At 44.2% G+C, this 121,896-nt stretch overlaps 1 protein-coding gene across 1 annotated transcript; it reads right to left on the minus strand.

Moving 5' to 3' along the window:
* Nucleotides 1-31,375: 31,375 nt before the first annotated feature.
* LOC141088609 (proton channel OTOP1-like) lies at nucleotides 31,376-97,386 on the minus strand. Its single transcript, XM_073574752.1, has 6 exons — nucleotides 96,966-97,386; nucleotides 77,995-78,131; nucleotides 59,936-59,994; nucleotides 55,047-55,177; nucleotides 34,633-35,492; nucleotides 31,376-32,118 (listed from the first exon to the last, which is right to left on the minus strand). Exons 1-6 carry the CDS (start codon nucleotides 97,372-97,374, stop codon nucleotides 31,939-31,941), a joined length of 1,776 nt encoding a protein of 591 aa, XP_073430853.1. The 5' UTR covers nucleotides 97,375-97,386; the 3' UTR covers nucleotides 31,376-31,938.
* Nucleotides 97,387-121,896: the final 24,510 nt, after the last annotated feature.

Here is a 121,896-nt window from a genome sequence, read left to right on the forward strand (position 1 = left end):
GGATTCCCTCCTCCTCTTCCTCCTCATCAACATTGGCTGCAGACGCCTGCTCCTTAAGGTGCGTCAAAGTTTGCATGAGCAGACGCATAAGTGGGATGCTCATGCTTAGGATGGCGTCGTCTGCGCTTACCAGCCGTGTCCATTCCTCAAAACACTGAAGGACTTTACAAAGGTCTTTCAGCTTCGACCACTGCACGCCTGTCAACTCCATGTCTGCTCTCAAAGTGCCTGGCCGTGTATCCTCCCACAAATGCATTATGGCCTGCCTCTGCTCGCACAGCCGCTCCACCATGTGCAGGGTGGAGTTCCACCTTGTTGCAATGTCGATAATGAGGCGGTGGTTGGGAAGGTGGAGCAATCGCTGCAGCTTCTGCATACGAACGGAGTGTACAGGCGACCGGCGGATGTGCGCGCACAGTCTTCGCACCTTCTGGAGCAGGGCTGTTAACTCCGGATAATTTTTGAGGAAGCACTGCACCACCAGGTTCAAGGTGTGAGCCAAGCAAGGTATGTGGCTGAGTTTTGAAAGGGCTATGGCTGCCACAAAATTACGGCCGTTATCACTAACTACCTTGCCTGCCTCAAGATGTACACTGCCCAGCCATGACTCAGTTTGTCGCTTCAAGTACTCGACCAGCACCTCGGCGGTGTGTCTGTCGCCCAAACACATCATCTGCAACACAGCCTGCTGACGCTTTCCACTAGCTGCTCGATAGGGGGACACATCGTGTGCAACAGTGGCAGCTGCAGATGGAGTGCTCGTACGACTGCGCTCTGTGGACGAGCTTTCGCTTCTGGAGGAGGAGGAGGAGGAGGAGGAGGGTCGAACGCCTACAGCCAACTGTTTCCTATACCGTGGGCTAGGCAGCACTGTCCCACCACCGCTGTCCCCTGTGGACCCTGCATCCACCACATTAACCCAGTGCGCAGTGATGGACACGTAACGGCCCTGGCCATGCCGACTGGACCATGCATCAGTTGTGAGGCGCACCTTTCCGCTCACTGACTGCTTGAGTGCATGGACAATGCGGTCTTTCACATGATGGTGGAGGGCTTGGATGGCTTTGCGAGAGAAGAAGTGGTGACTGGGTAGGTCATAGCGTGGTACTGCATAGGCCATGAGTTCGCGGAAAGCTGTGCTTTCCACCAACCGAAAGGGCATCATCTCAAACGAAATTAGTTTGGCAATGTGGGCGTTCAAACCCAGTGTACGCGGATGAGAGACTGAGTACTTTCTTGACCTACTCATAGTGTCTGGGAGGGTGAGCTGGACTTGAGAGCTGCATATGGTGGAAGTAGCGGTGGACAGGGCGGACTGAGAGAGGGTTGATGATGGTGATGGAGTTGGTGTTCTTTCTGATGGCCTAGAATCAGTCTTTCGTTGATATAACAGTGGGATTCCCTGACTGCTGTGGTCTTGCAACAACACCTCAACATTTGCTGCTGTGCTAACCGGTGGGCTTACAGTGGGGGAAACAATGTAGCGTTGCTGACTACCTTTGTTGTGATCAGTTGCACATGTGGCACTTGAGGTTTGGTGTTGTGTCCACGCTTGCAAGTGCATGGTGGTTAAATGTCTAAGCATGCAACTGGTATTCAAATTTTTCAGATTTTTCCCTCGGCTAAAGGTCTTTGCGCACTTCTTACAGATAACCTTGGCCTGATCATGAGGATTTTGTTCAAAAAAGTGCCACACTGCACTCTTCCTACTTTGGCAGACATTTTGCGGCCTAGCACGCTGTGATCTTTTGACCCTCTGGACAAGCTGTCCAGCAACTCTTTTGATGTTTGGAACCTGTCTTTGGAGTGCTCCGGGCCTGCCAGATAACAGCTGTTGCGATGTCGATGTCTGCTGTGGATGCTCCTCATCTGAGCTATTGGAAGCAGCACCCTCTTCCCCCAATGGATGCCAATCTGGGTCAACAACTGGGTCATCCATCACCTCCTCTTCTATGTCATGTGCACCTTCCTCTGTGTCACCGTGTATGGTGGTATAGTGTGCGGGAAGGGGCACCTGAGTCTCATCAGGGTCAGAATCTGGCTCTGTACACTGCGAGGACAATGTAGTGCTCTGAGTGAATGTACCAGCAGAATCATCCATCAGCGGCTGTGCATCAGTGCACTCCATGTCAGATTCATCTTGGCCTGGGTAATTCACCATTTCACTTGATAATCCAGGCATGGCATGTGAAAACAGCTCCATGGAGTAATCAGTAGTATGGCCTGCGTCATCCTTCAATCTTGGTTGGGGTGAAGGACACAAGGAAAGGTGTGGTTTATGAACATGAGCCTCCAATGACGACTCAGTGCTTTTACTTTTTACAACTGAAGAAGAGGAGGCGATAGAGCTGGAGGCTGAGTCTGCAATGTAAGATAAAACTTTTTCCTGATGCTCTGGCTTTAAAAGCGGTTTGCCAACTCCTAGAAAACTAAGCGTTCGAGGCCTTATGTAGCCAGACGATGACGCAGGGTCAGCACCTCCTGCATTCGGTCCTATTTTGCTCTTGCCACTACCATCAGATCCACCACCAACACCATCATTACCAGCTGCCAACCCCCGCCCAATTCCACGGCCTCTTCCACCAGCCTTCCTCATTTTTGGTAGAAATGTAGACAAAATCCAACAAACTATATAGTAATGTAAAACAAGGTACAAGGTGTCTATAGGACAGGGGAGATTTAGAATTTCTGCACACACTTGTGGACAGTGGACACTTTTGGATTGTGTGAGGCCCACTGATATCTGAGCGCTATGTGACAGGCTCGATGGCACAGCTGTGACCAAAGTGACGAGAGGATAAGGGAGATTTTGAATCTCTGCGCACACTTTTGGACACTGGACACTTGTGGATTGTGTGAGGCCCACTGATATCTGAGCGCTATGTGACAGGCTCGATGGCACAGCTGCCTGTGACAAAAGTGACGAGAGGATAATGGAGATTTTGAATCTCTGCGCACACTTTTGGACACTGGACACTTGTGGATTGTGTGAGGCCCACTGATATCTGAGCGCTATGTGACAGGCTCGATGGCACAGCTGCCTGTGACAAAAGTGACGAGAGGATAATGGAGATTTTGAATCTCTGCGCACACTTTTGGACACTGGACACTTGTGGATTGTGTGAGGCCCACTGATATCTGAGCGCTATGTGACAGGCTCGATGGCACAGCTGCCTGTGACAAAAGTGACGAGAGGATAATGGAGATTTTGAATCTCTGCGCACACTTTTGGACACTGGACACTTGTGGATTGTGTGAGGCCCACTGATATCTGAGCGCTATGTGACAGACTCGATGGCACAGCTGCCTGTGACAAAAGTGACGAGAGGATAATGGAGATTTTGAATCTCTGCGCACACTTTTGGACACTGGACACTTGTGGATTGTGTGAGGCCCACTGATATCTGAGCGCTATGTGACAGGCTCGATGGCACAGCTGCCTGTGACAAAAGTGACGAGAGGATAATGGAGATTTTGAATCTCTGCGCACACTTTTGGACACTGGACACTTGTGGATTGTGTGAGGCCCACTGATATCTGAGCGCTATGTGACAGGCTCGATGGCACAGCTGCCTGTGACAAAAGTGACGAGAGGATAATGGAGATTTTGAATCTCTGCGCACACTTTTGGACACTGGACACTTGTGGATTGTGTGAGGCCCACTGATATCTGAGCGCTATGTGACAGGCTCGATGGCACAGCTGCCTGTGACAAAAGTGACTAGAGGATAAGGGAGATTGGATTGCTTTTAAAAAAGCAGTTTGCGGAGCAGTGGGTAAACAGCAATGCCAGCGTGTCAGGAAGCCTTAAAAGGCAGCCCAACAACCAACACCACTGATACACCACTATATAGCCTCCCCTTGCACTGCACACACAGTGACTTGTGTGTTGTGCAGGCCAAATCGCTAGCAGCAGAAGCAGTTTTTTTGTCTTCTTCCCTGCCTAACGCTCTCCCTACAGAATCAGCAGCAACCTCTCCCTATACTAAGATCGGCAGAAGTAAGATGGCGGTCGGCGTGCACGCCCTTTTATACCCCCTGTGACGCCCACCAAAGCAAGCCAATCACTTGCATGCCCTTCTGAAAGATGGTGGTGACCCGTGCCTAGGTCATCACGTTGCCCACAGTGTCCGTGGATCCTGATTGGCTGAAAAAGAGCGCAAAACAAACTTTTGAAACGCGACTTTGGCGCGTAAGTCGCCGACCTCGTGGCCGACCTCATCCTAGGGTCGGGTTTCGTTTCATGAAACCCGACTTTGTCAAAAGTCGGCGACTTTTGAATTTTTTCGACCCGTTTCGCTCAACTCTAATCAAGAGTGCATATCCCTTACCCTTGATTCCAGATCTGTGCAACCAACCCTCAGGAGCAAAGTGGTTCTCCAAATTAGATCTTAGGGGGGCGAATAAAAAAGGGAGACGAATGGAAAACTGCTTTCCTCACCACTGAGGGGTTATTTGAAAACCTTGTGAAGCCATTTGGCCTCGCTAATGCTCCAGCAGTTTTTCAAAACTTTATCAATGTAATATTTGCGGACCTAATTGGCCGCTTTGTTGTCATTTATTTAGACGATATTTTGATTTATTCAACTGACGAGCACTCTCATTTATCACATGTGAAAACCGTTCTTCAGAGACTCAGGGAGAATCAATTGTTTGTCAAATTGGAAAAGTGTACATTCTTTGTTCAGGAACTAACCTTCTTAGGGCTTATAATTTCTCCACAGGGGTTTCGGATGGATCCCAAAAAGGTGCATGCCATTGAAGAGTGGGTTCAACCCCAGGACCTAAAGGGCCTTCAGCGCTTTTTGGGATTCGCAAATTATTATCGGAGATTTATTAGAGGCTTTTCACAGATAGTGAAACCCCTCACCGACCTCACATGTAAAGGGGCCGATATCAAAGATTGGTCTCTCTTGGCCAAACAATCCTATTTGATTCTGAAAAATTGTTTTATGTCCGCTCCAATACTGGTACAGCCTGATCCATCCCTGCCTTTTGTTGTGGAGGTCGATGCTTCCGAGGTGGGGGTGGGGACTGTTTTGTCTCAGGGACCAGCTACTGTGACTAATCTCAGACCCTGTGCATTTTTCTCCAAAAAATTCTCTCCGGTGGAGAGAAATTAAAATGTGGGAAATAGGGAGCTCCTGGCAATAAAGCTGACGTTTGAAGAATGGAGGCATTTTTTGGAGGGGGCAGAACACCCAATTACGGTCATCACTGACCACAAAAATTTGAAGTACATTAAAACAGCGAAAAGATTGACTCCCAGACAGGCACGGTGGTCACTTTTTTTTTCTCGGTTTCAGTTCTCTATTACCTTCTGGCCTGGATCTAAGAACGTGAAGGCGGATGCTTTGTCACGAAGTTTTGAACCAGTGTCTGCCCCCGAGCCACAGTCATCCATTCTTCAACCCGGGGTGGTTATAGCAGAGCTATCGTCAGAATTGGAGCGGGAGATTGTGGGGGCTCAATCTTTAGCTCCAAGGGCCAAGCCTCCTCATAGATTGTTTGTACCACAGCATCTACGTTCTGAGTTGTTACGGGAGTTTCATGACTCTAAGTTGGGTGCTCACCCAGGTATTGTGGCCACATGTGAGGCAGTAAAAAGAGTGTTTTGGTGGCCATCTATGTCTGCAGAAATTAAGGAGCATGTCACAGCCTGTGGGGTTTCCGCCCGTTCTAAGAGCTCTCATTTCTGTCCGGCCGGGGAATTGGTACCTTTACCAATTCCGAGAAGACCATGGACTCATCTGTCCATGGACTTCATCACCAATCTCCCTCCATCCCGGGGTAACATGGTGATCTGGGTAGTCGTGGATAAATTCTCAAAAATGGCACATTTCGTACCCATGGCCAAACTACCCTCAGCCGAGGTTCTTTCTAAGCATTTTCTTTCCCAAATCATTCGTCTCCATGGGGTACTTACTAATATTGTGTCCGATAGGGGGACACAATTTATAGCAAAATTTTGGCAAGCTTTTCTTAGGAAGTTGGGGATTTCTCTGTCTTTCTCCTCAGCATACCACCCGGAGAGCAATGGACAAACGGAGCGCACCAATCAGTCATTGGAACAAATCCTCCGGTGTTTGACTTCAACATTGCAAGATGACTGGTGTGACGCATTGCCCTTGGCGGAGCTCACTTTTAATAATCGGATTAATCAATCCACTGGTAGGTCACCTTTTTTCATTAATCTGGGATTACACCCGCATTTTGGTGAGTTTTCACGTTTGGATTCAAACTGTTCGGGGGCCGAAGATTCGGTCAGACAGATTGGTGATCTGTGGGCTAAGGTTCGAGCAAGTATTGGGAAGGCGCAGGAAAAGTACAAACACTTTGCTGATAACAAGAGGGATCCGGGTCAGACCCTACACTGCGGGGATAAGGTATGGCTCTTGACACGAAACATAACTTTAAAACTGCCGTCCACGAAGCTGGGCCCCAAATTCATTGGTCCCTATGTGATTATGGAAGTGATTAACCCGGTGGCTTATCGCTTGCTCCTTCCGTCTTCTTTGAAATTGCATAATGTTTTTCATAGATTCTTACTCAAACCGGTAGGGTCGGTGAGGGAAGAACCCACACCGTTACCGCCCCCGGTATTGGTGGAAGGTCATCTAGAATTTGAGGTACAAAACATTGTGCAGTCTCGATGGGTTCGTGGTTACTGCAGTATCTTGTCCATTGGAAGAGGTATGGTCCAGAGGATTGATCATGGGTACCGGCCAGGTCAGTGCACGCAGATAGCCTGGTCAGGGCGTATCATGTGCGAAACCCGGGGAGGCCTGGGGGTCCGGAAGCCCCCCCGTTAAAGGAGGGGTACTGTCATGAGTTATTCAGGATTCTGGACAGATGGTGCAGGGGTTAATAGGGAGAGCCTCACTTTGACGCCAGGGAGGGTTTTTATAGCCTTAGGTGAGCACCCCTCCCTGTCGTTTATACTCCTAACTAGAGTGTGCCCGACCCTGCATCGCTAGTGCCTCTTGCCTGTTCTCGCACGTTGTTTGGTGTATGATCTGTTCTGGACTTGGTTTACGTCTCTTGGTTTCTGATTTGGTACTGTACTGCTCGACCCGTGTATGACCCTCTGCTTCCCCTGACTGCTCTCTATCATCCTGATTCTGTACTGCATTGCCCGACCTGTGTCTGACCATCTGCTGCACCTGACAATCCTCTGCCATTCTGAGTCTGTACTGCATTGCTAGATTTGTGTATGACCCCCTGCTGTATCTGAGTATCGCCGCCGCTCAGCCCCTGTGTGACTTAAGGGCATGTCACACTAAGCGATATCGCTAGCAATATCGCTATAACTTGTGACGTTATAGCGATATTGCTAGCGATATCGCTGTGTCTGATACTTACCTATGACCGGCTCCCCCGTTGGTTATCGTTGATCACGCGAGAACGTCCAGGACTGTTTCTCGTCGTCAGCTTCCCGCGGCGCTTCCTGCTGTGACGACGAGCGACGTGTGGAGCCGGGCGGGAGGACGCAGGATTGCCTGGTGTGACAGGTAAGTAGCGACCCCCGACCCCAGCGATGTCGCTAGTGAGATCTGCCTGTGTGGCAGCTCACTAGCGACCACTTAGCGATGTACCAGCGATCCTGACCGCGTCATATCGCTGGTCGGGATCGCTGGTACATCGCTAAGTGTGACAGGGCCTTTAGTCTCCTGCCTGTCACCGCTGCGTCCCGGGGGGGTAAGCCCCGCCCCCTCCTCTGACAAGCGGTCACATGGTGGAAGGTCCTGCGGGTACTGAGTGTCTCTCCATCGCTCCTCCCCTCCCACAGGTCCTGTGACCGTTTTCCTGATCTCAGATACTGCGCCCCTGCCCGGCCACCAAGAGTTACCTTCCCCTGGAGTCTCAGCATCTTCAGGGCCCGCTGACGCTCGCCTGTCACGCCACTCCTGACAGCTACAACAGGTGAGCGTGACAAAAAACAAGTCTGTAATGATGCTGTAATACGGAATACATTGATACCTTTAGCGAAGAAATTCTCTTTGTTGCTTTTCCTTAGTCAACATTAGAAGATTTCAAAGGAATCATAGACCGGAGGCAGGCGGAGGGACCAGGGAATCACAGACCAGAGGCACATGGAGGGGCTAGAGAATGACAGACAGGAGGCATGCGGCAGGGACAGGGAATCACAGACCAGAAGCACGAGGAGGGGCTAGAGAATCACAGACCAGAGGCACATGGAGGGGCTAGAGAATCACAGAGCAGAGGCACGCAGTTGGACCAGGGAATCACAGACCAGAGGCACGTGGAGGGGCTAGAGAATGACAGACAGGAGGCACCCTGCGGGGACAGGGAATCACAGACCAGAGGCACGAGGAGGGGCCAGAGAATAACAGACCAGAGGCAGGCAGAGGGGCCAGGGAATTACAGACCAGAGGCAAGCGGAGGGGCTAGGGAATCACAGACCGGAGGCAGGCAGAGGGGACAGATAATAACAGACCAGAGGCAGGCGGAGGGGCCAGGGAATTACAGACCAGAGGACGCGAGGGGCTGGAGAATCACAGACCGGAGGAAGGCAGAGGGGCCGGGGAAACACAGACTGGAAGCAAGCAGAGGGGCAGGAGAGTCACAGATCAGAGGCAGGCGGAGGGGCCAGGGAAACACAGACCAGAGGCAGGCGAAGGGACCAGAGAATCACAAACCGGAGGCAGAAAAAGGGGGCGGGAAATCACAGCCCGGAGGCAGGCGGAGTGGCCAGGGAATCACAGATCAGAGGCAGGCAGAGGGGCCAGTAAATCACAGGCCGGAGGCAGGTAGAGGGGTTGACAAATCACAGACCGGAGGCAGGTGGAGGGGCCAGGGAATCACAGACCGGAGGAAGGCGGAGGGGGCAGGGAATCACAGACCAGAGGCAGGTGGAGAGGACAGGGAATCACAGACCAGAGGCAGGCAGAGGAGTCAGGGAATTACAGATCAGAGGCAGGCAGAGGGGCCAGTAAATCACAGGCCGGAGGCAGGTATAGGGGCTGGCAAATCACAGACCGGAGGCAGGCGGAGGGGACAGGGAATCACAGACCAGAGGCAGGCGGAGGGGGCAGGGAATCACAGACCGGAGGCAGGCAGAGGAGTCGGGGAATTACAGATCAGAGGCAGGCGGATGGGCTAGGAATCACAGACCAGAGGTAAATATATACAATATAGTGGGCACAAACATTGTTATTCCTCAAGTACACACTCATATGATGTGGAGATATGCAGAGGGTACTCAATAGCAAAATAAAAAAGGTAGAGAGTTGGATACACCTGCATGTGGCTTTCAACAATGAAATCTAGAGACTGTGGTGTTATAGAAACATTTATACGAATTGCTCTAAGAATGAATTGCAGAATGTTTATAACAATAAGGATTAATTGCCTGTTAAATTTCATGCGACTCCTAAGCAGAGGCACGGGTGGTACGCATTTGCCTTTGGTTACTGTCCTGGAGTGATGACCGCTGCAGATAGTCAGTGGATTAAGGGGTGAAGCCAGCATGTACAGAATGAGACTGTGGAGGGCAATGATTGCAGCATTCACATTATCATTCCAAGAAAGTAAACTAAGGACCCCTGAGGACCACAAGGTCAGTGGCGCATGAGGGGTACAGGATTGAACAAGTTAGTATAGTTCATTCTATTTCCAAAACATTCGGAGAACTCTTTAATCTCCCAGAGTGCTAAGACCTTTTCCAACCTGGCGCTGGTTCATGGTGCACCATCCTTGTTTTAGGAGATCCTGGTGCTTGTTGATCTTATTACATATCACTACCTAGGAAGAAGAAAAAACTTGCTTGGAGCTTCCATTTACTTATGGGCCACCCAGGAGTGGGCAACATCTGTGATACTCACCAATACCAGGAATAATCTGGTGTGACCTCCATATTCAGTCTATAATTAGATTTTCAGAATGATTCTTATGCGCTAACGGGAATGTATCATCAGAAAACGACTTGTGTTTGACCCTTTTACCACCTTGAAATTTTCCGCTTTGAATTTTCGTTTTTTCTTTCCAGAGCCATAACTTTTATATTTTGTCCAGAAATATAGCTGTGTGAGGGCTTGTTTTTTGTCAGACAAGTTGTTCTTTTGAATGGCACCATTGCTTTTTCCATATCACATACTGGAAAGTAGGATAGAAATTCCAAGTGCAGTGAAATTTTTAAAAGTGCAATTTCACAGTTTTATTTTTTTTTTTATTTACCACTAGATTATGGCCCGATGCTATCGCATCGGGAGGATGCGATAGCATCACACCTCTTGCCATGTTAACCCTCAACACACACACTCCATGTTCTTGCGGCGACGCCACCTTGAGTATCGTGAAATCCCGCGATAATCAAGATGGCGTCGCAGGAAGAACATGTCGCCGGCGTGGACGACGTCGGGATCCAAAATGGCGTCGGCGGAATCTCGCAAGTTTTCGCTGACGCCATTTTGGATCCCGACGTCGTCCTCACCGGCGACATGTTCTTGCGGCGACGCCATCTTGAGTATCGCGGGATTTCGCCGATCCAAAATAGCGTCGCCGCAGGAACATGTCGCCGGTGTGGATGCAGTCAGGATCCAAAATGGCGTCGGCGAAATCTCGCGAGATTTTGCCGACGCCATTTTGGATCCCGACGTCCTCCACGCCGGCGACGTTCTTGCGGCGACGCCATCTTGACTATCGCGGGATTTCGCCGATCCAAAATGGCGTCGCCGCAAGAACATGTCGCCGGCGTCGAGGACGTCTGGATCCAGGATGGCGCCGGCGGAAGAAGATGTCGGGGATCGTGGATCAGCGGCGATGACGGCGTGAGTATGAGAGGCGGAGTGAGAGAAAGGGTCGTATGTGGAGTGAAAGAATGAGTGGACGTAAGTGGAGATGGTGAAAGGTGAGAGAAGTGTGTGTGTTGAGGGTTAACATGGAAAGAGGTGTGCGGTGACGTCACTGGTTACAACTGGACGGAAGTTGTTACAACCGGAAGCTGCTTAGGGCATTTATTATTATAGATGTTCGCTAAATGCTAAAACTGACCTGCCATTATGATTCTCCAGGTCAGTACGAGTTCGTAGATACCAAACATGTCTAGATTATTTTTTTTATTTAAGTGGTGAAAAAGAAATCCAACGTTTGTAAGAAAAAAAAATTTTTTACTTATGTCATCATTTTCCGAGACCCGTAGCATCTCCATTTTTCATGATCTGATGCAGGATGAGGGCTTATTTTTTGCTGACTTTTTTATTAATATGATTTTGGGGTCGATATGACATTTTGATTGCCTGTTAATGCATTTAATTGCAATGATGTGGCGGCGAAAAAAACGTAATTCTGGCGTGTCAAATTTTTTCCTCGTTACGCCATAAACCGATTGGATTAATTTACTTTATATTTTGATAGATAGATATGCATTTTTATTCTTTTTTAATAGTTTTATTTTGAATGGGGCAAAAATGGGGGTGATTTGAACTTTTGTGGGGGTTTATTTGTTTTTTTTTATATTTTTTAAAACCATTTATTTTTATTATGGGATTCAGAAAGAGAAGGCAGATTTTAAGGGATTCAGAAAGAGAATTGGAGGGATCCAATGGCTGGATATCCTTAAGGACAAAAATGTCCAGGAAGGATGGGAAATCTTGAAAAATGAAATTCTCACAGCACAATTGTTAACAATTCCGAAAAGAGGGAAGAATAGGAAGCATTTAAGGAAACCAGGATGGATGAACACAGAACTTAAGCACATGCTAAAAAGGAAGAAAAAAATGTTTATAAAATGGAAAGAGGGAGGCATATCTAAAGAAGAATATAATGCTGTCTGCAGAACCTGCAGGGCACAGATCATATTATCTAAAGCTGAAAATGAATTGAGGCTTGCAAGAGATGTCAAAAGCAATAATAAAGGATTTTGGGGATATGTCAAAAGTAAAAGAAAAGTCAAAGATGCTATAGGATTTTTACAGGATGAAAATGATGAAATGGTAAGACAGGATGTTGAGAAGGCCGAACTTTTAAATTCCTATTTTGCATCTGTTTTCTCTCAGAAAGGAAATGTAACATCAACTGTTCTTCACTGTCCTATTAAGGTAATAGAAGAATCCAGGATATCTATAAACAGAAAGATAGTGAGCAAACACTTAGCTAACCTAAATGAATTCAAGTCTCCGGGTCCAGATGAATTACACCCCAGAGTACTGAAGGAGATAGCAGAAGAAATTTTTGAACCCCTCTCCATAATCTTTGAAAATTCTTGGAGAACAGGAGAAGTCCCAGAAGACTGGAGAAGAGCAAATGTTGTTCCTATCTTCAAAAAGGGGAAGAAGGTGGACCCAGGCAACTATAGGCCGGTGAGTCTGACTTCTATACCAGGAAAGATCTTTGAACAAATTATTAAACAACATGTATGTCAGTACCTGGATAAGAATGAAGTGATTAAACAGAGTCAGCATGGGTTTGTAACTAATAAGTCATGTCAGACTAACTTAATTTCCTTCTATGACGGAATCACTGATTGGGTGGATCAAGGAAATGCTGTAGATATAGTATATCTTGACTTCAGCAAAGCATTTGACAAAGTATCTCACACAATCCTTATTGAAAAAAGTATGGAATGGACAAGGCAACTGTTAGGTGGATTCATAACTGGCTTAGTGATCGGACCCAAAGAGTGGTCGTAAATGGCTGCACATCCAGTTGGAAGAATGTCTCAAGTGGGGTACCACAGGGCTCTGTCCTGTGCCCTGTATTGTTCAACATCTTTATCAACGATTTAGATGAAGGAATTGAGGGTAAACTGATTAAATTTGCTGATGACACAAAGCTAGGTGGGATAGCTAATACTAGAGAAGAGAGAGAGAGATTCAAAAAGATATAAATAAACTGGAGAAGTGGGCAGCAACTAACAGAATGGTTTTTAACCCTCCGTCAGGCGCAATATAGATTCTCCTCAGTTCATGCGCAATGTGCCTGACAAGCACAGGTCAGAAAACCACCTATAGTAGCTACATATTTCAATTTCAGGACTATAGAAGTAGTCAGTGACCTTCATAGGAATGTATTAAAAGAGATTACACCAAATCAGATGCAAAAAAAAACATTTATTAACCATAAACTTATTAAAACTAAAAGTACCACTTTTCGGTAGTACCGCCAAATAGGCTCCAGTTATCTTTACTTAACTATTGCTTAAATATAAAATTATGGAAAAAAACTTAAAGGATATTGCACTTAGATGTTACTTAATTATTTTCTACTCATCTTCAGTGGTTTCAATTGCAGCAGAAGATCATCGAAACGGAGGCAACGGATCAGGACTTTGAATCGTTTCAGATTCATCACAAGGCTGAATTTTTCGATGCCATCACCGTCTGTCCCCCACAGCTCCTCCAAACTTTGCCTATTTGCTCTGAAAGCACCAGCTAGGTATAACAAGCCAATAAATGCCTTGAGTTCAATCACATCAGTGTTTGTGATGTCCCTCTCTCTGGAGAATTGCTCTTTGATTGTGTCAATATACTGGTTAGTGAACCGAACAATAGTTTCCAACATGCTATCTGTAATTAGATTACTCCAAAATTCCACTGCAGTTTTAGCTTTTCTAGCACTTCCAATAACTCCAGGAAGGTGTGTAATAATATTGTGGGATTCTCTGCGCTGTTTGTTCTTGGGTGCCTTTTTGTTCCACTTTGTATTTTTATCTTTGCCCAAATAATAAGCTAGATCTGTGTCTGTTTCCTCTGTATCCGTGTCATCACCATCCTGCTCTGTTCCAGAATCAGTGTTACATTCTGCTACCTCATCTTCAGATGAAATGTCACTAGATTCCTCTAAATCCTCAGTTACTGCTGGTTCTTCCTCATCATCTTCTAACAAAAAAATCTTCATTTCTTCTAAATGAAGGGGTTTAGATGAATCATACTGTTTTCTGGCCATTGCAGCAGAAAATCTGAAGCAAGAGAGAAAGAGTATGTGTTAGGGCGCAATGTGCCTTAGAAGCCACTCTCCTTTTGTCTAAGAAAACAGTACTTATGTACACTAACTTAGCATTAATCCTTCATAAAACAAGCTAAATACACAATCGTGATGAATGAAAAAAGAAAATACTAACCTTTCAATTTGTGTTGAAATCAGGCGCAATGTGCCTGAGAAGCCAAAGTGTTGATATCTGCTCACTAGAAGGTCTGCTGAGTCACTGTGATATCAGGTTTCACAGAGCCTGTAGAGTCAGGAGATAACTAGGAGGGGTGGGGTTTTCTAATAAGTGGGCAAGGAGAGAGAAGTGAAACTAATTACTGTGTGCCTGTCAGATCTATTGCGCCTGACGGAGGGCTAACAGGGAAAAATGCAAAGTACTACATCTGGGCAATAAAAATGAAAAAAGCATATACAGAATGGGAGGAATAGGGCTAAGCAACAGCACATGTGAAAAAGACTTGGGTATACTAATAGATAACAGACTGAATATGAGTCAACAGTGTGATGCAGCAGCAAAAAAGGCAAATGCAATTCTAGGATGTATTAACAGAAGCATACAGTCTAGATCACGTGAAGTCATTATTTCCCTCTACTCCTCTTTGGTCAGACCTCATCTGGAATATTGTGTCCAGTTTTGGGCACCACATTTTAAAAAAGACATCAACAAACTGGAGCTAGTTCAGAAAAGAGCGACCAGAATGGTGACCGGTCTGCAAACCCTGTCTTATGAGGAAAGGTTGCAGGATTTGGGAATGTTTAGTTTGCAAAAGAGAAGACTGAGAGGAGACTTAATAGCTGTCTACAAATATCTAAAGGGCTGTCACATTGTAGAAGGATCAACTTTATTCTCATTTGCACAAGGAAAGACTAGAAGCAATGGGATGAAACTGAATGGGAGGAGACACAAATTAGATATTAGAAAAAACTTTTTGACAGTTAGAGTGATCAATGAGTGGAACAGGCTGCCACGAGAAGTGGTGAGTTCTCCTTCAATGGAAGTCTTCAAACAGAGGCTGGACAGACATCTGACTGGGATGATTTAGCGAATCCTGCTTCGAACAGGTGGTTGGACCAGATGGCCCAGGAGGTCCCTTCCAACTCTACGATTCTATGATTCTATGATTCTATTTTTACTTGCTTCAGTAGTTTCCTTAGGAGACTTGAAGCTGCGATCACCTGTGTTACACAGAGCAGGGTTGCATCTATGTGTTATAAAAATCACGAACGTCCATGAATGCCGGTCTTCTGCAGACCTCCGGATGTCACCACAACACATCGGCTCCCCGCACCACCGATGGGCGGGACTTGTGACGTGCTTCCGGCCGATGAGTGTTATATGCCGATGTCAGTGGCATTTAACTGGCTAACAGCCGAGGGTAGATGTCAGATACAGACCAGATCAGCTGTCATGTGCAGGGAAAGATGCGGGCTCAGTACCGGAGCCCGCATCAAAGTCAGGGACACGACATTGGACGTACCTATATGTCCAAGGTCGTGAAAGGGTTAAATCATATTTTTCTGCTACAAAAATTTTTTGTTTTTTTATGAGCAGCAATCAAAATTATCATTTAAAAGGGAAAAAAAATGGAATGTTGCAATTTTTCGCACTGGCTACTGGGGCTCGTACTTCCTGTTCATTCAGAAGACTTTTCAGCAGGTTCATTATCCTCACAGGCAGGATTACAATGACAGGTAATTCAGTTAGCTTAGAATAGCCCCAATGGTCAGTGTGAACATTTTTTTAAAAAATCTAATTTTTTTAATACAACTTTATCTAAAAATATGTAACAAAAATTGCCAAAATTAAAAACTAAAAAATACATTTAATATGAAATCCACTTTTAATCAGTAGGTCGTTTTCTGATGACAATTTCCTTAAGGATGTTTATTCCAAAGATAATGTATATTTTTTTGGCATCATATTAACTCTTCACACCCAAAGGCGACGTAAGCGAACACTAATAAAATACAACACATACGAAATTATTCTGCCTGGCAGGCCACTATGGAGAAATTTGGACATTTTCTGGGACTTGGCACTGTCTCAAGAAACAAGAAGAGTTACATGCTAGATAGGACAGTGACATGCTTGGGAGGATGGCCAATGCTGGCAACATTTTATTTCTTCAACCAACACAGCCCCAGCTGTACAACCATGATAGCTAAGAATAGTTCTTCTTCTGAAGGCATCCGCTCAGTCGACACTAATGGATCACAGCTTGTATTTCATCTTTTATTATTGCAATAAATCAACACTTTAAGTTTTGCTTGAATTTGTTACTAGCAATCCAATCTTCCCATATTAGAAATGTGCTGAGAATATAGACGCAGAACGCTAGGAATTGTGGTCCAATAATACCACACTGCCCTCTAGTGGAGAACTAGAGAAGTGCAGAAGCGTTTAACGGAATCACTAAATTTTCTGCAAATTTTCAATTAATTATTTTCAGGAGATGAGTAAATTTTGCCCGATTTACAAATTTACCAATATATAAAATACAATTAGAGCATAATTTTTACATGGTCATGAAATCTCTCAAAGTGACTTTGAAGCCTGTCGTTTTACCTGTCCTAATGGCTCATTAATTAAGCACCATTACAAGCATGCAGCATTCATTTTATCCTGTAATTTAATGCAGTGGCCGATTCCGTGTGTGCCTGGGCTCGGCTTACCCTGAAAGAACAGTTGGTCGCGAGTGATGAGAGAAAATAGAGGTGTCTTGTTATTGTGTTGGGGTTTTCTTCATGGCACAACCCCCTTTTTAAAATGAAGTTAAACATTGAAATAAGAAGGGGGTATATAACAAATCCAGGTAGGCTATGCTTAAAACCTAGCTCTACAGGTTCTGATTAGCTCACCTAGTTGACCAGACTGGATGTGTCTAGGAGCTCAAAAGAGAGACAGGCCACAATCTCTGAGAAGAGTCTGCACAGTCCACGTGCAGAGAACCCAAGTAACAGTGGTTGCTATGGACAATAGCTGTGTGCTTAGCTGAGTCAGGGCTAGCTCAGCCGTGTATGAGTAGCCAGGGTCTGTTGGTGACTGAACAAGGCTAGGGATTTATGTTTATGAGTTTGTTTGGTTCTGTGCAATGTAATAAAAACTGCACATGTAGGTACAAAGGCTTCATTGCCTGTTTTAACACTACCTAAAGCCTACCAGAGATAGTGAACCCCTACCTACACTAATTAAAATAATATTTTAGAACTCTGTTTAAATCATATATCATTTCTTTCATTTTCTAGAAATGTGAATCCATGGTAAAAATTTTGATAAGTCCTTAACCCCTTCACCGCCAAGGGTGGTTTGCACGTTCATGACCGGGCCAATTTTTACAATTCTGACCACTGTACCTTTATGAGGTCATAACTCTGGAACGCTTCCATGGATCCCGGTGATTCTGACATTGTTTTCTCGTGACATATTGTACTTCATGTTAGTGGTAAAATTTCATTCAAATAACTTGCGTTTATTTGTGAGAAAAACGGAAATTTGGCAAAAATTTTGAAAATTTCGCAATTTTCCAACTTTGAATTTTTATGCCCTTAAATCACAGAGATACGGCACACAAAAAACTTGATATCTAACATTTTCCACATGTTTACTTTACATCAGCACAATTTTGGAACCAAAATTTTTTTTGTTAGGAAGTTATAAGGGTTAAAAGTTGACCAGCGATTTCTCATTTTTACAACACCATTTTATTTTTAGGACCACATCACATTTGAAGCCACTTTGAGGGGTCTATATGATAGAAAATACCCAAAAGTGACACCATTCTAAAAACTGCACCCCTTAAAGTGCTCAAAACCACATTCAAGAAGTTTATTAACCCTTTAGGTGCGTCACAGGAATTTTTTTGAATATTTAAAAAAAATGAACATCTAACTTTTTTCATAAAAAAAATACTTCAGGTTCAATTTTTTTTATTTTACCAAGGGTAACAGGAGAAATTGGACTGCAAAAGTTATTGTGCAATTTGTCCTGAGTATGCAGATACCTGATATGTGGGGGTGAACCACTGTTTCGGTGCATGGCAGAGCTCAGAATGGAAGGAGCGCCGTTTGACTTTTTCAATGCAAAATTGGCTGGAATTCAGATTGGACGCCATGTCACGTTTGGAGAGTCCCTGATGTACCTAAACAGTGGAAACCCCCTACAAGTGACCCCATTTTGGAAACTAGACCCCCCAAGGAACTTATCTAGATATGTGGTGAGAACTTTGAACCCACAAGGGCTTTACAGAAGTTTATAACGTACAGCGGTACAATTAAAAAATCATATTTTTTCCACAAAAATGATCTTTTCACCCCAATTTTTATTTTCCCAAGGGTAACAGGACCCTAAAAGTTATTGTGCAATTTGTCCTGAGTACGCTGATACCCCACATGTGGGGGTAAACCACTATTTGGGCGCATGGCAGAGCTCGGAAGGGAAGCAGCGCCATTTGATGTTTCTGGCTGGAATTGAGATCGGACACCATGTCGCGTTTGGAAAACCCCTGATGTACCAAAACAGTGGAAACCCCCCACAAATGACACCATTTTGGAAACTAGACCCCCTATGGAACTTATCTAGATGTGTGGTGAGAACTTTCAACCCCCATGGGCTTCACAGAAGTTTATAACATAAAGCCATACAATTAAAAAATCATATTTTTCCCACAAAAATGATCTTTTCACCCTCAATTCTTATTTTTCCAAGGGTAACAGGACCCTAAAAGTTATTGTGCAATTTGTCCTGAGTACGCTGATACCCCACATGTGGGGGTAAACCACTATTTGGGCGCATGGCAGAGCTCGGAAGGGAAGCAGCGCCATTTGACGTTTTTGGCTGGAATTGAGATCGGACACCATGTCGCGTTTGGAAAACCCCTGATGTACCAAAACAGTGGAAACCCCCCACAAATGACACCATTTTGGAAACTAGACCCCCTAAGGAACTTATCTAGATGTGTGGTGAGAACTTTGAACCCCCATGGGCTTCACAGAAGTTTATAACATAAAGCCATACAATTAAAAAATCATTTTTTCCACAAAAATGATCTTTTCACCCTCAATTCTTATTTTTCCAAGGGTAACAGGACCCTAAAAGTTATTGTGCAATTTGTCCTGAGTACGCTGATACCCCACATGTGGGGGTAAACCACTATTTGGGCACATGGCAGAGCTCGGAAAGGAAGCAGCGCCATTTCACGTTTTTGGCTGGAATTGCGATCGGACACCATGTCGCGTTTGGAAAACCCCTGATGTACCAAAACAGTGGAAACCCCCCACAAATGACACCATTTTGGAAACTAGACCCCCTAAGGAACTTATCTAGATGTGTGGTGAGAACTTTGAACCCCCATGGGCTTCACAGAAGTTTATAACATAAAGCCATACAATTAAAAAATCATATTTTTTCCACAAAAATTATCTTTTCACCCTCAATTCTTATTTTTCCAAGGGTAACAGGACCCTAAAAGTTATTGTGCAATTTGTCCTGAGTACGCTGATACCCCACATGTGGGGGTAAACCACTATTTGGGCGCATGGCAGAGCTCGGAAGGGAAGCAGCGCCATTTGACGTTTTTGGCTGGAATTGAGATCGGACACCATGTCGCGTTTGGAAAACTCCTGATGTACCAAAACAGTGGAAACCCCCCACAAATGACACCATTTTGGAAACTAGACCCCCTAAGGAACTTATCTAGATGTGTGGTGAGCACTTTGACCCCCCCAGTGCTTCACAGAAGTTTATAATGCCCGGGCGTGAAAATAAAAAATTCGTATTTTTTCCACAAACATGATCTTTTAGTCACCATTTTTTTATTTTCCCAAGGGTACCAGGAGAAATTGGACCCCAAAAGTTGTTGTCCAATTTGTCCTGAGTATGCTGATACCCCATATGTGGGAGAAAACTACTGTATGGGCACACGTCGGGGCTCGGAAGGGAAGTAGTGATGTTTTGGAATGCAGACTTTGATGGAATGGTCTGCGGGTGTCATGTTGCCTTTGGAGAGCCCCTAATGTACCTAAACAGTGGAAACCCCCCACAAATGACCCCATTTTGAAAACTAGACCCACTAAGGAACTTATCTAGATTTGAGGTGAGCACTTTGAACCCCCAAGGGCTTCACAGAAGTTTATAATGCCAGGGCATGAAAATAAAAAAATCGTATTTTTTCCAGAAACATGATCAATTAGTCCCCAATTTTTTCATTTTCCCAAGGGTAACAGGAGAAATTGGACCCCCAAAAGTTGTTGTCCAATTTGGCCTGAGTACGCTGACACCCCATATGTGGGAGAAAACTGCTGTATGGACACACGTCGGGGCTCGGAAGGGAAGCAGTGACGTTTTGGAATGCAGACTTTGATGGAATGGTCTGCGGGTGTCATGTGCGATTGGAGAGCCCCTGATGTACCTAAACTATTGAAACTCCCCACAAGTGACCCCATTTTGGACACTAGACCCCCCACGGAACTTATCTAGATGTGTGGTGAGCACTTTGAACCCCCAAGTGCTTCACAGAAGTTTATAACACTCGGACGTGAAAATAAAAAAATCATTTTTTTCCACAAAAATGATATTTTTGCCCCCAATTTTTTATTTTCCTAAGGGTAACAGGAGAAATTGGACCCCAAAAATTGTTTTGCAATTTGTCTTGAGTAGGCTGATACCCTACATGTGGGGGTAAAACACTGTTTGGGCGCATGGCAGAGCTTGGAAGGGAAGGAGCACCATTTGACTTTTTCAACTCAGAATTGGCTGGAATTGAGATCAGACGCCATGTTGCATTTGGAGAGCCCCTGATGTGCCCAAACAGTGGAAACCCCCAATTATAACTCCAACCCTAACCCCAACACTCCCCTAACCCTAATCTGAGCCCTAACCCTAGCCCTAACCCTAGCCCTAACCCTAACCCTAGCCCTAACCCTAACCCTAGCCCTAACCCTAAGGCTGTGTGCACACGCTGCGGATTTTGCTGCGGTTCCGCAGCGGTTTTGGCCGCTGCGGACCCACAGCAGTTTCTGCTGCGGTGTACAGTACCATGATTCCCTATGGGAATCAAAAACCGCAGTGCAGACGGTGCGGAATTTTCCGCGCGGATTATCTGCGGTTTTCAATCCGCAGAAAGAATTGACATGTCAATTCTTTCTGCGGATTCTCCTGCGGTTTGCCATCTCCTCCTATTGAGGAGATGAAAAACCGCAGGACAAAACCTCAGAGCAATCCGCAGGTAAAACCGCAGGTCTTTTGACCTGCGGTTTCACCTGCGGATTTTATAAAATCCGCGCAGATGAATCCGCACCTAATCCGCAGCGTGTGCACACAGCCTTACCCTAACCCTAATGGGAAAATGGAGATAAATACTTTTTTTTTAACTTTATTATTTTTCCCTAACTAGGGGGGTGATAACGGGGGGTTTGATTTACTATTTATGGCGGTTTTTATATTTGGCAGCTGTCGCACGCTAAAAGACGCTTTTTATTGTAAAAATAGTTTTTGCATCACCACATATTGAGAGCTATAATTTTTCCGTATTTTGACCCACCGAGTCATGTGAGGTCTTATTTTTTGCGGGACGAGTTGACGTTTTTATTGGTACCATTTTCGGGCACGTGACATTTTTTGATCGCTTTTTATTACGATTTTTGCGACGCAGAATGAACAAAAACCAGCGTTTCATGAATTTCTTTTGGGGGGGTGCGTTTACACCGTTCCGCGTGCGGTAAAATTGATAAAGCGGTTTTATTCTTCGGGTCAGTATGGTTACAGCGATACCTCATTTAGGTCGTTTTTTTATGTTTTTGTCGGTTTTATGCAATGAAAACTATTTTATATAAAAAATAATTATTTTTGCATCGCTTTATTCTGCGAGCTATAACTTTTTTATTTTTTCGCTGATGATGCTCGTTTTTTGCGGGACAAGATGACGTTTTCAGCGGTACCATGGATATTTATATGCGTCTTTTTGATCGCGCGTTATTACTAGTGTTGAGCATTCCGATACCGCAAGTATCGGGTATCGGCCGATACTTGCTGTATCGGAATTCCGATACCGACTTCCGATATTTTTTCAATATCGGAATTCGGCATCGGAATCGGAAGTTCAGTTGATTGACGGCCTGACGTCATCATGATGCGCGGTGTGTGCGCATCATGATGCGCCGTCATTTCGGGCCTTCCGGGGGGCTGTGCCGGCCTGCCGGGGGGCTGTGTGGACTGCCCGGGGTCTGTACCGGCCTGCCGGGGGGCTGTGCCGGCCTGCCGGTGGTCTGTGCACCCTGTGGGGGTCTGTACCGGCCTGCCGGGGGGCTGTGCCGGCCTGCCGGTGGTCTGTGCACCCTGTGGGGGTCTGTACCGGCCTGCCGGGGGGCTGTGCCGGCCTGCCGGGGGGCTGTGCTGATGTCCGGGGGTCTGTGCAAGCATCGTCCGATGGGACTACAAGTCCCATCGGGCGATGCCTGCTACCATGACAGTGATTGACACATTAGCCAATGATGGGACAGTAGTAGTGCCATCATCTGGCTAATGTGTTAAATGTTAAAAAAAAAAAATACTACATACATACTACATGCTACATACATACTACATGCTACATACATACTACATATATACTACATACATACTACATACATGCTACATACATGCTACATACATGTTGCATGCTACATACATACTACATACATACTACATACATACTACATGCATGCTACATGCATGCTACATGCATACATGCATGCTACATACATACTACATGCATGCTACATACATACTACATGCATGCTACATACATACTACATGCTACATACATACCACATACATACTACATACATACTACATACTACATATATACTACATGCATGCTACATACATACTACATGCTACATACATACTACATGCTACATACATACTACATGCTACATACATACTACATATATACTACATACATACTACATGCATACTACATGCATACTACATACATACTACATGCATGCTACATACATACTACATGCATGCTACATACATACTACATGCATGCTACATACATACTACATGCTACATACATACCACATACATACTACATACATACTACATATATACTACATGCATGCTACATACATACTACATGCTACATACATACTACATGCTACATACCACATACATACTACATACATACTACATACATACTACATGCTACATACATACTACATATATACTACATGCATGCTACATACATACTACATGCTACATACATACCACATACATACCACATACATGCTACATACATACTACATGCATACTACATACATACTACATACATACTACATACATACTACATGCTACATACATACCACATACATACTACATACATACTACATACATACTACATGCTACATACATACTACATATACTACATGCATGCTACATACATACTACATGCTACATACATACCACATACATACCACATACATGCTACATACATACTACATGCATACTACATGCATACTACATACATACTACATACATACTACATGCATGCTACATACATACTACATGCTACATACATACCACATACATACTACATACATACTACATACATACTACATGCTACATACATACTACATGCTACATACATACCACATACATACTACATACATACTACATATATACTACATGCATGCTACATACATACTACATATATACTACATGCATGCTACATACATACTACATATATACTACATGCATGCTACATACATACTACATATATACTACATGCATGCTACATACATACTGCATGCTACATGCATGCTACATACATACTACATACATACTACATATATACTACATATATACTACATACATACAATACATTCATACAATACATACATAGACATACAGTACATATAACATAGAGTAACATACTTACCAATACTTGTCACATTGTTCCCCGAAGCCATTGTCTTTTCCGGAATAAATATTAACATAACAAACCACAAAAATACTCACCCACGATCCGAAGCAGTCCACGAGTGTGTCCCACGACGATCTTGGGTAGAGAACTGCAGCATCAGATGATGCTGCCGTTCTCTACGGGCTGCAGGAATCCAATGACGGAAGGTAGGTATCCTTCCGCACTGTATTCCTCCGCCACTTAAAAAAAAAAAGTCCCTAGTCTCACTTTATGCCATTGCTGTGTGGGAATTTCCCACACAGCAATGGCATAAAGTGAGACTAGGGACTTTTTTTTTTTTAAGTGGCGGAGGAATACAGTGCGGAAGGATACCTACCTTCCGTCATTGGATTCCTGCAGCCCGTAGAGAACGGCAGCATCAGCTGATGCTGCAGTTCTCTACCCAAGATCGTCGTGGGACACACTCGTGGACTGCTTCGGATCGTGGGTGAGTATTTTTGTGGTTTGTTATGTTAATATTTATTCCAGAAAAGACAATGGCTTCGGGGAACAATGTGACAAGTATTGGTAAGTATGTTACTCTATGTTATATGTACTGTATGTCTATCTATGCATTGTATGAATGTATTGTATGTATGTAGTATATATGTGGTATGTATGTAGCATGTAGTATGTATGTAGTATGTATGTAGCATGCATGTAGCATGCAGTATGTATGTAGCATGCATGTAGTATATATGTAGTATGTATGTAGCATGCATGTAGTATATATGTATGAATGTATGTAGCATGTAGTATGTATGTAGTATGTATGTGGTATGTATGTAGCATGTAGTATGTATGTAGTATGTATGTAGCATGCATGTAGTATGTATGTAGTATGTATGTAGTATATATGTAGTATGTATGTAGCATGTAGTATGTATGTAGCATGCATGTAGTATATATGTAGTATATATGTAGCATGTAGCATGTATGTAGTATGTATGTGGTATGTATGTAGCATGTAGTATGTATGTAGCATGCATGTAGTATATACGTAGTATGTATGTAGCATGTAGTATGTATGTAGCATGCATGTAGTATATATGTAGTATGTATGTAGCATGTAGTATGTATGTAGCATGCATGTAGTATATATGTAGTATGTATGTAGCATGTAGTATGTATGTAGCATGCATGTAGTATATATGTAGTATGTAGCATGTAGTATGTATGTAGCATGCATGTAGTATATATGTAGTATGTAGCATGTAGTATGTATGTAGCATGCATGTAGCATGTACTATGTATGTAGCATGCATGTAGTATATATGTGTTATGTATGTAGCATGTAGCATGCATGTAGCATGCATGTAGTATGTATGTAGTATGTATGTAGTATATATGTGGTATGTATGTAGCATGTAGTATGTATGTAGCATGTAGTATGTATGTAGCATGCAGTATGTATGTAGCATGCATGTAGTATATATGTAGTATGTATGTAGTATATATGTAGTATGTATGTTGCATGTAGTATTTATGTAGTATGAATGTAGCATGTATGTAGTATGCATGTTGTATGTATGTAGCATGTAATTTTTTTTTTTTTTTTTTTACATTCAACACATTAGCCGGATGATAGGACTATTACTGTCCCATCATTGGCTAATGTGTCAATCACTGTCATGGTAGCAGGCATCGCCCGATGGGACTTGTAGTCCCATCGGACGATGCCTGCACAGACCCCCGAAGCCTGCACAGACCACCGGCAGGCCGGCACAGCCCCCCGGCAGGCCGGCACAGCCCCCCGGAGCCTGCACAGACCACCGGCAGGCCGGCACAGCCCCCCGGCAGGCCGGCACAGCCCCCCGGAGCCGGCACAGCCCCCCGGCAGGCCGGCACAGCCCACCGGAGCCTGCACAGACCACCGGCAGGCCGGCACAGCCCCCCGGCAGGCCGGCACAGACCACCGGAGCCTGCACAGACCCCCTGGCAGGCCGGCACAGCCCCCCGAAAGGCCCGTACAGACCCCAGAGAGGCTGTACAAGGGCAGGAAAGGGTTTTTCTTATTCCGATACCGGAAGTCCCATAGACTTGAATGGGACTTCCGGTATCGGAATCGGCGATACCGATACTTTTTTTAAAGATCGGCCGATACCATCCGATACGATACTTTGAAGTATCGGACGGTATCGCTCAACTCTAGTTATTACACTTTTTGTTTGGCGGTATGATAATAAATCATTATTTTTTGCTTCGTTTTTTATTTTTATTTTTTAAGGGGTTCGCTAAAGGGGTTAACTAATGGGACAGTTTTATAGGGCGGGTCATTACGGACGCGGCGATACCTAATATGTGTACTTTTATTGTTTTTTTTTTTATTATTTCTAAAAAATGGATTTATTGGGGGAATTTATTTATTTTTTTTTTCTAATTTATTTGGCGATTTTTTTAAATTATTTTAACACTTTTTTTTTATTTTTTTTTTTACTTTATTAAATAGTCCCAGGTGGGACATCACTGTCCTGTGACAGATCGCTGATCTGTCACTGTGACAGATCAGCGATCTGACACAGGCACTGCAGAAGGCTTCCTCATGCCTGCGCTTTGCAGGCACTGAGGAAGCCAGCTTCCTCAGGCCCCCGAAGGCCCCCGTCGCCATCTTGGATTCGGGGGCCTGGAGGAAAGGAGCCCCCCCGCAGCAGCGCTGCACATTGCGCTGCCGTGGGGGGCTCCGCTCAGGGAAGCACGGAGGGAGCCCCCTCCCTGCCGATGCTTCCCTTTAACCCCTGGTACACCGCAATCATGTTTGATCGCGGTGTGCAAGGGGTTAACGTGTCGGGGGCGGTCCGTGACCGCCCCTGACACATTGTGCCGGGTGTCAGCTGTGATAATCAGCTGACACCCGGCCGCGATCAGCGGCGCTCACCACGTGGGCGCCGCTGATCGCGCCGACGTACTATCCCGTCCATGGGCATAGGGGCCCAGGTCCCATGGACGGGATAGTACGTCGGATGGCAGAAAGGGGTTAAGGCCATATGGGAGATTTCTAAAAAGGGATTCCCAGACCTTGAAGGAGTTGTCCTACGAACAAAGTACATTTTAATCCAATAAATCTTGGAATAATAATAATTTCCACAATCTTATGTGTTAAAAATGTTCCTGTGCTGAGACAATCTTATAAATGTGGCCCTGATGTGTCCTGTGTAATAGCCGTGTCTCACCATGCAGGAACATGGTCTGATCATACCACAGCTCCTGGGCAGGGGAGGAAGCAAGGAGTTACAGACAAAAGAGCATGGGATCACAGTGGCTGCTTTCTTGTGGTAATATATTTCCTTGCTTTTTTAAAAACAGGCAGGAAAAGGTTTTACTTCACAGAAAGAATCAGCTGTGATCCCATGCTATCCTGTCTGTAGACTCTTTTGCTTCCTCCTCTTCCCAGGAGCTGTGGTATGATCAGACCATGTTCCTTCACGGTGAGACACAGCCATTACACAGTACACAGCAGGGCACCTTTATAAGATTATTTCAGCCCAGGAACAATTTTTTTTAACACATCCAATTGTGGAAATTATTATTATTCCAAGATCTATTGATTAATATGTACTTTGTGGAATAAAAACCCTTTAAAGGAAACTTGTCAACTGATTCATGCTACTCTAGAAATGGCCACCATGAATCAGAGCCCGGCTACACAATTGGAGCCATGTATAATTATAATCTTATTTAACAATACTTTTGAGATCTATCCAGGGACCATAGCTGGAGACATGAGAAGTTCAGTGCTGCCCCTGGCCAGATTCTCCCATTGCCACTAGAAATGATTGACAGGTTTCCCCATAACAACATACCGGCCAATCACCTGGAGTGGCGCTAGGAAAAGCTGTCTGGGGGCGGCACTGGATTAGTCTTACCTCCGGCAATGGTCCCTTGCTATATCTTCTAGTAAAATTTTCTCTGAAAATCCTGGAGCATTTCAAAGAAAAATATACCTGGCTGCAAATGTGCTAGGATTTGGGCAGCAAGAATCAGTTGAAAGTTTCCCTTTAATATTGATGGTGGGGGTGTTTGACTCCAAGCAACCTGAACGATCAGCTGATTGATGTCGCTACAGTGCACTGGAAGTGGCACAGCGCCGTTCATTAACTAGTGGCCGTAAATGGTACTACTACCTGTGTCCTATAGAAGTGAATAGGAGAGAGTTTGCCCTACCATTCATTGCCACAGTGTAGAGAACTGTTTGGTGAGGGTGCCAGGAGTCAGTATTAAAACCACTTTAAGGCTTGGGTATCTGACAGATTAAAAATGTAAGTTAAACATATCTTAACGGTTCCTAACACAATTGCATACGGCAGGTTTGGTGCAGGTTTAGCATGTGGCCATCTTTTCTTTTAAAAACACAGTAATAAAAGTTGTAAAGGGGTTAAGAGACATGGAGATTTACAATAAAAACTACTTTCCTTTGAGCGTCACATGCCTGATCTATGTTATGTGAGTTTAAGAACATTTTTTCCGAAAAGAAAATGTGTAATTCAAGCTCTCAGCTATCGGTGAACTCAGCTGTTCCTACATTTCTCAATAGTATGTACATTGATGTGATATATGAGATAGTTAATAGCTGCAACCAACATTCATAAACCACGTCCTGAGAAATAATAATTGTAATAGGATTAATCACAAATATACTTCTATTAGCAATAATCACTTCTACTGTACGCCTTTATTTTTAGTATAATCAGTGCGTTCAAAAGATTATAAGAAAAATTATCAAAGATGAATAGATAAGAGAGAATTATATCAGGGGCAGGCATACTGCCTATGACGGAATGTAAGGGGAGTTCTAGCTTGGACGTTGATCTCCACCTAGGCAGGACAGTGGGGAGAAGGCAACCTCGGGCACCTAACGCAACGAATGTTTCTATATATGTATATATAATACTAATTCTCATCTTTGAGGGGATCCAAACTTAAGACCTGTGGTATGGGAAGCAGAAACACTAACAGTGAGCCACAGGCTGCACCGGATATCAGATCATTTTTATTGTATCTGGTATGTCAGTAAATAAAAGAAGTAAAAGTCATAGAGATGGGAGAATCAATTTAGCAGAACTCTGATCCAACAGCCAGGATAGTATCCGGTGACTGCTGGACGGGAGGCCCATGAAACTGCGCTTACATTCCTGCAGCGCCAACTCTTCTTTTGATTGGCCGGACTGGCATGACGTTATCTGTGCATCAAGCCGCAATGATGATGTCGTGCCAACCTAGCTAATCAAAAGAAATGCTGGGAATGTCAGGAGGTATACGGAAATTCACAAGGTTCCCATTCAGCAATCACAGATTACTTACTGGGTAACCAAACCAGAGTCCTCTTAATTGATTCTTTCATCTCGAGTCATAGAAATTTGATTTGCCGAGAAGTTAGTCTCTACTAATTTATTCTCCCTTATTATGCTGCGGGGTCTCTCTACTCACCTCACCGCCACCCTGCTCATTACATCATTAGATCGGCATAGGCAGAACTAAAATTCCAAGGTCTTCGGTCACTAGGCCGAGGCTTTCGGGTTTGCTAGGCCACAAGGGTTCTCCGCATGTGCAGAAACTTCCTGGGCTTAGCAAACCTAGAAGCCTCAGCCGAGTCGACGTTGATCCAAAGATGTGACGAGGAACAGAAGGATGGCAGGGACTAGTGGAGGGGCCGAAGAGGTAAATATAAGCTGTTTTTTTTATTTTCTAACATTCTGATGGCCTTTTATTGTCCAGAGAGATTGCAACCGGCAGCCGCCACTTTGCTGAATACGCACGGAAGTGAATCATAAAAATACTCGTATTTTGGCAAATGCAGATTTTTGTAAAATTTGAGCATTATTTAATTCCACTTAAATTTATTTGTTCACCTCTAATAACAACCTATAAAGTATAGTGAATTCAATATTCGTGCTGATTGGTAAATGACATAAATAAGAATGAGGCTATATGGTTTATTTTTTTTTTCATTAAAAGGGAATCTGTCAGTATGACCAACCCTCCTAAGTGGTCTATATGGACATGCAGGTCATAGAAAGTTGAATAAAACGATACCTTGATATCTGCAATGCAATGTCTTATACAAGTTTTTCTTATACGTAAATGAGCTTTTAAGATCTATCGGATGGACATAGATCTCCTCGAGAATCTGCCTCCAGAGATAATTTTATGTGAAAGTGTGCATTACCAGTGTGAGACATGTAATGACTAATGGACTTCTCTCGTAATTACACACAGCTCTGCAGTGAGATAAGAACTAACACTATACAGCAGAAGTGAACTTTGTCTCATTACAAACACATTTGCAGTTGTCATTTGGCTGCATGTGAGATGTGTTTGTAATGAGACAAAGTTCAGTTCTGCTGTATAGTGTTGGTTATAATTGGGCACAGCTCTGCAGCAAAGCTGATAGCACTTAAAGGGGTCTGAATACTTTCCGTACCCACTGTAAATAGATAGATATGAGATAGAAAAATTTTATTTTATTTTCTGCATTACACATTAATCAAAAAACTTTGAATCTATTATTACTATCATTATTCATTATACCATAGACCAGGGTTTCCCAACTCCAGTCCTCAAGGCACACCAACAGATCATGTTTTCAGGATTTCCTTAGTATTGCTCAGGTGATAATTGCTTCACCTGTGCAATACAAAGGAAATCCTGAAAACATGATCTGTTGGTGTGCCTTGAGGACTGGAGTTGGGAAACCCTGCCATAGACAATGTAGACATTGGACTTATGAGAAAAGATTATCTAAGTGAAAAGTTGGTAGATTGTGGAATATAGAGCAGTGCAACATTCATGACCTCCAAAATATCCATAGATTATACAGCTCAATGTTTTTAAGAGACGCCACATAATTCACAAGCTGTCAGGACTCAGAACATTTTCTATTACGTTTTGGGCATTCCTGCCCTCTTTCAAGAAAGCATCTTTTGTCTCATGTGCCCCGCATCTTTCTGCTGTATAACTCCACCCCAACCTTTAGTCTGTGCTAGAGTATTCTGGCTGTGTCCAACTCCTGACTCTGGTGGCTTCCAGGCTTTCTACCTGCTCCTGTGAACCTGTGTGGATATTCTGTTTCTCCGCTCTCAGAATTTCTGCTGCCTACACCGGTTTCCAGTATTCCTCCTGCTTCTGGCTGTTCGAGTTGCTCTCACCTGCATTTGTTGGACACGTAAGCTTATTGCTGCTTTGCTTTGCAATACCTGAGACTTCCTACCCAGGCCTCCCTGAATGAGTTACTATATTATTTGGACTGGCATATACAGTATATATCCAAGAACTTACTTGTTTTGAAGCATCCTCAGGTGTAATTGTGCTACACAGACTGCTCCGTTGATTACATTTTCCTCTGAGGTTACCTACAGACTTTGCTAAGTTGCATTCAATATCTACACTGTGTGTTCATAGACTTTGATGTTTTTCCTGTACCTGTTTGAAACACTGTGTAATATAATATAGATTTTACCACCTATAAAACTGTGTCCTGTAGTTATCTTGTTCCACGCAAACAGACTCCTGAGTCATCCATTATAATTATTACACAAGCTCATCTTTAGGGGCGGAGTAACAACATTTAATTAGTGTAAGATATTATTGAGGGAGAGGCTTTTTAATCAAAAAAGTAATTGTACAAAAGTAAGCAATCCGTTAACTATTTAAGGCATCGTACATTTAGAAGAAATTCAATCAAATTTGGAACCAATCAAGCCAGGCATGTCACTGGAAGCAAGGATCACCAAGCTACAACTTGCCTACTTTCGACACATCATAAAAAGACAGCAATCACTGGAGAAGGACATCATTGTCAGAAGATTAGAAGGAAGAAGGCGAAGAGGAAGTCAAGCAACTCGATGGCTTGATACTATCAAGATAATGATGGAGAAGACCCTGGTGGACCTATCTAGGCTACAAGATCAATCTTCCTATAGAGTGTTCATCCATCAAGTCGCCATGGCTCAGATCAAGCTAAGGGCCATTAAAAAAAAAGATAAAAAGAACATTTAGTAGTACTAGAGAATGGGGCACAATGAGATGTTTCTATGGGGTTATTCTTCATGACTTTTTAGAAAGAACCTATTTTACAGTATACGTCAAACAAGGAATAAGCAGAGTGCATTCTGTAAAAGATGGAAAATGGAACAGCAATATCTACAATAATAATCCAGGGTGTGAATCCAAACACAACCGCTTCCAATCCATTATCGTACTGCGGGCGACATCCAAAAGCTGGGGGTATCCAAAGCTGGAAGATAAAACTGTACGTGTTAGTACTGTATATATACAGTAGTACACAACTGTATTACGAAATTATAGTAGTTTGTGTCTAAAACAGCTCTCCTCCAGAAGGAAGAACATTGTGCCTATTTATCCAAGGGAGCTTTGCCCTAAGGAATCCTTATTAGCCACATCTCAACGAGGAGAGTACAAACCAAGAGGAAATGTGCCAACATCTGTTAGGGCTTGTGCATACAACCGTTTTTCTCGTACAAGTTCTCTCTGTGTTTTCATAACTAGAGCCAGTGCCAGAGAGAGTTGCCAAGGGTCCATCAGTAATGTTGACTCTGGTGGCCCACTGTTCAGCTACATGCAAATATCACATTGCCCTCATTCACAAATTTACCTATTTTTCTTTACAATAATAAACAGGGTAGTTGGCTAAATGAATGTTGAGATGATGACCTTGTCTAAACATAGTGAAATAAATGTATTGTGTCAACTACTTTCCATATAGGTGGAGTGGAGAGCCCACTCCTGCTTGGAGGCCCACCGGAGGATTCTCCTGTTCTCCTGTGGGCCAGTTTGAGCCTGGATAGTGCATATCATATTCTAAGGGGCTGTGCACATGTCCGTTTTTTCTTCTTGGACCAAGTGGCCTGCGTAAAAAATCAGAAACATGTTTGAATTTTATTCGTGTTGGATCAAAATTGACAACGCAAGTCAATTGGTCCATGAAAAAAAAGGGACGACATTCAGATGACATCTAAGTGCGGTCCAATTGTCACTGACTGACAGAATGGAGAAAGATGAAGAAACTTTTCTTTTCTATCTCCACGTCTGAGAAAATCTAATGCCTCTCTTATCAAACTATGACCAAAGTCTGATCACAATAATCAGACTGATTTTCTCAGCTGTGAACCGACCCTCAGATAGGGGGAAAGCTCACGATTGCTGTGCAGTTTAGGTTAAGAGTGTCCTATAGCTTTTTGGTTATATACCTATTTTAATGGCTGCTGAGAACTTCTCAATGCATTGATGCCATCGCTACAGTTGCAGTAACATATACCAAGCAATTTTGCATTGACATAATAACTCTATTCCAGAAGTACGTGTCATGGCGCTTTCGCCACATTCCCCCAAGGCCCGGGACCCCACACGTGACGTCACCTCTTCCTGTGCCGCGGCCGCTCCGGGAGTTGCCTTGAGTGCGCACACGCGCCTCTCGCAGTTAGCCCTATGGATGCGTGCTGTTGCTAGTGCGCACGCACACCTCTTACACTGGATCCTGTGGCTGCACGGCTATGCCCAGCACGCGTGCGTACCCTTCTCTGTCCTGTCTGCAGCCAAGCCATCATTGGTCATGGAGGACCTGACCCGGAAGTCTCCCAGCTCCTGCCCTATATCAGGCCGCCTCTTCCGTTGGGAGGTGCCTGATTATTGTTGTGCTTCCTTGCTAGGCCTGCTTGGTCTCTGCTCAGTCGCTCCCTGTATTCAGGTCCCCTGCCTTGTGCTTGGTACCGTACTCTGCTTTGTGCTCTGTGCCTGTACGCTGCCTCACGCTCGGTACCGTACTTTGCCTTGTGCTCTGTGCCTGAACTCTGCCATGAGAGATAAGTTCTATTGAGGTGATTTTATTTTAAGCCTCATGAGATATTGTTCTACATGTATTCTGTTGCTTAAATGTTGCATATGGTGCGTATTGTTTCCATGTGTAAATCTTTGAGGTGGATTTAGCCTCAGGATCTATTGGGTGATTAAAATCCCTGGCTTATTTGCAGCTGCTACACACATAATTTGGCATTCTATTCCTGTCATTTAAATGTGCAGTGTTTGTATCACTTTATGTGCTGGTCCTTAAATTTGGACAAATGTATTTTTATGTGTGCTGTTTATTATATATTGATCTCTCTGTAGATGTTTTTTCTTGGTATTTCTTTCATTTCTTTCTATGGGTCTGCCTATTGCAGCAGGTTAGTCTTTTTTGACTACGAGAAGTCTTATTTAAGCTGCATAAACCCGTACTCCGAGATAAGAATTGAGTTTCGATGGGTTTCTGCTACGAGATAAGTTTACAGCACTATAGCACTTTTTGCACGAGACAATAATTGTCTCTTCACTTTTGTGTTTTCGGTATTATAGCTGTGAGTGTGTTTATTTTTTGTGTCCCCCATTTTTGTATACGTAGGGTGGTCTAGGGTGTTACTAGGGACGCCGACGTTGATCGGGGGCGCCATATCGTCAACAACTACGGTGCCAACCTCTGCAGTTAGGAAGGGCCTCAATAAAGCTTATTAGGGTATGGCAGCTTTTTGCCCCAAGGTCTATAACTATATGCACGAGTAATATTGATTTTACTTATTTGGCTCTGATCTTTGACCCCCTGGGTATTTAGTTATTTCCACTATTATATGTTTTTAGTGATTGAATTAAAAGCTAATTTTTAGGGATTCTTTTGTGTTTTCAGGTTTTTTTCTTGATTATATAATCCTAAATATATTCTGTGGAGGTTTTGTTTGTGCTTATATTGCCATATACTTACGGAAATGTTACATAGAAACAAAGCAATGGTAACGTTTTTCAGGATTGCTTTCTTAAATCTTGGGCTTGAATCGGGAGGTTTATTATGCGTAGAAGTGCCTTCTTGCTTTGTGGCATTGTGGCTGTTGTGGTCTTTGAGATTTTGCATCTTGTCTTCGTTACCTTTCCTGAATTCTATACTTGCAGCAGAAGAGCTGCCGTCAGCTGCCAGTGCAGATATTTCCATGTGCGGTATCTTAGCACTTTTCTTGTCTTTTCGGTTTATGTATGTAACGATGAACAGGTTTTGTAGGCATTTCTCTAATATCATTAGTATGGAGTAGGGTAGAGTGCACCAGATATAAGTAGGGTGGCTACTAGTAAACATTATAGCAATAATCGAGCCCCATGATGTAATCCAAGATCCAGTGGCCGATCCCACCAGTAGACTTTCATCCAGCTTTACTGCTGGGCTTTTCTCTTTCACGGTGCGTATATTATCCAGCTTATATATCACAATGCCAATTACTGATACTATACACATGAAGCTTAGGACAGCGATGGCATATAAGTAGAAGATACACAAAGCAGACTCGCTTTTAATCTTAGATCGTCCGATATTCAGCAGGTATATTACCACGACAGCAATTGTTGCAGCTAGCACGGTGGCTCCTAAAAGGGTGCCAGGGACCACCCCTCGAAAATTAAGCTTCGATCTATGATGACAATGTCCAAGATTGTTTCCTATGTTCTTCCACAGTACGTACAGCATGGCCGAGGCTAAGATCTGATATTCAATGTTGAATGGGTAGATGTAATAGATTCCTTTCCTAAAGTTCTCACACAGATCCGTGCTACAGTTACACGATGGGTGGTCTATTTCTGTAAGTTAAAGGACATAAAATAAAATTGTGGTAAATATAAAGCTACTGATAAGCATATATATTACAATAGTATACATGGGATAAAGTCATTAAGGAGACCTACGACTGTGTGAAAAAAAAACATGAGACCGCAGACCAATAGCTTGCATGTAAATGGAGACAACTAAAATTTTCACTAGCATTAAGCAAAAAGATTGATAGCAGGGTGAAACATGCATTGAGGCACAGTGACACACAGCTGTGATCATGTAGTATTGTATGATCTGCTAAAATCTATAATAGATTAACCTTATTCATTCATTATGTGACTGTCACGACACCACTGTCGGATGACCTGGGACCAGGGGCTCCTTTTCAGACCCTAACACTAGGGGGTACCCTAGCTCGCCCTGTTTGCTCGGATACTTCAGATGGCGAAGATGCCAGGACATTGGCACTTGCCCTATCTCCTAAATTAGCCCTCTGTCTGTTCTCCTCCCTCACTCAGGGAGAAGGGAGCACTACTGTGCTCTGCAGTACACCAACCTGACAAACAGAGGGACAAAGACAAGGGTAAACTGAAAATTTCATGCACACAAAATATTCACTCACATATAACCTAGGAATACACCAGGGTGTGCAGGAAGAGGAAGAAACCAAAAATAGGAAAGGATAAGGAATTACCAAGAATACAAACCAAACAACAGTTGCTTATAACTCCTCCAGCACTCCTTCTCATACCAACTTCTATCCCTCCTTTAGTCATGCAGCAAAAAGCTAACTCTGACAAGGATTAGTAGTAGAGCACAGATTATATAGGGAAAAGGAGTGGCTAAACGAGCACAGCTGAGCACAGGGATTATAAACATGGCCGATTAACCCGTGTTCTGGTAGAAGAAATAAACATGTCTAATAAACCGGAGAAGTGCTTCTTCTCAGCGCCAAAGCAGGAGCAACCAGACGCTGCGGTCCTCTGGCTCCGCTTCGTCGCGGTAACCCCGTGACTGTGACATTGAGACACGATTGGATTATATTACTTTTTTGTCATCTTTAACAGCACTGACAGGTTATTTGTTTTTGCTTGTATTGCATTATTGGATGACATTGTTATTTGTTATGCGTGACACGTCCCAGTATTGTTGCTATTGGCTTGTGGCCTCTGCACCCCATTTGCATTGATTTTATGTTTACATATATGTGTTTTATAAAAATCTTTAAAAAATGATTTTCAATAAAGATATTTTTAGAGGGATTGTGCCACACTTATGTGTCTATGTCTTAGGGCAATGGGTTTTGTTTTAATATTCTTAGCAGAGTTGAGCAAAAAATATTTGCATGACCCTGATCCAGCATCCATGTCAGCAACGCATCCATACTGATGGTTCATGGGCCATGCCACTGGACTGCAAATCTCTTACTACCTACCTGCATCCCCATTGCCTTTTCTGATTAGTAGTCCCCTCAACACTTTATGTTGTGGTATACAGCTCACCAATATAGCACCATTATTTCCACAGTGCTTTACAGACATTATCATCACTGTCCCCATTGGGGCTCACAATCTATATTCCCTATCAGTATGTCTTTGGAGAGTGGGAGGAAACTGGAGGACACCCACACAAACACAAGAAGTATATACATGTTAGCCTTGGTAGGATATGACCCCAGAACCCCAAGAATATAGTGGACTACCAATGTGGCCGCTAGACCGGAGGTGGCAATTGGCCTGGCACTGGCTGCTCTGTGTGCACAGGACCTGTGATGAGGTCACAGGAGGGGAGGAGTCAGGGGTTACATGATCGGGGCCTCCATATGCGCAGGACTTTGTTGTGCTGGTTGTCAAGGTGCTGGATGATGGGAAGGTTATGTGTGGGGTCAGGAGGGGTTTACAGTGTGGATGTAGCAGAGCCGTGTGTGTGCGAGGTGTACGGAGCGGAGCCGAGTGTGTACAAGGTGTACGGAGCGAAGCTGTGTTTGTATGAGGTGTACAGAGCGGAGCCGTGTGTGTATAAGGTGTGCGGAGCCGTGTGTGTATGAGGTGTGCGGAGCGGAGCCGCATGTGTACAAGGTGTATGGAGCAGAGCCGTGTGTGTATGAGGTGTACGGAGCGGAGCCGTGTGTGTATGAGGTGTACGGAGCGGAGCCGTGTGTGTATGAGGTGTACGGAGCGGAGCCGTGTGTGTATGAGGTGTATGAAGCGGAGCCGTGTGTGTCTGAGGTGTACGGAGCGGAGCCGTGTGTATGAGGTGTACGAAGCGAAACCGTGTGTACGAGGTGTACGGAGCTGAGCTGCGTGTGTACAAGGTGTACGGAGTGGAGCCGTGTGTGTACGAGGTGTACAGAGCGGAGCCGTGTGTGTACGAGGTGTATGGAGCAAAGCCGCATGTGTACGAGGTGAGCGGAGGGTAGCCGCATGTGTATGAGGTGTGCGGAGCATAGCCACATGTGTACGAGGTGTACGGAGCGTGCGGCACCGCTCATTGGCTCAGCCGGCGGGGCGGGGGATTACTTACTTACATACCTACCTGACCGGGAGGAGCGTTGTCACGACGCTTCTCTTCTCACTGGAGACCAGGGGGCAGGAGTGCGGTGTCGGAATCGCGCATGCACATAGCACTATCCTGCCCCATTTTACTGAAAACACATTTGCAGTGTACCTTCAGCAATATGGCGCCGGACAGCGCGGTATGGGCATGCGCTTACTCCGGCGCTCCTCCCCCTGCCTCTGGCAGAAAGGGACAGCGCTGGAGCACAGGGAAGAAAGGTGAGTATGTTTTTGTTTTTATTTGTATGTGTGCAGTTTAATAGGGGTGAAAGGACCCTACATATCAGGATAGGGAGGTGAGATTAGCATGCATTTCAGGATAGGGGGTGAGGGGACCATGCATATCAGGATTGGTGGGTGAGAGGACCATGCATATCAGGATTGGGGGTGAGAGGACCATGCATACCAGGATAGGTGGGTGAGGGGACTATGCATATCAGGATTGGGGGTGAGAGGACCATGCATACCAGGATAGGGGGTGAGGGGACCATGCATATCAGGATTGGTGGGTGAGAGGACCATGCATATCAGGATTGGGGGTGAGAGGACCATGCATACCAGGATAGGGGGTGAGGGGACTATGCATATCAGGATTGGTGGGTGAGAGGACCATGCATATCAGGATTGGGGGTGAGAGGACCATGCATACCAGGATAGGTGGGTGAGGGGACCATGCATATCAGGATTGGGGGTGAGGGGACCATGCATATCAGGATTGGGGGGTGAGAGGGCCATGCATGCATTCAAATCCCGTGCGGCAACACTCATTGGCTCTGCTGGCAGGGCGGGGGATTTGAATCCCACGGCGCTCAGCCAATGAGTGGTGCTGCGCGGCTTTGGTGGGGGATTCAAATCCCGCACGGCACTGCTCATTGGCTCAGCCGGCGGGGTGGGGGATTAATATTCCCTGCCAAAGCCGCACGGCACCGCTCATTGGCTGAGCCGCCCGCCATCAGATGTTCATTTCACCACACTCCCGATGCAATAGTATCGGGCCTTTTTCTAGTCCTAGATATCGCTGAATGAAATATTCCATTTGCAAATTTTTATTCATTGCATAGTGGAATGTGTTCAGAACAATAAAACATAACAATTATTAATGTAAACCAAAATGGATATGTGGCGCCCCTGAGGGTTCAGTCGCCACAGAGGTACTGCACCTCCTCCTGAGGTGTTGTATCTCACTCTCCAGGTAAAATGGGGACACCTGACCAGACTCCAGAACCTGCACCCAGCACGGAAACCTTAGAACAGCAGAGCACCCTTTATGGCCCCTGTTCGTGGAGGGTGTTGGGAGGTGGGTGGAGCTAAGTTTGCATTAGAGAGGGGAAAGCTGACAGGAAATTAGGTCAGATCCCCAGAGAGGGATGGAGTGAGAGGACCTTTATGCAGCAGCCTCCTGTGAGCTGCAGCTGCTGGCAAGGAAATAGAGAAAGAGAAAGATCAGCTCTTCAGAAGAAAGATAGAAAAGGACGGAATGTAAGGAGGAGAGAGCTGGGGATTAGAGCAGAGCCCTTCCCTAAGTTTAATGCGCCAAAGGCCTGGCGCCGGTATCCGAGGCTGTGTGTGATACTAATGATCCTACAGCAGAAACCGGAGGAACAGAAGTTGTGACCACTTTATTCCCACCTAAGACTCGACAACACAGCAGTAATGTGTGTGAGCCGGGATATGAGTGTAAGGAGTCCCCAAAGTAGGCTGCAACTGCCTGTCATGAGGAACTTGAGTGTAATTCATGACTACAAGTACTTCAGATTAGCGCTAGTAAGGAGACGTTCAGAGAAGGCACATGGAAGGGAGTGCTGGAAGGGTGTACTCCATCTGCCTGGGAGTTGGCTGAGCCCCTCACCTGGAGGACATGGCTCTGAAGCGGGCACCTGTGGTGAACTCATTTTCTGGTCTGCCTCTGGTTTCTGGTGAGGGAGCTGGTTGTGCTGACAGAGGAGTTGTGAGTTCTCTTTCCAGGCTCCCTCTGGTGGTGGCAGGAGGTAGTGAAGCTGATCTAATTAACAGAGACCTACCACCTGATAATGAGGAAGAGGATTGAACATCTGGAGTCTCAGACTGGATTTAAGACAGCCGACTCCCTATTGCCATGCTGGTGATTTTTTCCTGCCTCCTGAGGTCTTAGTTTCCAGCTCAGTTCCTGCCTTCTCAAGCTAAGTTGTTATCTGCTTATGTTCACATTTGGTTTGGTCTATTCAGTTTTTTGTGTGGTCAGTCAGCCCCGGCTGGGGCTGTGCTGAATTTCCACTCTTATGTCATTGTATGTGCTAGTTTGCTTTTTGTCCCTTATTAGATTGGCCTCTTTTTGCTCTGTTCTCAGAATATGCCAGAGTGCTGATATAGTGACTTCAGGGGTTTTTTTGATATCAGAAGTGTTGGACATTTTTTGCAGGGCTTTTGGCGTGATTGCAGACAGTATCTTTCCTTTCCTGTCCTTTCTAGCTAGTGTGGGCCCCATCGTTTGCTCAGCCTATTTTCCTACCTGTGTTTGTGCTTTCATCTTGTCCCACCGTCAATACATGTGTGGGGGCTGTCTATTCCTTTGGGGTCTGCTCTGGGGCAGTTTAGATTTCCCCTTTTCTTTCTTTAGGCTTATTTAGTCCTCCGGCTGTGACGAGGCGTCTAGAATCATCGTAGGTACGCTCCACGGCTGCTGTTAGTTGTGTGGTTAGGATCAGGGGTCTGCAATCCACGTAGTTACCAACCTCTCTGGTTTTCTGTAACTTAGCTTGGTCTTGTTTACCTCCTCGGTGACCCATTCATAACAGGCACCTGTCTATGCCAGAAACGTGAGTAAAGCATTGGATCTACATTCAGCTGTGTCTCTGCCATCTTCCTGCGTCAACCCCTTCAGCACTGCCACATCTCTGTGCCTAAACACTACACCATCTACCTCAATATCTACTGCTGCCCTGGGACTACAGCTCTGCCTGTGGAGAGCTATTACATCTCTGCTGCATCCCACCATCTGTCCCAGAGGATCTGCACTGCAGCACTGGTCCTCTTCTGACCAGGTACCACAGGTGGCATCACAGACTTGTCTACACATAAACTTTATCCATTTCCGCTTATTTTACATGGACACCCAGGGCCACGGACCTGGTTACTGCCACCGCAACCCTTCCCCTTTAAGACAACAGCCCGGTACCGAGTAAAGGAACCCCACCTGCTCTGGGGGTGATCCAAATATCCCATGGAGGTCTGGATTTGGGATGATACTCAAAATCAAAGTGGAAAATCAAATTACAGGCTGATCCAACTTCAGTGGAAATGCCTCATGACAAGGAAAAGACGCTCAGTACTGTGTGTGGCCTCCACGTGCCTGAATGACCTCCCTACTGTACAACACCTGGGCATGCTCCTGATGAGGCGGCGGATGGTTTCCTGAGGGATCTCCTCCCAGACCGGGACTAAAGTATCCGCCAACACCTGGACAGTCTGTGGTGCAACGTGACGTTGGTGGATGGAGCGAGACATGATGTCTCAGATGTGCTCAGTCAGATTCAGATCTGGGGAATGGGCAGGCCTGTCCATAGCTTCAATGCCTTCATCTTGCAGGAACTGCTGACACACTCCAACTACATGAGGTCTGGTGTCCTGCATTAGGAGGAACCCAGGACCAACCGCACCAGCATATGGTCTCACAAGGGGTTTGAGGATCTTATCTCAGTACCTAATGACAGTCAGGCTACCTCTGGGGAGCACATGGAGGGCTGTGCGGCCCTCCAAAGAAATGTCACCCCACACCATTACTGACCCATTGCTAAACCGGTCATGCTGAAGTATGTTGCAACAGATCGCTCTCCACTGCATTTTCAGACTGTCACATCTGTCACATGTGCTCAATGTGAACCAGCTTTCATCTGTGAAGAGCACAGGGCGCCAGTGGCGATTTTGCCAATCCTGGTGTTTTGTGACAAAAGCCAAGCGTCCTGCACGGTGTTGGGCTGTGAGCACAACCACCATCTGTGGACATCGAGCACTCAGACCATCCTCATGGAGTTGGTATCTAACAGTTTGTGCAGACACATGCATGTGACGTTTTTCGGAAAAGGACGTCCGAGAGTGGACCCTCTGGGTCGCGGATCTGGAGCCCCGGGGGTCGAGCGCTCCAGGTGAAGACCGACCTCTATACAGGGATCGTTTGGGGCAAGACTACCGAGGACAGAACCGCGACAGCCGGTACCAGGAGGGGCGGCTCAAGGACAAGAGGCGCCCGTAGGCAGGAGTACTGGACTGAGAGGTAGAGGACCTAACAGGACTACAGGATGGGTAGACAGACAGGGAGCAGGTACTAGAGGGGAGAGGACCGGGAGGAAGCACACAAGGGGGTACCAGAAGGGAGAACAGAGCGGTCATGCAGGGTGAACGAACACTGGGAACAAGGATGCAGAGCCGGGGGCTGGAAGCCACGGGGAAGACAGACAGGAAACAGGCGGCACTATAGGAACCGGAAGGGGGCCAAAGCGCAGCGTGGCGAGCGCACAGCAACACTCAGGCGTCCTCTCCATAGAGAGCGCGCCAGAAATACCCTAGGGTCCGGAAGCGGGCGGTACGTGCCGCCCCCGGCGCCACCCCCCGTAGGCGGAAGAGGGGACGCTGGTGCGCGCGCGCGCCCTAAGGAAGGAGCGCGGTGCCGTGACAGGAGGGGAGGCAGAGCGTGGGAGCGCGCCGCGACGAGGACGCCGGTAGGAGGAGGTGGCGGCGGTTGCCGCTGGAGGAGGGGCGGGAGCGGGTGCAGCCGAGACCGCCGACATGACAGTACCCCCCTCTTTACATCCCCCCTTTCTGAGATTGGCCAGAAACTTCTTTAGTATTAGAGGAGCGTTGATATTCTTTTGAGGCTCCCAAGACCTCTCCTCAGGACCAAATCCCTTCCACTCAATGAGAAAGAAAGTCCTCCCCCTGACTCTCTTCATGGCTAAAATATCCTTTACTTCAAAGATGTCATCTGACCCAATAGGTAAAGGAGGGGCAATGAAGATCGGTTGGAACCGATTCAAAACTACAGGTTTCAAGAGCGACACGTGAAAGGCGTTAGGGACTCGGAGTGAAGCCGGCAACCTCAGTATGTAAGACACTTCATTGATGCGTTTTAGTACCTCGAAGGGACCGATGTAACGAGGACACAGCTTATAGGAAGGAACTTTCAAGCGGATGTGCTTGGTTGAGAGCCAGACCTTATCACCAGGGTGGTATGGGGGAAGGTCCCTCCGTCTCTTGTCTGCATGTCTTTTGATTCGGGCACTGGTCTTCACAAGAGCCTCTCTGGTCTCCTTCCAAATATTCAAAAATTCAGTGGCGAGGGCATCAGCTGCGGGAATTCCTGAAGAGGCGACAAAGGGTAGTGGAACACCAGGATTGCGACCAGAAACCACAAAGAACGGAGTTTTGGTGGTCGACTCACTGGGGTGGTTATTATGGGTGAATTCCGCCCAGGGTAGAAGAGAGACCCAGTTATCCTGGTGGGCATTGGAGAAGTGGCGCAGGTAAGTTGTTAGGTCCTGGTTAACCCGTTCTACCTGCCCATTGGTCTGCGGGTGATAGGCGGAGGAGAAGTCGAGGGACGTACCCATAAGCTGACATAGCGCCCTCCAGAAGCGAGAAGTAAATTGGACCCCTCGATCAGACACAATCCGTAGGGGAAGACCATGCAACCTGAAGATCTGATGGATGAAGATCTCGGCGAACTTCGGAGCAGAGGGCAGCCCGGCCAGGGGGATAAAATGAGCCATCTTAGAGAAGCGGTCCGCCACGACTAAGATGGTGGTGCAACCAGCTGAGCAGGGCAAGTCGGTTATAAAGTCCATGGCAATTTGCTGCCAAGGGGCCTTCGGCACCGGCAACGGATGGAGAAGACCGGAGGGCAGAGTTCTTGGAACCTTGTTCTGCGCACAGGTTGGGCAAGAGGCAACAAAATCTGCCACGTCTTGGCGAAGGGTGGCCCACCAGTAATAACGTGAGAGTAGCGATAGAGTCTTCTTGGACCCCACGTGCCCCGCAACCTTGGAGGAGTGCCCCCAGCGCAACACCTCCAGACGTTTATTTTGAGGCACGAAGGTCTTGCCTGGTGGAGGAGTAGAAAAGTTCATCGGGGCCACGGTGATCACTTTGGCAGGCTCGATAATATACGAGGGGTTCTCGTCCTCTTCTGGCGACTGTAGAGATCTGGAAAGTGCATCTGCTTTGGTGTTCTTATTACCGGGCCGGAAGTGAAGCTGGAAGTCGAATCGAGAAAAATACAAGGCCCATCTGGCTTGTCTGGAATTGAGCCTTTGGGCGGACTGCAGATAGGCCAAATTCTTGTGGTCCGTGAAGATGGTAAAGGGGTGCACAGCCCCCTCGAGCAGGTACCGCCACTCTTCCAGAGCCATCTTGATGGCCAGCAACTCCCGATCTCCGATGGAGTAGTTGCACTCTGCTGGGGAAAAGGACTTGGAAAAGAACCCGCAGGGAACCAGACGTCCAGGGGGAACTCCCTGGGAGAGGACCGCCCCAGCTCCGGTGGAAGAGGCGTCCACTTCAAGAACAAAAGGCCTACTGGCCACCGGCCGATGTAGGACCGGTGCTGCTGCAAAGGAGCGTTTCAGCGCCAGAAAGGCATCTTCCGCCTCGGAGGGCCAGTGATCAGGCTTAGTTCCTTTGCGAGTCAAGGCCGAGATAGGTTTGGTCAACAAGGAAAAATGCGGCACGAACTGTCGGTAATAATTCGCGAATCCGAGGAAACGCTGGATGGCTTTGATTCCGACAGGACGGGGCCACTTGAGTACCGCCGAGAGTTTCTCGGGATCCATCTTTAGACCGGAATCTGTGATGACATGACCCAAGAAGGGTAACGAGGTCTGCTCGAAGAGACACTTCTCAATCTTGGCGTAGAGGTGATTCTCCCGGAGACGGTGCAGGACCATGCGTACGCTTCTCCGATGGGAGGAAAGGTCAGGCGAGAAGATGAAGATATCGTCTAAATACAGTATTACGAAAGTGTACAGAAGGTCCCGAAACACCTCGTTAACGAACTCCTGGAAGACAGCTGGAGCATTGCAGAGACCAAACGGCATGACTAAATACTCATAATGACCATCACGGGTATTGAAGGCCGTCTTCCATTCGTCGCCTGCGCGAGTCCGGATCAAATTGTAGGCTCCCCGCAGGTCCAGCTTCGTTAAGATTCGAGCCCCTCTCAGCCGGTCGAAGAGTTCTGGGATAAGTGGAAGTGGGTATCGATTCTTAACTGTAATATTGTTCAGGCCCCGGTAGTCGATACATGGTCTAAGAGATCCGTCTTTCTTCCGAACAAAGAAGAAGCCTGCACCAGCTGGGGACGAGGACTTTCGGATGAACCCCTTCGCCAAGTTCTCCCGGATGTATTCAGTCATGGCCGAGGTCTCTGCTGGAGATAGGGGATACGTCCTCCCCCTGGGCGGAGTGGCTCCAGGAAGCAAGTTGATAGGGCAGTCATAGGCCCGATGCGGAGGCAGAGACTCCGCTTCTTTTTTACTGAAAACGTCGGCGTACGCGTAGTACGGTGCGGGGAGACCCGTGAGATTGGTCGGCGTAGGCAGGAGACGAGGATGGAGGACGGATTGCAAACAACGAGTGTGGCAGGATTGACCCCCAGCGGAGGATCTCCCCTGAGCGCCAGTCGACAACTGGCTCGTGCAGCCGAAGCCAGGGTAATCCGAGGAGGACAGCGTGAGACAATTTAGGCAGCACATAGAAGGCTATCTTTTCAAAATGAAGCGCTCCAATTTGTAAGTCCACTTCGGTCGTGATCCTGGTAACGAGCCCGGGAAGGGGTGTTCCATCGACGGAGGTGATAGCCCGTGGGTCTTTTAGGATAACCACCGGAATCTGAAGTTGGTCCACCTCTTGCTGCCGGATGAAATTGCCAGCCGCACCCGAGTCCACATACGCCTCCACAGATCTGCGCTCCCGTCCTGAAACAATTAAGGCTGAAAGGGTAAGAGGCAGAGAGGAATTATGATCACCTAGGGAGACCTCTCTTACCTGACCTAGGTGGAGGCGTTTCCCGGCCTCTCAGGACAAGTGCGGATGAAGTGATTAGCCCCACCACAGTACAGGCAGAGCCTGTTAGTCATCCTCTCTTTGCGACGCTGCTCAGTCAACCTGACCCGATCTACCTGCATGGGCTCGGGGACGCTGCTAGTAGAGGGAGCAGCAGAGCGTGGAATGGGCGCTTGATATAGCCTGAAGGGTCTGCGTTCTCTAACCGATTCCCGCGAGCGCTCCAAAAAACGGAGGTCTATGCGCGTAGCCAGGGCTATAAGGTCCTCCAGAGAGGTGGGGGTATCCCGACCGGCTAGCTCGTCTTTAATCTTGCTGGAAAGGCCTCTCCAGAAGGCACCCACAAGTGCCTCATTATTCCATCCGAGTTCTGACGACAACGTCCGAAAACGGATGGCGTACTGCCCCACAGTAAGCGACCCTTGGCGGAGATTAAAGAGAGCTTCTGTGGTAGAAGCAAAGCGGCCGGGTTCGTCAAACACCCTACGAAATGTTTCCAGGAAGTTCTGGATACTCGCTACGACGGGATCATCCCTCTCCCATAGAGGGTTCACCCAGGACAGGGCTTCTCCCTCGAGGTGGGATACTATGAACGCCACCTTGGCGCGATCCGTGGGATATTGTTGGGGCAACAGCTCGAAGTGCAGTCTGCACTGGTTTAAAAAGCCCCGACAAAGTTTAGGATCTCCACCATATCTGGGAGGCTTACCCAGGCGGGGGGGCGGGGAGGAGACGGCGTCCCTGGGAGGGTTAGAGACGACCGCAGCGGACTGCAAGGCAAGCAGTCGGTCATCGATGGACGCCATATACCCCAAAACGTGGGACTGGGCATCGCACTGCTGCGCGAGCTCCTGCTGCAGGCTGGCTAGGAGGGGAGCATGCCCGGGGTCAGAGGTCTGCATAGCGGACAAACGGGTGTCCATGGACTTCATAAAAGACATGATTCGGGCCTGATTTTCACGCAGGAACAACAGTTCCTTCTGCGTGGCAGCCGTGGCACCGGCGGGGTCCATGGCCTGAGTGTACTGTGACGTTTTTCAGAAAAGGACGTCCGAGAGTGGACCCTCTGGGTCGCGGATCTGGAGCCCCGGGGGTCGAGCGCTCCAGGTGAAGACCGACCCCTATACAGGGATCGTTTGGGGCAAGACTACCGAGGACAGAACCGCGACAGCCGGTACCAGGAGGGGCGGCTCAAGGACAAGAGGCGCCCATAGGCAGGAGTACTGGACTGAGAGGTAGAGGACCTAACAGGACTACAGGATGGGTAGACAGACAGGGAGCAGGTACTAGAGGGGAGAGGACCGGGAGGAAGCAAACAAGGGGGTACCAGAAGGGAGAACAGAGCGGTCATGCAGGGTGAACGAACACTGGGAACAAGGATGCAGAGCCGGGGGCTGGAAGCCACGGGGAAGACAGACAGGAAACAGCCGGCACTATAGGAACCGGAAGGGGGCCAAAGCGCAGCGTGGCGAGCGCACAGCAACACTCAGGCGTCCTCTGCATAGAGAGCGTGCCAAAAATACCCTAGGGTCCGGAAGCGGGCGGTACGTGCCGCCCCCGGCGCCACCCCCCGTAGGCGGAAGAGGGGACGCTGGTGCGCGCGCGTGCCCTAAGGAAGGAGCGCGGTGCCGTGACAGGAGGGGAGGCAGAGCGTGGGAGCGCGCCGCGACGAGGACGCCGGTAGGAGGAGGTGGCGGCGGTTGCCGCTGGAGGAGGGGCGGGAGCGGGTGCAGCCGAGACCGCCGACATGACAATGCATATTTGTGGCCTGCTGGAGGTCATTTTGCAGGGCTCTGGCAGTACTCCTCCTGTTCCTCCTTGCACAAAGGCGGAGGTTGCGGTCCTGCTGCTGGGTTGTTTCTCTCCTACGGCCCCCTCCACGTCTCCTGTTTTACTGGTCTGTCTCCTGGTAGCACCTTCAGCCTCTGGACACTACGCTGACAGAAACAGCAAATCTTCTTGCCACAGCTCGCATTGATGTGTCATCCTGGATGAGCTGCAGTACCTGTGCCACAAGTGTGAAAGCACAACCAACATTCAAAAGTGACCAAAACATCAGCCAGAAAGCATTGGTATTGAGATGTGGTTTGTGGTCCCCACCTGCAGAACCACTCCTTTATTGAGGGTGTCTTGATAATTGCCAATAATTTCCATCTGTTGTCTATTCCATTTGCACAACAGCATGTGAAATTGATTGTCAGTCAGTGTTGCTTCCTAAGTGGACAGCTTGATTTCACAGAAGATTTATTTACTTGGAGTTATATTCTGTTGTTTAAGTGTTATCTTTACTCTTTTGAGCAGTGTACATATATGTCTATCTCTCTCTCTCTGTATATATGTGTGTATATATATATATATATATATATATATATATATATGTATATATACAGCTCTGGCAAATATGAAGAGACCGCAAAATTTTCAGTTTGTCTGATTTTTCTCTTTATAGATATATTTTTGAGTAAAATGTAAATTGTTCTTTTAGTCTATAAACTTCTGACAACATGTCTTCGAATTTCCAAGCAATAAATTTTGTATTTTTTTTCTGACAAAGAAAAATGGTCAAAATTAAAAAAAAAACCAGTGCTTACAGACGTCAAATAATGCAAAGAAAACAAGTCTATAATCATTTAGAAACGACAATACTAATGTTTTAACTCAGGAAGAGTTCAGAAAACAATATTTTGTGGAATAACCATGATTTTTAATCACAGCTTTCATGCGTCTTGGCATGCTTTCCACCAGTCTTTCACACTGCTTTTGGGTGACCTTATGCCACTCCTGGTACAAAAATTTAAGCAGTTCTTCTTTGTTTGATGACTTGTGACTATCCATCTTCCTCTTGATTACATTTCAGAGGTTTTCAATGGGGATCAGGTCTGTAGATTGGGCTGGCCATGACAGGGATTTGATGTGGTGGTCCTTCATTCACACATTCATTGACCTAGCTGTGTGGCATGGCGCGTTGTACTGCTGGAAAAATCAGCCCTCAGAGTTGGTGAACATTGCCTGAGCAGAAGGAATCAACTGTTTTTCCAGGATAACCTTGTATGTGGCTTGATTCATACATCCTTCGCAAAGATTAACCTGCCCAATTCCAGCCTTGCTGAAGCATCCCCAGATCATCACCGATCCTCCACCCAATTTCACAGTGGGTGCAAGACACTGTGGCTTGTACGCCTCTCCAGGTCTCTGTCTAACCATTAGACAACCAGGTGTTGGGCAAAGCTGAAAATTAGACTCATCAGAGAAGATTACCTTACTCCAGTCCTCTATGGTTCAATCCTTATGGTCTTTGGCAAACTTTATCCTGGCTCTCCTTTGCTTCTCATTGATGAAAGGCTTTTTTTCTAGCTTTACATGACTTGTGCCCTGCCTCTAGGAGCCTGTTACAAACTGTTCTTGCCGTGCACTTCACCCCAGCTGCCATTTGCCATTCCTTTTGTAGGTCACTTGATGTCATCCTGCGAGTTGCCGAGTGACATTCGAATAAAATGACGGTCATCCCGGTCAGTGAAGAGTCGTTTTCGCCCTCTGCCAGTCTGTAGCTTTGTTGTCCCCAGTGTCTGCTGCTTAACTTTGCTGTAATGGACTACCATCTTAGAAATTTTAAGACTGGAGGCAACATGACGCTCACTGTATCCCTCTGCTAGTAAAGCCAGAATTGAGCCTTTTACTCACTCAAGAATTTTCTTTTCAGCTCCCTTGGCATGGTCAAAAGTTATTTTTTCATTCCTATTACTTTTGGGATATTACTAGCACTTGTTTTGCCATCCACCTTCTCCTATTGATAGAGGATTGTGAACACCACAGCAGGGTTTTTTATACTTTCCTTCATTAAATAAGATTTGTTTCAGGTGATCACCTAATTAGAAGTACATTAAGTAGAATGAGGTGTACTCTGGTTGGAATTCAGGAATTCAACTGACACTGGAATGGAATGGCTGTCGGACATGTAGAGAAACTGATTTTTATAAAATTTTGCAGTGGTCTCTTAATTTTTGCCAGAGTTTTATATATATATGTGTGTGTGACTTTTTTTTACATTACAACAATATGTTGCACCTATATCACAAAGCTGATTTACTTTGATTTCATTCAAATCTGCTAATCTTTATTCCTTTTTCCAAATCTGTTCTTTGTTGAATTTAAAAATCTTTCAACAAGAATTACAATTATAAAAAGAGAAAAATTAAAAATTCTTGAAAATTGGAAGGATTTTTAATAAGAGGTAAACTTCAAAGTTGTTTGTTTTAAAAAGCACTTTACAATTTTACCCATTTAATACAACACAACCCCTTTATCCCTTTCTCGATATATGATGAGTATCTTATGTCGTGTCCATGACTGCAAGGAAAAAGTCACTGCTCCCCAAAAAGCAACATTGCTGCCAATCAGCAGTTTTCTAAGCATCACCTGCACAAGTTAGAAGGTTATTGGAACATTGTTTTGCGCATGGATGAGACCAAAATAGAAGTGTCACGTTTGGAGAAGGTAAAACGCTGCATTACAGGTTAAAAACCTCATACCAAGTGTGAAACATGGTGGTAGCATCCTGGATTGGGCCTGTTTTGCTGCATCTGGGACAGGACAACTTGCCATAGTTAATAGAGCAGTGAATTTAAAATTTTATCAGCAAATGGTTAAAGAAGAATAACAGTAACATTTTGGAATGGCTAAGTTAACATCCTGATTTTTAGTCCTATGGAAATGTTATGAAATGACATGAAAACAAACAGTTTATGGAAGAAAATCCACCAACATAACATAGTTGAAGATATTTTGTAGGAAGTAAAGGGCGGCTACAATTCCACGAAGCAAAACTAATCAACAATGACCAGAAATTGCTGCAAAAGGGGATTACAACAGATATTGAAAGTAAAGGTTCACATACTTTTGCCACTCACAGACATGTATTGGACATTTTTCCTGTTTTAAAAAAATGACAAATTCTATGTAGTTAAGTAGGAAGGAGGAGCAGATGGAATTGGGAAGGACATTACTTGGAGAACAGACAACCCATAGCACTTGACTCCTCCAGAAGAAGGCACAGCATCGAAACGCGCGTTAGGGTTTCTATCGTTGCACCACAACTAAGGTAATGAGGTATTTCTCTATTCTACCCTTAAATAATTGGTAGATTTCCCAGTCTTTCCTAGTTGTGGTGCACTGCATCTACTGTACTGGATGTTTCATATTATATTTTTATTTTTGGCCAAATAACATTTTTGGAATTTTAATCTTTTTTGTACTCAGTAAATATTTGTTTATATTACACCCGTTCATCATGCATTTCTTCCTCCTTTGTTATGACATTCCTTTGGTGTGGAACCATACTAAGTAGTAGTATTAGATGGTACAACACTATTCTTAGATTGCTTATGTAGACTTTAGATACTTCATGTACCTTGACGAATTGTTTTCATTGGTATCCACAGCATTAGTTTGTAGTCTGTAACCATAGAGACACATACAGTTGGGCTAGAAAGTTTGTGAACCCTTTAGAGGGATTCATATTTTTGCATACATTTGAACTAAAGGTACAAAAAAAGTAAGGAGAAATAGATGCTACCAAGAGGTCGAAGAATACAAAGATAAAGAACCAAAAGCAAAACCTCCATAGAGGTTCTCTCTCTTATTCCTAACAACACCCAAATGTTCCCCAATACGCACTCTCAATCATCTTTATGTCTTGCCAACATAATCTTTCGGACATGTGCAGGTACATAAATAAATGGCTCTATGAGACATATATATTTGTTGCTATTTGTTAGGCTGACTTTCTTATTATGGGAAGAGCTCAAGTATCAGCTTTATTTAGCTATATTTTTATACAATTTAATCTGTCTGGATTTGTTCGATTCTATTAAGATATCTATGTTAGAGTTTAATTTTTCTTAGAGCCCCCTTCTCTATCTACTATTTTGTGTGTGTATATACAGTATATACAGTTATGTGCAAATTAATTGGGACAAAGCAAAAAAACACATATTTTTGAATATTTAGTAATAAAATGTTATAATGCACTGTTACATACTAATTTTACTAAGAAATATGTCCTCCTTTGGCAGATATGAGATTTTCCATGCGTTTTGGAATTGATTCTACCAAGTTTTTGCATAAATTCTTCAATTCTTCATCATGGAACCACACTTGTATGGCACTGTTTATCATGCGTTCTTTGGTTGTACAGTCCATTTTGCCAAGATGTCTCTTCACAATGCTCCACAAATTTTCTATAGGATTTAAGTCTGGTGAATTGCCAGGCCAGTCCAGCACTTTTACTTTATTTTCTTCCAGGAATTTCTTTACACACTTGGAATTGTGGCATGGAGCCAAATCTTGTTGGAATGTCCCTACAGTTTGTTGAATATGATCAGCTCGCAATGGTTCATTTTTGCTTCTTCTAACTACACTTGCTCTGTACCCTTGAACAAAAAGATGGGTTTCATCACTGGCTAGTTGTCCAAGATTTATATTTTTTTACCCATGCGAGTCGTTTTGCCTTCATTGGAGATGTCAGAAGTTGTTTCTTTACTGGCTTTGTTGCCCTCCGACCAACTTCCAGAAGCCTGCGCCGTACAGTCGAATCGCTAATATCAATACCTGCAGCGAACAAGTCTCTTTGGAGGTCTTTACTTGTTTTTCTTGCATTAATTTTACTATTTCTGATAAGTGTTTTATCAGTTCTTGGTGTCGTTATCCTTTTTCTTCCACAATTCCTTTTTCATTTTGGAGAAAATGATCCAGTTTCACTGTGTCTGCGAATTATTCTTGAAACGGTAGAATTTCCAATACCAACGGTGGAAGCAATTTATCTTGCAGTCAGACTTGTATGTTCATTAAGAGTAATAATTCTAGACCTCTTCCGTGGAGTAACATCCATTTTTACAGGCACAAATCACACTGAGAGAAAAAGTACACTAAACCACTCCTCACAGAAACAAGCTCTCAGCTGAAGCTGAGGGGGCAGCTAGCTGTTATTTTCTGACTAAAACCAGTCAAACCACATTTTGTTACTCAAGGTTGTATACTCACACCTGTTCAAAGCAGTTAAGACTGGTTTGAATCACTGACTGGCAACCAACTTACGATTTTACTTAAAAAAATGCTTTGTCCCAATTAATTTGCACAGCACTGTATATATATATATATATATATATATATATATATATATATATATATGTACAGCCTATTGCACTGTTCATAGAGGATATTCCTATTTGATCTGTATTTGACTGTCTAAAAATAGTCAAGGATTAACCCATATTATGGGAAAGTGGAAACGGCCTGTTACTATACAGTTTCTATTCTGGGTTGATAAAATACATATCGTGATGATGATGATTATTGGTGGAACGCAATTGCGCTCCACCTCTGTATACTCTGTATCCACCTGTGTATTCATCTCTGAAATGACGCCGCACCTAAATTCAGTCCAGACTAGGAGTGAGCGTCATAAATGAGCAGCCTGTTACGCATTGCGTTCCAGCACCCTGGACACACCAGATATGACATCACGGTTGTGTCCTGTCATGGTACCGGAAGTATCCGTGACACAGAAAAACATCATCACACGAGATTAAGTTTGAAGAGGAACTTCCTGTTGTAGGACCGGATAAAGAGGTGGGTAAATTGATTGACATCACGGTCGTGTCCTGTCATGGTACCGGAAGTATCCGGGACACAGGAAAACATCATCACACGAGATTAAGTTTGAAGAGGAACTTCCTGTTGTAGGACCGGATAAAGAGGTGGGTAAATTGATTGAAGTAAGACTGCTATTCCTCAACAAGGAAATCTGTCTCACAGGATTTATAAAACATCCTGAATTGACTCATGGACCTATTAGGGTCTTGGTATTTTACAGTCCCCTGAGGAACCCCAAGAAACAGGGGAAGAAACGCGTTGGGACAAGGGACAGATAAGTAGAGTCTAATTGATAGAATTACAGGACAATGTGCTGGTGGATCTTATCATTTGCCATATCCACTTTTGGTCATGTTTGCCTCCAATTGAGTAGACTTGCTGGTATACTCCAGTTATTTGGGCTATTTCTTGTTAGCGTATATTACTCTGCAGAACAGCATTTTAGAACTTTCTTTAAGTGTTTTTTTGATCATCTACCTTTTTTGAATGGACCTATTGTTAGTATACATTTGTATTTGTATGTTGGTAGGCTACTGATCTCCATAGAGGGGACAACCCTCTTATTAGAGGTTAAGGACACGGTACCTCCATTTTTTTCTGTTTATTCATCCGTACACTAGTACAATATTGTGCTGCACAATAGACAGAGGCATACTCCTGTAATGAATATTGAGCCTAGCATTTATAGCTCTACGAGATATATTAATATATAGAAGAGAGACTCACAAAATCACTTGATCCACATACTGGGTCCAAAGTGGATCTGTCTAACTTCTGTTGTGTATATTATTAGTATGCAGGGAATAATTATGGAATTAAGGGACAGCCGTCGAGGAGCGGGGGCGCCACATCGCTCATTTAGGATACCAACCTCAGCTGACAGGTAGGCCATTAGCCTATAGGGCCTACTAGGGCTATATAGGCACAACGTCTGACTGGTTTACCCCTTAGACTGCTCACATACCCATACTTCCTTGCAATACCCCATTTTTATGTGTCTGGAAAATGTTTTTAATTAATCATCAATAAAATATTGTTTTAGAGGTTTTGTTTTTGGTTCTTTATGAACTAAAAGTACATCAGACTTTCATACAAGTTCTAAAGACAATGATATCAATGAAAGCTGTCAACTTCCCAGGAGACAAGGACAGTTCTTCAATTCTGAGATAGACCCACTTAATCTGGGACCTTTGGGAGGCATATATCCAATACTCCAGGATATCTGATAAGTTGGCACCTTTCCGTTCTTATTAGTAGAGGATAAATTGAATTTTACTGAATATATACTACATATTCATGGTTGTCATTTTGAATGTCCTTTCAGTGACTCTCAGTATTTTAACTTACTTAGAGTTATGTTAACAAAGCCCAATGAATTCAGTCTGCCCATATGCTCCTCTAGCTGATGATCAGATTCTGTGGCCACCGCACTGACCCACAGCAGTAAATTTGTATATACAGCGTGGATTAAACCAAACCTAAAAACAGAATAAAATGGAACATTATTAAGATACAGTGAATGGATGCTGTACATCTGGAACTAGATATTGTCAAAGTACACAACAGCTGCAGGCTTATGTATTACACAAACTGTTTTGAATAGACATCTGGACCTTTCACCAGTTTGAGCATGCTAAACTGGCTACATCATAGAATGGTGACTGAAAGGCTGAATAAATCATTGCTATTATATTTTAATTTCTTCTTTCTGTTGTGGAGATATTAGCTTGTAAAGTTAGGCACTAATTTATGACAAGCCCAACTGGATGTTACCAGAGATTTTTCTTTGGGGGTGTGTACTTCTTCCCAGGCATGATATTTCCCAATCGTAAGGAAGCAGCAACATACAGAGGAAAGAAGAACACACTCCCACAGTAGCTTAGGACAGGTTTTTTTGCCTGTGTGAGACATGTAATGAAAGACAGTCTGCTCTTCTCAGAATTAAGGATGTTTTTTTCTTACCTTTTTGTTGAATCACAAGAATATTTTAAACGTTTATAAAAGAAACTAGAAGATTTTATAGAAATGCTGGAGCACACGTGTTTTTTCAATTTCTACACAGAGATCGCAGCTGTACTGATTCCCCAGCACTTTTATTGACAGCCTGTTACATCATAATGTGGGAAGGGCATCATACTGTGCTGGGGACACTATGGAAGCACCACTAATGTGTGCACAGTGCAATGTGTGGGAATCATGCTCTGTGGGAGCCTCATCTGTGTGCCGGGGCACTGTGGGGGCATCATACTATGTGCATTAGGAAGCACTGTGGGGGCATTACATTATACGTGGATGGGGCACTCTAGGATCATCATACTGAGTGCATGAGAATACACTGTGGGGACATCATAGCGTGTGGGGAAAGCATTGTGTGGTGATCACAGTCTGTGTAAGGGAATGCACTATTAGGGGTGTGCAATGTGGGGGCATCAAACTGTGTGAAGAAGGCACTGTAGGGGCATCAAACTGTGTTAAGAAGGCACTGTGGGGATATCAAACTGTGTGAAGAAGGCACTGTGGGGATATCAAACTATTTGTGGGGACATCATACTGTGTATAGGAAAAATAATGTGCGGGAATCATAGTCTGTGTAAGGGAATGCACTATTAGGGGTGTGCACTGTGGGGGCATCAAACTGTGTGAAGAAGGCACTGTAGGGGCATCAAATTGTGTGAGGAAGGCACTGTGGGGATATCAAACTATTTGTGGGGACATTACTGTGTATGGGACAAATAATGTGCGGGAATCATAGCCTGTGTAAGGGAATGCACTATTAGGGGTGTACACTATGGAGGCATCAAACTGTGAGGGAGGCAATGTGGAGGTATCAAACTGTGTGAGGGAGGCATTGTGGGAGCATTAAACTATATGTGGGGGCATCATACTGTGAATGTATGGGAATGCACTGTTGGGGTATCAAAATATTTGGGCGGCACTGTGGCAGATACCATGTGGAGCCATCATGTGGGGGCATCATAATGTGTGTAAAGGGAATTTTGGGGGCATCATACTATTAGGGCATTATTCTGTGTGTGAGGAGGGCTACCTGATGCCTCATACTGTATGGGGGTATATAAAGAGGGCATTATACTGTGTATGAAAATTGAAGGTCTTCACTAGGGGTAATATTTCTGTATGTTCACACAAAAAAAGACAGGTTTGGGGGTCTGGCTATGTGTAAAAAATATTGTGCTGAGCGCATTGCCATACATATCACTCATTTCTGTCTCTCAAAGTTGGTGTTGGCGATAAGTTGCAATGTTGGTTTCAGCCACTTTAAGAAGCTGTCTGTGTGCAAATTTGTTTAGTTGAACAACGAGCGTTTGGGTTGGTTCTTCACCTCACAATTACTGACATTTATGGCTACTTTACCACTTATTCACCACACAGAATGCTATTCATTGAATTGTTTTTTTCACATTACGTATATGTATAGTTCATGGCGCTTTGTATCGCATTACAATTACATTGTCTGGGTCATTTCAATAAGCAGGTCCAGGTTTATTAAGAGAAAGACTCATGTTTCGTGTTTTTTTTTCTCTATTCCTATTCTTGATTCAAGGAACGAGAGATTTCACAACATGCCACCATTCTAGGAACCTACAATTTAAGATTATCCACATTGATTGCAATTAATTGGTAGTAACAACATAGGTAGACAATGGCTGCACTATACCATCCCGGAACGGGCACAATTCAGGCAGAAAATTAATGTTTACAGTAATGCAGAAAGGTTATGGAATGGGTGTGTTAGGATAGATAAGGCGTAGATTCTCGGGGGAAGCCGCTCAAGTTCTCTCACTTCTTTTTTAGCAGCAAATTTCAACTTTAGGTTTATGGGCCCCCATGCAAAATTTCTAACATTTCCTCCAACTATCATGGGTCTTTAATAGTATTGATCTTCTCATAAGGGCCAGAAGAGCATTTTCGGCCCCCTTTATGCTCCAGGGCTTCGGTGCGACTACAACCCCTGCACCCATTATATTTACCTGCCTGCTTTAAAATTTTATGAAGAATTGGGCCATTCACATGTCCAGGATTTTCCGAGGACCAAGTGGTTCATGCAAAATCGCAAGGACATGTCCGATTTTGATCAGAGCGTCAGATCAAAATTGACAATGTAGGTCTATGGGTCCATTAAAAGAATCATCCAGCACTGGGAAGGCATCCAATTTTCATGGATTGTTAGGCTAAGTTCCCACGATGAGCTTTTGGTGAATTTTTGATATTGCTTAATTTTGCTGTGTTAAAAACACAACGTCATACAGTTCCAGCAAAGTGGATGGCATTTATAGAAATCTCATGACCACTGGGCTTCTTTTTTTAACGCTGCATAAACCGATCTGCGGTGCGAGTTTTAAATCCGCAACAAGTCAATTTCTCTTGCGGGTACACTGAGTTTTCTATGTGGATTTTCCCTGTAGATGTGCATTAGATGTAAAAAATCCACAGGTAAAAAACAAACATGGGTCTTTTGTGTGTTTTTCCGTTGTGGAAATGCATCACAAATGCATGTAATCCACATCTAAGTACGAGTATGTCAATAAAGGTTTGTCAAAGCCAATTAATCGTAAGTATCAAAAACAAAGCAGCTATATTTAAAACATGACACACCAAAAAGAGTCAAAAAATGCAATAAAAATGCATGTTAAAAAACACACACAAATACACACTGAAAAAAACCAAAGTCATTTAATTTACATAATAGAGGCCGAAATTCCGTAGAATCAAAAATTCACCAAAAGCCCATCGTTGAAACATAGCCTTACATAGGCAAAGATTAGAGAATTATCTTTTTTCACGTTCACGAAAAACTGATGACAGACCAGACTCGGATGAAACTCTGACCAAATAATCACTGTTGGTTTTTCTTGTACGTGAAAAAAACTGACCGATTATTTTGATCAGAGTTTTTCTCACACATGGAGATAAAAAAATTCTCCACATTCTTCTTTCCATGAAAATCAGACTGGACACACTGTAGATGTCATCCGAGTGCGGTCTGATTTTTTTTTTTTAACGTGCCCATCCAGACCCCTGAGGCTATGTGCCCACGTATGCAGAAAATTTCTGCATGAAAACCGGACTCCTTCCCAGAAAACGCGCGTTTTTTCCTGCATGTTTTTTGCACGTTTTAGGCCGGTTTCACATTTGCGCTTTATAGCGCAGCGACGGCCTGCGCACGGCCGCCGCTAAGCCCTGCCCCCTCCCGGTGCCCTGCCCCCTCCCAGCTCCCTGCCCGCCCCATCTGGTCATCGCCGCCTACTAGCGCACATGGACGCTTGCGATCTGCGCACCCTATCTTTAGCATAGGGTGGGCAGATCGTGCGCTGGCCGTGCGCTAGCAGGATTTTGCCGTGCGCTGCGCACTTTTGAAGGTGCGCCGGTGTGTGCTGACCGCAGCATGTTGCATTTTGGCGAGCACGGCGCACCTTTAAAGGTGCGCAGCGCACACTAAAATCCTACTAGCGCACGGCCAGCGCACAATCTGTGCACCCTATGCTAAAGATAGGGTGAGCAGATCGCAAGCGTCCATGTGCGCTAGTAGGCGCCGATGACTGGATGGGGCGGGCAGGGAGCCGGGAGGGGGCGGGGCTTAGCGGCGCCGTGCGCTGCAGGAAATAAACGCTAGTGCGAAACTAGCCTTCCGCTCGTTGTTGGCGCAAAAAACACACATTTTTATGCGTTTTTTTCTGCGCGTCCCCAGTCTCATAGAAATTGGCTAGAAACGCGGATTTTTCCGTAAAATTAATGAGCATGCTGCTTTTTTTTTACAGCGATGCGTTTTTTTCCGCAAAAAAAAACGCATCAATATGCACAAAAAGTGCAGAATGCATTAAAATGAATGGGATGCTTCTCTTAAGCGATTTTTAAGTGTTTTTGCAGGTAAAAACGCTTAGAAACCGCGAAAAAAAATCGCTTACGTGTGCACACAGCCTAACATCACAATCGGACATATCACTGTGACTTTCCGGGTTCTGAGCTTGGTCCATGAAAAAGTCACGGACATGTGAATGGCCCCATAGATTATCCAAGGTATGAATGCTTCCCGTAAAAACCACACAGATAGCACTCGTACGGGTAGAACGGACGTCTGACAGAGGCCAAAGGCTGAGGTTTAACATGTCGCGGCTGTAAAGTGAATCTCAGGAAGGTTCAGAACAGCACCATGGAAAATAAAAACAGATTAGTGAAAATCATTCCAAGAAGATTAATATGAAATCAAATACTTTTACCTTTCAAGCTTTTTAAAGGACTTGACGATGTCTTTTGAATGTCGCCAAAGAAAATATACCTGTAATTTAGAAACATGCACAAACGTTTTTATTTTTAGTAAACGGATCTTAAGATGAATCACTGTGAATAAAAATTACTGACATCTTCATTGGAACAATAAATCGTTAAATTGTGCTATAAAATTTAACAGACAAAAGTAGTAAACTTGTCTCACCTGGTAGCAGGGTTGTAATTGTAGTGGGTGTATCTAATCCGACAATTACACATGTACGTGCGCGCCAGTACTGTAGTAGAGATGCATCTCGTATATGCCACTATGCACTAATACACCAGTAAGCCATGTGCAGACGGAGCTTTTTGAGGTACTCAAAAACAACTAATTTTTCAAGAGGAAACGGCTCCTTCTTTGAGGAGTTTTTGAAGGCAATTTTTTTCATTTCCTGAATCAATTTTGGAAGTTTATTTTTCCTGAAGCTTTTTTTGCAACCGTCTGATTGGACAGTGCCTAGTTTGGAGCGGAATCCAACAGGATCCTCCACCAAGAAATGACATGTACTTTTTTTCCCCCTCGCTATGTGTTTTTCAAAACCTGAAGCTAAAAAAAAAAAAAACAATTGAAAGTTTGAGCATAACACCAAATAGGTGGTTTTTCCAGTAGAAAGTAATTGTAACAATCAGTCAAACACATTTTTTTTAGCAATTTTTCAAGGATTTGAAATGTCCAATAAAAAAATTTCTCAACCCTACGATCAGTCTCATGATGAACGAACCAAAGGCAATTCAAAGTTTTACGCTGCGAAGGGTTACCACAGTAATCAAGAGCCTGTTGAAGACTGCCATTTATATACAGTGGGAAAAAAAGTATTTAGTCAGCGACCAATTGTGCAAGTTCACCAACTTAAAAAGATGAGAGAGGCCTGTAATTGACATCATAGGTAGACCACAACTATGAGAGTCAAAATGAGAAAAGAAATCCAGAAAATCACCTTGTCTGATTTGGCAAGATTTATTTTGCAAATTATGGTGGAAAATAAGTATTTGGTCACATAAAAACATGCAAGATTTCTCCCTCTCACAGACCTGTACCTTCTTCTTTAAGAGGCTCCTCTGTCCTCCACTCATTACCTGTAGTAATGGCTCCTGTTTGAACTTGTTATCAGTATAAAAGACACCTGTCCACAACCTCAAACAGTCACACTCCAAACTCCACTATCGTGACGTCCAAAGAGCTGTCAAAGGACACCACCAGAAGCAAAATTGCAGACCTGCAGCAGGTTGGGAAGATTGAATCTGTAATAGGCAAGCAGCTTGGTGTGATGAAATCAACTGTGGGAGCAATAATAAGAAAATGTAAGACATACAAGACCACTGATAATCTCCCTGGATCTGGGGCTCCATGCAAGATCTCACCCTGTGGGGTCAAAATTATCACAAGAACGATGAGCAAAAATCCCAGAACCACACAGGGGGACCTAGTGAATGACTTGCATAGAGCTGGGACCACCGTAACAAAGGCTACCATCAGTAACACACAACGCCGCCATGGAGTCAGATCCATGAGATCAGAGAGCATTTGGATTATCCATAAGAGTATTGGGAGAATGTCATATGGTCTGATGGAACCAAAGTAGAACTGTTTGGCAGAATCAAAACTCGTCGTGTTTGGGGGAGACAGAATGCAGAGTTGCATCCAAAGAACACCATACCTACTGTGAGGCATGGGGGTGGCAACATCATGCTTTGGGGCTGCTTCTCTGCAAAGGAACCAGGACGACTGATCCGTGTACATGAAAGAATGAATGGGGCCATGTATCATGAGATTTTGAGTGCAAACCTCCTTCCATCAGCAAGGACATTGAAGATGAAACGTGGATGGGTCTTTCAGCATGATAATGATTCCAAGCACACCACCAGGGCAATGAAGGAGTGGCTATGTAAGAAGAATATGAAGGTCCTGGAGTGGCCTAGCCAGTCTCCAGATCTCAACCCCATAGAAAACCTTTGGAAGGAGTTGAAAGTCAGTGTTGTTCAGCGACAGGCCCAAAACATCACTGCTCTAGAGGAGATCTGCATGGAGGAATGTGCCAACATACCACCAACAGTGTGTGCCAAACTTGTGAAGACTTACAGAACATATTTGACCTCTGTCATTGCCAACAAAGGATATATAACAAAATATTGAGATGAACGTTTGTTAATGACCAAATACTTTTTTTCCCAACATAATTTGCAAAATAAATTTTGCCAAATCAGACAAGGTGATTTTCTGGATTTATTTTCTCATTTTAACTCTCATAGTTGTGGTCTACCTATGATGTCAATTACAGGCCTCTCTCATCTTTTTAAGTGGGAGAACTTGCACAATTGGTCGCTGACTACTTTTTTCCCCACTATACACGTATATAAGCTGCTGGAGGAGAGATATGTTTTACTGAAAATAGTGACATCAGTGATTTAAAACCTAGAAGTTTTTCCTCAAGCACATTATGTGTTGCGAGGGGTTAACTAGACAATTTGTTGAAGGGCTAGGTTTTTGTGGACAACAATAGAGCAGGTGGGAGGTTGTCTACCTTTTCTCCACCCCAGGGTGTGGTCTGGGGCTTAAGTAGTCGGCCTCCAGAGGCAGTTAGTGTTCAGTATTCCTTGAGAGAGGAACTTCAGCGTTTTGTGCCCTGAGGAGGAAAACTGAACCTAAAGAGGCTAAGTGCTTTGGTGCGGGCAGATCAGAGCAATTTAGAGTCTGTATACCATAATGTTTTGTTTTAATTTTCCTGTTTTGCCAGAAAGGCTGTCTTTATTTTCACTCCTTGTTGGTCTATGATTCCTGTATAATAAACCAACGGAAGATTTAAAAAGTCAGTGGACCCATTTCTACCTTCGTGTGCCTCTGATTGAGGTGATCTACCACAGCTGGTGTTTCGAATGTGGTCCATGTTCCAGTAACACGGGTAGCGGCTGTAGACAAACTGCATGTCCTGAGCGAAGGCGGCCAGAAGCCAGCACACAATATCAGGCAAAGTGGAGGAACTGATTAAACAACTGGTACAAGTGCAGCAGCAAGAGCACCAACAGCATCATCAACAGTTACAGAGATTTAAAGAGAAAGTGTTCCCATTTCTACCTCCGTGTACCACTGAGTGTGCTGATCTACCACTAATATATGTATATATATATATATATATATATATATATATATATATATTTCTAGGCTTCTGACGAAATTAGAATACCATCAAAAAGTTAATTTATTTCAGCGCTTCAATACAAAAAGTGAAACTCATATATTATATAGAGTCATTACAAACAGAGTGATCTACTTCACGTGTTTATTTCTGATAATGTTGATGATTATGGCTTACAGCCAATGAAAACCCATAAGTCATTATGTCAGTAAATTAGAATACTTTATAACACCAGCTTGAAAATTGATTTTTAAGTCCAAAATGTTGGCCTACTGAAATGTATGTTCAGTAAATGCACTCAATACTTTGTTGAGTCTCCTGTTGTATCAATGCGGCATGTCATGGAGGCGATCAGCCTGTGGCACTGCTGAGGTGTTATGGAAGCCCAGGTTGCTTTGATAGCAGCCTTCAGCTCGTCTGCATTGTTGGGTCTGGTGTCTCTCATCTTCCTCTTGACAATACTCCATAGATTCTCTTTGAGGTTAAGGTCAGGTGAGTTTGCTGGCCAATCAAACACAGTGCTACTGTTGTTTTTAAAGCAGGTGTTCATATTTTTGGCAGTGTGGACAGGTGCCAAGTCCTGCTGGAGAATGAAATTTCCATCCCCAAAAAGTTTGTTGGCAGTGGGAAGCATGAAGTGCTCTAAAATTTCCTGGTGGATGGCTGCGCTGACTTTGGTCTTGTTAAAACACAGTGGACCTACACCAGCAGATGACATGGCTCCCTGTTATTAATGAGTCACTGTAAGAGGCAAAAACAGAAATACTAGCTAAGTCCAGAAAACCAGAGAAGTTGGCAGCTATTGGATTGCAGACCCCTGAACCTATCAACAACTAGCAGTAGCTGTGGGGGGTTCCTACGGTGCCCTAGACCCCTCGATCACAGTTGGAGAACTAAATAGCCTAAAGACAGAAAGGGAAATCTAAACTGCCCCAGAGCAGACCCCAAAGCAATAGGCAGTCCCCAACATATAATGACGGTGAAGCAAGATGAAAAAACACTCACACAGATAGAAAGATAGGCTGAGCAAATGATGGGGCCCAAGCTAACTAAATAGGACAGGATAGAAAAGCTGCTGTCTGCAATCCGCCAAAACCTTATCAAAACAAGAGCCAACAGACTGATAGGGAAAAAAGCCCTGAAGACGCTAGGCTTCAAAAAGACTATATCAGTACTCAGGTATTTTCTGAAGACAGAGCAAAAAGGAATTCGGCTCACCCCAGCAGGGGATGGCAGAAATCCAGAAAAACAAGGCAAAACCAAACCAAAACACAAATGCAAAAAGCAGAGCAGAAAACTTAGCTTTTGAGGAGCAGGAATCAGACTGGTCTCCTAGAATCCCTCTGAGAAATCACCAGCAAGGCAGAAGGGCATCGGCTGCCTTATATCCAGTCAGCAATTCCAGTCACCCAGTCATCATCATCCTGCTCAGGTGCTTGGTAATCAGCCTCACTACCTTCCTTAACCAGAAGAGGGAGTTCATCAGACCTCAATGGTGAAGGGGAAAATGAACTCGCAACAGCTCCCCAAACCATCCCTGATTGTGGAAACTTCACACTAGACCACAAGCAGCTTGGATTGTGGCCTCTCCACTCTTACTCCAGACTCTGGGACCTTGATTTCCAAATGAAATGCAAAATTTACTTTCATCTGAAAGCAACACCTTGGATCACTGAGCAACAGTCCAGTTGTTTTTCTCCTTGGCCCAGATAAGATGCTTCTGGTGTTGTCTATTGGTCATGAGTGGCTTGACACAAAGAATGCGACACTTGTAGCCCATGTCCTGGATACGTCTGTGTGTGGTGGCTCTTGAAGCAATGACTCCAGCAGCAGTCCACTCCTTGTGAATCTCCCCAAAATTTTTGAATGGCCTTTTCTTAATCTTTTCAATTCTGCGGTTATCCCGGTTGCTTGTGCACCTTTTCCTACCACACTTTTTCCTTCCACTCAACTTTCCATTAATATGCTTGGATACAGCACTCTGTGAACTGCCAGCTTCTTTAGCAATGATCTTTTGTGGCTTACCCTCCTTGTGGAGTGTGTCAGTGACTGCCTTCTGGACCTCTGTCAAGTCAGCAGTATTCCCCATGATTGTGTAGCTACTGAAACAGACTAAGGGACCTTTTTAACCCCTTCACTACTAAGGGTGGTTTGCACGTTAACTCCCGGGCCAATTTTTACAATTCTGACCACTGTCCCTTTATGAGGTCATAGCTCTGAAACGCTTCCATGGATCCCGGTGATTCTGACACTGTTTTCTCATGACATATTGTACTTCATGTTAGTGGTAAAATTGCATTCAAATAACTTGCGTTTATTTGTGAAAAAAAACGGAAATTTGGTGAAAATTTTGAAAATTTCGCAATTTTCCAACTTTGAATTTTTATGCCCTTAAATCACAGCGATACGGTACACAAAAAACTTAATAAATAACATTTCCCACATGTTTACTTTACATCAGCACAATTTTGGAACCAACATTTTTTTTTGTTAGGAAGTTATAAGGGTTAAAAATTGACCAGCGATTTCTCATTTTTGCAGCACCATTTTATTTTTAGGGACCACATCACATTTGAAGCCACTTTGAGGGGTCTATATGATAGAAAATACCCAAAAGTGACACCATTCTAAAAACTGCACCCCTTAAGGTGCTTAAAACCACATTCAAGAAGTTTATTAACCCTTTAGGTGCGTCACAGGAATTTTTTGAATATTTAAGAAAAAAAATGAACATTTAACTTTTTTTCACAAAAAAAATACTTCAGGTTCAATTTTCTTTATTTTACCAAGGGTAATAGGAGAAATTGGACTGCAAAAGTTATTGTGCAATTTGTCCTGAGTACGCTGATACCTGATATGTGGGGGGGAACCACTGGTTCGGCGCATGGCAGACCTCAGTAGGGAAGGAGCGCCGTTTGACTTTTTCAATGCAAAATTGACTGGAATTCAGATCGGATGCCATGTCGCGTTTGGAGAGCCCCTGATGTACCTAAACAGTGGAAATCCCCCCAAGTGACCCCATTTTAGAAACTAGACCCCGCAAGGAACTTATCTAAATATGTGGTGAGAACTTTGAACCCACAAGGGCTTCACAGAAGTTTATAACGTACAGCGGTACAATTAAAAAATCATATTTTTTCCACAAAAATGATCTTTTCACCCCCAATTTTTATTTTTCCAAGGGTAACGGGACCCTAAAAGTTATTGTGCAATTTGTCCTGAGTACGCTGATACCCCATATGTGGGTGTAAATGACTATTTGGGCGCATAGCAGAGCTCGGAAGGGAAGCAGCGCCATTTGACGTTTTTGGCTAGAATTGAGATCGGACACCATGTCGCGTTTGGAAAGTCCCTGATGTACCAAAACAGTAGAAACCCCCCACAAATGACACCATTTTGGAAATAGACCCCCCAGGGAACTTATCTAGATGTGTGGTGAGCACTTTGAACTCCCCAGTGCTTCACAGAAGTTTATAACGCCCGGGCGTGAAAATAAAAAAATCGTATTTTTTCCACAAACATCATCTTTTAGTCCCCATTTTTTTTCTTTTCCCAAGGGTAACAGGAGAAATTGGACCCCAAAAGTTGTTGTCCAATTTGTCCTGAGTACGCTGACACCCCATATGTGGGAGAAAACTACTGTATGGGGACACAACGACGCTCGGAAGGGAAGTAGTGACGTTTTGGAATGCAGACTTTGATGGAATGGTCTGCGGGTGTCATGTTGCCTTTGGAGAGCCCCTAATGTACCTAAACAGTGGAAACCCCCCCACAAATGACCCCATTTTGGAAACTAGACCCCCTGAGGAACTTATCTAGATGTGTGGTGAGCACTTTGAACCCCCAAGGGCTTCACAGAAGTTTATAATGCCCAGGCATGAAAATAAAAAAATCGTATTTTTTGCACAAGCATGATCAATTAGTCTCCAATTTTTTTATTTTCCCAAGGGTAACAGGAGAAATTGGATGCCAAAAGTTGTTGTCCAATTTGTCCTGAGCACGCTGATACCTCATATGTGGGAGAAAACTACTGTATGGGCACACGTCGGGGCTCAGAAGGGAAGTAGTGACGTTTTGGAATGCAGACTTTGATTGATTGGTCTGCGGGTGTCATGTGCGTTTGGAGAGCCCCTGATGTACTATGAGCCCCTGATGTACGATGAGCCCCTGATGTACGATGTAAACTATTGAAACTCCCCACAAGTGACCCCATTTTGGAAACTAGACCCCCCACGGAACTTATCTAGATGTGTGGTGAGCACTTTGAACCCCCAAGTGCTTCACAGAAGTTTATAACGCCTGGGCGTGAAAATAAAAAAATCATTTTTTCTCAGCCCCCAATTTTTTATTTTCCTAAGGGTAACAGGAGAAATTGGACCCCAAAAGTTGTTTTGTAATTTGTCCTGAGTAGGCTGATACCCCATATGTGGGGGTAAAACACTGTTTGGGCGCATGGCAGAGCTTGGAAGGGAAGGAGCACCATTTTACTTTTTCAACGCAGAATTGGCTGGAATTGAGATCAGATGCCATGTTGCCTTTGGAGAGCACCTGATGTGCCCAAACAGTGGAAACCCCCAATTATAACTCCAACCCTAACCCCAACACACCCCTAACCCTAATCTCAGCCCTAAACCTTAACCCTAGCCCTAACCCTAGCCCTAACCCTAATGGGAAAATGGTAATAAATACATTTTCTTTTAGTTTTATTATTTTTCCCTAACTAAGGGGGTGATTTTATTGTAAAAATAGTTTTTGCATATTGAGAGCTATAATTTTTCCATATTTTGACCCACTGAGTCATGTGAGGTCTTATTTTTGCGGGACGAGTTGACGTTTTTATTGGTACCATTTTCGGGCACGTGACATTTTTTGATCGCTTTTTATTCCGATTTTTGGGAACCAGAATGAACAAAAACCAGCGTTTCATGAATTTCTTTTGGGGGGTGCGTTTACACTGTTCCGCGTGTGGTAAAATTGATAAAGCGTTTTTATTCTTCGGGTCAGTACGATTACAGCGATACCTCATTTAGGTCGTTTTTTTATGTTTTGTCGGTTTTTTGCAATGAAAACAATTTTATATAAAAAATTATTTTTGTATCGCTTTATTCTGCGAGCTATAACTTTTTTATTTTTTTGCGGATGATGCTGTATGGCAGCTCGTTTTTTGCGGGACAAGATGATGTTTTCAGCGGTACCATGGATATTTATATGCGTCTTTTTGATCGCGCGTTATTGCACTTTTTGTTCGGTGGTATGATAATAAATCATTATTTTTTGCTTCGTTTTTTATTTTTATTTTTTAAGGGGTTAACTAATGGGACAGTTTTATAGGGCGGGTCGCTTCGGACGCGGCGATACCAAATATGTGTACTTTTATTGTTTTTTTTTTTATTTTGAAAAAATGGATTTATTGGGGAATATTTTTTTTTTTTTTACTAATTTACTTAGCGATTTTTTTTTTAATTATTTTTAACATTTTTTTTTTATTTTTTTATTTTTTTTACTTTACTACCTTGTCCCAGGTGGGACATCACTGTCCTGTGACAGATCACTGATCTGTCACATCACAGATCACTGTGACAGATCAGCAATCTGTCACAGGCAGTTCTGCAGACTTCCTCATGCCTGCACTTTGCAGGCAGTGAGGAAGTCAGTTCCCTACAGGCCCCCGAAGGCCCCCGTCGCCATCTTGGATCCGGGGACCTGTAGGGAAAGAGCCCCCCGCAGCAGCGCTGCACATTGCGCTGCTGTGGGGGGCTCAGGGAAGCAAGGAGGGAGCCCCCTCCCTGCCGATGCTTCCCTTTAACCCCCGGTACACCGCGATCGCGTTTGATCGTGGTGTACAAGGGGTTAACGTGTCGGGGGCAGTCCGTGACCGCCCCTGACACATTGTGCCGGGTGTCAGCTGTGATAATCAGCTGACACCCGGCCGCGATCAGCGGCGCTCACCACGTGGGCGCCGCTGATCGCTGGGATGTAATATTCCGTCCATGGTAATTAGGTCCAGGGTCACATGGACGGAATATTACGTCCATTGTAGGTAAGGGGTTAAACACTAAGGAAGCCTTTGCCAGTGTTTTTGTTAATTAATTAATAATCTTCCAAAATTATGATTTTAGAATGTCATGAGCAAGTGCCGTTTAGATAACAATGCAGAGGTGGAGGGAATGTAAGAAAAATCTTGAAAGAATCAAAGATAAAAGAAAGAAAGAAAAATAAATAAGAAAAGGAGGATAAAAATAAAATATTTAAAATGTTTTTTTCTTAAAAAATGGCTCTATGCAACATGATGTCTGTATATCCATATTCTCCATATTTATCTAAAGTACTTTACAGTCTGCTAAAAGAATAACCATTGTTTTAATCATTATTTAATAAATCAATAGTACACATGAATATAACTAGATTTGTAATACTGTATATCTTATCAGAGAAATCTGCTTCTTACTCCTCCTGGACTGATCTTTCATTTTCAATACATGGGTAAAGTCAGTAATATCTGTATTCAGTGAAGCTAGATTTTCCCATTACTAAGATATAAGATGAAGGTTGGTGCTTATGAAGTTCTATGGATAGAGGAGGAGGGAAGAGCTGGAGGTTACATAGAACTTTATTAGCACCAACTGTCATATCTTGTCTCAATATTTACAACAGACAGGTTTTACCCATGAATTGAGAATTTTGAGAGTAAAAAGATCATAGAATCATAGAATGTTAGAGTTGGAAGGGACCTCAAGGGTCATTGTGTCCAACCCCCTGCTCAATACAGAATTCACTAAACCATATCAGACAGATGTCTGTCCAGCCTCTGTTTGAAGACTTTCATTGAAGGAGAACTCATCACTTCTCAAGGCAGCCTGTCCCACTCATTGACCACCCTCACTGTCAAAAAGTTTTTTCTAATATCTAATCTGTATCTTCTCCCTTTCAGTTTAATTCCACTGCTTCTCGTGTGTCATGAAGTGACTGGCCCTGTGTGACATGACCCAGTAATCAGTTGGTCACCAAACAGCAAAACAAGCAAGGGAACACCGGGGACACAATTACAACGGTGGGTCCTGCGATAGGGAACAGGGAAATGGACACTTCCTGCACTCTCCAGAGGCTGTGCTCTGGTCTATTCTGATGTCCCTATATGGCTTCTTTGAAACCGATGCCGAGCAGGATACCTTAGCCCTCACTTGCCCTGCACCTATCTATCAGTAGAGAATTGGCAAGTGCAGACACTGGTCCCACCGCTGCACTAATACAACACCAAGGAAAGATGTAACACATAAGGTAAGACAAACAACACTTAGCTTTTCTGCTGCAATGCACCGCACAGCAGAATAAGGCACTGGATCACAGCATTCAGCTGAAGCACCACGCACCAGAAAGCTTCTTTCTTCAGAATGGTTGGTTTCCAAAGGACCTGTATAATCAACAGTCAGCTGATGCACCAGGTGACCTTTTAAAGGAAGGTGGGAATGGTCACCACCTGCATCAGCAAACTCACCTAGCAATGCAATTACACCAGCGGCCATCGGGGGGAAAACTGATGTTAACCCCCGATGACCTGAAAGGAAAAAGTTTTATATGTGAGAATGCAAATCTGACACGGATCCAAAAATGGATCGTGACAGTACCCCTCCTTCAATGAGGGGCCTCTGGACACTCAACACCGCACCTCACCAGAAAACAACCTACAATGAGAACACCTCGATCCACCAGAGTTAACCTCGGTAATCACCTGACTCGTTTATGGCAAACATGGAGGTGACAACGTATGCTCCGGAGGCGCCACAAATCTCCAGAGCACCAACCTGCGGAATGAGTTGTGTACGGGCATTACTGGGGGTAACAAGCTGGTAAGTCCTCGGGCCGAGAATGGCCGACCCACAATATGGCCCGAACACCAGAGAACTCCAGACCCCAGCAGCACACTTCCACTGGACGTTTTTGGTGGACACCGCTCATTCACACACAGGTTCGGACCTGAACATTTATTGTCACGCACACGTTTGCCACAAGATGGTGAACTCTTCACAGAACTGACAACAGAGGCGTCCCCCTGTGTCGTCACCCTCACACCCCCACCATGCTCAGAAGGAACCACCACCTCCCTCTGACCCTTCCCACGAGGACTCTGACACTCAGGGTTAGCATGTGGTGAGGGTTGCGACTTGTCCCTACTCCCTGGCAACACTTCTGCTGCCCCCACAGGAGAAGAAGGGGATGGTTGTAGAATGACGGCAGAGACAGTAGTCCCTGGGCAGCAGCCCTCACACGACTGATCCCAGCTGACTACTTCCCTAGACTGCCAATCTATGACCGGGTTGTGTCTTTTCAACCAAGGGAGGCCTAAAATGATATGTGATGGCATTCTCCCCCAAAGACGTAGCATGACAGGGACTCTTCATGTTGAGTCCCTATACGCAGATGTATATCATCCATGACTTGGGTCAACCTCCCCTGGCTTAGTGGGACAGAGTCAATGGACAGTCTCTGAAGCTTCAATCTCTGTGCAGATATACGCGTTTCTATCATACAATGCGACACCTCCTCCTCGTTTATCAAGTCTGTTTCTTGCAAATAAGTTGTATCCTTCTAGTCTTGTATTCCAATCATGTGTATTGTCCCACCAAGTTTCAGTGATTCCAAAGACATCATATTTCTTTTCCTGTGTTAGTAGTTCCAATTCTCCTTGTTTGTTGCCCATGCTTTGTGCATTAGTATAGAAACATTTTAGTTTGTGATTGGTTTCTCTTTCTCCAATATTTGTATTAATTAGATTCTTTCGTCTTTGTTCTTCCTTTCCACTTCTAATAGCAGAGTTCTCAATAGCATTTGTCAGGTGTATGGCTTTTTCTGGTCTTTTGCTTCCCTTCCCATGTTGTTCTAGTTTAAAGCTCTCCTTACAAGTGTAGCAAGGCGACTTCCAAATACATGCTTTCCAGTCTTCGTAAGGTGCACCCCATCTCTAGCAAGTAGTCCATCGTATAGGTAATTCACTCCGTGATCCATAAATCCAAATCCTTGCTGACGGCACCATCGACGTAGCCAGTTGTTCACCTGCAGAATCTTATTCCACCTCCTTGTTCCATGGCCATCCACTGGGAGGATGGAAGAGAAGACCACCTGCGCTCCCAGTTCTTTCACTTTCTTACCTAAGTTTTCAAAGTCACTGCAGATGGTTTCCAGGTCGTTTCTTGCGGTGCCATTTGTCCCCACATGTAGTAGCAGGAATGGGTAGTCATCTGTAGGTCTGAAGAGTCCTGATATCCTGTCAGACACATCTTTTATTTTTGCACCTGGAAGACAGCACATTTCTCTTGAGGTTATATCTGGTCTGCAGATAGCGGCCTCTGTTCCTCTCAACAGGGAATCCCCCATAACCACCACTCTCCGTTTCTTCTTCACAACATTTTTCTTTCTCCATCCAGGAGGACTCTGAAGGCGTACAAGGTTGCTGTTTGTTGGCAAAGTCTTATCCTGATGTATTTCTTCATCGTTCTCCTGCGTGAGAGCCTGGTACTGGTTCCTTAGCAGTATGGGTGCTGACTGCCTCCCGATCCTCCTGCTTCTCTGGGTCACATGTTTCCATTCCTCTGTTTCTTCAGGTGCACTTCGAATTTCTTCTCTTTCTGTAACATGAAGAGATAATTCTGCTCTGTCTAAGAACTCTTCACCTTCCTTAATGATCTTCAATGTAGTTAACCTCTCTTCGAGATTTTGCAACTTTTCCCTCAAACAGGGACCCAAGCTTGCATTTGTGGCATGTGAAGTTTGGCTTTTCCTCTGGTAAGTCTGTGAACATGTAGCAAGAAATGCTGCTCACCAAATGGCTCCTGGCCTCTTCCATATTGCAAGCTAAACATTCCCAAATCCTTTAAACATTCCTCGTAACACATAATTTACAGTCCGCTCACCATCCTGGTAGTTCTTCTCTGAACTTGCTCCAGTTTTCAATTTTTTTTAAATGCAGTGCCCAGAACTGGGCACAGTATTCCAGATGAGCCCCTAGTAGAGGGGGATTATTACTTCACGTGATCTAGACTCTATGCTTCTCTTAATACATCACAGAAATGTGTTTCCCTTTTTTGCTACTGAAATAGCACAAAAAGAGGACTTACCGTATTTTTCGAACTATAAGACGCACCGGACCATAAGACGCACCCCAATTTTCAGTAGGAAAATAGGGAAAAAAAATAATGTGTCAAATGGGGGTCTGTCTTACAGTCCGAATTCAGCTTACCTGGGAAGGGATCCGGCACAGGTGGAGAAGTAGTCACAGGGGTCATTCAGTGGTCCAGGCTCGTGCGGTGGCGGCTCTGTGCTGGGGCAGCTGCGCTGCGGTAGGGGCAGCTGTGCTGGGGCAAGGGCAGCAGTGCTGAGGCAGGGGCAGCTGTGCTGGGGCAGGGGCAGCTGTGCTGGGGCAGGGGCAGCAGTGCTGAGGCAGGGGCAGCTGTGCTGGGGCAGGGGCAGCAGTGCTGAGGCAGGGGAAGCTGGGCTGGGGCAGGTGGGCTCTGCGGTGGTGGCAGCGGGCGGCGCTCTGCGGTGCGGTGGTGGCAGCAGGCTGTGCTCCGGTGCAGGGGCGGTGGGTCCGCCGGCATTTTCTTCGCAGCCCGGAGGCCTCCACACTTCCCTTGCTGGACGCCGCCATGTTGCGGTGGCCTCCGGGAGCATGGACGCCGGAAAGATGGCCGACGGTCCAGGGACGGCGCATGCGCGGGATCAGATCTCGTCCCGAGATCTCGGGGGACGAGATTCAAATCTCGGCAACGAGATCTCGTCCCCCGAGATCTCGGGACGAGATCTGTAGCTGTGCATGCGCCGTCCCCGGACCGGCATTTTGAATAGCGCTGGGCAGCCCGCCTGATCTAATAGAAGGGTGTCACTACTAGGCTGTTAATCTGGATGCTGTGCATTGCCAGAGTGTGAACAGCGCTGCATACAAGTTTTTTATTGTGCATTAATATACCAGTCAACTGCCCCCTCCATGTATTGATAGGCTGTGAGCGGTTGTTCCATCGGTATTCTTGCACCTGTGTTGCCATTTTAATTTTATGGGTCCAGTGCATTTGTCTGGAGGCCTGGACAGGTAAACCTCTCTGCTTTTTTGCTGTTTCCTTTTTTTGCTACTGCATCACACTGTTGACTCATGTGCAGTCTGTGATCTATTAGTATACCCAAGTCTTTTTCACACATGCTGTTGCTTAGTTCTATTCCTCCCATTCTATGCATGTAATTTTTTTTTTTCTTGCCCAGATGTAGAATCTTGCATTTCTCCTGGTTAAATATTATTCTATTAGTCACTGTCCATTGTTCAAGCTTATCTAGATCCTTCTGAATCATTTTTTCTGTCTTCTCTAGTGTTAGCTATCCCTACTAGCTTTACATCGTCTGCAAATCTGATTAGAATGTTAGAATTGGAAGGGACCTCCGCTGACATCATTTCCAACCCTCTGCTTAATGCAGATTTCACTAAACCATCTCAGACAGATGTCTGTCCAGCCTCTGTTTGAAGACTTCCATTGCAGGAGAATGCACCACCTCTCGCAGCAGCCTGCTCCACTCATTGATCACTCTCACAGTCAAACAGTTTTTTCTAATATCAAATCTGTATCTTCTCCCTTCCAGTTTCCTTCCATTGCTTCTCGTGTTTCTATGTGAAAATGGAAACACGAGAAGCAATGAAATCAGTGATCAGCACAAACGGAGAAAGAAGTAGATTTCTCAAATAAACCACATTGCATAGTTTCTTATTTTCATTTGTACTACTGATTTATGGAAAAAACAAATAAAATGATGGTTACTCTTTAACGCTTAAAGGAGCTTTTCGATGAAAATGACTTATCACCTACCTGTTCAGGATACGTGATAACTTGCTGATCTGTGGGCATCCCACCAATGGGACCCACATTATCCTCAACGGAGGGCTTTTATCCACATTACAATGTGGCAGACTGGACACATGGCACAACCACCATTCCATTCTTTCTGTAAGGGGCTACTGGAAAAAGCTGAGCGCATCACTCCTCAGCCCCATAGGGAAATAATGTAGCAGCGGTTGAACATGTGCTCTAGTGATCCATTCTAACATGGATAAAAGTTCCCCGTTCTGCCAACTGACGTAGGTCCCAGCGGTCGGACACCCACCGATCAACAAGTTATCATCTATCTTGGTTTAACCAGACATCTTCTGTAACATGAATAAAAATGAAATCTAATGATAGAAAGGTGTTTCCTTTTGAGGTATAGTGTGATGTCAGCATCGATGTCGGTATTGCACTTAAAAGTCCTTTGTCCAACTTTAGTCTTTCCTATTCAAAAGTTTAGTATTACAGCAGCTTCCCTTTTCTCTATTATTCCATGAATCTCCTCCTTACAGAAGGAAAGCTCTGAGTCTATAGACAGAAAAGGTATTGAAATCTGTACAATCATTGTCTCGCCAATGTAATTGTGTTTCCAGTGAAATATAATCACACATAAGGATCGGAATTACAAGTGAGCAACTTTCACTGAACCAAACCCCCCCCTTATCCAGAACTCCGTATCTCAGCCCTGTCCGGGCATACGTATCATAAGAACCTTTGAGTTTATCTATAGAGATCATTTATTCTATGATGTGGGAAAATTAGCTACTAAATGTAATATGGTTATGGGAGGCCTCGGAAAACTGCGCTCACAAATATAGTGGCCCAAGGCAGACATGGAGATAAAGAGGGAAACTGAGCAGCATGAATAGCCTTTTTTTTAAGGAAGAACTTTATATGTTTGAAGAATACAAGATTCTGTAAAGGAAACATGGATGAAAGAGAATCTGTCAGAATTTTACTCCTGGAACTATTGGTGTGGCTCTTTACATCCAGCTATAAAAATGACAGCAACAGTCCAAACGATAGCCGGCACTCGCATCTTCTTAAAGGAATTGCTTTATTGATCCAGTAGTATAAAAGGCACCAAAAATGGTTGAACACAAGAGCACAAAAATGAAGAAAGACAGAAAAGAAATATCCACTGCGCTCGCAAGGGAACAAGTTTCACACATTGACTGCATTGTCCTTTGTCAAAATGATACCTATTTTGGACAAATCTGAAGTCCCAAGTTCATGCAAATAAGGCTGGAAGTGCACAGGGACGTGTCCATGCACTTTCACTGCTGGCACTTCAGAGCTGTACAAAAAATAGTATGTATTTTTATAGCCATACCATTAATACTGGTATAATGCTCCCGACAGGTTCCAGTTCCTCGAATTCTTTTGACATTTTTTTATTATACTTTTAAACACACATTTCTTATCTTTTATTAACTGATACATTGAAGGAAATGCATAGAAAAAGCTTTAGATTCTATTTATTAATATTATTACATTTTAGCATAATATTTTAGTAATTTAAATAATTATTGACAATAATATCAATAATAATAATATACAAAGTTATTAACTTATCACTTCCAGTGTTATGCTTGGTTTATGCTAGACCATGACCAATCATGTGACCACAGGGATCAATAACACTTACTGGGTACTTATTTTCTAACAGTACTCAATAGGCTCATGCAGATGACCGTAATTTCGGTCTGAGTGCAATCCGTCAAAACCTCGGATCACACTCGGACCAATATTATTCAATGAGGCCATGCACATGTCTGATTTATTTCTTCGGACCAAAAATTGCAGCATGCCCAATTTGCCTCCACTATTTGGAATGCACTCGGCCATTCAAGTCTATAGGTCCATGACAAAAATCGGATTGTACTCAGATGACGTACGAGTGCAGTCCAATTGTCCAGGACAGACTGAATGGAGAAGATGGAGACACTTTTTTTTTCATCCTTCATATCTGAGAAATTCCGATCACACTCTGATCACACTCTGAGTCTGATGAGAATGTGATTAGCATAATTGGACTGATTTTCTCGGATGAGAGAAAGACGTTTTGGGGCTGCCAAGCTACTAACCTGCAGATTAATCCCATATGGGTTAATAGTGTTTTTCTCTGGTGACAGGTTCACTTTGAAATTCTTTTCAACTGATGTATGACCATAGCAAGGTCATAATCAGCAAGGGCAAAGGAAGAAAGGTAGGGATACAGGCTCTGCCGGACCAGCTAGCTGTCGAATTCACTGGTAACTCACTCTGCAGTTAGCTGTGTACAGTGATACGTAGAGGCTGATTGTGTGTTTAAAGGAAACTGTCACGTTCACAGATTGTCCCAAACTGTTTTTACAGAGTTAAGGATACAGATTTTGTTTTTTTAACATAACGCATTTTATGTGCATACTAATTCAGTAATGTCTGAAGAATGAACATTTATCCTGTAGTGTTGCATAAGCCAATGAGGCAGAACTAGTCCAGTGAGACATCTCTTCCAGCGATTACTCCTGTCTCAGCTCCTCTAATCATGCCTCCCTGGGTGTGATTGACAGCACGCATACCGATCCTGCCATAATGGGAATTGTAGTGAATCATGCCCATGGAGGTACGATTAGAAGGTACGATCAGAGCATCCAAGTCTGGGGTAAGAGAAGCTCTGGTGAACTAATCCTGCCTCATTCATTAGCGCATAGGTGACATTGTGGGATAAAAGTAAATTCTGAAAAAATCCTGCCTCATTCATTACCGCATAGGTGACATTGTGGGATAAAAGTAAATTCTGCAAACATTGCAGCGTTGGTAATCTGCAAAAACTATATATGTATAGATTTGACTCTTTGTTTTTTCGTCTAGTAAAAATCAACAATTTACCATAAGTACAAAAATAAATAAAATTGATAGAATTGGAATTTGCCTATGAACAGAATAGTTGTTATACTTTTATCACTCATTGGAGCATCAGTTTATGGACATGACTTAACAGACCAAGTAAAAAACAGTGATTTCTCTTTGTACCTGGAAAACTGTGTGAATAATGTGAGTGACCGGGTATATTCCTTCAATTATCGACATGCATTCTATGTATCCAACAAAGTAGCCGAGCTTCAGAGCGTGCATCGCTATTGTGGTTACTGCAAACAGACCTACGCCACCTAGACACGGAATCCAAAGATAATGATAGCACAGGTGTTAGTGGAGAAACATTCCACAGAAAACATCAATTCTACAGTTTTATCAACAGTAGGTCACCAATTCAATTTAAAGGGGTTTTCCGGGAACGCCGATTATTAAGACAGATGCAAATCCTTTGTGAAATGAAGAAACGTCATAATTTATTTTCTGTTAAAATTCTGATCTGTTCCTAAGTTGTAAAGTGTGGTCAGTTGCCCTCCTGCCCCCTACTTGCTGCTGTAGGCTGTTCAAAGCACAGAGTACAGAGTTTTTGCGTATGTGCTTTGAATGGAAGGTGGCCTATCAGTCAAGTACAGCCCTGCATACAAGAGGTGGGCTCAGCCAGCAGCTCTCAGAGCACAATCTGTGCACACGATGTCAAGGGAGGCATGGCCACTGAACCTCAGCAAGTTGTGAGTGACTGGCCATCTGGCAATTCTGGCAAATGCCTGAAGGGCCTGTCTGGTCATGGGCTGCCTTGTCTGCTGCATTGTTAACAGAATCGGCGTTCTCAAGACACCCATACTGTTAAGAGTTGTGACAAGCAAAAAGTCAGTGACTCCATCACAAACCCCAGCAGGTCACAGGTATCATTAGAAGTATTGATCTTGTAGTAAATCTTGCTTTCCTCCAGCCAGGGTAATAATAGTAATATGGTGCTTGGAGACGGGGACAGCATGGGCCTGTGATATTTCAAATGTCAGGGCTGAATTTCAGCCCCAGTCTGTACCTGCATACACCTCGGAGAAGAATATCAACTAGCACTTTGGTCACAGGGAAACGTGTAAGGTGTTCAAAAGTTCTAAATTATATTATAGTAAATATCCATTATATGACTCATGACTCACCTATAGTGATGAGCGAGTATGCTCATTGCTTGGGTTTTCCCCGAGCATGCTCGGGAGGTCTCCGAGTATTTGCATGTGCTCGGAGATTTAGTTTCTGTTGCCGTAGCTGCATGATTTGTGGCTGCTGGACAGCCTGAATAAATGTGGGGATTGCCTGCTTGTTAGGAAATCCACACATGTATTCAGGCTGTCTAGCAGTCGCAAATCATGCAGCTACGGCAACAGAAACTAAATCTCCGAGCACGCCCAAAATAGTTGGAGAACACCCGAGCATGCTCGGAAAACTTGAGTAATGAGCATACTCGCTCATCACTACTCACCTACACTATACTGAGCCTGTGTGGTGCCAGCGTTAGCAAAAGCAACATGACTGCAGGAGAGTCTCACTATAGCACATCCGACGTTAACTAAGGTGATTTTAAGAATGAAAAAATGTAGGCAGCAATTTATCCATCTTGAAACTAACTCTATGGAAGTCTCAAGATGGTGCTCAGTAAGTGAAGTGGACAGACACTCATGATGGTAGTGAGGAAGCTGTAGGACAGACACAACTATGGTAAAATAGCCAGAGAGTACTGCTTCCTGGAAAATTTAGCTTGGCTGCAAGGGGCTGAAGGGGAGCTAAATTAAAAAAAGGAACACAAAGTAAACAAGGGGGATTGGTGACATGCTACAATGGTTAGAAAACCTCTTTAATCCGTAGTGTACCACTAATAGTGGCAGACCACAAGGCCGCCATGGCTCCCATGAGTTGTGGGAGCCCGGTGCTGAAAGATGAGATCACTTGATCACACCTGCTACATTGAGCCGCAGTTCACACACAAAACAGACCAGAGCAGTGAGTCACAGGGTTGGAGGTAGGCAAGTCATTTGTATTCATTTATTTAGTTTGTCTGATTAACTTTAGGGGCCATCATACTGTGGGAGGAAGGGCTATGGGAGTCATCATACTGTTGGAGAGGGGATGCGGAGAATCATACTGCATGGAGAGGGCTTTAGGGCCATCATGCCATGTGGGGGGGCTGTAGGGATATCATACTGTGTGGCAGGCTGTTGGGGTATCATGTTGTATGGGAAACTCTGGGGAAATTATACTGTTTGGGGAGCTGTGGGTGTAACATTCTGGAGAGGTCACTGTAGAGACATAATATTGTATTGAGATATCATGTGGGCATCATACTGTGTAGGCGATCACTTTGGGGGCATCAGACTGTGGAGATCACTGTCAAGGTCATCATAATGTGTGGGAGGTCATTGTGGGGTCATCATACTGTGCGGGGGGTCACTTTGGGGGCATCATACTGTGGAGATCAATGTCAAGGTCATCATAATGTGTGGGAGGTCATTGTGGGGTCATCATACTGTGCATGAGTGCACTCTCCCAGATACTTCTTAAATTGAAAACAAATCCTTTCTGCAGATCAGAGAAGTCTCCCATAAAATGCAGCTGTCAGTTTCCACCATGTACGTCTGTAGGGGTACTCTGCTGCCACTATTTATTAAGGGGTCACTTTATTGACATTTTTATCATGGGGGTTCTATTGGCAGTATTGTGTATAGAGGGGACTCTACGGACATTTCTACCAGAGACATTCTGCTGTCAGTCTTCTTTATAAGGGGCAGTCTACTAACACTTTGACCAATGGCACTGTTATCTATAAGGGGCAGTCTAGTAACATTTTCCTTAGGGGCTTCCTGTTTGCATTGTTGTTTATAAGGTCATGATGGCCGCATTGGCGACACAGCAGGAGGTTTCTGTGGCCCAGAAATAATGGTGAATGTCTTGCATAAACCTAGGACTATCCTTGTTTCTATAGTGATGAGATATTGGCACCAGCGCCTTTGTCATTAGGCTAGGCAGTTTCGACATTTACATCTACACCCACAAAGTCAGAACGTAAAATAAGTATAACCCAATCACAGATATATGTTGTCAACTAATGACAATAGATTTATCACAATGATCAGATTTTTCACTGTCATTTTAAAGAAAAAGATGATTTTAGGCCTCATGCATAACAATGGTTGCCTATAACAACCAATCAGATCTCGTCTTTCATTTTAGAAAAACGCTCTGGGAAGATAAATGATGCAATTTGATTGGCTGAAACGCTGCCATTATTCCTCAGAGCCGCTTTTATTGACGAGGGCCATTGTGCATTCATTAGGCTTGGTTTTAACCTTTTGCCTCTTGAGATGCAATTTTGCCAAACTTATCTTTAACCTTGGGGAATTTTCAAGAGATTTATTGACATAGATACCAACAAGGTCGTGACCTATTTCACTAACAATCTGCCAATGTCACGCAAAGGGCAATTTACAATGTGATAAAGGAAGTGACACAGCACAACCATGTCATTGGAGATCTCCATTTATTATCTCCATTTATTGCGATGTCAAATGGATCCATAGACTCCCATATGGACACCAAATTGGCCTCCGCTTGGTGTCATACCTCATGTGAATGAGGCCATACTCTTAGGATGCTTTCATATTGCGCTCGTGGTTTCCGTCGGGGCATAAGTCCAATCCACCACACAAAACGGGATTCGGACATATGCGCCGACGGGGCCATAGACTGTAATGGTGTCAGCAGAGTGAGCGTGCATTCTGACGTGCACCAATTTCGGGAGTGTACGCCTACTGGAGGCAGACGCAGTTAACATACATCTGATTGTCCGCCTCCTACAAGCGTACTCCCCTAAAAATGATGCACGCCAGAGTGCAAGTTCACTCTGTCTGCATCGTTACAGTCTATGGCTCCGTTGGCATATACGTCAAAACCCTGTTTCGCGGGGAGTTTGGCCATATGCCTCAACAATGATAAATGTAAGGTTATACACATGGGTTATACACATGGGAAGAAGGAATCAATATCACCATTACACACTGAACGGTAAATCACTGGGTAAATCTGACATGGAGAAGGACTTGGGGATCCTAGTTAATGATGAACTTACCTGGAGCAGCCAGTGCCAGGCAGCGGCTGCCAAGGCAAACAGGATCATGGGGTGCATTAAAAAAGGTCTGGATACACATGATGAGAGCATTATACTGCCTCTGTACAAATCTCTTGTTAGACCGCACATGGAGTACTGTGTACAGTTTTGAGCACCGGTGCTCAGGAAGGATGTAATGGAACTAGAGCGGGTACAGAGGAGGGCAACAAAATTAATAAAGGGGATGGGGGAACTACAATACCCAGAGAGATTAGCAAAATTAGGATTATTTAGTCTAGAAAAAAGATGACTGAGGGGCGATCTAATAACCATGTATAAGTATATAAGGGGACAATACAAATATCTCTCCGAGGATCTGTTTATACCAAAGAAGGTGACGGTCACAAGGGGGCATTCTCTGCGTCTGGAGGAGAAAAGGTTTTTCCACCAACATAGAAGAGGATTCTTTACTGTTAGGGCAGTGAGAATCTGGAATTCCCTGCCTGAGGAGGTGGTGATGGCGAACTCAGTCGAAGGGTTCAAGAGAGGCCTGGATGTCTTCCTGGAACATAATAATATTGCATCTTACAGTTATTGTTAGGTTCTTTAGAAGGACGTCGATCTGGGGATTTATTCTGACAGAATTTTATAGGCTGAACTGGATGGACTAATGTCTTTTTTCGGCCTTACTAACTATGTTACTAACATGACCCACGAATGCAATGTGAAAGCATCCTTAGGAGATACTGATAACTGTGACAATGGCATTTAAAAGTTTGGAAATAGGCCCACAAAACTCCTCAAGTGGCCAAGTCCCTTTTGTATTACCCTTATGATCTGGGGGGGAATGGGATTGCCAAATTTGATGGCGTACTATAAGGCCTCAGTGGTAGCGGGCTCCGGGATTGGTGGCAGCTGGACAAGGATCATAGATGGTTGCAAATTGAAAATTTCTATGCGACTAGAGGCTCCACCCGATTCATGCTAGAGGTTGAAGCCTTTGGGCCGTGGCCTTGTAACCTCCCTCTACCGACCATGTCTACTGCACTGCATTTTTGGAGACAGACGTCCCGACCCTTATTAAAATCCCGTTAACTGAAGTGTCACTGAAGGCGCTAGAATTACATATCCCTTATATAGATTTACAGCCATGGGTACTGGCTGGTGTATAATCACTTCATCAGCTGTGTGACAGCACAGCGATTAAGCCGATTGACCGCCTAGTTGCAAATCACCCAGATATTCAACATAGATTTTATCAGTTTTTACAACTAAGACATCTTATACATACTACACAACCGTCGTACTTCTTTAATACCTACCTAGACCATACAGTAAATGGCCTCTTCCTGGTGCCCGGACCTAGTACTCGCAATGTATCTATTTTGTATAGAGCCTTGAATGATCCTGACCCAGAGGCTAAACTGCAATTCATGAGACAATGGGAGGATGACCTGCAGGTCACCCTAGCGCCTGATGGGTGGCGGGAGGCGGTGTTAGAGGTTCAGAGAGTTTCCTCATGTTTAAACCATCTGGAACAATTGAAAAAAGTCCACTTGCGCTGGTATTATTACCCAGTTAAAGTTGCTCACTTTGGCCCTCAGTGCTCTTTGTTGTGCTGGAGAGGCTGCGGTATGTTGAGGACACTTAGCCACATGTGGTGGTCGTGCCCGAAATTACTAAATTTTTGGGCTAGCCTAGAGGACGTGATAGCTGAGGTAACTGGGATTCGGATGGCCCTACAACCCAGTATGGTTCTATTGCATATCGGTTTAGATGTGATCCCGCATGTGTTGAGAGGAGTGTTCTCACATTTGTTTATAGCCGCTAGACTGGCAGTGGCATCCAAATGGAGAGTGACCAGCACACTGACCATACAATTTGTGATTGACAGGATGAACCTTCATTGCCAATACGAAAGGGCTCTGGTATTATCTGCATCATCTAAAAAGAAAAAGTCCCAGATTTGGGAACCGTGGCTTGGCAGCCGGCTCTCCTTCAACCCACTGTGAGGATGCTTGCGCTACTTCGACTCAGGGCCTGATAATGTATTCCCGCGATGAACCCTGCTATATGTCTAGCTTATTTGCCACTTTGATATTCAGGAACCTGCACTATAGCAGGTCATTTTCTTTTAAGACCTTTGATCTAAGTAATTTATAGTTGTATACCTAGGTGTGCCTATTTCCCCCCCCTCGTTATTTTTTCCGGTTGATAGCTACCGCGCTTGTTGATGTAGGAGCATGGTGACCCTTTCCTCCCCCCCTATTAATCTACTCTGCACTGTTTGCAGAATTGATTTGTTTACCTGTTTAACTATGTAAAATTTTAATAAATATGATTTCGGAAAAAAAAAGTTTGGAAATGAGGGAAGGTGCCCCATCCAACGTTATTAGGCATGACTGTGGGGTGCCGACTGCATTGTGATGGCAGCCGCCGAGAGACTGACTAAAGACCCCAGTATCTGACATCTTTGCATTCTTTTGAAGCCAAGCCTGTGGCTGGGCTTCACAGGAGACAGGTAATTTCACTGTACACTAGAATATTACAGTGTATTAACTAGAGTTGAGCAAATATGTTCGGAATCGGTTGCCAAATCTGAATTTGCAATATTCGTGTCATATTGGTACCTTATTCGTGCGTAATTTATGTTTGATGATCGATTCTGAACATATTTGGTCATTTCTACTCCCATTGACTCCAATGACATTTGGCTGGGTTGAGCGAATATTGCAAAAACAATATATTTGTCGTAATCAGAACCGAATTTTTAAAAATTCGCTCAACTCTAGTACTAACCCATTCATTAAATTTTCATTTTTTTGGTTTTCGTTTTACCCCCCTCCCCCTTTTCAAAGAGACATAACATAGGTTGTGAGCCCTCGCGGGCAGGGTCCTCTCTGTACCAGTCGTGACTTGTATCGTTTAAGATTACTGTACTTGTATGTATTATGTACACCCCTCCTCACATGTAAAGCGCCATGAAATAAATGGCGCTATAATAATAAATAATAATAATAACACTTATTTTTCTGTCCACATAGCTGTATGAGGGCTTGTTTTTTATCGAGACAACTTAGACTTTTGAAGGACTCCATATATTTTATCAGGTGATGCAGTGGAATGCGGGGAAAAAAAATTTAAGTGCGTTGAAATTTTTTTAAAAAAATGCAATTCCACAATTGTTTTTTGGGCTTTTTGTGTACCATGTTCACTGTATGGTAAAACGGGCCTGGCAGCATGATTCTACAGGTCAGTATAATTATGCAGATACTAAACAAATACCGTAGGTTTTTTTTCTATTTAAGTGGTAAAAAAAATTAAAAATTTGTAAAAAAAATTAAATTAGCCATCATATGCCAGGAAAGTTCTAGTCTCAGCATGCGTTCCGGCATCAAAGTCAGGGACACAACATATGACGGAAATGTACATCATATGTTGTGAAGAGGTTAGACAAGCAATCAAGTGATTGCACGATCAAGTCATCTAGTAGATCCAATAAAAAATGTCGAGAAAAAAAAATATTTCTCAAAGTATAAAATAAATATTTCATTATATATATAAATATAAAATATATAATATAAAATATATATATATGTAAATAAAAAAGTAAAATGATAAAAGTTCATATCATTCCACTTTTCCCAAAACGTAAGTAAAATCTTACACATATATAATAAAATTCAAAAATTGCATGCTTGATATCACCACATGCATAACTGTCCAAAATAATAAAATATCATAATAGTTATCCAACACGGTGAATACAAAACATAATAAATCGCTGCCAGAATTGCTGTTTTATGGTCACTTTGCTTTCCAAAGGTAAATTGATTAAAAAAAGAGATCAGAAAGCTGTATGGACCCCAAATTGATACCAATAGAAACTACAGCTCGAATCCCAAAATAACAAGCCCACACGCAGCTCCATCAACCGAAAAATAAAAATGTCATAGACTGAAAATGAAGCGGGACTTAGGGCTCGTGCACACGACCGTAAAAATCGGACGAGTGCTATCCATCATTTTGATGTAATTCCATGCACAATTTGCATCCGACTATCAGATCGCACTTGGGCATTCACGGCTATGGGTCCGAGAAAAAAGTCGGACCGCACTGGGATGACATCCGAGTGCAGTCCGATTTTCAAGGACTGACAGAATGGAGAAGATGGACATTTTTTATTATTTTTTTTTTAATCTTCACATCCGAGAAAATCAGATCACACTGTCGTCAAACTCTGATCAGAGTGTGATTAGCATAATCGGCCTGATAAGAGAAAATCGGTGGCGTGACTCTAGCCTTAATAATGGGGCAAAAAATAGAGCTGGCCTTGTTGCACATACTGGGGTTTTCGTTGTTTTGGCAGCAGTCTACGCTAATCCATTTAGTGGCTTCCAATATAAAGTTTTATTCTGCGTCTTACTCTTCACCCATTGTGAAATAAAAATATATGATTTTATAACAGATGGTACATCAAACTATAGAAATCAATGCATTCCCTGAAAGTTAGGTATCAAATTCAACTCTTCATAATGCCCCGGCACGGACACAGAAGTGAGCCCTCTGGGCAACAGTAGATGGGCCCTTTGCAGTCCATTTATGTTTCTTACCTCTTGTGACCTTATGCAACTGCACAGGTTGCACCAATGGTGTGTCCGCCCCCGCTATTGCCTGAATGTTATATTTAGTTACTAAACAAAACTGGGGTAAGTGGAAATAGAGATTTATTCATTGTGTGCATAATAATGGTCCCATTTGCCCTGAGGCCAGTCCACCTCCTAGGATTCTTTCACGAAACTTAGTGCTTTATGATTCTTTCCATCAGGACATATCAGATTTGGTCTCCCAGGACCGGCGTGTAGGCAGACTGCTCCTTTGTTACTCTAAAATCACATCCGTGGTGCACTGTTGGCATGCACCGTCATGGTCAAAAGTTTTGAGACTGACACATAGTTTGGTTTTCACACAGTTTGCTGCTTTTTCGATCTTTAAATTTTATGTTTCTATGGTTACTGAAGTTCAATTTAGGAATTTCATGTTTTTAAACTTTTATTTACAAATAGAAGTTTATGGAAAAACCTAAAATTTACAGTTTTGCTCCTTGTTTTTCAAGACTTCTGCCCTTCAGCTGGATATCAGCTTCAGGGCTAAATTCTGACCAATGACCCATTTTTGTCTAATCAGTGCTTGTAGCTTATCACAATGTTTGTGCTTTTGTTTATCTGTAAGGAGATGAACATGCTGCTTATGTTTCCCTCTTGAATAAACAAGTTTATTTTTATAAAATGTTATGAGATGTAATGTGAACTGTGAGGGTATTGGTGATATTGATAATGTGTGTAGTTTGTAGAGACAGTTAAAATTAATTTTGGGACAAGCCCAGAATGGGAAGGCATAAGTTACAGGGAAAGTGGCAATTTCCTGTCATAGAGTCAGATAGGGCCTGGAGTGGACCTAAAGGTTCAAGGTGAGCAGTATCACATTTTGGGGTGATCCTAAGTGAGAGTAGACCAAAGTAAAGGGATAGCGAGATCTGGGGCAAAAGTGACGAAGAGACAGAGTGACCTTCCAGAGATGGGTACTAGGAGAGGAAGTCTAGCCATGAACCCCACAATCTTAAAACACTGTAAGGTAACAGGCCTAGAGCAGGACTGAAACTGTACATAGAATGATAAAGCGTCCCGGTTGGGAGTGTCAGCATTACCGGCTACACTGACACCTTAATGGAAAAAGAGGACATGGAACCGCTGGACAAGTAAACAAATCTTTTTAAGTAGGACTGTAGTGTTAAAGCTGGGTTCTGGTGAAGTAGTGAGAAACAGTGGCTATAGAAGACAATAGAGAAACCCTCATTTTCATGTAGCCTCGTCCAAGGCTACCGCCCCACACCACATTACATACCCACCAATCTTTTTTTAGGATTGACCACAGGTTCTGAATGGGAAGGAGTGTAAGTGTCTCTGGTTTTCTCCTTCCTTAACCATTGCAATCTACCATTAGTGCCAACCTCACACTTGACCTAGTCCTGATACTGCTGGCTTTCCTTGGGATGTGTATTGGAATCTAAGAGGTAACATTTCTCCTTGTGGAGAATTACATGCCTGGCATGTCAGTGTAAGGAGGCTTACACGCCATGCAATGCTCCTCTGGGAAATTTGGATAGGGCTGCACAGGCATGGCAAAGGAAGAGAAGCTAACCTAAATAGGAAGTAGCCTGCCTGTAAATCTACTGCCCTGTTAAGCAAAATTTGCAGCACAAAAATTCTGACAAAGGCCAGGTTAACTGATCTGGGAACAACTGTGTGATCATTGCACAGTATGTTCTGTGTTTTTAATCTCTCCATTCTCCTCTTTACTTTGTAATATACAAGGAAATACGCAGAATCCAGCAGTTATTCTGTCATATGATCTGATGTCCGAGAAATAATACAGGAAAGCATTGAATTAACCCCTTCCTGACATCATATTGCCCTGAGCCACTCCCGCCTGGACCACTGTAACGCTCTATTGATTGGTCTCCCCCTCACTCAACTTTCCCCTCTCCAGTCCATCCTTAACGCAGCAGTCATGGTCAGCTATCTGGCTAATCGGTACTTGGACGCGTCCGCTCTTTGCCAGTCATTGCACTGGCTGCCCATTCATTATAGGATCCAATTCAAAGTACTTGTTCTCACCCACAAAGCTCTCCACATTGCGGCACCCCCCTAAATCTCCTCCCTCATTACGGTTTATTGGCCTACCCACCCGTTACATGACTTTTGACTAACCTCTGCACTTATCCGTACCTCTCAGTCCCGACTCCAAGACTTCTCCCACGTTGCTCCAATCCTCTGGAATGCTCTACCCCAAAAAACTAGGACTATCCACAACTTACACACTTATACAGTTTTAGGCGCTCCCTCAAAACACATCTATTCAGAGCGGCCTATCACGTTCCCTTATCAAAGTCCTTTCATGTGTGTGTGTGGCCCATTCACTATCTATCTGAGAATAACCCTCCATCAAAATCCACCGCACCCAACAGCACCACATATACTGGCTGCTGACGAGCTCACGCAGCCTTTATCTATCCCCCACTCCCTCAAGATGGCTGGACCATCATTGTAAATAAGCCCCTGTATTTTGTGTCTCCCCCCACCTCATTGTAGATTGTAAGCTCTTATGGGCAGGGTTGTCTTATTTTGCTTTAATTATTGCATTATTTTAAACTTTGCTACTTATGACTTGTGTATGAACTGTTAAACTGTAAAGCGCTGTGGAATATGTTGGCACTATATAAATAAAGACTATTATTATTATCCTCCATATTTGTATAGCGCAATTTTGGAGTCGGTGTATGGTTGAGGCAGCCGTACATTCGGCAAATAATGACTGAGTATTATATTCACGATCTGCCTCTAACAGCAAAGCATTTCATCGAATGCGGTGTACTGACTGATGTGGACTGATGAGGTTGTGATGGCAGATGGAAGTTGTTGAAGACCACTATTCCTACCATCGCCAAGCTCTGTTGAAACCAACCTATGGCTGGTATTTACATGAAACCAGAATTTTTACTATACACATTAATACTGAAGTATTGTTGTATATATGTTTCACTCCTGTCCTGGGTCTCCCATGCTCCACTTCCTTCCTCTGGGCCTGCTGTCCAGTATTGTGCTCCACATCGAGTTTTGGAAGTTGCCCAATGTAGAACAATGACATCTTCTCCCTAGGCCTATTTAAAGCCCATTACGACCCATACATATGTCTTGGAATTGAGACTCTAGTCTTATGTTTGGGGTGCTCCACCATCTGTGCTGTTTGTGTTTGTGCTTGCATTCATCCTTTCTGGGTTCCACTTCATCTGTCCTGCTGCTCTTGAGATCACTGAGTGTTCCAAGTCCTCACTGCTCCCGTGCCTTCCTGCCTACTGCAACAATGCCCAGGACCCATGTGCCCACCCGTACCTGGGGCTTAGGTGACTAACAATATGGTACAAGCAATCAGTTATTGCAATTTTAAGTCTCCTAAGGGAACTAACAAATTCACTAAAAAGTAGAAAAAAAGTTTTTCAAAACATAAAAAATAAAAGCATATAATTAAATTCACACCTTTTTTCCCCATTAAAAAAATGAAGATACAAAAAAAGTAAAAAAAAAACAAAAGCACACATACTGTACAGTTGTGTGAAAAAGTGTTTACCAAACAAATTAAATATTAGACAAAGATAATACAAGAAAACACAAAATGCAATTTTGGTCTTTATTATTTTAGAAATCCAAACCTGTGTGAAAAAGTGATTGCCCACCACCCCTCCTTGTAACATAAATAAATTAACTGTGCTTTATTACATCTTTGGAAGCTGAGTTCAATTTCTCTAGCCACACAATCAAGAAATTACTTAAACAGAACCTGCCTGACAAAGTGAAGTAGACCAAAAGTTCCTCAAAAACTAGACATCATGCCGCGATCCAAAGAAATTGTGGAACAAATGAGAAACAAAGTAATTGAGAACTATCAGTCTGGAAAAGGTTATAAACCATTTCTAAAGCTTTGGGACTCCAGTTAATCACTTGTCAGAGCCATTATCCACAAATGGTGAAAACATGGAACAGTAGTGAACCTTCCCAGGAGTGGCTGGCTGACCAAAATTACCCCTTGAGCACAGCAGTGACACATCCAAGAGTTCCTAAAAGACCCCACAATAACATCTAATGAACTGCAGGGCTCACCTGCCTCAGTTAAGGTCAGTGTTCATGACACTTCCATAATAAAGTGACTGGGCAGAGTTCCAAGACAAAAAACACTGCCGAGCAATAAGAACATAAAGGCTCGTCTCAGTTTTGCCGGAAAAAAATCTTGATGTTCTCCAAGACTTTTGGGAGAATACTCTGGACTGACTGACGAGACAAAAGTTGAAGTTTTTGAAAGTTGTATGTCCCATTACATCTGGCGTAGAAGTAACACAGCATTTCAGAAACTCACGCACTTTGTTTATGCAGCAAATGACAATGATCCCAAACACAACAGCAAGTCAATCTCTGAATGGCTTAAGAAAAACAAAATTAAGACTTTGGAGTGGCCTAGTTAAAATCTTGACCTGATCCAAGTGAGATGCTGTGCATTACCTTAAAAAGGTGGTTCTTACTCAGAAACCCTCCAATGTGGCTTAATAACAATTCTGCCAAGATCAGTGGCCAAAATTCCTCTAGAGCATTGTAAAAGACTCATTGCCAGTTATCGCATACGATTGATTGCAGTTGTTGCTGCTAAGGGTGGACCAACCAGTTTTTAGGTTCAGGGGGCAATCACTTTTTCACGCAGAAAATGCAGTAAGACGTTATAAAAACATCATAAAACGACGGTTCACCCTGCACAAAATGAGCCCCATCCACTGAAAAATGAAAACGTTATTGGTCTCGGAAAATAGCGCAACAACCAAACTTTTTTTTAACTTTTTTATTGACCTTTAAAAGAGATAAAAATCTGGTCAAATTTGGTATTGCGATAATTGTACTGAGACAATCACGATGTTAGATCATATTTACCATGCAATGTACTTTGTAAAAACAATTCCCAAAAGCAATGTCAGAATTGCTTTTTATGTAATGTCACCATACTTGGAAATTTTCCCTCATTTTCCAGGACAATATGTGGTAAAATGAAAGGGTCAAAGGGGTTTCTATGAATGTAACTTTTTAGCTGTATAGACTGTTGCCTATAACTGGGCCATCTACATGGATAACGTCACTGTTGCAATCATTAATAAAAAATCAGAGGCAGCAGCGAAGGGTTGGGGCAAGGAATGATAAGTAAGGATCGGTTTTGGTCCTCTTAACAAGAGGAAGCCTAAGCTGTAAAGGAGTACATTCTTTGAAAATCCCTTTAATGCAAAATGTTAGGAATTATTTACTGTAGACAATGCACAGTGTCTTCTGAATTCCAAGTCCTTCTTGTTTGCAGGAATGTTTTATTCTAGTCCTTCTTCTATTGCTGCCAAGACAATTTTCACACTTTTGAAATGCAAAGTTAAAACTAGGATTATAGTGACCAAGACCATGTTAGCACAATGGTGGAAGAAAGCAGAGGTTCCCAAGTTTTCAGACATACTTGACAAGATAGGCCAACACAGCGATTTAGAACGCAGATATGCGATTAACAACAATCACATTCACAAATACTCAAAAAAATGGAAAACCTGGAGCAACAAATTTCATATCAAATAGACACAACAAGAGGCACTATATTTTGAAGTTTAAACCTGGGCGTTTTAGTACTGGGATGCTGTATCTCCATCCAAGAATGTTACCCCATTTTTTTTTCTTTTATGTCGTTACTCGATATATGTTATTCTATGCCTATTTTTGGGTTCTCTAGTTTTTAAATTTTTTTCCGTACCTGTACAAGGTTGTTTATTCCCTACTCCCGTCCCTCCCTTCCTACCTTCCTTTCCCTACCCTGTTTATTTCTAAAAAAACAATAAAATTTGAAAACAAAAATTAGGATTACAACTTGAAAGTGCAATCCTTTTTAACTTTACGTATTTTTGCATAAAGCATAAATAAAAATTTACATTTGTGACAAAAAAACACTGACCTAAACAGAGCTTCAGATGGGCAACATCTTCTAGAAATAAATGTTAGGGATGAGCAGACTGGAGTCGTTCACTTTTCTTGTCTTTCCCATCCGGCCCAGACCGACATGACAACTTTTCCAACCAAGACTAATTTACAGAGATTACAATAAAGACACATTAGACTTCTCACATTTCCAGCACCATCGCTATCTATCCCCAACCTGCACAAACTCCTCAACCTGCTGATACCCAATGATGAGCTGCTGCCATATGTGTCCTTAGTACTGATCCTCTTTGTTCCCCACTTAATATTGCCCACCCATGTGCCTCTTACAAAGTAAAATGCCTCATTTGTGTTCTTTACATAGCCCCTAGAAAGTAATAATGCCTCTAGTATGCCCAGTTGACAGTCACAATACCCTGAGTGCCCTATAACAATTATGCTTCTTGAGTGCCCAATAAATATTTAATAATGTCCCGAGTTCCCACATATATAGTTCCCCTCTACACAGGATAATGCCCCCCACAGTTCCCAAATACACAGCATGTCAAGCCCACACTAGCCATTGCATGACAGCACCAAGTATCCTGTCACACTGTATTACAGCCCCAAGTAGCCCGCCACTGTATGATGGCCCTCAATAGCCCCCCACACACTGTACAATGGTCCCCAGTAGTTCCCACACTCTATGATGACCCCAGTAGTCCCCCCCACTGTAAGATGGCCCCCAGGAATCCCTCAACATTGTATGATTAGCCCCCAGTAGCCCCACTCACTGTATGAATGGCCCCCCGTAGTCTCCCACACTGTATGCATGGCCCACAGTAGTCCCCCACACTGTATGCTTTGCCCCCAGTAGAACGCCACACTATGCAAGGTCCCCAGTAGCCCACTCACATTGTATGCCTTGCCCCCCTGTCGACCCCCCAGGAGCAATATTAAAATAAAATAAAATTAAAGCATCTTTTACTCACCTAACCACGGAATCTGAGGAGTCTGCCAGCAAACAGGGTTAAGGTATGGGTGGAGAAAACATGTGATGTCATTATACCAGGGCACATAGAATCCCGGCATGACAACGTTATCATGTTATCACGCCTCATTAGTGCATCTCCCTGCTTTTCTGTCGACCGCTGACTTAAATCGACCTGTGTTCTACAGATTGTGAAAACTGAGCGGTAGCGCAAAGAGATTGTGTCTCTACAGCAGAGTTTAAATGTATGAGTTTAGAGGAGCTGAAGTTTCGGGTAGGCCTCTGTGAGCGTGGGGCCTAGGGCAACCACACCCTCTTCCCCTCCAGGTTGCTTTGCTACTCATAGTCCCTTTAAAAGCTACTGCTGATTGGCTGCAGCCTTTACTATTTTGTTAGAGCGAACCTCCATTTTGATGGAACATTGATGAGCTGCAGCCGATCAGCAGTTGCTGATTGGCTGTAGTGGTAAATTGACATAACATTGTAACGTGACCCGTTGGAAATAGCAGAACTCTAGAATGGTGCCGTAGTGGGAAGTGAGTACGAACTGTATTTATTTTTTATGGGGCTGTGAATTGATTAAGCAGGGGTTTCCAGCACTGGACAACAACCTCTTTAATATAAAAGTATAAAACATATTTGACGACTCAAGAATATGTTTAGCATAGCTGAAATTTTTTCCATAACCATGCCCCCTAATTAAAAGATATGCCCATATTACTTGTCTCCTGATTGGGGAATATTAATTTACACTTACAGGAACTACAAAAAACTTTAACCCAATAAAAGTGTCACTTTTTTGGATATACATGAAAAGCGCTAATTCCAAAATGATTCAATATTATAAACCAAATACTTTATGTCAAGAACAACACCGGAGAGATCACACAGATCCCACCACTATGACCAGTTTCTCAAGGAGAATGCAACTGCACTGCCTCCAATCCTCAGGACAATTATGCAGTTGACTGACGAGTGATGGACAAGGCCCCAGCTGCTTCCACTACTAGGCCAGTTATTAGGGAACTCACAGTGACAGTATGGTATATACATCTCCAATTCCAGTACATATGTAAATTATAATTTGATATTAGATACCTTTATATGTTCAATAAAAAAATGTTTTTAAACTGTCATTCCTTCCCAAATATGTATTTAAGCAGCGTCTTTGCGCGACTACCAAACGGTTTGTGATTTTGATCCTAAATAAAAGGTATTTATTTTAATTACTGCATCCTCACTAACATTCTTAGCAGTGCACCAAAATAACCTTTATATATATTTTTTATCTTTCCTGATTCCCATTGGTGTACCACGGATACTGTCTGGTGCCGTGCCTCACTGCCTACACTCCTAGTGCTACTACCCCGCACCACTTGAAGTAACAAGCCATTTTAGCGCCACCATCTCCACCTAATTATCAGAAACAATAACAAAACCCAAACTCTGATTTTTATTAGATCAAGGTCACACTCACAATCCTCCCCTTGGTGAGCTCATCTGGGGGCTGATTGTGAGATGTACTAGGTATTCTAGTAGATTATAAGATCTCCGACTGTCAGTATATCTTCACCCCTGGATGTCATTGCCATGTTTTCTATCACAATTTCACCTCTCTATAGAGATGACATATGGCATGGATAGCATAATCCATCTGAGCAATATTAAGTTCGAGGCATTAGAATGAACTTACAGTGATATGAGTGAATGCGTTATGTTCATCCCTTCACCCTTCACTATGATGCTGAAAATATATCTCCCATAAGAATATATCTCCCAATATTCCTCACTTGCTACTAAAAGTCTGTAACCATTCCTTTAAACAGAGTAAGCATTTGCATTGGAAGTGTACTTCGGCACCTCTGAATATGTGAAGCCTTGGTGTCTGGTTCTCAGAGTAGATCTCCTATTGTAATTGCATGGTCACTGCAGGAAGCCCTACTTCAATGGAGGTTGAAGTGTCATCTCTCTCTCATTTCCCAAGTTATAATTAGTTTCTCACTCCCCCAGTTATAATGAATACCATATCGTAAATGTGAGAGTGATACGTCCCATCTCTGGATATGTCTTTATGGATTTTACAATTTTTCTCCACAATGCTATGTATAGGGCAGTAGAGTCCCCATAGATGTTTTTTAGTATGTACAGTATATAATATCCAACCAGGAGCAGACATATCATTGGTGCAGCCCCGCAGAGGCCTAAGAGGTAAGAGGGCCCACTTCACTTCCAAAGCAACAAGCAGATTTTGTCACACCCATATTATTGGACTGCAAACGGCCCATACACTGTTATTGCACAGGGGGCCTTTTATGTCTTAAAAAGAGAGAAGAGCCAGCACTGCCAGTGGTCAGAACGCATAACATGAGGTGCATATGCACATATCTTACTGCATTCAAAATGAGACATTTAGCAAAATATTGATCAATATATTGAGCCACCCCGCCACGTGTAGGTCAAACCTGAGATGTCTGTGTTCAGACCTGGTTGGCCTTCATCTGCACCTGCTCCATCTGGCTGCACGGGAGTGATGCAGTCATGCTTCAGGTATGGATTGTATTTGATATGGTCTTGCTTTTAAAACATTTAGGAGGCCGCAATGGCACAGTGAATAAATACAAATGTAGAGTAGGACCCCCCATATGAGATTGCCTTGGCGTGGCGGGGTGGCTCAATATATTGATCAATATTTTGCTAAATGTCTCATTTTGAATGCAGTAAGATATGTGCATATGCACCTCATGTTATGCGTTCTGACCACTGGCAGTGCTGGCTCTTCTCTCTTTTTATGGCCTTTTATGTCTGTCTGCCAATGATACTATCTATAGACTATATGTACTATATGTTTCTGACATCAAGTCAATTTATTAAATAGATATATTAACCTCTACAAATGTTTAAAAAAAAATGAAAGAACATGTAGACATAAAGTGCTGCGGAATATGTTGGCGCTATGGAAATAAAATTATTATTATAATAAGACACAAAGGCTCAAATGGATGACAAAGCATCATGGCACCATGCCCAGAAAACCTTCTAGGAGCATTTCCTTACAGGAGGATTCAGAAGGCTTCTGCGAGTTTCAAGGAAATTGCCAACTCTTCATGTTGTTTAGGGGTTCTTCCTTTTTTTGGTGTCCCCATGGACATTCCAAGGATAACTGGTAAGAATGCTACAGGATGTTGTAAAGTCGGGGTCATTTCCTAACTCTAAGGTATGAGAAGACGCAAAAGGTCTCGGCCTCACCTGAGGAGACCAGTATGACAAGTGATAGGGGCCTTTTTCAGATCTTTCATTGGGGATCAGGAGCTTCCAGTTACATTTCGGGTTGGAGGGACTTGGAAATAAAAGCCTTAGAAGGTTGAGGCTTTTTGAACAGTTGTTTTTTTTTCTCCCTATAATTGTACTCGGTGTTTTGGTTTGTTTTGACTGATGTGATTACACTTTGTACATCCATAGACAATAAACTAACAATAATAATATTTTTACTTACATCGTAGCCACCTGGCACCAGCATGTCCATCTTTCTCAACAGTAGCCCATCTCTTTCTGCTACCAACAGCCATATAAAAAATCATCCACAGAACTTGAATTAGCATTAAAATGATCAGGAAGATCAGCCGATCACTTTCAGCAAGGCCATCGATCTTTAAATAAGTAGCAAACATCAGAATAAGTCCAATGATGAAGATATTAATGCCATATTGACTGCTGGCAACCTCGCTGTTCTTATGCTTTCGGCTGGAAATCGATTTTTTGGGTCGCATATGCTGGTCAGATATTATAGGAGGAGGAGGTGGAGGAGGAGGAGGTAATGTTATTTCATCTGCGATATCCATAATATTCAGAGAGATCCCATTCAGTGTATCATAGCCGTTGTCTTCAGTCATGTCTGTAACCATTTAGATCAAGGAAATCCCTAAAATAAACCATAGAAATTAAATAAGTGCACTCCGATAACATCATACATGAGCAGCAGAGCTGTGCCTGTCACAATATAAAAATATCTATCCAAGGCTGCTATGTTTACACTTATGTAAGACATTCTTGCCTGTTTTGTTTTACGGAACCGACAAATGAAATTAATGTCAAAAGCCAATCCATTGCATAAGTGATGGAAACTTATGGAGCTCAACTTCTTATCTTAGGGTCCCGTCAAGGGTCCATTATGTGCTGCGGTGCACCACTCAGAGCAGGAGACCACGCATGAGTTATGTAAGGTTGGTGCTAGGAGGCACAACCTCACCCTTTTAGCATCACATTTTTAAAGGTGTATATCCCTCCAGGATGCAAAATCAGTTGAACACAATTGTGAACCAGGGAGCTGTCAGCTCCCTGCTCCACCATTCATCCTGTGCGTCTCAATGCAGAAGGACTGATGATGTATCACCGAGTCACAATCACATCAACAATTGAGACCATCATCATGTTATTATAACCTCATATGCAATTCTGCCAAATGCAACATCAAATGTTCAGACGCAGGTGTTTTAAAGATAATTCATCTTTCGGCCATCAAACTTCCACCTGGACAGCCATCTGTTGTGGCTTTGGCCTTAATTTTAGTCCAACTTCTAATTTTGACTATTTTAATGCTGTTAAAGATACTTTTTCGCTCATACGTAAATTGCATCTTACAGAACATGTGGCACCCCTGAGGCTCAGTCGCCACAGAGGTACTGCACCTCCTCCTGGTGGAATTTAGAATACATAAAAGAGCGGGAAGGTTTAGAATGATAGGTCAGTCTGAGAGAGGAAGCCACTCAGAGGGGAGTGAGGAAAGAAGATCCCTGGAAGAGGGATGGAGGAAGGAGGTGCTGCAGCAGATCTCAGTGACCTGGGTCTGCTGGCACAGGAAAGGAAAGAAGGAGAAAGACATTGAACTGAAACCTGATCTTCCATAAAAGAGAGAGATTAGAACGGAACAAAGGAGTAAAAGGGAACAGAGAGGACGTGGGTTAGAGGAAGAACCCTGCCTAGAAGTTCTATGCGCAAGGCCGGGGCCCGGTCCCCAAGGTTGTATGGACACTAATGGTTCTGCAGCAGACACCGGTGGAGTAGTGGGCTGTAAATGCACTACTCCCATCTAAGACTTGGGGGCACAACAGCAACTTGGATAGTGAGCCGGGACTCAGGAGTAGAGAGTCCCCGAAGCAGGCTACAGCCATCTGCCATACAAGTAGAGTTCTTGGGAACATCTGTCAGGAGTCACTCCAGTGTAACTCAGTACTGGTAGTACTTCACACTTAAAGGCACTATAGAGGAGACGTTCAGAAAGGCACAAGTTGGTGGAGCGTTGGAAGGGAGCATTCCATCTTGCCTGGAGGTTGACTGAGTCCCTGACCCGGAGGACACGGCACGGAGGCAGGCACCTGTGTGTACTACAGACTGTGAGTAAAGCTTTGGAACTGCAAGCCCTGGTGTCCTCAATTCATTCTTGCACCAACGCATCCAACCCCGCTACATCTGGGTACCAGCTTCTACACCGCTTGTGCCTCTCCTCTTCCCCCACATCTACACTGCCCTTGGGCTACAGCTCCACCTGTGGGGAGCTTCACCATCTTGGCTGCAACACACCACCAGCCCCAGAGGATCTGCATTCAGCGTCGGCCTAACACCTCCCTTGCCGAACACCACAGGTGGCGTCACAAACTATTCATCTAACTACATTCCACTATTCACATTTTCCTATTACTTGGGCACCCAGGGCCACGGTCCAGGTCACTGCTACTGTGACACATCCCACTGATACCGGCCCGGTACCGAGTATCCCACAGCCCTGGGAGGGCGACCCAATTACTTCTCAGAGGATTCATTCCAACCAGATTTTACTACAGAAACAAAACTACAAACGCTACGGACATTAGAAGAGCTATTGTTGGAGCAGGATGATCACAGAGTGATCGATTCCTTTCCACTAATAAGAAGAAATCTACCACCTTACATCCTCTCACTCTGTTGCCCTGCAATCTAGATATTTGTGAAGATCTTAAGAAAATGTTGTTCCAAACATGAAATGGTAATTTTACGAAACATCAGAGATTAGCGTTGGGAAATGAAAGAGAATGAAAAACATCGAGCCCGATTCATCAAGACTGGTGTTCACTCTGGTCTTGATGAGGGGGCAGATTCTAAACATCCATGAAGAGCTGCACACCTCATCATGAATCTGGATCATCTGAAAGTGACGTGTGCCTCAGGGCACTATGCCAGAAATTTTACTCCAGTAAGGGTCTAGAGTAAGAGTTATGGCATACGGTACATCACCGCTCATCATGAATTAGACGGTCTGTGACATCATGCTCACTCTGTTCCCCCACCCCGCCCTAGCTCCACCATTTTTAGCACGGCTGGGAGAGACTGGTGTGAAGACGTCAAAATTCAAAACGTTTTGGTGACATGTTTAGGGGGCATACTGTGCGCACCTGTTAATGGAGCGGCAGCGTTTGACGAGTTGTGTGCATCTCAGAAATCTGGCATTTTTATTAGAGTCCCTAGCATCTGTGATCAACCAGCAGAATTTGTGCAACAGGCCAATGAATTAATGATGCGATTTTCATAAAGGCACTGCCGTTGTCCAAAATTTCCTATTCCAATATGGCCACTGCTACACTGCATGCATTAGGACCTTGGTGGGTCAAGCAGCTTGTCTGACTTCACTTGGAGCTGCTCCGTTGTCTCCTCGACTGCATCACCCGCTCGCATTCTGCAGTCCAGAGTGCCCAGATTGCATGCGTCATGTAAGAATGGTGAAGCTGGCGGGGCGGAGCTAGCCAGCTATGTGAGAGTTAGCAGAACTCAGGAGCTCCTGTTAATTTTTTCTGTTGCAGTACTCCATCCTAAGCCCTGAGGGGTCCGGACGGCTTTTTCTATACCTCTGGAGCCCGTGGTGCCGGTGGACAGTGACCTGGAGGTGTACAGGCGAGAACTATGAGAAAATCACGGCCTGGAAGAGGAGTGGAGGGGAAAGCTCAAAATGGTGCCGCACTGCTGTGTGGGCCGACAGCCGGGAGGTGTGCAGAGGAGAGACGGTGAGAGACAGCTGCAAAGCTACAGAGGTATGCGTGGTCCCCGGCCAGGGGCTCTCCCAAACAGCCCCAGCAAAGATTGGATCAGGGTGAGATGCAGCCCGGATGGAGGTGGATGGCCCCCAGAACGTGCAAGGGGCAGGGGGAACCATAGAGGCACAGGCTGAGGAGCAGATGCAGGATCCACTCATGGTCACGTTATTACAGACTGCTAATCCTCCCACCCTCACTGGTGTCCTGAATGCTGTATCACAGGGCAATGCAGCACTGGCCCTACAAATGAGGGACATTAAGGATGAGGTGAGGAATGTCAAGCAAGATATTAGATCATTAACTGATAGAACTACTGAGCTGGAAGAAAGACAAAACGATGTGGAAGATGTATTGTGGCCCATGAGAACACGAGTGGAACAGTACAGCAGAATGATAGAGGCAATTAAAGCCAAACAGGATGATTTGGAAAACTGGATGCACCACAATAATATACGAATAGTGGGGGTCCCTGACAAGGTGGAAGGAAATAAAGCCGTGGAATATTTTGAGACTTGGATTTGGCAGTCATTTGAAAATAATGTTTTGTCCCCATTGTTTGCAATAGAAAGAGCCCATAGGGTCCCCACCAAACCCCAGGTCCCAGGGGCGCAACCGCGTACAGTCTTGATTCGAATCCTTCACTATAGGGACAGAGATGACATCCTGAGAGAGGCCAGAGACAAGGCGGATCTAATAATAGATAGGCAACAGATCTCTTTGTACCAGGACTTTTCCATTGAGGTCCAGAATAAGAGACGGTAATTCCAAGATGTTAAACGCCGGCTGCACTCCTTAAAAGTGCCTTATTCGATGCTATACCCAGCTAAGCTACGAGTGGTAGCCATGGACTCTACCCATTTCTTTGAATCCTCAAAGGACGCGCGGGATTGGCTGGAAAAAATGAGAAAAGAATACGTCAGTCGGCAACTTGAGTTTATATATCTTCTGCTCTTGGACTACTGTGTGTAAGTTGAACTCTGCTGAATGTCTTTTTTGCATTTTTCATGATATCTCCCTCTGGATTGATTGTTGGTGGAGAGAAGATGGAGCTCCTCTTTTCCCCTGCAGCATATTTTTGGCCTGCCCTGGTGGAATTTTTTTTTTATGGTTCCCCTTTTTATTTATTTTTTTTTCCCCTCTTCCAATCCGTCCATCATTATGCAAAAATACCCAGATGATCTGTAACGAAGACTCCTGTAATATGTGGAGCAAAAAGGGAAGGCGGTATAGAGAGGGTTTGCTTATCATTGCTTCTGGTTGGTGGCAGTAGTGAGCTGCTAACAACCCCCCCCCTTTTTCTGGAGAGCTGCGGGATAATGGTCTGGACTCTCACGGTGAGCGAAAAATAGGACTTCCGGCCTCAAGTATTATGTTTGAACTGCGACATGGGTTTGTTGGGGGGAGGGGGGAGTTGGGTATTGTTACTATTTTCTCTCAATTGTCTCTTGGTGTGTGGGGCTATTATGGATAGATGTTTGCATGAAATGTTTCCTCATGATGCTCCGCTGTTTGCGTCTTTCTTGAATAGCTATCATGGCCCGAACTCTTAAAATACTGTCGTGGAACAACCGTGTCCTGAATGAACCAACTAAACGTAAAGCAATACATGAGTATGTAAAGTCTTCCCAGGCTGAAGTGATATGTCTGCAGGAAACATATATGACCAAAGATAGACTTCACTCTGTACGTCCCCAATGGGTTGGACAATGCTTTCATTCTACTTTCTCCACTTATTCTAGAGGTGTGAGTATGCTGTTCCGGAAGAATACCACGTTCCTGGAATCTGATTCTAAAATTGATGTGGATGGTCGATTTATATGCTTGATAGGCAGGCTGATTGAGATTGAATGCTTGATTGTGGCTCTCTACGTCCCTCCTCCGTATTCTGGAATAGTGCTGCAGGAGAGTCTCCGCTTTGTAGAGAGACATCCAGGGGTCCCAACGGTGATACTGGGAGACTTTAACAACATAATAGATAATTCATTTGATAAATCACAGGGGTTGGGGGGAACACTGGGGGGTTGGACACCCTTTGGGAGACTGCTAGCTGAAGTTGAGCTGACGGATATATGGCGGCGAGACAATCCACAAAAGAGATTATACTCCTGCCTGTCCCTGCCCCCACGGCTCGCTGTCTAGGATTGATATGGTACTGGGTAACCCACAGGCAGTCCGGCTGGCCAGGGGAGTAGAATACTTGCCCAGAGCTCTGTCAGACCACTCCCCTGTTATGGCGACCTTTGACTGGGGGGGTGGGAGAGGGGAACGTGCGCCATAGTTTTTTAATGCATTCTGTATATCGTACCTATCATTCAGACGGATGCCAGGATTCCTGATCTACTAAGAGAGTTTTTTGCTGTTAATGAAGACACAGCCCCAAGAGAAATAATATGGGATACGTCTAAAGCCTATCTAAGGGGTCTATTGATCACGGAAGTGAACAGAGTTAGCACTAAGTCTAGAGCACATGGGGATCTCTTGCAGAAAGAGGTTATCTCTGCGGAAATGCAATATTTGGAAACTCCGTCAGATACACATTTTAGTGCATTAAAGGATTCTGAAAAACGATTAGCTCAATACGGGCTTTCAACGGCTGCAAGTAAACGTTATTTTCAGCATCAGGCTTACTTTGGGGAAGTGAGAATCTGGAATTCCCTGCCTGAGGAGGTGGTGATGGCGAACTCAGTCGAAGGGTTCAAGAGAGGCCTGGATGTCTTCCTGGAGCGTAACAATATTGTATCTTACAGTTATTGTTAGGTTCTTTAGAAGGACATAGCTCTGGGGATTTATTCTGACAGAATTTTATAGGCTGAACTGGATGGACTAATGTCTTTTTTCGGCCTTACTATGTTACTATGAGAGGGAACTGGACATTTGCTGGCTACCTTGCTCGAGACCCAATCTGTCTCCGCGATGGTGACCGAAATAAAAAATAAAAACGGGGAACTGATGAGGTCTTCTGCTGGAATTTTAACAGGTTTTAGAGAGTTCTTTGGGACACTGTTTGATTCTCGGGTGGGTTTTCCTGATGATATACTTAACAATTTTATGGGGAGTGCTAGATTGCCTACCTTGTCGGAATTGGACGCTGCCACGTTGGAGGCTCCAATTAGTATGGAGGACCTGGAGGAGGCTCTAGACTCAATGGCAGGAAACAAGGCACCGGGAACTGATGGGCTACCGATGGAGGTATATAAACAGTACTCGGATATAATGCTTCCACAGCTGCTGAAGGTATTCGAAGCAGCTGGGGAGGATAGTCACCTGCCCCGGTCCTTGAATGAAGCAATCATAGTAGTGATACTCAAGGGTAATAAATATCCTTGTCTTCCAGAGTCGTATCGACCGATCTCTCTTTTAAATGTCGACGTTAAGATTGTAGCAAAAATCCTGGCAATACTGCTATCTAAAGTAATAACCAGCCTTAGTCATCCAGACCAAACTGGCTTTATGCCAGAAAAATCGACTGCAATTAATATTCGTCGGTTATATTTAAATCTACAAATGCCATCAAACAGAAAGGAACCTAGAGCTGTTACGTCCTTGGACGCTGCCAAGGCATTTGACAGTGTTGAATGGTCATATCTGTGGGCTATATTAGCTAAGATGGGTTTCCGTAGAAATTTTATTGCCTGGGTACAGCTATTGTACTCGAGTGCAGAGGCCAGGATCAGAGTTAATGGGGAGATCTCGGATAAATTTAACTTATATAGAGGCACTAGACAGGGATGCCCCCTGTCTCCCTTATTATTTGCTCTAGCTATCGAGCACTTGGCGGCGGTAATTCATGCAACACCTGAAATTACGGGATTTGAATATGTGTCTCTGCATGAAAAGATAGTGTTATACGCTGATGACATGCTCCTATTCCTTGGAAACTCTCCGTCATCCCTGAAAGTAGCAATGGAGGTCTTTGACTCCTTTGCAAGGATTTCTGGCCTATTTATTAATTGGGAGAAATCTTCAATCATGCCGGTGGGAAGGGCTCCCGAGAATCCCTCGGGACTAGCTGGACGCTTAAATGTAGTCAGAGAATTTAAATACTTGGGAATTCATATCAGGTATAATGTACAAGATTTTGAACGCCTAAATCTTACCCCGCTGTTTGCTAAATTTCATCAAAAAGTAAAGGACTGGTGCAGGTTACCATTGAGTATGGTGGGCAGAGCAAACCTAATGAAAATGGTCCTCATGCCACAAACTTTGTATATTCTTCATAATGCGCCCGTCTGGATTCCTAGCCAAATTTTTTACCAATTAGAGTATTCAGAGAGCTTATTTGGAAGAGGAGTGTTCCTAGAATTCGGTTGGAAGTGCTACGTAGATCTAAAGAGAGGGGGGGTTTAGCAGTTCCTGATCCATTTCTTTACTATCTCTTGGCACAATTGCAGCATTTCAGAGGATGGGGGGAAGAGGACTCCACTCTGCGAAGTTCCTCGGGGCATATGCTAGCATGTGTAGTAGGAATTGACTTGCTGATACAATCGTTGGATTTGGGGCGGTGTCGTCAGGGTCTGGCTCTCAATATTCCGACAATGAACTGCATGGATAGGGTGTGGAATACAGCCAAGAAACTACTTGGTATACATGGGGTTACGAGACATGCCCTGATCTGGAGAAACTCGTCTTGTGCAGAGCTCAATAAATTAGAGAGCTTTGAGTTGTCAGAGAGGAAAGGCTTTAAATTAATATCGCAACTTTATTCAGACGGGGAACTTCGATCTTTTGAAGATCTCAAACAGACATTTTCCATTCGTAATGCAAGATTTTTTTCAATATTTGCAGCTACAGCATGCTTGTGAAACACAACATCGACTCACCCCGCTTAATAGATGCGATAGAACCCCTTTGTTAGATAGAATAGTTATGGGAGGGGGATTACGAGGGGACTTCACAGACGATGAGTGGGAAGATATATTGCAAGAAGTCACAAAAGTGTCGGTTAGTGAGGCGCAGAGAGTGTCATCCTTTTTTCCTTCACCGGGTATATCGAACCCCTGTATGCTTGTTGAGAATGGGTTATGCTAGAGAGGCTGATTGTTGGAAATGTGGTATGCCTAATGCAGACTTGATTCACCTAACCTGGAACTGTCCCCGGCTACGTAGATTTTGGGGCGATGTGGTTGATTTACTTATTAGTGTTTATCAATGTCATATGGTACTGGACCCTAAAATGTCCCTTTTGGGTCAGGTGGCGAACTTGCCACTTTCAGAGGGGCACCAGTTGGCAATTTAACGTATACTATATCAAGCTCGTAAGAGGGTGGCGGCTCATTGGAGGGAATCCTCTGTACCTACAATCACGGCGGTCACTAATGCAGTCAATAATACTATTGATATGGAAAAGTATGTATATCAACAGCGGCGGACAATTAAGAAGTGGGAAGATAAGTGGGCGCCCTGGCAGGATACTCCTGGGTTGGCACCTTCTGCTTTAACATGGCTGAGAGCGCAGAGGAGGATGTAATGAGATCCTTAGATCAACATTACGCTATGGTGGATGTTACCGCAGAGGTGGCTCTGGAGGTTACGCTAACAGCCCGGGATTTGGAACGGACATTACAGGCGTTAAGGACCCGTTTAGAAATTTGATCATCTGCAATGGAGAATTGTGGCCGTGAGGAGATTAAATACACCAGGAGAGAGAGAGGCTTTTGTTGGGTGGGATGAGGGTGGGACTATGGGGATATTTATGGGTTTCTAGATTTTTTATGTAATATGCTGTTCAGGAATTATCCTGTGCTTGATTACATGCTTTCTGGATTTTGAAAATGTTCAATAAAAATTTACCTCATCAAAAAAAAAAAAGAATGGTGAAGCTGATACTTCACATTTGGGCCTTATTTCACCTAATGAATTCACGCTTTTTATGCCCAACTCTTTTGCCACCTCACCTCTCACCGATGAAGTGTAGGTGAAACGTGCGTTGAGCATATTGGAAGAGAGTGTAGGAGAAACAATGTTCATGGATGCATTTAGTCGGTGTAGGACTCTATTACTTACCTGTATTTACCATGTCACAATATATTTAATATCACCAATACGGCATTATTCATCATATTGATATTGGCAGATTGTCTATTTGCATATATATACATACATTGCTCAAAAAAATAAAGGGAACACTTAAATAACAGAATGTAACTCCAAGTAAATCAAACTTCTGTGAAATCAAACTGTCCACTTAGGAAGCAACACTGATTGACAATCAATTTCACATGCTGTTGTGCAAATGGAATAGACAACAGATGAAAAGTATTGGCAATTAGCAAGACACCCTCAATAAAGGAGTGGTTCTGCAGGTGGGGACCACAGATCACATTTCAGTACCAATGCTTTCTGGCTGATATTTTGGTCACTTTTGAACGTTGGTTGTGCTTTCACACTCGTGGTAGCATGAGACGGACTCTACAACCCACACTAGTGGCTCAGGAAGTGCAGCTCATCCAGGATGGCACATCAATGCGAGCTGTGGCAAGACGGTTTGCTGTGTCTGTCAGTGTAGTGTCCAGAGGCTGGAGGCGCTACCAAAAGACAGGCCAGTACACCAGGAGATGTGGAGGGGACCGTAGGAAAGCAACAACCCAGCAGCAGGACAGCTACCTCAGCCTTTGTGCAAAGAGGAACAGGAGGAGCACTGCCACATCAATGCGAGCTGTGGCAAGAAGATTTGCTGTTTCTGTCAGCGTAGTGTCCAGAGGCTGAAGGTGCTACCAGGAGACAGACCAGTAAAACAGGAGACGTGGAGGGGGCCGTAGGAGAGAAACAACCCAGCAGCAGGACCGCAACCTCCGCCTTTGTGCAAGGAGGAACAGGAGGAGCACTGCCAGAGCCCTGCAAAATGACCTCCAGCAGGCCACAAATGTGCATGTGTCTGCACAAATGGTTAGAAACCAACTCCATGGGGATGGTCTGAGTGCCCGACGTCCACAGATGGGGGTTGTGCTCACAGCCCATCACCGTGCAGGACGCTTGGCATTTGCCACAGAACACCAGGATTGACAAATTCGCCACTGGCGCCCTGTGCTCTTCACAGATGAAACCAGGTTCACACTGAGCACATGTGACTGATGTGACAGAGTCTGGAGAAACCGTGGAGAGCGATTTGCTGCCTGCCACATCCTTCAGCATCACTGGTTTGGCAGTGGGTCAGTAATTGTGTGGGGTGGCATTCCTTGGAGGGCCGCACAGTGTTGGGCTGTGAGCACAACCCCCATCTGTGGATATCGGGCACTCAGACCATCCTGCTGTGCAAATGGAGTCTATTCCATTTGGACAACAGCATGTGAAATTGTCTGTCAATCAGTGTTGCTTCCTAAGTGGACAGTTTGATTTCATAGAAGTTTAATTTACTTGGAGTCATATATATATATCTAATATATAAAGCTCAAAGTGTGTATGTATGTGTGTATGTGTGTGTGTGTGTATGTTTGTTTGTATGTCCGGGATAGGCATCCGCACCGTCGCAGCTACAGCCACAAAATTTGGCACAGTCACACGTCTGGACCCCGAGAGCGTCCTAAGCTATGTTGTGAGGCGAAATTTTAACCCCGCACGTTCCAATTCACCAAACAATTTTGCCTCTATCTACATACTGGGGGAAAAAGTGTGTGCGCGTCAAGCCCCGCCCCTCGTTGTGATGTCACAATGCCCCTATTTGCATACTGGGGAAGCAGTGTGTGCGCGCCAAGCCCCGCCCCTCATTATGATGTCACAATGGTTGCCATGGCGACGCTGATATCATCAAAGGTTGCAAGCCCCGCCGCCGCTCATTATGATGTCATAATGGTTGACTATGAGATGGAGGATGTGTGATGAGTATATGGGCACCAGACTATGGGATGGAGGATATGCATGATGGGTATATGGGAATGGGACTATGGGATGGAGGATGTGTGATGGGTATATGGGCACTGGACTATGGGATGGAGGATATGTATGACGGGTATATGGGCACGGGACTACGGGATGGCGGATATGTATATGGGTACGGGACTATGGGATGGAAGATGTGTGATGGGTATATGGGCACGGGACTATGATATGGTGGATATGTATATGGGCACGGGATTATGGGATGGAGGATGTGTGATGGGTATATGGGCACTGGACTATAGGATGGAGGATATGTATGACGGGTATATGGGCACGGGACTATGAGATGGCGGATATGTATGATGGGTATATGGGCACTCGACTATGGGATGGAGGATATGTATGATGGGTATATGGGCATGGAACTATGAGATGAAGGATGTGTGATGGGTATATGGGCACTCGACTATTGGATGGCGAGTATGTATGATGGGTATATGGGCATGGGACTATGGGATGGAGAATATGTATGATGGGTATATGGGCATGGGACTATGGGATGGAGGATGTGTGATGGGTATATGGGCACTCGACTTTGGGATAGAGGATATGTATGATGGGTATATGGGCACGGGCCTATGGGATCGTGGATATGTATGATGGGTATATGGGCACGGCACTATGGGATGGAGGATAATTATAATTTTCTATAACTAACCACAGTTAGTTACTATGCCCGGGCAGCGCCGGGCTCTTCAGCTAGTATATATATATATACAAATACATACATACATACATGTATATATATATATATATATATATATATATATATATATATATATATATATATATTTACACAGTGGGTTCGGAAAGTATTCAGACCTCTTTAAGTTTTTCACTCATTATTTCATTGCAACCATTTGGTAAATTCAAAAAAGTTAATTTTTGCAAATTTATTAAAAAAGAAAAACTGAAATGTCACATGGTCATAAGTATTCAGATCCTTTGCTCAGACACTCATATTTAAGTCACATGCTGTCTTGTCAGGAACACCACACTTCACTTGCTCACTGAGCCAGTGCGCATGTCCTGAGTGCAAAAACAGTGCTGAAAGAAACCTGTGGAGCGGGCAGTAGCGGTGACAATGCGTGCTTCAGAGTATCAAGACCTGAAGCATGTGACTGCTGGGGGCGTGGCCTAAGCTCCACAGAGCTAGGAGCTGCAGGGAAACTCCTAGAAAGGTAACTACGGGACAAGTTACCAAGGGGCATAGACAGGGTCGGAAACCAGATCAAGCCGGGTCAAAGCACGAGATAGCAGGACAGTACCAAAGGGTTAGACAGAGCAAATAGTCAGGACGTAGCAATAGATCAGAAAACCAGAATGGGCAATGGACGATGCAATAGGGACAAACTGTAACGGAGTAACAATAGCCAAGCCAGGAGGTCAGACCCAGAGAAGATAATAGTACCAAAACGAGAGACGGAATACAGAGTGAGGGGACAGACCGGGTCATACACAGGAATCAAACAAGCAATGCAGGATCCACGCACACCAGCGGGGTCAGACACACCAGAAAAACAGTATAGCTGACAGGGAATCCTAGTCTGGAGTGAGTATAAATACCCCTCCCAGATCCAAAGAGAGGCCGACAAAAGTTAACCCTGTGAGAACAGGACATTAACCATGTCCTAACCATGACAGTACCCCCCTCTTAATGGGGGGCCACTGGACCCCCAGCTTTCTCAGGGTATCTGGCATGAAAAGCCCGCACCAGTCGATCAGCGTGCACCGAACTGGCCGGAACCCATGACCGATCCTCAACGGAATATCCCTTCCAATGAATAAGGTACTGAAGCCTCCGGCGCACCCACCGTGAATCAATGATGCGCCCTACCTCGTACTCCAGTTGACCCTCTACCAACACTGGTGGAGCCACAGATGAGGGATCTTCTCTAACTGTCCCCACAGGTTTTAATAGGGACCTGTGGAAGACGTTAGATATTTTGAAGGAGGTGAGCAACTGTAATCTGTATGCCACCAGATTGATCACCTCTACAATCTTGTATGGGCCAATAAATTTTGGGCCCAACTTCATAGAGGGTATTTTAAGCTTGATGTTACGGGTGGACAACCAGACTTTTTCCCACACTGTTAACGCAGGACCCAACCCCCTCCTCCTGTCCGCAAAATGTTTGTACTTCCTCTGGGCTTTGGAGATGTTCCCCTGCACCTCCCTCCAGAGGGTTTTTAACTTTTGTATCATCCCCTCGGCACCAGGGCAATCCGAATCCATACAGGAAAATTCCCCAAACTGCGGAACAAACTCATAATTGACCTGAAAGGGAGACTTTCCTGTAGACTGATTAATACGACAGTTGAATGCAAATTCTGCCATGGGCAATACCTCACACCAGTCTTCCTGTCTAGAGGAGGCCAGGCATCTCAGAATCTGCTCCAATGACTGGTTGGTGCGTTCAGTCTGTCCATTGGATTCCGGGTGATAGGCAGAGGAGAATGACAACGTGACCCTCAACTTCATACAAAACGCTCTCCAAAACCTGGCCACAAATTGCAAACCCCTGTCAGTCACCACGTTCACGGGCACTCCATGCAATCGAACAATGTGCTGTATAAACAAGCGGGCCAAGGTTTCAGCAGATGGTAACGCAGGTAATGGCACAAAGTGGGCTTGCTTAGAAAATCTATCAACCACTACCCATTCCACTGAGTTGCCCTTGGAAGATGGAAGATTAGTGATAAAGTCCATGGACAGGTGTGTCCATGGTTTATCCGAAATTGGCAAAGGCACCAATTCCCCGGCCGGCCGGACCTGAGAGCTTTTAGAGCGCGCACACCCCACAAGTATTTACAAACCTTTTTATATCAGTACCCATAGAGGGCCACCAAAAACCCCTAGCTACTGCACCCCGGGTAGCTGCAATACCAGGGTGTGCACTTAACACAGAATCATGAAATTCTTGAAGGAGCGTGAGACAGAATTGTTCGGGTACAAACAATTTACCTGGGGGTTTATTCCTGGGAGCTTGTGCTTCCAGAATCTCTCTCTGTAACTCAGAGGAGATTTCGGCTACAACCACTCCCGGTTGAAGAATGGAGGAAGGAGGTTCTGGAGGGGACTCAGAATCAAAACTTCGGGATAAGGCATCCGCCTTTACATTTTTAGACCCTGGTCGGAACGTGATGGTAAAATGAAATCGAGAAAAAAAAAAGTGCCCACCGAGCCTGTCTGGGGGTCAATCTCTTAGCAGACTCAATATAGGCCAGGTTTTTATGATCAGTGATGACCGTAATGGGATGAGCGGCCCCCTCCAACAAATGACTCCATTCTTCGAAGGCTAATTTAACCACTAACAATTCCCTGTTACCGACATCATAGTTTCTCTCAGCCGAAGAGAACTTCTTAGAGAAAAAGGCACAGGGTTTGAGGTTAGTCAGGGTAGGGGGGCCCTGTGACAATACTGCCCCCACCCCCACCTCCGAAGCGTCGACCTCGACGATAAAAGGTCTTGACGAATCAGGTTGTACCAACACAGGGGCTGTGGTAAAACACTTCTTTAATGTAAGGAAGGAATTTTTTGCGGCCACGGACCAATTTTTTACATCTGCCCCTTTAAGAGTAAGGTCCGTCAAGGGTTTCACCACCTGAGAGAACCCTTTAATGAACTTCCTATAATAACTAGCGAAGCCCAGAAATTGCTGCAACCCCTTCAGGTCATGAGGCTGCACCCAATCGGTAATGGCCTGAACCTTCCCTGGATCCATGCGGAATCCCTCCCCGGATACAATTACACACAGAAAAGACAGTTCTTGCAGAAAAATGAGCACTTTTCCAGCTTAGCATACAAATGGTTCTCCCGGAGTCTCATAAGAACCGTACGTAAATGGTGTAAGTGTGACTGACTGTCCTCAGAGTATATCAAGATGTCATCCAAGTAGATGACTACATAACGCCCAATCAAGTCAGAAAAAACAACATGAATTTCTGAAAAACAGCAGAAGCGTTAGTGAGGCCGAAGGGCATAACCATGTTTTCAAACAGCCCCTCAGTTGTCAGTAACGCTGTTTTCCATTCGTCCCCCTCCCGGATCCTTATAAGGTTATAAGCCCCTCGTAGATCGAGCTTAGAAAACCATTTGGCCCCCGTGAGTTGGTTGCATAGATCAGGAATCAACGGGAGAGGGTACGTGTTTTTAACAGTAATTTTGTTCAGTTCCCAAAAGTCGAGGCACGGTCGCAACCCACCATCTTTTTTCTTTACAAAGAAACACCCCGCTGTCACGGGTGAGACCGAGGGCCAAATATGCCCCTTGCGAAGGCTCTATTTGATGTACTCTTTCATAGCTTAGCGCTCAGGCCCGGACAAATTAAACCAACGAGCCTTGGGTAATTTGGCTCCAGGTACTAAATCGATAGCACAATCAAATGGTCTATGTGGTGGGAGCGCCTCAGCCTCACTTTCGGAAAACATGTCTTCAAAGTCTCCCTCCAGACCGACAGACGACACAGATACAGATCTTATCGGATTGACAAAAGGAACCGGGTTACAACACAGACCATTATCATTACATCCCCATCGGATGATCTCCCCCTTCACCCAATCAATGAGAGGATTGTGGAGTTGCAACCAGGGCATCCCCAATACCTGCAGGCAGATTATTCATAATGAAACAACTTAACTTTTCCACATGAGTGGAACCCATTTTCATAGAAAAAACTTCAGACATAAAGCAAATTCCATCCCGGGTAAGAGGGGATGAATCCACAGCCACAATTTTAACAGGGTCTTTTAACCTGACTGTCCCTATCTTATTAAGAGTCACAACTTGGGCATCAATCACATTAATGGAGGAACCACAGTCAAAGGCGGTGGTCATAACAGGACCGCCAGCAAGTTTCAATTCAACCTGGAGCACCATCTTTGTACATGAGAAAAAATGCACCTGGGAGTCAGGACAACCTCCTCGATTGTTGCCCAGACTCAGTCGTTTCTCTGAAGAAGGGCAGGAGGGGCAATTCCTTTTCCAATGTTCAGAGGCTCCACAGTAAAAGCATAGTAGATTGTCTCTATGGTGCCTTCTCTCTTTCTCCTTAACCGAGACTGACCCAACCTCCATGGCCTCAGAAACAGGTGCAGTGTCACACAATTTGGGGTACAAGGGAGACTCTTGTTGCATCATTCCTCTAGCACGGAGTCTCCGGTCCATACGGACCGCCTGCATCATGGCATCCTCCAGGGTATCAGGGGTAGGATGTAATGCCAGAGCGTGCTGCAGAGGGTTAGACAGGCCCCTGCGGAACAACCCCCTCAGGGTGGCATCATTCCAGGATACTTCGGTGGTCCAACGTCTAAACTCTGAGCAGAACCATTCAGCAGAGTGCCTCCCCGTGTCACACTCATCACCATATACTCTGCCAGACGCACTCTATCAGGCTCATCATAAATGTGCCCCAGAGCCTCAAAGAACAAATTCACAGACATACGTTCAGGAGCAGAGGAAGAGAAAGAGAAAGCCCATGCCTTTGGAGCCCCCCAAAGTAGGGAAATGACGACCCCCACCCTCTGGAACTCATCCCCGGAGGAGCGGGGCCTCAGAGAAAAAAAAAGCTTGCATCCTTCTCTGAACGACCTGAACTCCCTTTTATACCCTGAGAAAGGGTCTGGCAATTTGACCGGAGATTCGGGGGATGCCAATGACAGATTTCTATCCTCAGCACTAGGAGCCTCTGCAGTGACAGCCCCCTGCACAGTATCCACCAACTGTTGCTGGGTATGGGCCATCGTGCGCTGTTCCACAATAAGTTTGTGGAACATTTGGGTCAGGTGCTTGACCTGATCAGCCAAAGCTTGTATGGGATCCATGAAGATAGCACACTTTTTTTTTTTTCCTTCAGAGGAAAAAAAAAACTGAAATGGTCAGCTATAATGTCAGGAACACCGCACTGAACTTGCTCACTGAGCCAGTGCGTGTGTCCTGAGTACAAAAACAGTGCTCAAAGATACCTGTGGAGCGGGCAGCAGCGGTGACGATGCGTGCTTCAGAGTATCAGGACCTGAAGCACGTGACTGCACAGAGCTAGGAGCTGCAGGGAAACTCCTAGAAAGGTAACTAGGGGACAAGTTACCAAGGGGCATAGACAGGGTCGGAAACCAGATCAAGCTGGGTCAAAGCACAAGATAGCAGGACAGTACCAAAGGGTTAGACAGAGCAAATAGTCAGGACGTAGCAATAGATCAGAAAACCAGAACGGGCAACGGACGGTACAATAGGGACAAACTGTAACGGAGTAACAATAGCCAAGCCAGGAGGTCAGAACCAGAGAAGACAATAGTACCAAAATGAGAGACGGAATACAGAGTGAGGGGACAGACTGGGTCATACACAGGAATCAAACAGGCAATGCAGTATCCACGCACACCAGGGGGGGTCAGACACACCAGAAAAACAGTATAGCTGACAGGGAATCCTAGTCTGGAGTGAGTATAAATACTCCTCCCAGATCCAAAGAGAGGCCGACAAAAGTTAACCCTGTGAGAACAGGACATTAACCATATCCTAACCATGACAGTCTATTTTCTTGTGATCCTCCTTGAGATGGTTCTACTCCTTCATTGGAGTCCAGCAGTGTTTAAATAAACTGATAGGACTTGATTTGTAAAGGCACACACCTGTCTATATAAGACCTCACAGCTCACAGTGCATGGCAGACCAAATGAGAATCATGAGGTCAAAGGAACTGGCCAAGGAGCTCAGAGACAGAATTGTGGCAAGGCAAATGTGAAGGGTTAATACTAAAATCAGAGTTGAAGTTTCGTTTTATCCATTCTCTGGAGGTTTCGTTTCTCTGTTTTTGTTGTTGCAAGATAAATTTTTATAATTGGCATGGGCTGTCATGAAACCAGACTGCTCTCATCAGGTACAAAGATAAGGGGCTCGGGGGGGTGCATTGCTCTGAATATGCCATTATACTACTTTCTACGCTATTTAGGTACAGACATATATGTAGTTTCCGGTTTTCTTGCAATATTATTGGCTTATAAAGTGAAATGCTATTGGTACTTGAGAACCTTGCATAATTAAGCAAAAGATTATAAAAGATGTGACTAAAATAAAGGGGCTTAGTGATCTGCCTCGATCCTCCCGTACAGAGACCGCCGTCTCCGTGTGGTCATTTGAGTTGCTAGCAACACTGGAATAATTTGGATATCACTGGCTCAACCGTGAAGGGTTAATTTAGCCCTCCCAAAATAGCTACCTCGACACACAGACCTGGCCAAGGTTACAAAAGAATTTCTGCAATACTCAAGGTTCCTAAGAGCACAGTGGCCTCCATAATACTTAAATGGAAGACATTTGGGACCACCAGAAGTCTTCGTAGACCTGGCCGTCCAGTCAATCTGAGCAATCGTGGTAGAAGAGCCTTGGTGAGAGAGGTAAAGAAGAATCCCAAGAACACTGTGGCTGAGCTCCATAGATGCAGTAGGGATAGGAATGAAAGTTCCATAAAGTCAACAATCTCTGCAGCCCTGCACCAGTCGGTCCTTTAAGGCAGAGTGGCCCGACGGAAGCCTCTCCTCAATGCAAGACATATGAAAGCCCACATAGCATTTGATAAAAAACACATGGAGGACGCCCAGACTTATGAGAAATAAGATTCTCTGGTCTGATGAGACGAAGATAGAACTTTTTGATGATAATTCTAAGTGGTATGTGTGAAGAAAACCAGGCACTGCTCATCACCTGCCCAATACAATCCCAACAGTGAAACATGGTGGTGGCAGCATCTTTCTATGGGGGTGTTTCTCAGCTACAGGGACAGGACGACTGGTTGCAATTAAAGAAAACATAAATGCAGCCAAGTAAAGAGATATCCTGAATGAAAACCTCCCAGAGTGCTATGGATCTCAGATCTTGTACTTGATGGAGGCCCAATGCTATCGCATTGAGAGGGCGGTAATGTCATGATGGGGGCAGGTTTGCAGGGTTGAGAATATCCCCCCCATGTGCTCACCCACCTATCTACTCTCTCTTTCCCCATGTGCTGACTTCTCCCATCTGTGCTCTCTTCTTTGACCTGTCTACCCCATGTGCTATCCCCCTTGTCTGCTGTCTCTCTCCTTCCTGTGCTGTGTTCTCCCCTTATGTGCTGTTCCGTTTGAGCTGTCTCCCCTCTGTGTTCTGTCTCACCCCTGTGCGCTTTCTCTCTCCCCCATCTGCTGTCTTCTCCTCTCATGTCATTGCCATGGTTTGTCTGACTCGGTTATTCAAGGGTTAATTCCTGTAGCCTCACTCTGACCCTGGGTGGACTTTTTATGGCCTTCATTTGGGAATTTCCTTTGTCAGTGATACTTTCGCCCTTGGCTGAGTGTGTTGACCCCTGAGTGTGTTTTGTGCCGTGTGCTGGTTTGCCTGATACTTCTGCTTTTGACTCGGTCTGATCTCTGGATACTGCTTGTTGAATTCTGTTTCTGTACCTTCTCTGTCCGTTTGGTATTGACCTCTGCCTGGCCCCGACTATCCGTTCTGTCTAATCCTTTGGTACTGTTGTGCTATCTTGTGCTTTGACTCCAGCCTGATCTGGTTTACGTCACGGTTTATGCCCCTGGGTAACTTTGTCCCATAGTTACCTTTCTAGTTTTCCTTCAGCTTCTAGATCTCCGGAGTTTAGGCCATGCCCCCAACAGTCAGGTGCTTCAGGTCCTATCTGGCCTGAAGCAATCTCTCTTCTGTCCTGCTCACCCTGCATTCCTAGGAGGCTGAGGCTGTCTTCTGAACCCGTCTTCCAGGAGATTGCACTGGTGAGTTCACTTGCAACCCTTCCTATGACAGTCATCTCTTGTTTGACCTGTGTACCCCATCACTAAACAGTTAGTGCACAGCATGTCAGGAGTAATTTCTTTTTAAAGGGGTTTTCCCACAAAAGAGGGTTCATTTTACAAATTGTCTGTGTCTGTCCGTGTACAGGACATACCACAGCTCCTGGGCAGGGGAGGAAGCAAAAGATAATACTGACATTACAGCTGGAGATCGCAGAGGATACATTTTGTGAGGTAAAATATTGTTTAAAAACAGTCAGTGAAATATTTAACCTCAAAAAATTAGTCCTCTTTGATCCCCTGCTGTAATGTCAGTATTGTCTTTTGCTTCCTCCCCTGCCCAGGAGATGTGGTATGCTCCGTATATGGTCAGACACAGACAATTTTTAAAATTAACTTTCGTTCGTGGGAAAACCCCTTTAATGTGACCGGCTTCCTCTGACTGTAGACATGTCGCGCATCTGCCACTGGGATCAGCCAAATGATTCACTGCACCTGCGTGGAATTCACGCAGGCGCAGTGCGACGGTGTTCCTCTGGTGGTACCGCGCAAGAGGCTGTGTGAGTGTGTGTGGTGTGTATGGCGTATAGAGTGTGTGTGTGTGTGTGTGGTGCGACGGTGATCCACTGGTGGTACCGTGCAATAGGTTGGTACCAGCAGCAGTTTCCATATTGAGACACCCATCACTTGGGTGTCACAATATGGCGGTCTGTAAACTCCTCCTCTTGGAATTCTGGGATACGGTGACATCTGGACAGAACAGGAAATGAAAACATTACAAGGCATTTATATAAACATATATATATATATATATATACAGTGGGGCAAAAAAGTATTTAGTCAGTCAGCAATAGTGCAAGTTCCACCACTTAAAAAGATGAGAGGCGTCTGTAATTTACATCATAGGTAGACCTCAACTATGGGAGACAAACTGAGAAAAAAAAATCCAGAAAATCACATTGTCTGTTTTTTTTTCATTTTATTTGCATATTATGGTGGAAAATAAGTATTTGGTCAGAAACAAAATTTCATCTCAATACTTTGTGATATATCCTTTGTTGGCAATGACAGAGGTCAAACGTTTTCTGTAAGTCTTCACAAGGTTGCCACACACTGTTGTTGGTATGTTGGCCCATTCCTCCATGCATATCTCCTCTAGAGCAGTGATGTTTTTGGCTTTTCGCTTGGCAACACGGACTTTCAACTCCCTCCAAAGGTTTTCTATAGGGTTGAGATCTGGAGACTGGCTAGGCCACTCCAGGACCTTGAAATGCTTCTTACGAAGCCACTCCTTCATTGCCCTGGCGGTGTGCTTTGGATCATTGTCATGTTGAAAGACCCAGCCACGTTTCATCTTCAATGCCCTTGCTGATGGAAGGAGGTTTGCACTCAAAATCTCACGATACATGGCCCCATTCATTCTTTCATGTACCCGGATCAGTCATCCTGGCCCCTTTGCAGAGAAACAGCCCCAAAGCATGATGTTTCCACCACCATGCTTTACAGTAGGTATGGTGTTTGATGGATGCAACTCAGTATTCTTTTTCCTACAAACACGACAAGTTGTGTTTCTACCAAACAGTTCCAGTTTGGTTTCATCAGACCATAGGACATTCTCCCAAAACTCCTCTGGATCATCCAAATGCTCTCTAGCAAACTTCAGACGGGCCCGGACATGTACAGGCTTAAGCAGTGGGACACGTCTGGCACTGCAGGATCTGAGTCCATGGTGGCGTAGTGTGTTACTTATGGTAGGCCTTGTTACATTGGTCCCAGCTCTCTGCAGTTCATTCACTAGGTCCCCCCGCGTGGTTCTGGGATTTTTGCTCACCGTTCTTGTGATCATTCTGACCCCACGGGGTGGGATTTTGCGTGGAGCACCAGATCGAGGGAGATTATCAGTGGTCTTGTATGTCTTCCATTTTCTAATTATTGCTCCCACAGTTGATTTCTTCACTCCAAGCTGGTTGGCTATTGCAGATTCAGTCTTCCCAGCCTGGTGCAGGGCTACAATTTTGTTTCTGGTGTCCTTTGACAGCTCTTTGGTCTTCACCATAGTGGAGTTTGGAGTCAGACTGTTTGAGGGTGTGCACAGGTGTCTTTTTATACTGATAACAAGTTTAAACAGGTGCCATTACTACAGGTAATGAGTGGAGGAAAGAGGAGACTCTTAAAGAAGAAGTTACAGGTCTGTGAGAGCCAGAAATCTTGATTGCTTGTTTCTGACCAAATACTTATTTTCCACCATAATATGCAAATAAAATGAAAAAAAAACAGACAATGTGATTTTCTGGATTTTTTTTTCTCAGTTTGTCTCCCATAGTTGAGGTCTACCTATGATGTAAATTACAGACGCCTCTCATCTTTTTAAGTGGTGGAACTTGCACTATTGCTGACTGACTAAATACTTTTTTGCCCCACTGTATATATATATATATATACTGCTCAAAAAATAAAGGGAACACTATTCCATTTGCAACAGGCTGTTTGTGTCCCCTTTATTTCTTTGAGCAGTATATATATAACTTTATTATTAATTAAAGGGAATCTGTCACCAGGTTTTGGTTTTTTTGTGTTCTCATCTGAGAGCAGCATAATGTAGGAAAAGGGACCCTGATTCAAGCAATGTATCACTTAGTTTACTGGGTGCAGCAGTTGTGACACAATCAGCGTTTATAAATGTAGCATGTAGCAGAGCTGAGAAAGTGGCCCCGGACCACACACGGCTTTCTGTATACATAGTCTATTGACAGTAAGTTGCTTATCTCAGGAAGGGGGTGTGGTTGGAGGGGGCGTGGTCTCACATATAGTCCAGGCAGTGATTATATCCTGGTGATAAAACATTTATTGTAAGGAAACTACAGCACACAGCATAATATGTGACACATGGTTATAATCTGTGTCTGTGACAGATTCCCTTTAATATCCATTCTTTATTATTTATTTCTGCACGGGCTCTTTATTTATTGATATATTGAATTATGGTCTTGGAAGTGATTATTTACATCATCTGTTCTGTGCACCATGCACTTTATTGTTTATTCTAATTTATTTTATTGTTATTTATTTTTCTTTCACATCATGTTTTACAACGACATCTGCATCATGTATTTAATGCACTATGAACTTTATTGCTACTTTATTTATTGAGTTGTTGTTCACATTGCATAATTCTATAGTTATTCAACTATAATTACTCTGCCGGTCACTCTTTTAATGACATCTCTTTACTATTGTCTGCTTACATTATTGCGATCCATGCATTGTGTTTCTCCACCTCCATTATTTTTTTAGCTCAGTTTTGGTTCTTATGTCTATAATTGATTTTTTTTATTATTTTGTATTGTCCACTTAATATCTCATAAAGATTACACTTTTTATGAACTTGTAATTTCTGATTGTGAGCTACAGTTATGTAGGTTTTCCATATGTCATTAAATGGCGCTTGCTGCTTGGAGACTCAGTCCACACGCTGATCAGACCGGAGCAGTGCATTGAGGACATAGGGCAGTAGTTTCTTTTTTTTTTTTCTATTATTTAGTCAGTCAATACTTGTGAGGTGAGGGGGCATTATACTGAGTGGGGATAGCGGTGGATGCATCATTATGCTGTGGTGGTGGGATAACTGTGAGGGTAATCATACAGTGTGGGGAGAAGTAGAGGATGCATCAAACTATAGAGGAAACTGTAGGCACCATCATACTGTGCAGGCCTGGATTGTTAATCTGCCCAACCGAGCATTTTCCCGGTGGGCCGTTATTTATTAGCCTGTTGTGGGCCGCTGGCTAATGCGACGGCAACCGGCCTCTTTTAACCGCCGCTGGCCCTTTAAATTTGCGGGCACGGCAGCGGTTTCAAAGGTGCGCGCACTGCAGTGGCAGCGATTTTGGGGCAGCACCCTAGGGGTTAAGAATGCGTTCTTTGAGGGCGGAGCCGGAGAGAGCACACTGTGCCACTGCTCTTCTGTCAATGGTGTCATGATCCAAGGTGGATCTGACAAGTAAATGGACAAAGTGAACTTTTTTTCCTTTGGCTTGGTGCCAAAGTGGTGTGATTGCCCCCGGTGGCCATTAGAATTATTACACGTGGTGTCGTTCATTCTAAGTTGCCACGGTGGTGGTGAGCGGTAGTGCACTTTAGTTTCTTTGGTTTAACCCCTTCACCCCCAAGGGTGGTTTGCACGTTCATGACCGGGCCAATTTTTACAATTCTGACCACTGTACTTTTATGAGGTCATAACTCTGGAACGCTTCCATGGATCCCGGTGATTCTGACATTGTTTTCTCGTGACATATTGTACTTCATGTTAGTGGTAAAATTTCATTCAAATAACTTGCGTTTATTTGTGAAAAAAATGGAAATTTGGCAAAAATTTTGAAAATTTCGCAATTTTCCAACTTTGAATTTTCATGCCCTTAAATCACAGAGATACGGCACACAAAAAACTTGATAAGTAACATTTCCCACATGTTTACTTTACATCAGCACAATTTTGGAACCAAAATTTTTTTTTGTTAGGAAGTTATAAGGGTTAAAAGTTGACCAGCGATTTCTCATTTTTACAACACCATTTTATTTTTAGGACCACATCACATTTGAAGCCACTTTGAGGGGTCTATATGATAGAAAATACCCAAAAGTGACACCATTCTAAAAACTGAACCCCTTAAGGTGCACAAAACCACATTCAAGAAGTTTATTAACCCATT

The sequence above is a fragment of the Dendrobates tinctorius genome, unplaced genomic scaffold (assembly GCF_039654945.1).
Source record: "Dendrobates tinctorius isolate UK_male_01 unplaced genomic scaffold, ASM3965494v1 ptg000039l, whole genome shotgun sequence".
NCBI lineage: Eukaryota > Metazoa > Chordata > Amphibia > Anura > Dendrobatidae > Dendrobates > Dendrobates tinctorius.

Bases quoted from the DNA above. Each gene is read 5' to 3' on its own strand.
- LOC141088609 (XM_073574752.1), bottom strand. From the start codon at position 97,374: ATGGTTACAGACATGACTGAAGACAACGGCTATGATACACTGAATGGG. The intron at 59,995-77,994 runs GTACAAAGAGAA...TCTAAATTACAG, and splicing joins TTATTCACACAGTTTTCCAG to GTATATTTTCTTTGGCGACA. The intron at 55,178-59,935 runs GTAAAAGTATTT...TTCTGTTTTTAG, and splicing joins TCCTTTAAAAAGCTTGAAAG to GTTTGGTTTAATCCACGCTG.